The 144,179-nt window shown below is 37.6% G+C and overlaps 3 protein-coding genes across 4 annotated transcripts in view; all 3 read right to left on the reverse strand.

The window, feature by feature from the left end:
- Positions 1-4,171, reverse strand: part of LOC107598076 (calcium/calmodulin-dependent protein kinase kinase 1-like) — a 63,723-nt gene extending 59,552 nt beyond the window's left edge. Inside the window, exon 1 of the mRNA XM_016289339.1 lies at positions 3,544-4,171. The gene's annotated coding sequence lies outside the window, so the exon portion shown is untranslated. The remainder of the gene's footprint in view (positions 1-3,543) is intronic.
- Positions 4,172-34,918: 30,747 nt separating this feature from the next.
- LOC107597397 (sarcoplasmic/endoplasmic reticulum calcium ATPase 1-like) lies at positions 34,919-95,895 on the reverse strand. Of its 2 annotated transcripts, XM_016288454.1 has the most exons (22): positions 95,551-95,895; positions 74,113-74,130; positions 73,780-73,862; positions 68,034-68,138; positions 67,029-67,167; positions 61,587-61,667; positions 61,412-61,497; positions 60,204-60,668; positions 51,280-51,368; positions 51,031-51,133; positions 49,364-49,495; positions 45,876-45,992; positions 45,546-45,764; positions 44,509-44,844; positions 42,801-43,021; positions 42,513-42,715; positions 42,276-42,361; positions 40,198-40,331; positions 39,876-39,993; positions 38,166-38,283; positions 37,978-38,006; positions 34,919-37,861 (listed from the first exon to the last, which is right to left on the reverse strand). In XM_016288454.1, the coding sequence occupies exons 1-21, from the start codon at positions 95,666-95,668 to the stop codon at positions 38,002-38,004; spliced, it is 2,976 nt and encodes a 991-aa protein (XP_016143940.1). In that variant the 5' UTR covers positions 95,669-95,895; the 3' UTR covers positions 34,919-37,861; positions 37,978-38,001. The 2 variants fall into 2 exon arrangements, with proteins under 2 accessions (XP_016143940.1, XP_016143929.1); XM_016288443.1 differs by lacking the exon at positions 37,978-38,006.
- A 40,286-nt stretch (positions 95,896-136,181) lies between these two features.
- Positions 136,182-144,179, reverse strand: part of LOC107598082 (zinc finger ZZ-type and EF-hand domain-containing protein 1-like) — a 51,088-nt gene continuing 43,090 nt past the window's right edge. Inside the window, exons 50-51 of the mRNA XM_016289350.1 lie at positions 140,166-140,237; positions 136,182-138,332 (exon numbers count right to left, since the gene is read on the reverse strand). Coding sequence (XP_016144836.1) covers positions 138,252-138,332; positions 140,166-140,237 — 153 coding nt within the window. The 3' untranslated portion in view covers positions 136,182-138,251. The remainder of the gene's footprint in view (positions 138,333-140,165; positions 140,238-144,179) is intronic.

A 144,179-nucleotide genomic window follows, 5' to 3' on the forward strand; every position in this document is an offset into this window, starting at 1 on the left:
CCTCAAAGACTCATTTTAAATGCTTAAGGATTCCAAATAGTTTTAAAGGCATTAGACATCAAGAGAATCTGTCCAAAGTTCACTAGAGTTCATTATGGAATTTGAAAACAGCAACTTCTCCATATGCGCAGTATAGCTGACACACAGCAAAACATTACTGCTTTCTTACTCAGTCAACTCTTTCTTTTCTTTCTCAAAAAAAAATACACATATATTCATTAAGCACCAAATGCATGTAATTTTTTTGTTTTATCAGTTAAATTTAGTCATTAGCACAAAAGCAACAGTAAAGACTTGTATATTGTTACAAAAGATTTATATTTCAAATTAATGCTGTTTTTGTAATCTTTTATTGAATACAAATATTCAATGATAATGACAAAAAAATATTGTGCCATCTCAAAGAGGCACAAAATCACTTTCACTGACTTTTTCATTAACTGTTCCCTCCTGGTGGAATGACCTGCCCAACTCAATCTGAGCAGCTGAGTCCTTAACCATCTTCAAGAAACGACTAAAAACACATCTGTTCCACCTTTATTTGACCCTCTAACTCTAGCACTTTCTATTCTATTTTAATTCTACTTTATCTATATTTATCTTTTTTATTCTTTTTTAAAAAAACAACAAAAAACAAACACTGGCTTTCAATTTTTTCTATATACACTTTGCTACGTGTACTGCGTTAGGCTAACTGAGACTTGTCATTTGCACTTATATATTGTTGCTCTTTTGTTAGTTTTGACTGCTTTTATTGTCCTCATTTGTAAGTCGCTTTGGATAAAAGCGTCTGCTAAATGACTAAATGTAAATGTAAATGTAAATATTAATAGCTGTTGCACTGTAAACCCTAACAAGTTAGCAGAACTCAGTAATCAGCGACATCAATTTTTTTCAAGTTACTTCTACTAAAGATTAAGAACTTTACATTTTAATTTTACACTACACATGCATGTTATTTGTAATTAAATTTAATTACAAATAACATGCATGTTATTTGTAATTAAATTTATTTACGAGTTGGTTTAGCCCATAATTAAAGTTAATTACAAATAACATGCATGTTATTTGTAATTAAATTTAATTATGGGCTAAACCAACTCATAAATGTGATCACATAAACATCATGTTAACTCATTATATAACTATATTAACTTGTACAGCCCATCGAAACTGCAACATAACAGAAAATCCTATAAATCCCATCATAACAATAAACATTAAACATGTTTAACATATGTGAAGTGAAGTGAAGTGAAGTGACATGTGGCCAAGTATGGTTACCCATACTCGGAATTAGTGCTCTGCATTTAACCCATCCTAAGTGCACATACACAGCAATGAACACACACACACCGTGAACACACACCCGGAGCAGATATCTCCCTATACACAAAATAACACTTAATTTCAACATTTATTCTCTTTAAATAATCTAATGAAAAGAATGCTGGGGACTAGAAATCTGCTGCAGCTCATTCAGTTTAAGTTCAGCTTATATGCATAACTTTTTTTCTAAAAAGTACAAGGAACTTTCAGTAATATTTGAGTGAAATTAAGTCATTTCATGTAATTAGAAATTAAAAGAAAAACCCAAATAAATAAGGACAATTTGAAGATATTATTGTACATCACTGTGGCAGATGAGTAGATAATATAGAATGTGGCTGTCGAAATATAAAGTATAAGCCTAACACTGACCAACAATCACACCAATCATTTTTGCAGTTGATTTTTCTGAGGTTGAATAGTGCCTTCCTCCCTATTTTTGTGTTGTCTTGCCTCATCCGCACAGCATTTTTTAAGATGCCGTCAAGTTGATTGCCACTGCCAGAGAAGAAAACAAATTACATTTTAAAGGTCAATTTTTAAAACCTGACAAGAAAATGAAGAGATGTGATGGGAAAATCATACAAAGCGGTCTCAGCATCTACTTTGCAATCAACAACAGCTTTATATTGCAGCCATTAAGCCCTTAAGAAGGATCCATTTCAAACTGTACACACACACACTTGTGCTAATGTGAGTGCAGTTCACGTGGGGGCAGGAAGCAGGGGACATTCAATCTCCACCCTGCAGTCATTCTACAAGCATGCAATCCTCCTCTTTATCTCTGCATAGCATCTCATCTTACCTCCTCAAAGACTCATTTTAAATGCTTAAGGATTCCAAATAGTTTTAAAGGCATTAGACATCAAGAGAATCTGTCCAAAGTTCACTAGAGTTCATTATGGAATTTGAAAACAGCAACTTCTCCATATGCGCAGTATAGCTGACACACAGCAAAACATTACTGCTTTCTTACTCAGTCAACTCTTTCTTTTCTTTCTCAAAAAAAAATACACATATATTCATTAAGCACCAAATGCATGTAATTTTTTTGTTTTATCAGTTAAATTTAGTCATTAGCACAAAAGCAACAGTAAAGACTTGTATATTGTTACAAAAGATTTATATTTCAAATTAATGCTGTTTTTGTAATCTTTTATTGAATACAAATATTCAATGATAATGACAAAAAAAATGTCTTCATAACAAAATCATCATATCAGAATGATTTATGAAGGATCATGTGATTGAAGACTGCCATTCAGCTTTGCCATCACAGGAATAAACTACATTTTAAAAATATATTAAAATAGTAAACAGTTATTACATTTTTTTTATAATATTTCAAAATATATTCTTTATAAAAACATTTGCAATACTTAAAAATATTTCTAAAATCAGTTTTAGCTTTTTTGTTTTCTGTTGAAGAATTCTACTTGATAGAAGTGAAATCACTTTATTAAACTCTACAGTACAATCTCAATATTTCTAAAATGTTTCTTACATGTTCGTTGCTGGGTACATTAGTGTAATTAAAGTTTTAATTAACCGTGATAAATGAAATGAAAGCATATCAGTTGAGGTCAGGGGTAAAATTGGATTACACGCTTGGGAATCAAGCTCGAGATCTGGATTCACTTAAAACTAAAAGCCAAATAAGCATATGGACACCCTAAGACCACATCATTTTGTTCTATATAATAACCAATTATTTCATCTAGAAAGTATCCAAAGCCCTGTGACAGACTTTCACCCAGTTGAATAGGGTGTAGGGCATTTCTAGTTAGTGTTCACACTATCAAATCTCCAACTGTATACTTCTAATCCCTCAACACCTAAATACATATGTCTGGAGTATCCAAAACACACATTTCCAAAAGAGAGAGAGTGTGTTCGGTGCAGTTTCAGTGTGTCAGACTGTAATCCGGGTCACTTTAATTGAATAACGCAGATTATCTTGTCTCAGGGAAGCTATTGTAACCACAGCCACTCACTTTGTATCACTGTTATCATTGAGAGTGGACATACAAAATATCCTCATTCTACAGACTGTAAAAAGATGAGTCAGAGATATGTTTGAGAACAAAAATAGCAGCAGGCACGTTCCCTGCCAAATCCTGAGCTAACCTCTATGTGCCCTACTAACCCCTAGCTAGTGAATTTGGGATTAGTGGATGGAGAGAGAGGTAGGAACGCCTCATTTCATTTACTCACACGGAACGAGGGCTCGCTGAGGGGTCGGCTGGTGGATGGAGACATGATCCAGTCCTACGGGGGTGAGGGAGGGGACCCAGATGGTGAGGAACCCATTGTTCATGCCATGGGACTTCCAGGGAGTTCTCCTCCCTGCACTGCGTAAGACGTCGGTAAGACCTCCACAACGTCCCCTTTCACGGGTCACTGCCTGTCCAGGAACAGAGCAAGCAGTGTGGGCGGGGCATAAGGGGAGGAGCTTCTGGTGTTTTCCCATAACCAAATAAAAATTATGGACCTGCAGAACCAGCTGACAGGACCAGTGCTTGACAACTACACATGTGAGATTAACCGCGCTGCGGGGGATTGGATCCATCTGGGGACATCCCAACTGAAATAGCTCTAGGATGCATTAGAGAGAAAACACACACACATACAGAGCACTAAATTTAGCCGATGGTAATCATCATTCATAAATGATGAATGCTGCAAAATCATGCTTGTCCTGAGAGACTCTGGACCTCACCCAACACACATTGTGTGCCTCTAAAAACAGCCCAGCGAGGAGGAGGAGGACAGTTCTTACACACACACACACACACACACACATACACAGCTCTTCCTACACCATTAAAAGTCCTTCGAACAGCTGAATGTAACTTCTTTACATAACTTACAGAGACACAAGAAAATTGTGTGCCTCTAAAAACAGCCCAGCGAGGAGGAGGAGGACAGTTCTTACACACACACACACACACACACACACACACATACACAGCTCTTCCTACACCATTAAAAGTCCTTCGAACAGCTGAATGTAACTTCTTTACATAACTTACAGAGACACAAGAAATGACTATGTTCTTCTCTGTGGTCTGGCATTTAAGGAAACAATGAAAAAGTTAAACGTAACAGATGAACAATAGCGGGGTCTTCTGTGCATTGACCTCCCTGTAGGTTGGGCCGCCTGGCTGCTGTATCGGATACAAAATTACATTTTAATGAGGAGATTGACTCTCAGAGCACCACAAAGGATTTAGATGTCTCAAAGCCTGACAGTGTGGACGAAGACAGACCTGTGTTTGGACAAGTATCACTCATGAACAGCTGAATCACATTTCCATCATCATGTGGGTGGGTGAGGTTTAGTCATGGGTGGAAGCAGGTTTTGCATACAATGTTTTCAGTAACACTTCAATATAGTGTAAAGTTAAATTTGCTAATAGTGGTTAAATGCTTAGATAACACAAACTAATAATGAACAACATTTTTTGCAGTATTTATTAATTGAGGATAATGTTCATTTTGCTATTGCTCATAATTCATGTACGATACCATTCAAAAATAATTAGTTTGAAAGATGTTCCTTAAGCTGCCAAGGATTTGAAAAACAGTTAGAAATATTAGTAAGAAATATTATTTCAATATATATTTGAATATATTTTATATTCAGTGTCACATGATCCTTCAGAAATCCTTCTAATATACTGATTTGCTGCTCAAGAAACATTTCTTCTTCTTCTTCTTTTTTATTATGTTAAAATGTTAAAAACAGCATTTATTTGCAATAGAAAGAGTTGTAACAATGTAAACGTCTTTCTTGTCAATTTTGATCTGTCTTTGCTGAATAAAAGTATTCCTTTCTTTCTTACTGTCTTCAAACTTTCAAAGTAACAGTATTATTGAACATATGAACTTGAAACGTAAAAGATATATTAGTATATTTAGAAATTACTACTGACCGGGATTAATAAATGCTGTAAAAGTTTTATTAATTGTTAGTTTGTGATACCTAATGCATTAACTAATGTTAACAATCTTGAGGTGAATTGGGCATTTGGATACATAAATGTGAACAGGATATTGTCTTTCTTCATAGAAAATAACTAATATGGATGCAAAAACTAGGCTTTAACTGCCGATCGTGTTTGATGGCAAGAAATTGATGTGCCTCTCTGAGCACAAGTTGTGAAATTTACCATTGCCTGTGTAATTGTGTCACCCTTCATCTGGGCAAATCCAATTAAGAGCACTGGAGCCTTGAAAAGAGAAGAGCTGGAAAAACAACTCGACATAGACTGACTGCATGTGTGTGAAAGTGAGAGAGTTTACAAGCTCTGTGCACAGAGTAATGGCTTTGACGGTGATAAAAATGCCATTTTTAATGGTTTTCCTAGAAGCAAAATCAGGGAGGAGATATAACAATGTTAGCGACAATCAAATAAAACCCACTAAAAAGGGGAAAATCTATCTCAGATGTCATGCAACACTACTATGCAAAAGCACAACCTATTTTAAGGAGGAAAGAATCGACACTGTTCTAACATCTTTACTTTGACAATCAACCCAATTCACACCTTCAATAGTGCAATACACACAACTATTCTGAGTCTTGAAATGTTTCGGTGTGTGAATATTGAAATGTTGCATGGTTCGCTACTATAGACACATGTTGAACTCTCACTCTCACTGTATGTCAAATCTGCATGAAAAAGAAAGTCGTACAGCTTTGGAACAACATTTCCATTAAAAAAACACACATTACAGTACATGACTAAAAGGAAGGTAATTAATTTTGAGGACTGAACGTCACTCACATTCGTGGCTTTTTGGAAGGATCATTGCATTGTTAATCTACAGTCAGGCCTCTTCACATTTCATCTTGCAGATTTAGGAGTCCTGTGAGGATTATAAAGGTTTTTATGTGCTACGCAGATAATGTCGACGAGGAAAAAAAGCTTTAAAGGTAATGCAACCCTAACATCCTACTGTGTTTACATTTTCCTTAGGGATTTGGGAAATCCAACCAAAGTCCTTTTAAAGATGCTGTATATTACTGTATCTCACAGTAGTAATATGTGGACAGTGCTGAGCTGTTTTATTGACTAGTTTCACAGTGCATAGCATGAGCTCTGGTTGTAAGACGATCTTATCTTAAAGTGGTCATAGGATGCTACATGCACTTTTACAAGTTGTTTGAACTGAAATGTGTGTTGGTAGTTTGTGTACACAACCACCCTATAGTGATAAAAATCCACCCAGTGTTTTTTTTTTAAATCTGGTTAAATGTTTTCCCCTTTCTCAAATCGAGCCGATCTCAGATGCCTGTCTGTGTGACATCACAAAGACAGGCCCCTCCCACGATCATAAAATGGCATTGCTTTGTCAATAATTAAGCATATAGTCATATATAATGTACTGTAATATAGTCTGTCTGAACACATACACTGTCTACAGTTCATCTAATGTCCTTTGTCTCCTCTAGAGGCCTCACTGAACAGCAGTATAACGGAAAGACTGCGTTTTTATGGTGATATGACAGCTCCCTGTGTAACACTATGTGTGGCGAAAGGTCATTATGCCAAAAGACAAACATGATGCTAGCCATATCAGGAGATACAAACACTAGAGACTAAAAACAGCTCCACGGCAATAAGGCCAAGCAGAAACATCTAGCAATGAATTTCACAGCTAGGAAATCTGTACTGTATGAATACATACTGTGTGCAGGGAAGATGTAACATGTTCACTCACTGTGGTCTAATATAACAAAATACTAGATTAAATTAACTAAATATCAGTGTTGTTATTGCTAAATAAAACTAAATAATAAAATATATTAATAAAATATAAATATTAGATGAATAACTTGAACATAAAAAAACTTGAAAATGAGAAATTATGCCTTGGCAACTATGTAAATTGAAGTTCTAAAATAAACAAACAAAAACAAAAATAGCAAAAGCACATATCAATATTAATGAACACAAATTAAAGTTAAAATGAAAATGGAAAATAATGCTAATTCAAAATATTATAATAGTACATAAATTACAGCGGTGTCAGTCTGGATCTGGATTTCTATATATCCGGTTATGGACTAGGAAAATGTATACAGTCTCAATGCAAATTAATTAAGTAAATTTCCCTTTCACAAATTAAATTGGCTGCAATGTAATTAAGTTCAAGAACTGTGTTGCACTCGCTCACTTTCTTGAACAAAATTCAATAGGCAGAACAAAATGTAATATATGAAAACAAAATTAAGCTTCTGGCAAAACATCATCTTCACGATAAGAAAACGACCTCTGCAAAGAGAGTGCTGCTTCATGATAAAAGTGTATCCAGTCGTGTGTTCTCGCTCAGGATCCAGCTGTCTGCCAAAGCAGGCCAATCCATGCAGATGGGAAGGCAATCTGTTTTAATGGCTCATTTCTAATCACCATATTAGAATAGATTTTGCCAGGACCTGCTTTACATATCGCCAACATTTATCATGTTTTCAATTGAGGTCTAGAACCTGAGCGAGCAGGATGTCAATATATGCCATTCACTATCCCAGAACATTAAAGGGATAGTTCACCCAAAAATGTAAATTCTGCCATTAATTACTCACCCTCATGTTCTTTCAAATCCATAAGACCTTTGTTCATTTTTGAAACACAAATTAAGATATTTTTAAAGAAATCCGAGAGCTTTCTGAACCTATAAAGACAGCAAAGGAACTACCACATTCAAGGCTCAGAATGGTAGGAAGGACATCATTAAAATAGTCCATGTGACATCAGTGGTTCAACCTTAATTTTATGAAGCTATGAGAATATATTTTGTGTGCAAAGAAAACAAAAATAACAACTTTATTCAACAATTTCTTCTCTTCCGCATTAGTCTTCAAAGCATGTTCACGACAGTACCATGACACTCTTGAAAATGCTATAAAATCACTCAATAGTTTACTCTCAAAAGCTTTGAGAAAATTTCTGCCTGATGCTACTGCAAAACTCTTTATATTAAGCATAAAGGAGTTTATGCTCACTTCAAGAGAAATTGGACTTACCACTATTATGGTCAAATCGTGTAATCCTGATACACAACCAATCAATGATGATCTATCATCAGCAGCATTTTCTAACCACCCACATTCAACTCACTCACACTGATTCCTCAGAATATAAAAAGAGTGGGAATAGTTTTCTCTGCTCTTCTAACTGTATTCTTCCTCACTGCAGATGCATCTGAAGGCGTCACTGATGGCTTTCAAGTCATTGCCGATTTGAGTGAGATAAAGGGTATTTGATCTCTCCAATTTTCTTCTAACACTCAAGTGGGTTGGAGTCACAAAGTATTCCCACAGTAACCACCTCAACACTTCATAGACAATCAGGTCAGTGCTACACAGATACGAGGTTTATGACATTTATAATGCATGGACAAAAAAAACTAAAAGGAGAGTTTATAATTGACAAGTCATTCTTCTTCATTCCTTCTTAATAAGACGTAAAGTTTCATTTGGTTTTTCTCTGCACTGATAACAAATCCTGCCAATTCATATGCAACATTCTTATGAATTGTTTGTGTTGCTCAATGATTGGTTTAAAATGCTAATAATTAATTGAATCGCCATTCATTAAAAATATACATTAAAGAAATACTAGTTGTTGTTCGAAGTATGTACTGAACCGAATTTGCAACAATTGCTTTTGAATTGATTCACTGTCAACCCAAAGATTCACAATTATAATTTCTGTCAAAAAAAAATCTCCTTCCCCTTCTAAATCAATATTCTTCCTTTCGGTCAATAAACTAAAAAAGCTTTTCCAAAAGGGAAAAAAGACCACCTGCGATCACAGGTTTGCAGCTTTCCTCAATGCAAAGGTTTGCTCAAAGTGTCCCTCAAAATGTGTTTACGAGCTCCTGCCATCTGTTGAGGGAAGAATTAGTCTCCAGATTGAGAGCTTTGGGGGTTGTTTATTTCCAAACCCTGTCCTCTAGAGATGTGATTAATTGGTCGGTGAAAACATATCCCTTTCCATAGCTCCTGTGGTGAAGCCTGGCCTGTGTACACACAGTGAGACGACCAAGGCTATTTTAGTAGATTTAATCTGGAGTCTAATATAAAAGTCACACTGTAAAAAAAATTCTGTAGTTTTTACAAAAAAATTTTGGCAGCTGTGGTTGCCAGAATAATTTTGTAAAAAATACAGAAAAACAGTAAACACATTTACGGACAAAAACCGTAAAATGTGTAAATTTTACAGAATAAAACTAATTTACAAACAAGAACATTTTAATGTAAACCAGTAAATTCAACAATGCACACTGCTATTAAAATTTGTTTTGTACCTTTAACATACTGACAACCACCATAATAATGCAGGTGGTAAAAGAGAAAGCCACATGAAGAATCAAAGCTCATCAAGAATCAAGCTTCGCCACAAGCAGAAATATATACTAATATATGGAAGGTGCACAGAGTCATTCATGCAAACACAAAACACCATCATGGTAACACACATGCTACATAAATAATGCATTAAACTTTCATTAAACAACAGAAGATGTAACATAAAGCCCAAATATACATAACTAATAACAAAAACTTTAAAAATAACATGATTATTTAAACAAAATACTTTCAAATGTGGAGCGGCATGCAGGGAATTCTGGGAATATCAGTTTGCAGTTTTTGACTGTAAATTATACATTGATCTGTTATTTTTACTTCTAAAAACTGTCAAATTAACAGCATTTTACTGTAAAATTACATGAAATGTCTGGTTAGATATTTTACAGTTTTTCCCTGTATATAGTACGGGAACTTACTGTTAACCTATTAACAGTTTTTTCTGTAGCGTTTTTCCAAAATTTTACAGTTAAAATTACACTTATTTTTAATAACGCTGACCGCTCTAATAGTTTTGAGCACAGAGCACTAAAGTAATGAAGTTTTGCCGTTTTATCTGGCCATCTCATTTAGCAGCGAGAAGCATCTCCCACAGAGAGGATTGAGTTTCTTCTCTACCTGTGCTTTCCGACACAAAATACTCAAGAAGCGAAATGAAGCCTTTTAGAAACCTTTTAGACAAAGAGAAAAGGTCAAACATGTTTTCCTCTTAGTCTAAAGCTAAACAAATGCAAGAAGGACTAAACAGAAAAATAGATCTGCTGTTCAAATTTCATTTATGGGGTTCAAAATTCTGAGACCACAAGTAAAAACTGCTTTACTGTAAAAAAACTAAAAAAAAAAAAAAAAAAAAACTTTTACAAGTTATATTATGCACAACAATTGAAGTGAATGTTGAATTGAAAAAAATAATAATTTTGTTTTATATTTCAATATAAATTAAAATTAATGAATAAAAATAACTTTTTTATTATTATTTTAGACAATGTTATTTAATATTAATACATGTTAATAATATGTTTTATTATTTCCAAGGTTCAATTTTGGAAATTGTATACAAAATTGTCAATGTGGTCTCAGACTTTTGGACTCCGTCATATGAAAACACGGCAACAACGAAATAAGATACGGGGCTAATCAAAAGACTTTACAGGCCGGAGATTTTTTAATGACAGATTTTCACAATGTTCCACAATCTGTAGATCACTGTCTCAATCAGCAAATCAGTCGTGTCTGAGCAGAGAAACCTGAAACCTATGATTCAATCAGTGTAGAGGCGGCTCCTGCTGTTACAAGTACACCTGCAAAGGCTCAAATGCCTCTAAATTTAGTAAAAACAAAGAGTGAAGATTATGTCATGAAGTCTTAAGAATTAAGCTTTCAACATTAACATTCAAAATCTGGGGTCGGTAAGATTAAAAAAAAAATCTTTTTAAAAGAAGTCTCTTATGCTCAATATTTTGATAAAAACAAATACAGTAAAACAACAATATTGTGAAATATTTAAAATAACTGCTTCTAATATATTTCAATTGTAATTTATTCCTGTGATGTCAAAGCTGAATTTTCAGCAGCCATTACTAGCAATATTGTGTCTAAAATGTAATTTACCCAATAATATTATCTTATTTATTGAACTGTTCTACAAAAGTAACAAGTGGCATTGCTTAAAGGGGTCATATGATGTGATTTCAAGTTTTCCTTTCTCTTTGGAGTGTTACAAGCTGATTGTGCATAGATAAGATCCCTAAAGTTGCAAAGACTAAAGTCTCAAACCCAAAGAGATATTCTTTATAAAAGTTAAGAGTCCTTAAGAACTCAGTTTGTATCATTCCACTGAATAAAAAAAATTTAATTTACAGTTACATTTGATATTAAAGGGATAGTTCAGCTGAATGTCTCATCATTTACTGACCCGCAAAAGACTTTTGTTCATTTTTGAAACACAAATTAAGATATTTTTAAAGAAATCCGAGAGCTTTCTGAACCTATAAAGACAGCAAAGGAACTACCACATTCAAGGCTCAGAATGGTAGGAAGGACATCATTAAAATAGTCCATGTGACATCAGTGGTTCAACCTTAATTTTATGAAGCTATGAGAATATATTTTGTGTGCAAAGAAAACAAAAATAACAACTTTATTCAACAATTTCTTCTCTTCCGCATTAGTCTTCAAAGCATGTTCACGACAGTACCATGACACTCTTGAAAATGCTATAAAATCACTCAATAGTTTACTCTCAAAAGCTTTGAGAAAATTTCTGCCTGATGCTACTGCAAAACTCTTTATATTAAGCATAAAGGAGTTTATGCTCACTTCAAGAGAAATTGGACTTAAACTATTTCTATTATGGTCAAATCGTGTAATCCTGATACACAACCAATCAATGATGATCTATCATCAGCTGCATTTTCTAACCACCCACATTCAACTCACTCACACCGATTCCTCAGAATATAAAAAGAGTGGGAATAGTTTTCTCTGCTCTTCTAACTGTATTCTTCCTCACTGCAGACGCATCTGAAGGCGTCACTGATGGCTTTCAAGTCATTGCCGATTTGAGTGAGATAAAGGGTATTTGATCTCTCCAATTTTCTTCTAACACTGCTGATGATTCAAATGCGAGTCTTGAGCAGTGTAGAGTAGCGATTGTTGTTTCTCCGATCACAAATGCAGAGATGGTTTTATGTTTACGCGGCGCGATACGCAACGCAATGCGTAAAAAGACAGTATAAGTCATTATAATCAGTAATTATGTCCCCACTGAATGCAACAAATGCCTTGTTTGCAATGGGTTTTTATTGATTTTGTCTCATCGCGCCGGGACACGGCATCACAGTATGGTAGGGGCGTAACATTTCTGTCACACGCTTGAGGTATTCGGCCAATCACAATGCACTGGATAGCTGGCCAATCAGAGCACACCTCGCTTTTCAGAACGATGAGCTTTGTAAAAATCGACGCGTTTCAGAAAGGCAACGCATAGAGGAGCAACAACAATGTGCAGTATGTGGAAAATAATGTGTTTTTTGAACCTTAAACTGCATAAACACATTGCATTACACCAAATACACAAAATAATGTTCTTTTTAGCAACGTCATATGACCCCTTTAAATAATCTTGGTTGACATTAGTAAAACATGAACGGATAAATAATAATGGTAACACTTTACTTAAAGCATTTATGTACTGTATAATACACTATAAAGGGTTATTAAAGGGTATAATGCATTATAATTATTCATAATGTGCATTGTAATACATTATCTTGTCGTAAATAATTATAACTGAATTTACAATGCATAGTGTAACAATGAATTGATAAGTGTTATAATATATTAACTGTGGTTACAATTATGAGATTGTACAATGCATTATAACGTGCATTACAAGGCATAATTAATGCATTAAAACTACTTTTATATTCAGGGGTGCACATAATTTTATCAGCCTGGTTTTCATAAGAGCACCTGGAGATTTGGTTTGGTCCTCACACATCACATAGTGTGATTCATTAAAAATATAACTATAAAAAAAATTATTAATAATAGTGATATTAGTAATTTTATTATTGCACTTTATTTATTAGTTTTTAATAAAATAATAAATAAAATAATAAAGTGTGATAATACTATTATATTTTAAAATAAAAGGGAGTATTAAATAAAAATACAATTATTTTATATTCAACTTAAAAATAAAATTATAATTTTTACATGTTTTAGGAATTTCCATCATTTTCAGCAAGATTTTATTTTGGCGGGTTGCTGGCAAATAACTAAATGCACTGCTGATTGAATAAATAAAATACCACAAAACCAGTCATAAGAGTCAATTTTTTGAAATTGAGATTTATACATCATCTGAAAGCTGGATAAGATTTCCATTTATGTATGATTTGTTAGGATAGGACAATATTTGGCTGAGATACAACTATTTGAATATCTCGAATCTGAGGGTGCAAAAAATCTAAATATTGAGAAAATCGCCTTTAAAGTTATCCAAATGAAGTCCTTAGCAACGCACATTACAAATCAAAAAAGTTTTGAAAAAAAGTTGATATATTTACTGTAGGAAATTTACTAAATATCTTCATGGAACATGATCTTTACTTAATATCCTAATGATTTTTGGCATACAAGAATAATCGATAATTTTGACCCATGCAATGTATTGTTGGCTATTGTTACAAATATACTCGTGCTACTTATGACTGGTTTTGTGGTCCAGGGTCACATATGATGATGGAGAACCATGAACCAAAATGCTTCTCTAACATTCCCTGAAGGCCTAAAATACTGTTAATTTGAATTTTTAACATTGCTTTCACATATTAAAAACATGGCTTACTACTTACATGACTTGACCTCATACTAGTTTTAAGAGATTACTTAGAGCAGATATATGAGGCAAGCAAATGACCTAAACCTTATTAACATACTGAATGTCTCACTTCCCCTATCCCTCCATTCTTTCCCCTCTCTCCCTCTCATGCATGCATATTGATGATGAATATTTTGGGGGAATCCTCAGGCTGAGGTATTAGCTTTTGCAATGTGTTCAAATCTGAGTGTTTCCACAGACCCTATGATGCTTTTTTTCTCTTTCTTCCTTTAAAAGAAGCTCAGAAGAGTCTGGAGGCAGTGACTAGTGGGGCACAGGACTGATAGGAGGCTTCTTAACTCCACATGATCTTTACTTAATATCCTAATGATTTTTGGCATACAAGAATAATCGATAATTTTGACCCATGCAATGTATTGTTGGCTATTGTTACAAATATACTCGTGCTACTTATGACTGGTTTTGTGGTCCAGGGTCACATATGATGATGGAGAACCATGAACCAAAATGCTTCTCTAACATTCCCTGAAGGCCTAAAATACTGTTAATTTGAATTTTTAACATTGCTTTCACATATTAAAAACATGGCTTACTACTTACATGACTTGACCTCATACTAGTTTTAAGAGATTACTTAGAGCAGATATATGAGGCAAGCAAATGACCTAAACCTTATTAACATACTGAATGTCTCACTTCCCCTATCCCTCCATTCTTTCCCCTCTCTCCCTCTCATGCATGCATATTGATGATGAATATTTTGGGGGAATCCTCAGGCTGAGGTATTAGCTTTTGCAATGTGTTCAAATCTGAGTGTTTCCACAGACCCTATGATGCTTTTTTTCTCTTTCTTCCTTTAAAAGAAGCTCAGAAGAGTCTGGAGGCAGTGACTAGTGGGGCACAGGACTGATAGGAGGCTTCTTAACTCCACACACAGACAAAAATACACAGCCACTGAGCTCACAGGAAACCAACCTTTGACTTATATCAAAGTACAGGTACAGTACTGAATCTGGTACAGACTGGTGCTTTTTGTTTCGATACACTGTTCTCACACTACACACCTCCACCCAGAACTGGTCCACTTTACCTAACAAAAACAGACAGGCCACCTTTACACCTGGTATTAAAGGGATAGTTCACCCAAAACTAAAAATTGTGTCATTAATCACTCACCCTCTTGTTGTTCCAAACCCGTAAGTTCATCTTCTGAACACAAATTAAGATATTTTTGATGGAATCCGAGAGCTTTCTGACCCTGCATAGACAGCAATGTAACTACCACGTTCAAGGCCCAGAAACGTAAGGACAGCTTTAAAATACTGTAATTTTATGAAGCATACAAGAATAATATTTTTTTTGCATTGAAGACTGCCAGGGAAGAGAAAATTGTTGAATAAAGTTGTTATTTTTATTTTCTTTAAAAAATAAAAACAACAACATGCATTTTCAGTGATCGGCACAATCGAACAGCACTTGAACATTCAAATAATGAAATAAAATGTATCAGTATCATTTAATATAATGGATATATATCAGCTGATGATAATTGCATTTACTGTAAATTACTTATAAAGTAAAATTAAAAAAATGAATACCTTAAGAACATTGTTAAATGTAAACTTTATCAAATCTCAGAATTAATATCTATTTTCGTATTGTACTTCATTTAAAATACGTGATAAGGGCCAGATTTGCTAACAGCTTGCACCAGCGCAAACCGTCTTTGGGTGTTCAAATAGTACTGTCAGGATTAACTAAAGACGAGCAGTGACGAATTAGCACTGAAAATGTGTGGACAGTTATTTTTGCGCCCGACCTTATTGAATATGCATTTGTAGGAGTTTCCCTTTCAGACGCAAAATTTATGGGAGGAGAGTATTAAAATGAATCACACAATGTGATTTACTAACGTTTGCACTCGTCAAATTACCGGTATTATTTAACGCCCCCAAATTTTTTTTAACAATTTTGTGCTAGAAATGGCTGGATTTGTTGTTGCTAGGAGGAGGCACCGCAGAGAACAGAGAATGCGTGGTAGAAGGGAGAGGATTTTGTCCACACATTTTAATTTATTTGGAATGCCAGAAGAACACATTATCCGAATGCGCTTGGCAAATTGCTCTGGTCATTATGGAAATGTGATGTTGCATCTGTGTTCTTTAATTTGCACGTAGTCAGTAAATCACCTGCAGAATTTTACATGCCCACTGCCGCTGTTTTGGAATTGCGCTCTCGCGCTAATTTGCCCTGTTTAGTACATCTGGCCCTTAAGTTTTTAGTGTTTTAGTGGGGGCGCTTCAAAAATGTCTCTCTTTTCTTCACACTAGCCGTACACTAGAATTCGAACAAGGGTAATATTATGACGTCATGCTCTGCAGTAACATATAACAAATAATAATGCATCCACTTAACTTTACTTGTAATACTGCAAAGTTTGTGTTCTTTTAAAGGGGTCATATGATGCGATTTCAAGTTTTCCTTTCTCTTTGGAGTGTTACAAGCTGTTCGTGAATCGATAAGATCCCTAAAGTTGCAAAGACTAAAGTCTCAAACCCAAAGAGGTATTCTTTATAAAAGTTGAGACTCGTCCACACCCTCCTAAACCTCCTCGTTTAAACACGCCCCCACGTCTAAGTCACGATGTGGGAAGATTTGCATAACACCACCCAAATGTATATGCAAAGAAAGAAGGCGTAACTTTGATTCTCGCTGTAGTATTGTTGCCGCCGCCGCCATGTTGTGGAGACACTGTGTGTTTCGTTGTGGAAGTCAAACTTTGTTTGGCCTTCCAAAAGAGGACACACCTAGAAATCAGTGGTTAAGTTGTATTTACAACACTGTTCCAGAACAGTTCAAACCAAATATTCAGATGTGAGCAACGCATTTTACAGAGGACGAGGACTGTTTCCTGGGAGAGTATAGCCTACAATGCCGGTGTTCCGGTGAATTCAGTTCCCCTGTTTCCCCTTTGGCGCGCATGCTGACCACAGTCTATGATGCTGACAAATAATGCTGACTCACAGCTTGAAGGGACGTTTTCATATTTAAAGGATTTGCCACTGATGATTCAAACGTGAGTTTTGAGCAGTGTAGAGTAACGCTTGTTGTTTGTCGTTTCTCCGATCACAAATGCAGACATGGTTTTATGTTTACGTGGCGTGATACAACACAACATGTAAAAAGACAGTACAAGTCATTATAATCTGTAATTATGTCCCCACTGAATGGAACAAATGTCTCGTTTATAATGGGTTTTATTGGTTTTGTCTCGTCGCGCTGGGACACGGCATCACAGTATGGTAAGGGGCGTAACATTTCCGTCACACGCTTGAGGAATTCGGCCAATCACAATGCACTGGATAGCTGGCCAATCAGAGCACACCTCGCTTTTCAGACCAATGAGCTTTGTAAAAATCGACGCGTTTCAGAAAGGCGGGGCATAGAGGAGAAACAATAATGTACAGTATGTGGAAAATAATGTGTTTTTTTAACCTTAAACCGCATAAACATTTCATTACACCAAATACACAAAATAATGTTATTTTTAGCAACGTCATATGACCCCTTTAATTCAGAGGTCACAGTGCGATGTATCATATTTCTGTTGGTCACATGACTTCATGTGATATTAAATTACAGGCCAGAGTTCACCAACTGCAACTTCAGAATGCAGCAAAATTTATTTGAGCTTGCATTTCTGGTCTCCCGCTTTCACATGTGTATGAATGGGAAGTCAATGGATCAAAAAATGTAATGTAACTATCCCTTTACTGTCTTTTTCATCTGTCAAAATGATAAAAAGCCTTTTGAATCATCCCCAATGCTTTTAGAATTTGGTAAATGAGGGAACATTTTGTTAACGCAGCCTATGATGCATTATACAACTAACATTTTCTGTTTCCACAGGTAAGTAGAGATAAATACAATCCAGCAAAAGAACATCCAGATATTATCCGGATATGGATCACATGTTAATGCCAGGTGTAAAGGGCCATAGAGAGAAGGAGACAGACAATGTGATTGTGCCCTTTGACACACAGAGGGAATTATTTATGGGAACAGAGTGTCTCAGAGCTGAGGATGGCAGTAAGCAAGAGCACCCAGCGGGGGGCAGGAACACAAACTATATCTGTGGCCTTTTCAAGGGCCTGAAATACAATCTCACTGCTAACTGACAAGCACCAGGTTATAGAAGCTCTGGCTCTGCGGTGCAGGTACAATTACAGACTAAATTCACATGACCGCTTGGGGAGGTGTACATATCCTGTTAGCTTTGCATTACACATTCAAGATAAAAACATAACTTGGAATAGGTGAGAAAACAAATTTAAGATAAGCAACCAGAAGGTTTAGCATATCCTTTAAACTTTCCAAGGAATGGGCGGACACGCCTTTTATGAAAGCGAAATACAGGAAAAAGTCATGGCAAATTAGACACAGGCACGCACACGCTGCAATCGATGGCACCTAGATGACTGGATTATGCTCATGTGTATACTGGGGAAGCACACTCAAGCATCACTGAAACAAATACACTGGAAGCTGCGTCAACAACCTCGGGTTTCCTGGAATCCCTTATTCCGTAGAGGAACCTGCAAGAATCGCACTGTTATGACAGCATTAAGACTGACTAAGAACACAAGGCTGTTTTACAATATGAAAAATATCTTTTAGTCTATGTTGTTTTCTGTAGATGCGTGAACTTCACTAAACGTTATTTGTAGCTCACCTGCCATCCAATATATGCATTAAGCTTTGTTACTCTTAATATGAAACAAAGTCTCAGCTTTCAAATTCTGTCAGCTTTATACAAACAATAAACAGCTTGTTTATGATGTCAATAAAACAGCCTGCAAACAATGTTTCATGTAACTTTACAATTACCTCAGGAAAGTCATTCAATGTCCATCAACTCGAGTTAACTAGCAAAAAAATTACTCTAGAGAGAAGCATTCTGCTACATGTGCTATATATTCATGTTTTTACTTAAACTTTTGGTATATTTTTATTTTTTAACTTCACCTCTTCATTATTTAATGTATGCTTGAAAACATCTGTCATGAAAACAAGTTTTATTACAGCCACCTAAATGTGTTTTTTTTTTTGTATGTTTATGAATACACACTGGAGTAGAAACATAGTTCGGTTATCAAAACGTTGCAAAAATGTACAACTAACATGTTTGTACATCTCCGTTTTTATTTGAGTGTTGATTATTAATTACATTTTATTAATTAATTTAATAAATGTAAAATTAAAAAAAATAATAATTAAATAAAAACATTTTGGTTTCAGTTTCCTTAAAATCTTAAAATGGGTCAAAATATTGGTCAATTAATTGAATCAAATACTAGGCACTAGAGAAGGTATAGAACCTGATGCAATATTATGTAACGATGCAATAAAAATAATGGTTTGTTATGGGTGCCATGCAGAGTAGCTGTTTTTTTCTGCAATGTATCGTATTTAACACCACTGGAACTGACCAATTAGAGGAACATTTTATATAATATGCATTTTTATCATTCTAAATATGGCCTTCCATTATATAATTTCTACACTGTCAGGATGTTTAGTTGTATAAAAATATGTTGTGTATTTTTCAAATGGAATGACAATGACAGAAACCCACGCATAAATCCTGGTCGATGTACAAGTCTTACTGCGCACTCATAGTGGAATCACTGGCGATGAGAGGGACGTGTATGACTGCAGCATGTCATGGTCAATAGGCTGCATCACTGGAGTTCTGATGCAGTGACGACAAAAGGCCCCTGTCTGTATCTCAATACACAGAGAGATCACAAAGCCTGAGCTAAAGTCAAGGATTACAAAGGATGCATGATGTGGAGTCTGTAAGCAGCAGACTAATTCACCTCACAAATGCACAATAATCTCAGCTTTCATCGAAAGATGACAACGGCAGGAATAAAAGACGAGCGCTTCAGTATGTGCACACTCTCACACACACCTCCTGTTTATACAAAAATACCACAGTGCTGATTGCAAGCTTTGTTCTAGTTCACTGATGTTCAGAATAAATTCTCGCTAGAAATTAATGTGCAGTGCTCAAGTCTAAACAGCTAAATCAAACAAAACAAATGGCCTATCAAGGGCATCCTGAACATTAAAATTTGATTAAGCCAAACAGGCGCCCTGTTGCATTATGCAGGGTCTGAATTAATTTTCATATGGCTCTACATATTGAACATTGAGACTAACTAATAAGATCATTGTAACACTTTAAAGTTCAGTTTGATAACATTAGTTAATTTTTATTTTTTTAATGGTAAGAATTTGCAATAAGGTCCTATTGTTTAGCATTAGTTTATTATTACATTTGTCACAATTATACTAATCTTTGTTATTGTTAGTTATTACAAATACAACTCTGTGATTGTCAGTCCGTGTTAGCTCAGGTTCACCGAAAAATATTACCATGTACTTTACAAATAACTAGAAAATGGTCAATTTAACATTAACTAAATTATTTTTCATTGTTAGTTCATAATGTAGTTAAATAATGCTAACAAATGAATCCTTATTGTAAATTATTACAATAATTATTCATTTAGATTATTGTTAATTTAGAAATATACTGTTGTTAATGTGTTCTTGCACTGTGCAATTTTAAATGTTAATTTATACAAACTGAAACATTAAAAATGTATTAGTAAAGCAAAATAACATACTAAACGCTAACCTTACCAAGTTTTACTAAGATCATTTCAATGTTTATTTAGGTTTGTGATAATGTCTCGAAATGTCCTAACTACACTTACTTTCAAGGATTCTTTCTCGGTCTCTTCAAATTTCTTGCCTCCTGAGATCGACGTGACAAGTCGCTACACTCCAGTTCTCTGTGCTCCTCTCCCGCTCTCAGAAATATGTGACAGGAGCACAACAGAGGTCCTCATCAACTCTCTTTTTGTGTCCCCGCCCCACCCTCTCTCTCTCTCTCATCTCTCTGATTGTCTCTCAAGCCTCTGACAGTAGTAAACACTGTGGCTTCCCTCACTCACGCTACACAAGCAGAGCAGAGGAACTGGAGGTGAGATGTGTGTGTGTATGTGTTTGTGTATGCACAGAGGAGGAGGAGTGCTACACTACAGCACAGTATTCTCCAGTGCCTTTTATTGCTGAATCAGAGTTAACCCAAAGCAGAGATGGCATTGCTGCAATTTCCCCCTTTGGCAATGAGACAAGTCTGCACACAACAAAGAGGAAGAAACACTGCTGTAAATACGGTTTAAACGTTGTGTTCCTCTAAAGTCCACATGAAATACTGTAGAAATGGGCGTTCTTTGCGTGATTTGCCAGTTCACATTTTAAAGTTGCGATGTAGCAGAAGTAGCAATGGATCTTTTTTTTAGTATCTGAGTCATAACGATTATTGATAAAGAAAAAATCTATGGCAGGGACATGGTTCAACAATCCACTGAATGTTGATTGGAAGGAGGCAGTCGAAATGAAGAAATCAGCTGGGTTTAAGCAGACTAAATGATTGGAGAATTCTGGCATACATCACCAGAAGTTCAAATTATGCCATTTTGATTAAAAAATTGAGCTCAGATAAATGAATGAATAAATGAGCACGTCTGTATAAATCACTCACAGTAAGATCAGTTTTATTAATTTACACCAATTTCCATTTCATTGTTATCAAAATCTTGCAAATCCTTTTACATTGACATCACTGGATAACGTTAATCAATAACGGCGATTTAGGCATTGTTTTTTAAAAATAAAAAATCCCATTCAGGTCCGGCTACATTCTAGGACGTAATGCCCCCTTTTTGCAATCCACTTCATTACTAAATAATGGATCAAATCAAGTCACGCCGTAAATTTTTTTTCTTGTCAAACATCCTCACTGTAAAAAAATCCAACTTTCGAAAAGTTCTACTAACCGATGTAAAAAAAAAAAGTAGCCTGAATAAAGAATTTTTAGTAGGAGAAGTAAGTTTAATTTTGTGTGAACTGAACAAAAATACTCTAAACATGTCGCTAGCAAAAGTTGTTTTGTTTACCTTACTTAAATACTCAAGTATTTGTTCACAACATATCCAAATGTTCACCCAACTTTTCAAATTGAGTTATCTGAACAAACAATTTTACATTGAACAATATTGCACAAGTTCTAGCTTGAAAACATTTGATGTTAATTATTATTAAAATATTGTCATTGATTTAAATTTAACTGGCTAAATTTATGCTGCTGCTGCTGTTGTCACTGTCAGTTAGCCGTCATGTGGATCAGAGTTCATATTTTTACTGATTTGTAAATTTGTTGATCCTCACCAAGGTTGAGAATCGTGTGCTGAGGTACTGTATATGTGCATCTCATTGCAGCTTGTTTAATACATTTGTCTATCAGCATAAATGTTTGCCTTTAGTTTTAAGAGGCAAATACTATCCATATTATGTAGAAAAGAAACATAAATCTAAAAGAAAGAGAGAGAGAAAAAAGATTAGCATTGCTAAATGCTAAAAAATCTTGTGTTGCTCTGACAAATCTTTTAACACTCAGTAGACGGACTTTTATTAATTAGATCAACTAAAGTTTTTTAGTTGTCGGTTGCTAGTTGAGTTAACTTAACAAGTTGAGTGCGATATGCCTTATTTTTTTGAGTTCGGTCAACTTTCTTTTTTTTTTTTACAGTGCTGTTTCAGATGGAAATGCGTTGTCATGCAAGATTTATCCCCCATACAGAATACTGGAAAACTGCATTACAGTGAATATGCACGTAGCAATGCAAGCATATCGATTAATGTATTTTTTAAATTACATATATAAAATAATACAAGAGAATCTAAAATGCTGAAATTAAACATTTCCTTTTTTTCTCATTGAGTTAACTGGTTAAGAAAAGCTCTTATTTTGGACGAAATATGACAATAAAGGGACAATTTCACATTATGGAAGTAAAATGGCTTGCAAATGCAGTTTTACACCATTATGACAATGTAACAGTGAGATGGGAATCAAATGAACACTTACAAAAACCAATTATAAAAAAATTAAAACTTTTAATGCTTTTCCTATCTGATAAGCTTATAAACAGAACTGTCAGACAAGTAAAAGACGATGTGTAGTTCTGACAAAATGAAGTACAAATCAAATCTGCCATCTCATTTTTAATAAGAAAGATGGTGTCAAATTAATATTTATAGTCATCTGCAAGACACTGTTCTGAAACAGAAGACTCCTCTCTAGTAAAATATTGATAAAGAGCTCAGCCCCTCTGTCTGTGGTCAGCATGTATTCAGCAACATAACTGACAGAACAGTCTGATTCTCACTTGCATTTTAATAAAGGCTAATTGCACATTATCAGTTTAACGCACTCACACAGAGACACAGGAAGCTCGCTGCATCTTCTCTCACTCTCACCAGGAGCGACTGAGCACTGCTGAAGTGCCGCCAATACATGTACAGTATCTCACAGAAGTGAGTACACCCCTCACATTTTCACCGGCACACCGGATGCGCACATTGTAAGCGCTTCGTGTTAAAAACTGGAAAGCACAAAGGGAAGAGAAATTGATGCGTAGTGTATTATATCTGTGCAACAGTTATTGAGCCTTTCTTTTAACCGTTTTAAATTTCAATTACTGTGCATGTTAATAACAATTTATAGTCTTTTCTACGCCCGTGTTTTATTCTCACAGACACCCGGTAGCAAGCAACAAAACAACATTAAACTCCGGCAAGAAGATAAAGTCCTTTTTGCTAAATCATAAACATGTATTTACAAATCAAGTATAATGGGAACACAGAATGATCTTGGAGAGAGCTTTACCGAACTGACTGTCGTAACCGAATGCGACCAGGGTTTAAAGGCTGAACAAATGACTGACAGCCACAGCGGAGAAAAGAGTTTGTGTGAACTTTAATGTAAGTTTAATGGACTTAAATATTCATATGTAGCTCACATTAAGCTATCGTATGGCTTCAGAAGTAACACAGAATAATTTATTAGATACCTTAAAAATTTTTAATAAATAGTAAATAAACATTTTCTAACAAAAAGTGCAAAATAACAAGTACAAAAAATTAAAAATGCACAAAGAACTTGTATGGAGATTTTTCCATCTACAGATTTATCCCTGACCTTCGTTTCTCTGTAAAATAAGGGTGCACACTTTTGCTGAAAAACACAATCACTACTTAGCAGTCAGATGTCCGTATGAGGCACAGATCCCTAAACAAGACCATATCTTCAGATGAAACGTTTTTTGTAGAAGCATTTTTTTTTTTAAGTTTGAACTAGCACCTCATGACTACACCATGTTATGTACGAGACGCTGCAAAAGACACAGGCGCAAGTGGAATGTAAAAAACACGGTGACATTAATTTTTAAGTAAATATAATGGGTGATATATTGCATCACCAAAAATGATTGAGGTCATGTGCATATATTGCGCGATAAGTCGATATATTGATTATTGCGACAGGCCTAAATACTGCATCTAGTAGCTTACATTTGGAGAACAGCCATTTAATTGGCAATTAAAGCAAACCACGCTCAGTATAGGCACAGATATATTCAGTAAAACACAGCTGTATTTAACCACATTGTTCTATTCCTCTGCATGACTGTTTCATGGCATTCCTGTCCAGTTGGTGATACTGAGAATTCCTTCAAGCACAGTAGAATCAATACAGATTAGATTTACAGAGGCAGAAGGGATAGCAATCTGGTGTGTGTTACAGAACCAATCCAACAGGTCAATATTGTATTCTATTCTATTTTATGTTATTTACAACCCCAAATAACATGCTGCTGAGAGATTCGGACAAAGCTCTATTATATTTCATTCCCTAAAGTCTGTATTGAAATCAGTAACATTTTAAACCCCTTATATGCAGTGACACAAAGCCAGTGATACAAAAGTAGACCTACTTGTGGTTTTTACATTACATATGATAACATGTAATGATTTTTCTGTGATTTTTTTAATCAGACAAATTATGAATTAGGCCTATAAAAGGTGGGAATTGACAAAAACTGTAAAAACGAACAAATAGCAGTTTGTGAAACTAGCAATCATCTGCTATTCCTGCTGGAAAACCAGCTAAAACCAGCCTAAACTGGCTGACTGGTCTTAGCTTATCTTCAAGCCTGGTCAGAGCTGGTTTAGCAGGCTGGTTTTAGATGGGTTTTGAACACTTCTTTAGCTGGTCAGTCTAAGAGACCAGCTGGCCAACCAGCTGAACACCAGCCTGGCCAGAAAGACCAGCTTAAACCAGGTAAGACCACAACAGGCTGGTTTTGGCTTTTTTCTCGGCAGGGATGTGAAAGATTTAAACTAAAATAAAAAGAAGGTTGGTCTACTAGTTAACCAAATAACCAGCTAAAACCCATTTTAGACCACCAAAAAAAATTTCCAGAGGATTGGCAGCAGTTTAGTGTGCGAGAGAACTTATCTTTTTTTCGTTTTCTTGGTAAATTTAGTCATTATTTATAAACAGGTTAATTTAGGGTAAACAATTATCAACTCAGTTGACTTGTCGTCACAAAATATGTATTTCAATTATATTCAAATAATCCCACTGTTTCATGCAAATCGCAATTTGTTTATTGACGTCATCACAGTAACACAACGTTAAAAGAAATGACAGCGCTATAAAGACATAACTGCAGTGGTTAACGGTAGGCTACATGACAACTTAAATAGCCGCGTTTCCACTGTCGGGCCAAAAGCAGGCGTGCTAGTGCGTGCCAGGGACAGTCGCTTTTCCTCTGTCACTTGCGGGGCTTGATCGTGCCTCGTCGGTGCTTCCTCGGGGGCCAACGGCCCGTGTATTTTGGCCCAACGAAAACCTTGGGCCAAAGCGGGCCAGCAGGGGCTAGAGGAGTGGTCATGAGAGTCTGGAGAGTGTCAGTGCCGCGGATCATTTCATAAAGTTAACAGCTATAACACCAGCATTAAATTAATTTTAGTTCAAAACTCACTTTCAGACAGCAGCGAGTGTTTGAAATAACTTGATCCGATGTGGATTATGATCACCATACAAGGCAGAAATATTTATAAGCGATGCAAAAGACTATGCACGCTAGCCATTAACGTTACCATAGTAAACATGGTAAATACGACCGCTTGAAGAAATCAGAAGTCAGCTTCTTATTCTCTATCACAATTGTGCATTTATTTAGTAACATATTTTATCCGTCATAAGTCTCGTCTCGAGAGTTTAGCTCCGTGTATGTCATAAAAATATAATAATGGTTTTTGTAAAAATTGAGCTTTTATAAAAATAGAGAAATTATCATTCTTTCTAAATGTGATGTATATACAGTGACTACAAATAAACAGAAACAGACTAGACTGAATAAGTAGGTAGGCTATGTTCAAACCGCTTTATTTCTGTGTGACTAATTTTCAATCCTGATAAATTAATTCGTTATGATCAAAGCATCACTTATTATTGTAAAACATCGATGCTTTTGGATTTAAATATTTAACAAAGCATGCAAACAAACGGCCGCTTTTATCATGTTCGTTTTGTGATCGCGCTAGTTCCAGTGACTTATTTCTTATTAGTTTTTTTGATAAATCTTCTCTTTGTTGGTGAAATGATGGGGTTGCATGACGTTGTAAAGGGCGGGTTTTAGTGAAGCGCAGCAGAGCTTCTGGCCCGGCAGTGGAAACGCAGCATGATTTTGGCCTCGGTGCTGCAGGTCCGAGGCTATTAGCCCCGCCCGGCCCGTTTAAAGCAGTGACTCGCACTGGCCCGACAGTGGAAAAGCGGCTAATGAGTGATGGCGTTGGTGGAGGGTTGGATGCAACACTGTCAGATTACCTCAGGTTTCATTCACCCATGAGAAAACATTATGGTACAAAGCGCATAAGATTAAAATAATGACGCCCTCCATTCTTGTTTGGTCTGCAATAGCGGAATGGAACACACTGAAGATGTGTTAGGTCTGCGTGAACAGGGTGCATGGAGGTATGCCAATACATACGCTGACAGCCAGGTAGGACAGCCTATCGTAATCCTCAGACCTAGGTATATGATTGGACGAACATTTTATGGTCCTAAACCTTCCATGGATGATATGAATATATAAATACATTTAGACCGTTTAACTTCGTGATTGTTATCGGGATGTGAAGAGACTTTCAACCAGCATAACAAAAAAACATTTTTGAACCAAATCACCTACCCTGCCTTTAAGGATGAATTTATCCCTTGGATTTCAGTTCAGTCTTTATTTCATTTCCCGAAGGTAGTTTGGTTGCTGTTGATAAACTGCTTGAAGTTGTCTAAAAAGTGGTCTACAAACAATAATGCAGTTATACTGCTAAACTACTAAAGATACTGCTAAAGGCACTGTTTAGTCAAAGACGAGATGACACAGATTACATAAATACGCAGCTTAATTATAGGTTTATTTTTAATGGAAGAAAACAGATTATGCCGCTGAATCGCTCACACCTCCACTGAGTGAACAAGCAATGTCAAAATTATTGTTTTGATGGAATTAGTCCAATATATAATACAGTGGATCCAGATACACAGTATATTACATCTCAAGAAGAAATTGGGTCAGAGATGGAATATGATTTTGGCAAAACAAGGGGGAAATTATGTGCAGTTATTAATATTGAATAAGGTGTTTAGATGCATGCTTATTAAGGGATCACAGCTAGTGTGGAAAAAAAAAGAATAAAGCCAGTATGGGGGGAAACAAAATAAAATGGCATACTATAAAAGAAAAATGAGAACAAGAGAGATGAATTTGAATACATATATTAGAGAAGGTGGCACAGAGAGAGCGCGAGAGAGAGGATAAATTAGGCCTCAATAACAAATCTAAATGTTACCTAATTCTAATATTAAGCACTAAATTACCATGTTGCCCATCTATATAAGATCACATTTGTTCTTTAAATTTTCCAAAATATACATGAAGAGATTACAGATATATTAAAAGGATAGTTCACTCAAAAAGACAACAACATTTCCATTTTTGGGTGAACTATTCCCTTAACAGCATAATTTGTTAGCCAAACAAAACCATATATAATTGGATTTGCTTGTTTTGCATCATCTTCATTATGCATGATTGTAAATAAAAATTAATATGATATCGTCACAATTCACTTGGGGAGCAAGAAACGAGGAAACAAGGAGTACTTGAATAACAGTGTTTAATAATCCACAGGAAAACATTCAACAAGTAGACCCGACAAACAAGAACTGAAAGGACTAGGGCTTTTAAAGGCAGTATAATTGGGGAGGAACGAGACACACCTGGAATCAAATGAACACAATCAACATGAGGAAGAAACTGGGTCACAGGGCAAAAATACACACAGAATAGTCCATAATCCTGACATAACGCCCCCTCCCGGAAGGTGCGTCCTCGCACCGTAGCAACAACAGAGGAAGGCATGGGTAGGGACTTGGGAGGAAGTTCCGGAGGAGGACGGATATCGGGTAGGAGGCCGGCAGACAGAGACCAGGGGGGCGACGAAGGAGGGAGGAGCCAGGGAGGAGACAGGAGGGACCCGGAGGAAGAGGAGCACAGCAGGACCCAGGCCACGACCATTATGTCGATCCACTGTGGAGCCGACGGAGGAAGGAGCCATGGAGGAGGAATGGCCGCCGACTCCAGGGGGGCGACCAATGGCGGCGGAGCAGGTGGTGGAGGAGCCCAAGGCGGAGAGCCGATGAGCCAGGGCGACGGGGAGGATCCGAAGGTCCTAGGCGGAGGAGATGGTGCCGGCGACCGATGCTGAGATGTGGATCCGGGAGGCCACGGTGGAGCCGGAGCGACAGAGGACTGAGGTAGAGGCGAGGGGATGAAGGAGCCTGACGGAGCCGGAGGGACGAGGCGAAGCCAGAGGAGTGGAGTCCCGAGGTGCAAGATGGTCAACGCCAGACCAAGGAGGAGCTGGAGGAACAAGGGAGCACGGCGGAGCTAGTGGACTGCCAGGCCACAGCGGAGAGGAGGGAGCTAGGAGCCATGGTGGAGCCGACGGGTCCATGGGCCGAGGCGGAGTCCGGGGCTTAGAGGCTGGTGGCGCAGTCAAGGGATACTCCAACCACGGCGACGGTGGAGGATGGCAGTCCCGTGGAACTCGCACCGCATAGATGGTGGGCTGAGGGCGAGCAGAGGGGCTGCCAGACGACAGCGGTGGAGGAGGCTGGAGCGGGTGGGAGGGTGGACATTTTCGAGGAGCGGCTACAGGAGGGCGCTTTCCAGGAGCGGGCACTGGAGGGCGCTCTGAACTGAATTCAGGGGCTGGAACACTTTCCTCATCCTTTTGGCCCTTTTGCCGCGCCATACACAGCTCACCCTCAGCCGCGGTGCAGGGGGCGGAGCTCCTCTCCGCGCTCACACCGTCCGTGGCTTTCTCCCTCGTGGCAGGCGTTGTTGCCGGCTCACACACCTTGACTGACGTCACGGCCTCTGGTTCCGCGGCGACGCGGCGATCTGTCGATCTCTCTAGCGATGGCTTGTCTGTCGCGGCGGGCTCTGGCTCTCCGTCAGCGGTGTGCTCGGGCGCTCGGGCAGCACATCGGGGAGATGGGCTCTGGGCTGGGATCTGGGTCGGGAGTGGCACTCCACAAAGGCGGCGAATTCAGCTCGAGGGCCATCTTCGGACGACGGTGCTCTGCACGCGGTGTTGAGGCTGGCGTCATAGAACATGCACAGCGCGTCGTCCGGATAGGTGGTGGGATGGGCCATAGCCAGAAACAGTCTGGTATGACCCTCGAGCGAATTCTCCCCCTGCTCCAGCAGGGGGATGAATTCGGGGCGAAGGAGGGGATCCATAGGGCACACAATGGAAACAAAAAAATGGAGTAAAAAGAGAAACAAAACAGAGGGTACAAACGGAGGTAACTGTTTGGGTCGGGTCTTCTGTCACAATTCACTCGGGGAGCAAGGAACGAGGAAACGAGGAGTACTTGAATAACACAGTGTTTAATGATCCACAGGAAAACCGAGAACAATCAACAAGCAGACCCGACAAACAAGAACTGAAAAGACTAGGGCTTTTAAAGGCAGTATAATTGGGGAGGAACGAGACACACCTGGAATCAAATTAACACAATCAACATGAGGAAGAAACTGGGTCACAGGGCAAAAACACACACAGAATAGTCCATAATCCTGACAGATATACACTACTGTTCAAAACTTGGTAAGTGTGATACGTTTTTTTTTTATGAAATCTCGTATGCTCACCATTGCTGCATTTATTTAATCAAAAAACACAGTAAAACAGTAGCCCTTTTGCCGCGCCATACACAGCTCACCCTCAGCCGCGGTGCAGGGGGCGGAGCTCCTCTCCGCGCTCACACCGTCCGTGGCTTTCTCCCTCGTGGCAGGCGTTGTTGCCGGCTCACACACCTTGACTGACGTCACGGCCTCTGGTTCCGCGGCGATCCTCAGCTCTGTCGATCTCTCTAGCGATGGCTTGTCTGTCGCGGCGGGCTCTGGCTCTCCGTCAGCGGTGTGCTCGGGCATGTGCTCCGCACATCGGGGAGATGGGCTCTGGGCTGGGGTCTGGGTCGGGAGGGAATTCAGCTCGAGGGCCATCTTCGGACGACGGTGCTCTGCACGCGGTGTTGAGGCTGGCGTCATAGAACATGCACAGCGCGTCGTCCGGATAGGTGGTGGGATGGGCCATAGCCAGAAACAGTCTGGTATGACCCTCGAGCGAATTCTCCCCCTGCTCCAGCAGGGGGATGAATTCGGGGCGAAGGAGGGGATCCATAGGGCACACAATGGAAACAAAAAAATGGAGTAAAAAGAGAAACAAAACAGAGGGTACAAACGGAGGTAACTGTTTGGGTCGGGTCTTCTGTCACAATTCACTCGGGGAGCAAGGAACGAGGAAACGAGGAGTACTTGAATAACACAGTGTTTAATGATCCACAGGAAAACCGAGAACAATCAACAAGCAGACCCGACAAACAAGAACTGAAAAGACTAGGGCTTTTAAAGGCAGTATAATTGGGGAGGAACGAGACACACCTGGAATCAAATTAACACAATCAACATGAGGAAGAAACAATTCAGGGGCTGGAACACTTTCCTCATCCTTTTGGCCCTTTTGCCGCGCCATACACAGCTCACCCTCAGCCGCGGTGCAGGGGGCGGAGCTCCTCTCCGCGCTCACACCGTCCGTGGCTTTCTCCCTCGTGGCAGGCGTTGTTGCCGGCTCACACACCTTGACTGACGTCACGGCCTCTGGTTCCGCGGCGATCCTCAGCTCTGTCGATCTCTCTAGCGATGGCTTGTCTGTCGCGGCGGGCTCTGGCTCTCCGTCAGCGGTGTGCTCGGGCATGTGCTCCGCACATCGGGGAGATGGGCTCTGGGCTGGGATCTGGGTCGGGAGTGGCACTCCACAAAGGCGGCGAATTCAGCTCGAGGGCCATCTTCGGACGACGGTGCTCTGCACGCGGTGTTGAGGCTGGCGTCATAGAACATGCACAGCGCGTCGTCCGGATAGGTGGTGGGATGGGCCATAGCCAGAAACAGTCTGGTATGACCCTCGAGCGAATTCTCCCCCTGCTCCAGCAGGGGGATGAATTCGGGGCGAAGGAGGGGATCCATAGGGCACACAATGGAAACAAAAAAATGGAGTAAAAAGAGAAACAAAACAGAGGGTACAAACGGAGGTAACTGTTTGGGTCGGGTCTTCTGTCACAATTCACTCGGGGAGCAAGGAACGAGGAAACGAGGAGTACTTGAATAACACAGTGTTTAATGATCCACAGGAAAACCGAGAACAATCAACAAGCAGACCCGACAAACAAGAACTGAAAAGACTAGGGCTTTTAAAGGCAGTATAATTGGGGAGGAACGAGACACACCTGGAATCAAATTAACACAATCAACATGAGGAAGAAACTGGGTCACAGGGCAAAAACACACACAGAATAGTCCATAATCCTGACAGATATACACTACTGTTCAAAACTTGGTAAGTGTGATACGTTTTTTTTTTATGAAATCTCGTATGCTCACCATTGCTGCATTTATTTAATCAAAAAACACAGTAAAACAGTAATATTGGGAAGTATTGTTGCAGTTTAAAATAACTTTAATATATATATTTTGTTTTTTTAATTTTGAAAAAAAAAAAAATTTAAGTTTCAGTGTCACACGATCCTTTAGAAATCATTGTAATATGCTGATTTGGTGCTCAAGAAACATTTCTTCTTATTATTATTATTAATGTTAAAAAAGTTTCTTCAGGATTCTTTGATGAATAGAAACTTCAAAAGCACAGCATTTATTTGAAATAGAATTCATTTGTAAGGATGTAAAAGTCTTTACTGTCACTTTTGACCAATTCAATACATCCTTGCTGAATAAAAGTCAACTCAAACTTTTGAACAGTAGTTTATTTTGTATTCATAGTCTATTATTTGTTTTGCATGTTTACATGATCTAATAAACTCCAATATCGCTCAAGAGAGCTTGGTCATTTGTAAATCACACATTATGTCAGTGATTGGGTCTGGTGAGAATAACTAGCCAGGTTTAAAGTCTCTGTGGTCTCAGAGTGTGAAGACTAGCTTGGCTCAGCTCAATTAGTGCAACTATGGGCCCCTTATTGGCCCCAAGGATGACCTGTCATTTTGCTGTTGTCACCTGTGGTCTGATCCCGACACCTGCCTCAGTGCTCAACAGGCCCTATTCAAATACAAAACACATACATATCTAATGTATGATATAATGACCTAAAATGCACTGGATTTTACAAAACACTTAAAGGATTAGTTCACCCAAAAATAAAAATTAGCCTGTGTTTTACTCACCCTCGAGACAACCTAGGTGTATATGACTTTCTTCTTTCAGACAAATCCAATTTACATTAAAAATTGTCCTGACTATTCCAAGTGTTATCATTGCAGTCAGTGGGGGTTTCTGTTGAACAGTCCACAAAGACATCAAATAAAGCGCGCGCATCCATAACGTGCCTCACACGGCTCAGGGGGGTGAATAAAGGGCTCCTGTAGAATCCATGCATTTTAGTAAGAAAAATGTCCATATTTTAAACGTAATAAACACTTTTCTCTCATTTACGGTATCTGTCATATGCAGAAGCCGTTCCGGTGGATGACGTGGGACGTATGCATCATGCGCGCCTCTGATATACAGTATGCTAGTCTCACGAGTTTGTTTACAGGAGCAAAGGAAAACCAGTCTCCTCTTGGCTTATATCAAAATCCTTCAACATTTTTTTTTACAAATCCTCGGTTTGTACTACTAATTCGTGACCGGCGTTTTGTTTTGTTCTCTCTCCGCGTTCGTCACTAATCAGGCTACGCCAACGTCCTACGTCATCCGCTGGAATGACTTCCGCATACCACACTTAAATGAAGTGAGAGAGAAGTGTTTATTACATTTGAAATATGGATATTTTTCTTACAAAAATGCATGGATTCGCTACCTTTATTCACCCCCCGGAGCCATTTTATTATGGATGCGCACACTTTATTTGATGTCTTGTGGACTTTTCAACAGAAACACCCGCTGACTGCAATGATAGAGCCTGGAGTAGCCAGGATAATTTTTTATATGTGACCCTAGAGCACAAAAGCAGTCATAAGTAGCACAAGTATATTTGTAGCAATAGCCAAAAATACATTGTATGGGTCAAAATTATCGATTTTTCTTTTATGCCAAAAATCATTAGGATATTAAGTAAAGATTATGTTCCATGAAGATATTTTGTAAATTTCCTACCATAAATATATCAAAACGTAATTTTTGATTAGTAATATGCATTGCTAAGAACTTCATTTGGACAACTTTAAAGGCAATTTTCTCAATATTTAGATTTTTTTGCACCCTCAGATTCCAGATTTTCAAATCGTTGTATCTCAGCCAAATATTGTCCTATCCTAATAAACCACACATCAGTGGAAATCTTATTTATTCAGCAGATGATTATATAAATCTCAATTTTGAAAAATTTACCCTTATGACTGGTTTTGTGGTCCAAGGTCACATATAACTCAGATTGGATTCGTCTGAAAGAAGAAAGTCATATACACCTAGGATGCCTCGAGGGTGAGTAAAACACAGGCTAATTTTCATTTTTGGGTGAACTAACCCTTTAAGCAATAAAAGCTTAATTAAAGAAGCTACTTTAAAATTTAAAGTTAGCTTTAAAGTTATTTTAATTCTATGAATGCCGAGTTAATTGATAACAATTTTATCATTTAAGTCTCATCAACAGCATTTGAAAGGTATTTGCTTTCTATGTCAGGAATAAAGCATGCATTTTTGCTTATTCTTGATTATTGTGACCTAATATACAGGAATGCATTATATTATCGTCAACATATGTTGTCTATCAAGTTCATTATAAACTGCACATACAATGTATATTGAATTCTAAAGTCTGTTGCAGTCTATTTTAATACCGGACGATGATCTGGTTTCTGCCCTTCCTCAGGTCTCTCTTGTAGGCCTAATACAGATTCAGTGGGAACAAGCTGATTAAATAATGGTTTATTAAAACCACGTACCATTTAAACAAAAGCAGACAGACATCCTGAGTTAAATCCTCATAAATAAATACAAGACAGAGATGGTATTAACACTATATCGTTCAAAAGTTTAGGGTACGTAAGTGTTTTTAAAGAAATTAAAACATAGACGAGTTATTTATATAGCTTTATAACATCGAGAATCCCACTGCGCGTCTTTGCAAATTAAGTAAAGACAGGTGCGAATGTGAAGCGTTAAACAAACCAGTTACTGAGCCCAATATATTATATGATATTACAGTGTCACCTGGTGGCAACTAGTGTGCATTGCACTCACAAGTCCAAACTGTTTAAGGTACGCAAAAATAAAGCAGCAACAACACCATGGAAATAAATTAGAAGATAAATAATCTTTATTTGACATGTCTTTTTCATATATATAAAATTATGTATCCACAATTAATATTACCAAGGCGTTTACAGAGAATTCTTTCTCAGTAGTGGGTGCAAAGCTCCAGCCGGTTTGTGCGCAGGCAGAAAGACAGCTGTCCAGTACGAACGGATCGTCTCAGGACCACACTGTGCTCGATAACAAATGGAGGGAAACGTCACTACAATCTTTTGTTTGCTTTCCTGATTGTCCACCTTTCGAGAGTGTTCCTAACGAACAATCATTAACTTTTCAGAATGAAAACATTCAGTATTGTTTGATGAAAACGGTATGTGGAAGAAGCACGGAGACGTTCAAGAATGTGAAAACAAAGGATTGAAATAGATTTACAAAGTGGACGTCCAACTTTCTGCATAACACACAGCCATTTCATATCTCTGGAGGCACATTACCCACACCAAGCCCTTCAAGAGAACGACTTCATACGCCAGTATTGACTACTGGACGTCACTCTGTGTAAACCACAAGATGTTCCTTTTCCAGAACAATCATCAAACAAAACAGACAAACAAAGAAAAACTACAAATCCTCAGACATTCAAACCCAATTATAGATGCAAAAATGATCATTAGCACAATTCTTATCTTTATTTTACAACTTCTAAACTAAATTTAAAAGACACAAAAACCCTGCAACCTTTAAAAACAAACTGTAACAATGAATAAACAACCTCCACTATTCTACAAAATATTCTCCATCCTTAGTTACTTGAACGCCGAAAGAAAAGAAAAAAGGTTTTGCACTGTTCTCTTCTGGGTGGTGATGTTTCATTTAAGTCATTATTAAAAACAATTAAATATACTGTATAGGTTATTAATTACAGTAACAAGATTCCATGCAATCAGGTATTTTGTTTTTTTTTCTTTCTGTACAGAGTTCAAGAGATCAGTAGTTATTAGCAAGGTTGTACAAAGCCTACACTTTCTATTGGTGCAGATGCTAGTGTGATGAATATGAGCGGCCTTGCTGCCTCGTGTCAGTATGCTGACTCTAAAGTTACATGGTAATACATTGCCATTGGAATAGCTAAAAGTGTGAGAGCACATGGGACACAGAGCTTGCCTTTTAAATAGCATTTACACCACTCACATTTGTTACTGGCAAAACAGATGATTCTAGGCTGTGACCAAATGATGGCTTTACCACGGCAAGCATAATGACACCAGGAGCAGGCATAGTTGGTTTGCCAATTTGTCTGATAACAGCACACCAGCATTTCCCAACAGATGAAGGCATATGATACCCTTAACAGCAAAACTGACAAACTAAACCACCTGGGTTCTTTCAGTGGAATACATTATTATTACTTTATTAAAAAAAAAAAAATGCAGAGTTCATCAAAATTGCAAGAAAAGCACTAGCGGTAGAGAGTCCTCCCTCTGCGGACATGATGTACGGCAAGCATGTAAGCCCCCCTGCGTTAAGGATGATTGTGTGTTTATGATGACGATATCAACTCAACTGAAATGAATATGAGGAAGAAAACAAGAGCAAATGGAAAAAGCCATCTGGCAGCATATGGTATTAAAGAAGGATGAAAAGTGCAGTTTAGGACTGCAGGGTCTCTCACTCTGGTTAAATTTCAAAGGATAAGCGAGGAAGTGAGTGAAAGTACATTCAAGTCAGACCCCTCTACTCCATAATGAGGATGCATGTGTTTGTGTGAAGGAGTGAGTCAGAATGTTAAACATCAAAGCTGTCCCAACAAGCAATGTTGCAGATCTGGACTGCCCTTCACGTCAATGATCAAATCTGTTTCTTTCCTCCTCCTTCCCTCTCATCATATTCAAAACCTGCCATAGATATTAATACTTACAAAATGTGGCAGGCTGCACTACATTAGGATCGATTTATTTGCAGCACTTAGTTACTAGTGTTCAACTGGAGTTCACTCTAGAGAATAAAAGAGGTAGAGAAGAGAAGAATCTGGGATAGATCAGTTTGTGTTTGCGATCCTGTAAATATTTTGGATAGTTTTGAAATGTTTTGTAGGTAAAATATATACCTGGGCTTATTATTTCACATATACTTGAATCTAGAATGGAGTATGTTTCAACATTCTCAGGTTTAAATGGCGCCTATTTTAGACTTAAAAATCGCATTTTTTAAAATTCAGGTGAAATTTAAATATATCTGCTGCCAAGTTTAGCCTTGTGTAAACAGTTATCTAAATGGCAAAGAGAACGAGTTCTCAGCGCTGAAGGTGGCCACCCTATCTGTAAAGAGAGGAACGAGAGAGAAACTGGAGTTGACCACTTAAGAAATTGGCCATTCTGTCCAAACACGAACATTCACACATTAAAAGACGCCCTTGGTGCAATCTCTATCCTCTCTTTTTCAATTGTGTAAAGTGAAGTATTTTGTTTGTGAAGTATTATGATTCATCGCCCCCCTCTCGTGAATTTTACCCATAATACCTAAATGTTTAACATCAAACGCTCATCTGCTTCCTCAAGTGCACCAGAAACTGCCCTACTATGTACAGCAAGGATATGAAAGCTAAAAAGCAAGATAAAAGAAAACAAATGGTCACACAACTTGCTTGACATGATGAAATTATGCTCATGCACATGCCAACACACACGCACACACCTAATCTCTCACTCTCACACAAACACACACACACATACACACACACACACACATACACACACAGTAACATAAACCACAAGCCCTGCTCGTTTTAGTGGTGGCTGGACATGCAGCAAAGACACAGGAGGAGTGATGACGACGTGTGTGTGAATGTGTGTGCATGGGGTGCAGTCTTAACTGCTCAGAGAAAAAAAGGCAGGGGTGGGCGTGTGTGTGTGTTCATGTGTGTCTGGAGGAAGTTGTCCTAGAATTTCAGCTGCCGACTCTTCCTGTACCTTTCCTCCTCTTCACCTGCAGATCAGGAAAAGAGAGAGAGGGAGAGAGCGGTTATATGGTGCCTGCAGGAAATTAAGATCAAAACAATGAAAGTGATTTCGAACTGGACAGGCTGTAGTTAAAGAAAATACCTTTTAAAAGATGAGAGGAGAAAGTTAAACTGCCGGAGGAGAAACAGATCAGAAGAAACAAACAGAAAACGTCAATATAAAAGAGGCAGAAGCATTGACTGGAATATTAAGAACAGTCACATCAGAGACAGAGATGACACGTTAGCCGCACATAAAGAGGGAAACGTGTTCTGGTAAGCAGGTTGTACCTTCTAAGTGGTGGCGGGAGATATACTTGAGTGCCTCATCCAATAGGATGACAGGAATTGAGATCTTGAGGACTATGATCCATTGGGAATAATGCAGTGGAGTTACCTGGAAGATCAGCTGGGGAACACAAAATGAGAAATGAGAGGTCTGAAAAAGAGAGAGAACAATGTACCTCTCGCTCCATATTTTCTGTAAACACCATGCATTGGTGCAAAAACATCATTATTAATCATTGATTCTGAAACACACACACACAAAAAATCACAACAGTAAACTGATGCCCTGTTCAATTTCTGATGTACTTCAAGCACCTGTGTGACTTCTGTTTTCAATGGTCACTGTATTGTTTTTATGAAACCCATTCGATGTAACTATGAGGATGATGATGATGATGATGATAGTATTCAAATATTTCATTAAGCCACTAAAGAAATATATAAGTATAATAATACTATTTTACTGTACAATAAAAAAGTACATACTAACAATAATAGTCATTTTAGGTACTTTATTTTAAGGTGTCCTTGTTACAACTTACATGTACTTACTATTATTATAACAATTAATTATGCATAATTACATGCAAGTAACTCCAAGCCAACCCCTAATCCTAACCCTAATCATATAGTACATAAGTACATGTAGTTAATTAATATTACTCAGTACTTACATGTATAATTACACTGTAACAAGGACCTTAAAATAAAGTGTAAAGTATTTTTATTTTACAGAACAACCGTAAAATTGCAATACTAACATCTATGGCTGTCTTAATTGGTAAGCATTCAAGCGTTAAACCAGAGAAATTTTATTTTTGGAAAATCACAGGGAAACCTTAAAGCTTTTCTTTTGTTGACTATATATTTATAAACGACTCATTACAAATTTGTGAAAATGGTTGGTGCATGTTGCATTTTTAAATGCACGTTATAAGTTATCCAAGCTCAAAACTCTTGAAGAGATGGGGTTTGTGTGGAGCAGCATGTATTTGAAACGGAGACATTTAGAGTCGCTGAAAATGCTGGATCACAAGCTGCGTGTGTGTAAGAACACAGTGCTGCACTTCAAGCACTGAAGCCAGGAGCTTTTTTGTTGTTGTTGTTGTTTTTACAACTCAAAAGCTGGTTCTGCATATACATGATCCACATAAAAAAATGAAATCGCATTTTGAATGACATGGGGCTACAGTAAGTAAGAGCCCATATATGGAGACGTGTTTAGCTGTATATGTAAAAAAAAAATTGTATCGTATTGGCATTTCGATCACATAAGGAAAGCTCTGGCTTCGTGTGGATGAGCCCTAAATGTAGTAAATGGTTAATGGTTGTTTAAATAAGTAAATGATTTTCATTTTTGCGTGAACCATCTCTTTAAAAACTTTATTTTCCAATGCGGAAGTGAACTACTTTCTGTGAATGTGCGAAACTTCCAATTCAGATCAATAACTAGAAAAATAAAGTACAGCCAATGGTAAAACTATCCATGCTACAAATTAGTACATTTAAGATTATGGTTGTAAATTAAAATAATATGTTAACAAATACCGGATAGCATTAACAAGCAGCATAACAGACTGATTTTTTACAGCTAAAAGAACTGGAAGCTGATGATATTGGAAGCCTCACACATTCAAGTTTGCCGCACTTGCTCTTACAAATAAGGTGAATAATGACACAGAAAAGAGAGATGTTCCTGTATATATCACTCACTGGTAGAGGCTCCACATACAGGATGAGGAAGTGTAGAGACAAGGAAAGAATTATGGCCCCCAGCAGCCATATATTCACCCAGGGTGGCATTCTTAGCAGAGACTGATTCTCTGACAGGCTGTAAGAGATTAAAAATGACAAAGAAAAGAATGGAAGTAGCAAAAAAAGACATTTAGGCCTACTATTTTTTAAGAAAAAACAGACCCAGAAAAGCTCCACCGAGCTCATGAGACATCTGAAAGTTGTTTTACAGTAACTACTTAGACGTATTGAAAGAACTATCAGTATGATGCAGTGCTATAACCATGGCAGCAGGTCTTACCTGTTAAGAGCGTTGAACATCTCTATGGTAACAAGCACAGAAAGAGCCATGGTGGTGGGGTAACGTGACTCAAAGACCTCACAGTCAATACCCTGAAACATGGGGTTTTCTTCTGTACACTGCATAAAGTGCCGCTACAGACAAGAAAAAGACAGTTTAGAGTCAATGTGGGGCAGTACCAAGAGCATCACAAGCCATCTTGAGTATCTTCAAGTGTTTGTTTTCTAAGTGGCATCATTCCTAATAAAACAGAAAGGCTGTGCTTTAGTGCATCTAATATATTCACCATATCAGATGCAAGAGCAATAAGACAGGAAATCATTTGACCCACTGATGGCAGTCTTTGTGACCTTTGAGGGACTGATGTGATATCAGAAAGAGCAGCTGTGTAGATCATCCTGTGAGATCTGAACTCCCTGACACTGAACAGCTGTCTTTATTTTAAAATATTCCGACAAAAAACTTGACAATATTTTAAACTTGTTATTGTGGCATGAATCCTTGGTGGAGCAGTTTATTCCAAAACAATCACAATCCTCTTTAAGAAAACAAGATCATTGGGATTTCTTTAACTTTAGAATGCAGCTATAATACTGTATGACTCTATAATACTTTCTTGTTAACATTTTGTATAGTTAAAATTTTGTATATACATTTACTCGCATTTCCACTATGTAGTGCATTGTATGACCCCATTATGTACACTGCCTCTCAAAAGTTTGGGGTCAGAAAGATTTTTTTCTTTTTTTGAAATAAATTAATTTTATTCAGCAAAGGTGCATTACATTGATCAAAAGTGGCAGTAAATTACACGTCACAAAAAAAATTATGAATTAAAGGGATAGTTCACCCAAAAATTAACATTTTGTCATTAATGACTCAACCTCACGTCGTTCAAACCCATAAGACCTTTTTTCATCTTCGGAACACAAATTAAAAAGATATTTTTGATGAAATCCGAGATTCAAGGCCAAGAAAGGTAGGAAGGACATCATTAAAATAGTCCATGTGACATCAGTGATTCAACCATAATTTTATGAAGCTACAAGAATACTTTTTTTGGCAGCGAACTGACCCAGAAGAGAAGGAATCATTGAATAAAGTCGTTATTTTTGTTTTCTTTGTGCATAAAAGGTATTCTCATAGCTTCATAAAGTTACGGTTGAACCACTGATGTCACATGGACTATTTTACCAATGTCCTTACTCTTTCTGAGCCTTGACCGTGGTAGTTCCCTTGCTATCTATGCAGGGTCAGAAAGCTCTCGGATTTCATCAAAAAGATCTTATAGTCCATGTGACATCAGTGATTCAACCATAATTTTATGAAGCTACAAGAATACTTTTTTTGGCAGCGAACTGACCCAGAAGAGAAGGAATCATTGAATAAAGTCGTTATTTTTGTTTTCTTTGTGCATAAAAGGTATTCTCATAGCTTCATAAAGTTACGGTTGAACCACTGATGTCACATGGACTATTTTACCAATGTCCTTACTCTTTCTGAGCCTTGACCGTGGTAGTTCCCTTGCTATCTATGCAGGGTCAGAAAGCTCTCGGATTTCATCAAAAATATCTTAATTTGTGTTCCGAAGCTGAGTGAAGGTCTAACAAGTTTGGAACGACATGAGGGTGAGTAATTAATGATGGAATTTTCATTTTTGGGTGAACTAACCCTTTAAATACTGTTCTTTTGAACCCTCTATTTATTAGAGAGTCCAGAAACATCAAGCACCACAATCAATTTCAACATTGATAATAATAAGAAATGTTTCTTGAGCACCAAATCAGCAAATCAGAATGACTGCTGAAGGATCATGTGACTCTGAAGACTTGAGTAATGGCTGCTTAACGACTTCAAACCTTAGGCATCCTGTTAATTTTCCTGCCATTGTGGTATTAATAAAGTTATTATTTTAGTTTGTTGTGCCTGAGCTCATTTAGAACATATTTCTAAAAGTCTGGTATATCATTTTACAGAAATACTTCTTAAATTAACTCAAGCAAAACTGTACATCATAAGAGAAATTATCCTATTAATTAAAACAAATCACTGTTTATTTTAAATCACTGTTGACTCACAAGCTGATAAAAAGACACCTGTGGCCCGTCCTCATCAAACAAATACCACCAGGTGGCAGCGCCGACAGTGCCTAGACCCACATATCCTAGAAAAACAAGAGTAAAATAATTCCAGTGTGGTTTGTTGCTTCATAGAGCTGACATGCAGTTTTCAGGGAAGAACTGTAAGTGCACTTAAAGTGGCAAAAAGGGTCAATAATATTAGATTCTATGGAATAACCAAGATATTGTACTAACCTCCAATGGCCAGGTATCTGAAGAAGAGCCAGCCAGAGATGAGAGGCTCCTTAGGGTTTCTAGGGGGCTTGTCCATGATGTCCAGATCAGGGGGGTTGAAGCCTAGGGCAGTGGCTGGCAGACCATCCGTCACCAGGTTCACCCACAACAACTGGACGGGGATCAAAGCCTCAGGCAGGCCTAGGATGGCTGTCAGGAAAATACTGCGATGGGGGAAAATAAGGAGCTCGCGTAAGTGTAAATGTGGATAGGAAACTGAGGCACTACACCAATCAGGCCCTCACTCACCACACCACCTCTCCCACGTTGGACGAGATGAGGTAACGGATAAACTGCTTCATGTTGTTGTAGATGGCTCGTCCCTCTTCCACTGCAGCCACAATGGTGGAGAAGTTATCATCTGAGAGCACCATCTCGGAGGCTGATTTGGCTACAGCTGTGCCTGAGCCCATAGCGATGCCAATTTCAGCCTTTTTTAAGGCAGGGGCATCATTAACGCCATCTCCAGTCTGAAAGTGAGATGGGTAGGAACAGAGTGAAGGATAAGGGTTGATAGACACTAACTGGCTTTCCACACAGCACTTAACATTTGGCCCTTCTAAGCCCCACCTCTGAACCATAATTGACTTGCTCGATGAACTGAATTGTGCCATTTTATCAGACAAGCATTTGCTCTTTTCTAAAGAAAAAAAAACATTTATGGAAAAAGTTCTGCATGTTTGATAATTTCTGTAAAATTCACCTTTGTTATCACAGGAATAAACTGCATTTTAAAATATATTAAATTAGGAAACGTTCATTTAAATTGAACTAAAATTTCACAGTATTAAGGTTTGTACTGTATTTCTAATCAAAAAAATTCAACCTTTGTGAGCATAAAAGACTTTTCAAAAATAAATTTTTACCAACCCCAATCTTGAGCGATAGTGTTCATTTGCTCTAAGATAAACGGAAGTTGTTTCATTTCTGTATTAATCATGTTAATGTGCAATTTAACGGTTTATTTAAAGACATACCACAGAAAAAATGTTTGAAATGTCAATTCATTCAAGAAAACAATACTCGCATATAACTCGGTACCTCCAAATCAATTCTATGGTATGTTCTAGAAAGCTTATTTGAGTTATCAACAGTAAACAAAAAGGGTGGAGCTTATCTAAGGGTCAATTCAAAGGCCATTTGTTAAAAAAAGTGGATTCAAGTAAAGATTCAAAACAAATTAAGCTTATGAAAAGACAATAATCCAAAAGTAAATAATATTTGCTCTTTGGTAAATGCTTATTACAGGCTGGGGATTAAACAGGGGTTAAGTAGAGGATGAGGAAATCTTTGTTTTCATGTTCTAAAAGAAGCAAAGCAGCCTCTGTTGTGCACACTGATGTCTGGGAAATACCTCAAGTCCCCAAATGACAAACAGACACATGCATACAACAGAGCTGGAGGCGACAGTGTGTGAACAGGAAGAGCACTGACATGCTCTCATAACTCCAGCAGGGAAAATCAGCATAAAAGACAAGGCTGTCTATCTCTGAGAGATGTAGGTGCTACAGAATATTACATTATTGCTAAGAGACTGGAGAATAGAATCAGAGACTTCATCCTTCATATGATCCTCTCAGCTCTCTGATTGTGTAATTGCCACCTTCACTCATATTAACAGCCCAACTGTGACAATTACGATGACATGCTGTATTTAAAGTTATTCATTCTTGGTAATGAAGCATATTTTCTTTTACTCAAACCAAAAGTATAGCAATTAGATTATACAATAATATTAATGTTAAATGTAAGGATAATACTCATGTTACAATACAATACAATTAAAAAAAAGAACTTTCAGCCCAAAAGTTTTGCACATCTACTAATAGTGGGTGCCTTTCACTTTTGTCAAGTCAATTTTTATTAGATGGTTGTTGTTGGCGTTCATTTCAGACCCTCTTTTGACGTTTTTAGTTTTTAACTTCTGTGATACCAACCACTAACCACTATATCTCACCATCGCTGTGATCTCATCAAAGGACTGCAGATAAGCAACGATCTTTGACTTGTGTGCAGGCTCGACACGGGCAAAGCACCGTGCCCTTTTCACAGCTTCTCGCTGGGCCTCTGGAGTCAGGTCATCGAACTCCCTGCCTGTGTAGGCTCTTCCTTCCACATCTTCATCCTCATTGAAAATGCCAATGCGTCTGCAGATGGCCACGGCGGTGCCCTTGTTGTCCCCAGTGATCATGATGACACGTATACCGGCCTTACTGCACAGCTTTATTGAGCCAATCACCTCCTTTCTGGGCGGATCTAGCATCCCCACACAGCCAACGAAGGTGAGATTTGCCTAAACAGATAATCAGATTATGCATGTTATCCCAGATATATGAATTTACATGTACAGTGGCTTTAGAAAATACTTGTAAAAAATCCACATGTAAAAATGTATGAATTTAATTACATTAAACAACAAAACCAAACCAGAAGATGAAGTGGTACAAACAAATATCACTCATTACCATTAGAAAAAATTGCTTATTTCATTAATTTGTGTTTATTGCATTTATGATGCAATCTACACACAATTGTACCTGGCACAATGTTTGGGTGGGTTAGGGTTAGGGGGTGTTACAAAACATTAATTATCTGTAAATGGAATGCATTGTTTGCCCATTGAAGAAAAAAAAAGTATGAATTATAAAAAAGAAAATATATATAAATATTGCTTTTAATAACTGTAATAATTGATAATTGTTCATAAATATAGTCAACTAATTTGTAATTGTTTTAATGAATATTATTAAAAATAAACAATAGTAAACATTAAATATCAACAAATGATAATAATTTATAATAACAAATTATAATAATTTATATATATATAAATAAAATAAATTTTAAAAAATTGTATCTGTTGCTTAAGTGTTCAAATACTTTTTGGCGTCAGTGCACATGATAATATACACAGTGAATTGCATAAAAAAGATAACTGGTAAAACTGTTGTCTGGAACATGGACAGATGTTTATAAAGTTTCTAACTCTCTCACCTCGTACTCTGAGAACTTGGCAGCGTTTTCCAGGTCCATTTTATCTTCAAGAGGTGGAGAGTCTCGTGTGGCCAAAGCCAAGCAGCGCAGAGTGTCCCTGCCTGCCCCCCAGTCTCTAATAGTGCTCATCAGCTCCTCCTTTACCGCCATGGTCAACGGGACACGGTCTTTACCGACACGCACAAACTGACAACGGTCAATCACACTCTCTGGAGCGCCCTACATACAAAATGAATAAAAGGAGAAGCAAGGGTGATGCATACAGCAAAGTTTACTGAAGGTACTGATAGATTTGAGATGTTCTCAGATGTGTGTTTAAGTTAAAAGTACCTTGACAAACATCTTGCTCTGAGAGTTCGAGCCATTGGGAGTGCAGTACACAGACATGGACTTCCTGTCTCTGGAAAACTCCAGTGTGAATTTTTTCTGCATCAGCTTTCTGATAATCTAAGGGGAAAAAAGGATAGAGAGAGAAAGAATGTGGGATGTTAGATCAAACAAAGGTGAAACACTGCTGTCATTGTGTGTGTGTGTGTGTTGGGAAAGATGTAATTTTCAGCAGTTTTTTAAGGTTTCCTTCAGTTTTCCTAATTAAAAAAATTAGAGTAGCAAAAGTTCAAAATTAAGTTTAATGAGTGGAGCTCATGCAGGTTCTAGGGGTCAGTTGTTCAGACAAGCTATCGCAGGGCTCAACAATAAGGCATCACTGCATTACATGCAAAGTTATGTTATAGGTGTATAATTTATAAATTTTTAGTTTATACATTTTAGACTTAACATTTAATGAAAAACAAACACTACCGTTGAAAGGTTTTGGGGTTGGGTGGTGTTTGAAAGAAGTCTCTTATGCTCACTATGCGTAATCTTATACATTTATTTGATCAAACGAAAAACAACAAACACTGTGAAATATTATTACAACTCAAAATAACCTTTTTTTATTTGAATACATTGTAAAATGTAATTTATTCCTTTGACTGGAAAGCTGAATTTTCAGTAGCCATTACTCCAGATGAACAGAAATGTCTTGTTACATTATAAATGTTTTTATTGTCACTTTTTTACCACTTTAATGTCTTTGCTGAATACAAGTATTAATTTATTTTCAAAAATAAATAAATACATAAAAATCTTACTGACCCTTAACAGTAGTGTACATGCTTCTAGCATAAATATATAATGTATTAAAAAATAAAAATGAATTATCCCCTACACATTTCTGTTGTGTATTCACTTTAAAAACTGTATATAAAAAATACAATCCAGATATGCAGGACAAAAATTCAGTGAGGCAAGGGAATTAATTTGCCACTAGGTGGAAACCACCTCCAGCACATGAGAACAGAGCATTTACAATGGGTAAAATAAGTATTGAACACATCACCATTTTTCTCAGTAAATATATTTCTAAAGGTGCTGCTGACATGATATTTTTACCAGATGCCGGTAACAACCCAAGTAATCCATACATACAAAAAAACAAAACAAATAAGTTCAGAAATTAAGTTCTGTGTAATAAAATGGAATGACCCAAGGAAAAAGTATTGAACACGCTTACTGAAATTTTTTTAATACTTCGTACAAAAGCCTTTGTAGGTAATAACCGCTTCAAGAAGCCTCCTGTATGGAGAAACTAGTCATATGTATTGCTTAGGTGTGATTTTGGCCCATTCTTCCACACAGTCTTCAAATCTTGAAGGTTCCATGGGCCTCTTCTATGAACTCTAATCTTTAGTTCTTTCCATAGATTTTCTATTGGATTCAAGTCAGGTGATTGGCTGGCCATTCTAGCAGCTTTACTTTCTTTCTCTGAAACCAAATGAGAGTTTCCTTGGCTGTGTGGGATCATCGTCTCGCTGAAATGTCCACCCTCATTTAATCTTCATCATCCTGGTAGATGGCAGTCTCGGTACATTTTTCCATTCATCCTTCCTTCAATTATATGAATTTTGCCAGTGCCATACTATGATGTTTTGGGGTGATGTGCAGTGCCATTTGACCTCCAAACATGGTGTGTATTATGGCATCCAAAGAGTTACATTTTTGTCTCATCTGACCAGACTATATTCTCCCAGTATTTCATAGGCTTGTCTAAATGTTGTGCAGCAAACTTTAAAAGAGCTTCAACATGCTTTTTCTTCACTAATAGAGCCTTGCGTGGTGAGCGTGCATACAGGCCACAGCGGTTGAATGCATTACTTATTATTACAGGTCTTTCTGAAGCTCTCCACAAGTGATCCTTGGCTCTTGGACAACTCTTCTGATAATTCTTTTCACTCCTCTATCAGAAATCTTGCGAGGAGCACCTGGCCATGGCTGATGTGTGATGAAATTATGTTCTTTCCACTTTTTCTGTAATATGGCCCCAACAGTGCTCACTGGAACATTCAGAAGTATAGAAATCCTTCTGTAACCAATGCCATCAGTATGCTTTGCAACAATAAGGTTGAGAAGGTCTTGAGAAAGCTCTTTGCTTTTACCCATCATGAAATGTTTCTTTTTGTGACACGTTGGTCATGAGACACCTTTTTATAGGCCATCAGTTGGGACTAAACCAGCTAATATTAATTTCCACTGACAAGGGGCAGGATTGCTTTCTAATTACTGATAGATTTCTGCTGGTGTCTTGGCTTTCCATGCCATTTTGCACCTCCCATTCTTCATGTGTTCAATACTTTTCCCCTGTGTCATTCTACTTTATTACACAGAACTTAATTTCTGAACTTATTTGATTTGCTTTCTTTCTATGTATGGATTACATGGATTGTTACCGACATCTGGTGAAAATTTCATGTCAACAGCACCTTTAGAAAAATATTTACTGAGAAAAATGGTGATGTGTTCAATACTTATTTTACCCGCTGTATGCTTCCCAACCTAAAGTACTGTACATCATGCTCTGTCTCTAGTTGCTGCCTCTGTCCATGGCTCTCTTTAATATCAGGATCAGTACTCAGTTCTACAGATGTTTAAACAAGGCTTGCATGTGTGAGAGAAAACCAGTGTCTCTTCTTCCCAGCTCCCCTGAGAACAACACGACGGCACTCCTCAGTAGGGTTCCCGTGTTTTAACATTTAAAACATTTAACCCCCCTCTTTAAATCCATCCATGTGCCCATCCAACTATCTGTCATCTGTTACTATCTGTCTGAAAGTCTGCCACCAATACGTATTGACAGAAGTACAGTATAATCTCTTTCGGTTTCATAAGCCAGTAAAACTTTGGATCAGAGTGGAAAGTTTAGCTAACCTCTTCATATACTCGCCTGGTTATCTAAATATTATGCTTTGCCTCTGGGAGTTTGTGTCACTAAAGTTTGGAGAAGGATTGCGGGGTCAATAGAATCAAGACAGCGGTGCTTCAGAGAAAAATGTTTCCCATGAGGAAAAGGGAGAGACGGAACAGGACTAGCCCACTGTTCCCAGTCTCCCTAATGCAGCAGTGTGGGACGTGTGACTGGTTTCTATAAACATCTACAAGTGTGCACAAACCTCAAGTCTTTCTCTCAGTGACTCTATAACTACTGACTTGAATTAACAAGCCATTAAACATGGCTTGCACAAGGTGCATGCAGTAGGTTTCTTGATGTTGTTGTTTTTTCCCAGTGGTCTTCCTATATATACTGAAGACACTGTGTTCATCTCTTTTCGTTTAAATATCCTGTCTAGCACCACTGGCCAAACTTTGGCAGCTCTTATATTTCTTCTGAAGACTCATCCATCTATCCCTCTATTTATCGTTTTTCATCACTTCCCGTTATGCTCTCATTTATTGCTGTCAGTCTCATATCATGGTGCACCCCACGGCTCCCTTCTTACCAAGTTGCATGCTGAAGCTCGTTCCACTCTGCTGAGTCCGGAGAGGTCGGTTTTAAACACGTTCATCTTCTCCACCAGAGTCGTGAGCGCAGTTTCTGTGGCCTCGCCCACTTTCTCGTACACTCCTTTGGCCTGTGGGACAACATAAGCACAAAAGTGCCTAAATATTCAGTTCCCTATTAGCCCAAATAACATGAAGCATACATACAGCACTTGCAAAATCACTTAAAACAGAAGCTTGGAGTAATGATTGTTAGAAATGATTTCTACTTCAGAAATTATTGTTACAGTGCACTTTAAATGTCACATGGAAGCAATGGAGCAAGAGAATGTGTAACAAACAAAATCTAACCTAATCTAATTCTAGTAAGTGCAGCAACAAAGCATGTCCTATTATAATATTTTAAATAATTTCTATATAGGGTCTCAAAATTTTAAATCAGTTGATTTTCATGACTTTTCCAGTCCTTGTTGATTACTGAATGAGGATTCAATAGGATTCATGTCATAATGAGAAAAAATGCCAAGGTTTTGATTCTAAAAAACTGATAAACTCTATCCCTTCAATGCAAATTAATTTGTTAATTATAACAATTTGGCGAACAACATTGATCGTTATATAACTCAGTTTTAACAGTTTAACCTGTGATGACAAAGCTCCATTTTCAGCAGCCATTACTCGATTTATTGGACATTAAAGCCATTACTTCAATGTCACAAAAACCTTCAGAAATCATTTAGTATGATCAAAAATATCCTGAGATTTGAATGTGGCAGTCATGGAAGGTGAATTTCTTAAAGACTAATTTCTAACCAGTGAAATATTTTAGAATGGATAAGTATATATGTATATTTGCTATAGAAATTTGTATTCTATTTTTTGCAATATTAATGTCTTTATTTTCATGACTTTCCAAAACTGTAAATCACAATTTTAAAACCTCATATTTCCTGGTTTTCCATGACTATGGGAACCCTGTATGTAACTACTATATAAAGGCTGCACCTAAAAATCATAAACAGTGGAGGAGTGTGTTCTATAAAATCCCAGCCTCACATTGTTACTTAACATTCAAACACATGGCTCCAGTGTTAACATCCATAATGGTTTATTAGAGCTCTAAAGTTCACAGTTCACTCTAAGGATTCTCTGTGGAAATATTTGCATTATTTCAGGAAGCAGGCTACTATGGTGGTGGAACATGACATTTAATTAGGTAGTGATTATTTATCTACAATAATAAGACTTTTAAAATATTTGCTTAATTTATGGCAGCCTTTAAAGTATTACTATTACTAATGTGGCCTTTTTTAACTCCATAAAATTAGATTGAGTGCTTTCAATAACAAAGCACGCTTTAAAAATCTTCGGCTTGTCCTAACTTGCACTGTCCTTTACCCTACCTGACAACCACAGAATAAGCATGATATTATGCAATGCAGAAACCATGATACCATGGCAATGGAACAGAGGTGAGAAATGCAAGCCAAATGCGCAAAACAAGCAAATTAAAAAGCTGCCCATCCCTGAGGAACAGAAGATGCATGGTTAACACTTCAGCAATGAGAGCAAGACGGACTCAAAACACTGAATGAGACTCGTTGTTAAAGTAAATGTGGCATCTGAGCATTAGATGCAGGAGAAGATCCACGCACACACTGCTGACCTCATTATAGTCCAGCGAGGAGTCGTTGCACAAGGAGCAGATCGTAGCCAGTTCCACCAGACCATCATATTCTCCACACTGCACCGGCTTGTCAGCTTTCAGCCTAAGGGAGAGGCAGTTATTGCAAGATGAAGGGATGTAAATACAAACTAAGTATCCAGAATGAGCATTAGATTATTTGGAAGAAGTAAAAATGAGATGATGTTTTGCGAAGGATCAAAGGCTCTGAGTATGTTTGTGTGTTCTTACACTTGTCCCTCCGGAGCATAGGTTGAGCCGGTGATGGTGAACTCATGCAGGGAGCAGCTGGTGTCATCAACCTTATTAACCACAAACATCTAAGAGAGACAGAAGTGAGATAGGGAGAGAGACAGCATGAGAATCACATGCAGATTAATGAAACAAACCGAACTTCAGGATTCCCACTTTTTTTGGACAATGAATTTCTATGACTTTTTTGTTCATGATTACTGGATAAAGATGTTTTGTTTTTAAGAAGAATGCACTCAGAACATTTCAAGATAAAGAAACATTTCAAATTGGCCAAAAAAAATCTTATTGTTAAGCCTTGAAACTAAAACAAATTATGTTCACTACAGAAACTTCCCAAACTTGGATGTTTTATTCATTTCCATAACATCCACGGGCCAAGAAATGACAATTTTAAAATTCCCTGATATTCCAAAGTTTTCCATGAGGAAATCCTGGCACATAAAGTTCTAAATGCTCATAAGTTTACCAATTAAAAAGTGGTTATTGTAATTAAAGCTGGAAAAACAAAGGACTCCACAACTGTGCCCAAGAAAACATGTTTTCAAAAAGAATAAGCAAATAAGTTCTCTAAGGCATCTGAAAATAGTTACAAATCCCAATTGCGTTAAAAAAAAGAAAAGAAAAGAAAAAACCACCAACAGACAGCTATGACTCCACCCATTCGGCTCTGGGGTTTCCCTTATCCTCCGTCCAATCAGAGGCAGAGCAATGATGTCATAATGCACTGGCAGAGGGTAGGTTCCTGTGTTTAGTGGCTGGCATGAGCTCTTGCCTGTCTGATCCAACACACTCACACAACTGCCAACAGACAACACAAACTACAATAAACTACTGCCTCCTACTGAAATGTCTGCTTTCACTGGACCAAATGAAAACAGATGAGGTGAAAGAGTGACAATCACTTTACCACTATTTCGGCTGACATTTGTCTAGTTTTTATAATTAACTCCAACTGTTGTACCGTCTTGTGTGCACCACCAAGGCCAAATTCTACTGCATGACTGAAGCAAATAAAGCGATTCTGGTTATTAGAATAAACAACACAAAAGTGTCCAAGAGAGCTGGACAACATGAAGTGGTGAAGATGAGTTCATCCTGACAACATCAGACAAATCAGCCAAACCCATAATGCAATGCATGCATTTTCTTTGCTACGACTTCCGTCATGCTGAAATAAGCCAGCAGGAGAAGTGGCAGCTCTGGGCGAGTTTCAGCAGAGAGAAGAGAGATCTTATTTCCGCACTATACCCTTCCTACAGTATGTGGGCGTAGGGGCAGATGAAACAGGTGGATGGTGGAATGGAACTCATAAAGCCAATTTGGCGAGCGCCATTGATCACAGACCCAACCTTTCGGTTCAGATGACAGGTCTGAAATGGAGGTGCCTGCTGGGAAGGAGTAAAAATGAATCCTGATCTTACGAGGTGTCGTAAATGTTGATTATGCAGTAGGTGGACTTGCTGAAATGTGTTTTATCATGATTAAAAGCCACTGCATGGGCACTAAAACACACACACACACAAACAAATTCCAGAAGTAGGTTCTTATCAGCATCAGCCCTCGGCTCCATAATGAAGCATCTAAACTTAGATATTACTAACACAATACTTGCCAAACAGCCATGTATGGGCACATCCTTAAAAGGAGGTTACATGAAAGGTCGTCTCAAACATACACAAACACACACAGGAAAAACATTCTCTCTTGGCGTGACATCACTCAGAGCAAGACTCAATTAAATGTGTCTGATTAAAGAATTAATGAAGCAGTTAAGCTGTAAAAACTTTCAGAGGTCCACAGTACTTCTGCTTCCTGTTTGAAACGGACGCACATACACAAAACTTAATTGTGGAAAACACAAAGCGGTCGGCAGGCAGCAGCAATCAGAGGGCTGGATCATGCCTCTAAGCCCTTAAAATAAATGGATTATTGAGTTAGCTTGCTCTGCAGGAAAGAACAGTCTCTCAGGCAAAAAAAATCTGCCTTTATAAAGTAATGACCAAATTATCATAGCAAGTACTGGTACACAGTACCATTTCTCAGCATTCGTGCAAGTACAGAGTGCTTTTTACTCCATAAAGCTAACATAAAAAATAAAAAATAAAAATTTGATGCATGTATATGAGGTTGTTTCATATTATTTGAAGAGTAGGCTATCTGATTCTAAACATAAGTTACAAAAGTGGCAGGTTCTCTTTTCTGAAGAACAATATTTTGGGGCCTGCTTCTCTAGTCTTTGACCACACAGGAATCTGTGCCGCTCGATTTCCACAGTCAAACACCATGCAAACAGACATTGTCAACAGGGAAAGAGGGGGAACAAAATTAGATCCAGTTACCTGTTCACTATCACAATGTACTCCTTGACCTTGGGATGCTTGGCTCTGACATGTTCATTTAGTGAAGATTTTTTTGTTTGGTTGTATTGTCATGTTTAGGTATGTATTATTTATTGGCCTGCACCAATAACTCTACAAAAACCACAGCGGAATTCACATGGCCATCATTCATCATGTTAGACAAACATGCTCCCAACTCTTTATTATTATTTTACTATTATGCATTACAATATACAATATTATACATTACTATTTTTAATAACATTCCAATTGGTTTAGCTCTCAATTTTTAACGAACTAATTAAAATGCAATGTAATGTAGAATATTGTGTGCAAAAGCATTACTTTATTTCAGCAATGTACTTTTCGTCTCATTTGCCACTGTAATATGTGTAGACTATCGTTTAAATGTTTGGGGTCAGTAATATTTTCTTAGAAGTATTTTATGCTCACCAAAGCTGCATTTATTTGATCATAAATACAATAAAAACAGTAATATGAAATAGTAATACAATTTAAAATAACCATTTTCTAATTTAATATATTTTAAAATGTAATTTATTCCTGTAATGGCAAAGCTCAATTGCAGAAGCCATTCCTCCAGTCTTCAGTATCACATTATCCTTCAGAAATATTTCTAATATGCTGCTATAGTTCTCAAAAACATTTCTTATTATTATCATCATCAATGTTTTATTATTATTATTATTATTATCACCAAGTCTTATTATTAAAGTTATACTGTTGTGCTGCTTCATATTTTTGTAGAAACTGTGATGCATTTTTTCTGGATAATTTAAATAGAAAAAATAAATAAATCAATAACAAACAAACATAAAATAGAAACAGAAATCTCTGTAACACTATAAATGTCTGTCACTTTCGACCAATTTACTGCATTCTCACTTAATAAAATTATTTTCTATCAAAATAATAATACAAAAAAAAATAATGACCCTAAACTTTTGAACATTTATATTGTGTACATCAACATTATATTAACCATTAAAAACCCACTATGCAACATCTTTAAAAACATTTTACAATATTTAAATTCAGTCCCCCCAATTCTGTAAATTTACACCCACAGTGAGCAGAAATTCAAATATGACAACCACAATGTACTGAAATGTACCAACAAGCAGCAGTGACGTGTGCGTGTTTACAGTGAGTGATCAGTAGCATAAAAGAATCTAAAGGAAAACATCATGATAAGGGTTGTTGCTAGCCTGTTTTGTTTGTTTATAGTCATTTATAAATCAGATCTGCACCAAAAACAACAACAACCATCCCGTAACTTGGCAGGCATGGAATTCTGTTGCTATACGTTGTCATAGCAACAGATACCAGGGAACAGGGTAGCAAGCAGTGATATGCAATGATGAGCCTCTGATAAGAATGTGTGTGTGTGCATTTCACAGTAGTGGAAAAGGAATTTAGGCACCTGTATTTCCTCCTGATTTAGCCAAAGTGACTTCCGCATTAGTGACGGTGACACTTAGATGATGTCTGGCTTCAACAAGCCACATGGTTAGTTGATTGGCTTAGGTCATCCTGAACAACACCGCACCGCAGTGACAGCACTAATTCCAAGTCCGGGATAAGCATCTTCTGTCCCTATAATAAGCCTCTCAGCACTACGCTTTTAGTACTTCACATTACGAGGCACAGGAGGTTTAACAGAATGTTGAATCCATTTGGGACGCATTTCCACAAGCTCAATTTTAAAATTCTGTCTCGCTTGTGAAATGTCTTTTCTTTAGGGACTTCTTAGGTGATGAATTTCTGCTTCAGGCTTAGGCTGACATTGTTATCTGTTCCCTACCATGAAGAGTGGGAGTTGATGACAAATTAGCAACAAACACATACATATAACTCTCTTACGGTCTCAGTCTCCTTCCTATGTGACAGTACTATGCATTAAAATGTGTATGAGATTTGGTAATGTCTCATATTAATTTATATTTATTATTAATATTAATGGAAAAAGGCAATCAAAACAAGCACTACTCTTTTCAAAATAAAAAGCAACATGAAAGGCGCCAGATATACCAAAAAGTGTTCAACATACAGTACATTACAGTGAATTGTCCGCATTAGGCTTCCTAAACACGTGCGACTCTGCTTCCTACGGCATTCTTGGATCATGCTGCAGCAGGAGCAGATGCAAGGAAGAGCGTGAGAGGAATAGAAATGACAGAGCACAAAAATATGAGGGAAATTAAATATGGCAGGCGGGAATCCCTTACTGAGTGAGATGCAGAAGGCCAAGCTATGACGGGAAGAGGATGAGAAGGATTATTATTAGCATGCCTATTATTAACATATTTGCTGTTTGTTAGTACTTATAAAGCACATTCTGCATGAACATATTCTACATCCCTAATCCTACCCAATACCTAAACTTCACATCTACCTTACTAATTATTAATAAGCACCAAATTAGAAGTTTATTGAGGCAAAAGTCATAGCAAATGGTTTGTTAACAGTAGGAATTGGACCTTAAAATAAAGTGTGACCCTGAGTTTTTAATTTACATATATTAACAGGATAATCAGAAAGTGTTTATATAGAAATATTTAGCAATATATTTACATATGGCAGTTTATTTCACAATAATGTCTGGCCGACTTTATATTATCATGGCTAATTTACAGCTGCTCGACAAATAAAGCCATTTATTTATACACAAATGAATATAAAATGTTAATGAGATACCATATATGCACATCTCTCTCTCTCTATGTGTATATACTGTATATACAAACACACACTCTGTTTATATATATCTGGTCAATATATCGGTGCATATTTTTTAAAGAATAGCACAGTCTGTTACATAGCTAAGCCTGAAAGGAGTTTTTGTTTCCAAGATACAGGTGAACCTTCTTCATTTTAAAAGTGTTTCAATTACGATTGAATTACGCCTTATTTTAATTATTTCAATTACGCATTAAATAGGATGTATTAGGTTGATACTAGGTTAAATCTGTGTCCAGGAAGAGCTGGTAAAGTGAATGTTGTGGTGTTTGACTACAGTGCTCGCCCTTAATGTTTGAGCTCTGATCGTTGCAGGTCTGGGATCAGGGTGCGGACTGTGTAAATATTTACCACAGCACAGTGGGACTCTTTCCGGAAGGTTCCCGTGCACTTGCAGGGAATTAAGCAGCTTCTGAACAGAGGGAACACCCTGCTGTTAAACACAGGAGAGACCTCAGGCAGAGACACACAGACGGACGTTCAGCACACACACACACACACACACACACACACACACACACACACACACACACACACACACACACACACACACACACGTGCAAGTAAAGCATTGTACCTAAGGATATAAAATCTCCATGCCATGGGACTTCGCAAAAAAGCCCACACAAACATACATAGGGGTTTCATTGTAAACAGAGAAAACAATGGAGTAGCTCACAATGGAAATGCTAGTGACCGCTTTATATGAATATGTGCAGCACCACACTGGAAAACAAAACCCCCAAAAAAAGATTTGATATGACTTCAATATTGCAATCATGATTTTCCAATTGAAATCATAAAGGTCACACAACTAGAAGCTGGAGATGCAAGGAGTCTGATAAATGAATAAAAAGGGAGTGAGAGGTACAGATTGTGGAAAGAAAAAGAATTAATTCTCCAAACCTTTCCTGCTCTCTACTTTTGCAATAGCATGAAATACATAGTGACAAAAAGCTATGTATATAAGGCCTGAACTCTGACTTTAAATGGCCTGAATTGAGAACCAGTTCTTGTAATATTGTACACAGATCTACCTCAGGGGTTGGACAGAAAGCCTGTGGCCTTGATGGATCCACGTCTGCAGCTGTAGAAGAATATAATGTAAAAGGCGTTGCAATCACGTCCTGCCGACTTGCCTATACAAGTTGAGGATTTTCCATTGCATACAAACACAAACATACACCTTGAGTGTCTCAGAGTGACTTCCACATGTCCTGCCTCTCAGAAAGCAACGACATAAAAGAGACCACAGCACTTCATTATTCTTCAAGGATACCTATGAAAGAATCTATGCCTATCACCTCAAAACCCAGAAAGGTGCTGACTAATGCTTATAGCACGTTCAAACTCTCCTTCTTTAGAACAGTAGAAAACCTCAGTAATAACAAGAACAGCCTCTAGGCCAGAGTGATGGCACTGAAATGATGACACAACACCTTAAAACACAAAAGATCAAGTAATTAAACTACACAGCAGTTCTTGGCTGTGCTGTGAGTTAGGTTACTCTGTGTCACACACATCTCTCTGAATACAGGTGGTACAGTCATGCCAATAAAACATGGGAGCTTGATTTTCTCTCTTTAGCGAATGTGAAGATATGACAGTGGGAAAAATTAAAGAAACTAATTCTATAGGAAACAAGTACACAGTTCAGTGGTAGTTCATAAGGGTGTGATTGGTTAACCGGATCAAGAAGTTTCAAGGTGAAGTGTGTACTTTCCGCACCATTAGTGGCACCAAATACAACTGCAAAAATAACTACTGTTTTCACACCAGTTTCCCAAACACTCTGCCTGACTGCCATTGGACAAACATGTAGTCCTGCCCTAAACATACACCACTGAATCATTCTGAATAGTCAGCCTACCAATACAAACTTACACTACTGTTCAAAAGTCTGGATCAGTAAGATATATTCTTTAGCAATTAATACTTTTATTCAGCAAACCAATCAAAACTGACAGTAAAGTCATTTATAATGTTACCAAAAAATTATAATTCAAATAAATGCTGTTATTTTAAACTTTGTTCAACAAAGAAATCTGAAAGAAAAAAATCAATTATCACAGTTTCCACAAAACTATTAAGCACCACAACTGTTTTCTGTGCTGATAGTAATAATAATAAGTGTTCAGGATATTTGAAAGTATCATGTGACACAGAAGACTGGAGTAAAGGCTTTTTCAGCTTAACCAAGTTACATTTTACATTTTTATAAATTATACATTTTATAGTTACAGTGGTTATAGTACATTTTAAAATATATTTAAATAGAAAACAGTTCATTTAAATTGTAATATTATCAAATAAATGCAGCCTTGGTAAGCATGAGACTTTTCAAAAAAAAATAAAAAACTTAGACCCCAAACTTTTGAATGGGAGTGTATATCTCTGCACTATTAAATAATCAAGATAACATTTAACAACTACTGTGATTAAACAATCATTCAGCTCCAATGGTGTCAAAAAAAATAATCTCAAAAAGCAGCTGTAAATCTGAAGTGAATTTGTAATTTGGAGCATGTCTGTAAACTGGAATTATTTTTTAATTTACTAAGACTAAACAGTGTGAACACACAATATACAACTGAAAGCAAACAGAGTGATTTTACAAAACTAAAACACCCCCCCATTATAATCAATAAGGTAGTCTATGGCGCTTGCACTTCAGATGCCACACAGTGTAAATACACAGATTATTTTTCTGCAGTTTTGACATGTTGAATATATTCTATAAACATTATAATAAATGAGCATTTAAACGGTTTTACTTTAGTGCTTTGATGAGGACCATTGTGAAGCTGGCTATTTAGAAGGCAGTTTAGTTTCTGTCTTAATGTATTGATGTAAAATAAATGTGAGTGAACGGTTGCTGGAGGGGCTGGATTAATGTCCAAACCACGCACTGGTGCACACATCATCAAAAAAGAGATGTTGTTGTTTTTAAGTAAAGAATACAAGGGAACATGTAAAAAAAAAAAAAAAAGTACACTGGACAAGAACCTAATAATTACGCCATGTCTCTAAGCACTTAAAAAGTGCAGCTCAGTCTTTAAAATGGCTCTGGACTGCTTTTCAGCATCCCAACAAGTCTAGTACTTCCAACTCTCTCTTTCCCTCTCAACTCTTGTGTTGTGCCTGGTATGTTTCTGTGGTCTTCCATATGGCAGCCAGCGAAAGCTGCTATTGTTGCATCACTCAGCTCTGTATGAGAGGCCCTGGCACAGCATCAAAGACCTGCTCTGATGGTAAACACCACTGTAGTATCCAGGCTTGTGAAACCCACCTGCCAGTGCACCAGAAACCACAGAAACAGGGTACACACACAGGCCTGGAATCAGTAGGAAAGAATTCCGAGATGTTGTCTAAAAATAATTCATATGATGCTCTCTGGCCTCAAGGGTCTATCAACCCACCACACACACACACACACACATAAAAAAAGGGGAAAAATTCCTCAGGGGGATCTATCTTGAGTTTGAAAATAAAATGCAATTTTTAGGCGACCTCCATTGCCTCGCTTCATGACAGTTTGTCAAAATGGTTCTGGCTTGGGTTATAGTGCATAATAAATCACCTCTTGTAAATGTATGAAAAAAGAGGTTCAAATTTGTGTTGTTTCAGTTCTATATAAAAAGAAAAAAGCTCACACAGGACCATATGTCCGCAGACGACTGAGAATGAAAAACGAAGCTGTCATCTACCCAGACATAAAATCAAGATCTGCCCGCAGACATCAGTTCTGATGCTGAATGAGACATCAACTCTGCATCTGGCTTGAACAGCCACATCACTCACCCTGCAGACAGACATCTGGTTGGTTGTCAGGGTCCCCGTCTTGTCTGAGCAGATAACGGAGGTGCATCCCAGCGTCTCCACTGAGGGCAGAGAACGGACAATGGCATTTTTCTTGGCCATTCGACGGGTGCCCAATGCCAGGCAGGTGGTGATGACAGCTGGAAGACCCTCCGGGATGGCTGCCACTGCCAAGGCCACAGCTATTTTGAAATAGTAGATGGCACCTCGGATCCACGAGCCACCGTGGACCGGATCGGCAAAATGGCCGATGTTAATGACCCAGACGGCAATGCAGATGAGGGTGATGACCTTCGAGAGTTGTTGGCCAAACTCATCCAGCTTCTGTTGCAGCGGGGTCTTCTCCTGTTCGGTTGATACCATCTGGTTGCGGATCTTGCCGATTTCGGTGGAAACGCCGGTGGAGACAACGATACCGATAGCCCGACCTGCAGCAATGTTTGTGCCCTTTTGGAAAACATCAGAACATGCATATATAAACATATACACTTAAATGGAACAAAGCCACCAAAAGACCTTTCAAATCTAAATTTACACTTTTGCAGACTTGGAATCAACAACAGCAGCATCAGAAGTTCCTCAGTCGCATATAATTTTATAAAACGTAGCTTGGAAAAATCATTGACTTGTGTGGAGTTGGCTATAATGTCATTAGGGATATTTTCGACTAATAGGAAACTACATCTTTCATTACCACGATGTGTTGGAAAATGCATAAAGCTGGACTATAAAAGCACATAGGCCATATACAGTTTATTTTAAACGACTAAAGAAGAAAACAGGCAGACTGCATTAACTCTGACGTTATACTATCACTCTCTATGCCAATAACGTCACCTGGGGTGTTCCCTATCCCCAGATGATGTTAGCGCAACCTAAGTGGATTGAGAGCGGACAAATGCATGCCCACTTATAGCATTCGAATGACCGCAAACGAACGCAGACAGGAAGAGCATGTTTAGACTCTTAAGTCTTATTATACCCTACAGTATAATGACATTCTGCAAACTAGAGAGAAAGAAAAAAAGCAAGAAAAAAAATCATAAAAACACAAAGAAACCAAAGAATAATTACGTAATCCATAACAAGACTAAAAATGCTATGAGATAGGTAATTCTTATATGCAAATATACACCTTACATGCACATGAGATAAAGTTCTCTTCTCAAAACAGGAAGTGAAATGCTTACAGAAAACAGCATGTTCTTTTTGTCTTGATTGACAGCTCGTGGATCTGGCACAGGATCAGTGTGTTTGATAATAGACACAGACTCGCCTAAAGAACACATTGGTAGTTTTAAATCAAGCCATACCGAGAACTGAGCAGTGAAATGCTAAGCTGATCATCTCAGACGTCCACATTACCTGTGAGAATGGACTGGTCCACTCTCAGGGTGGTGGATTTGATTGAAGTGATCCTGATATCTGCTGGCACCTTGTCTCCAACTAGAAAACAAAATGGGTTGAGAGTTACTTCATCAAAAAACAGGCAAAGACACTCCAAACATTACTGATGAATGTGAGACAAGTCGAAAAAGGTGTGTAGGACATATGCCTGAAGGGTCAAAACTGCAATCATAAACATGAAATAAGACAGGCCACTGCACAGCCATCATTTAAGGCTGTTCTTGACCTCTTGTTTTCCAGGTAAACACTTAATTACAACAGATCGAATCCGAGCTACTAGGACACAAAGCCTGAAGCAAAGCAAAAAAGCAACTGAAACAGGAAAAAAAGTGAAAGAGCGAGAGAGACACCATCTCGAAGACTAACTGCAGACACACTGGAACACCGCTCGATAGCCAGTTGATGGGAGTACACGGAGTGATCAATATTCGGTTCATGCACTATGTTTACAAGAAAAAAAGTTTCTAATACAAAAGAAAAGAAAAAAACAAGGTGGGAAAAGCCCAGCCAGTTAGATGAGACAGTCAGTCAATAGGTGTCATTTTCAACTCGTTTTTTTAGCTCTTGTAGCCATTTAGGCTTTGAGCAGTAGATATTGTGTAGTGGCTTGACTTAATGAAACTTTGCTCCTTCCTACCTGAGAAATCAAGACAAAGCTTCATATACACTCATCACACAAGCTGCAGGGATCTGCTTGTGCATTCACAGCTCAAACAAAGGATGGTACAGAAAAATCACAAATCGATCCACAAAATGAGGAAAAGACAAAAATAATTGTAGTTTTTCCTGAAAACTACAATTAAACAAAAGCCTTGACAATATGTTGTGAGCTATGGCATGGCATATACACAATGGAATCTGAACACAAATTTCCAACAAAAGCTCCAGAGATTTCCTCTGAATTCATGCCATCATTCAACATATACAAACACTCTTCTTTGGATTCTTCAGAATGTTTTACTTAAGAATCATGCTTAAGTGAAACTCTGAAGAAGTTTGAATGTCAACTTTTTCACAGGACAAAAAAAATTGTTATCGTCAGTCTGTGTTTTTGTTGTTTTGCTGCACAATAAATCATTTGTTAGTCATAGTCACATGATGTTGCATAATACTATCATGTACAGTAAAACACTCATCCCATCTTTCTTTTTCCATTCTTTCTGCTCCAACCCTCTGGACATGATTTCTCAGCCGTGCGGTCTCTCTTCCTCCCACGTCGCAGGAATGGCTCACATCAGCCTTGGGGTCTCTGGCGAGGGAGACAACACTCCCATCAGGGGCTGCTCAGCGTGGGAGTTGGGATAGAGAGGGCACGGTGGGCAGGAGCCTGTTTATGTTCCCAGAACGATGGACCTTTCTCTTCTCTTTCTTGGATTTCTTTCTCTCTCTCTCCCCCTTCAGCGGTGTCTCCCACCTACTCGGTCTCACTGCGAATGGGTACTGAACCCATCTAAATGCAAATGAGAACCGCTTTTCGCCATACCGAGCCAGAACAATGCAAAGTGAGCTAAATATACACAGACATTATGACAGTAGATGGCAAGCATCTGATAGCAGGAAACAGGCCTCCATGGACATGGGGCATAAACTTGATTAGAATGGGTGACGCATGCTTACTTGTAAATGTGGAACGGTGTAATAACAGAGGCTGGCGAGTTCAAGATGTTTGCAAATGCTGATCAAAACGGAAAGACCGAATGCTGACACAATGCTGGGCTGACTGGAAATTTAAAAGTGTAAATAATCTATAAATATCTATAGTACTCATACATGCAAAAAAATGGCTGAACACAGTTTTCCGACCTCCAATTCTCTTGGTTGTCCGCGCCAAAAGTTCCGATGGAATTGCCACTCACGAATGGCGGGTCCAGGAAAGACTCTGCAGCGAGGAGAGGGGAATGGGTGTTGTTGGTTATATTTTTGGTTGCCATCTGTTTTTATTTATTTTTTCTGTAGTAACCAATTTATAGTTCTCACAAGCGCCATTTTCCGATGTGTAATTTTCATTCAACCTCCAGAGAAAGTGAAAGGGTTTTTAGGTTGGGATTGTGTGTTTGCTTACACATGTTTGATAGAGCTTAGCAACAAGATTATGTCATCGGCAGAGTCAGTTTAGACAGAAATTGAGAAATATTTCAGCAGATGCAGCTGACAACACCTCTGTCCTGCCAGCGCTTCCCACTTACCGAACAGGACTTGTTAACTTCTATGACTATAACCAATGAACTCAAAACAAGCAGCTCAGCATGTGTGTGAATGTGTCTACACCTCGTTAGTGGATTCTCGTGGCTATAAACTAGCGGACGGATCTTAAACCTAAGTGGCATCTCGCTTTCCCCCACTACCAATGATAACGAAGTACAGAAGATACATAGAGTGCCAGCCGTTTCCACTCTTGCAGACCTCTGGAGTGGAAACACCTCTCCTCTTCTCCCCCCGGACTAATTCACCTTGTCTAGTTTTTGTTCAGCTTGCAGGCTGGGAAGTGCTCAAGGCCTCAGGAAGAGGAAAATGCCAAAAATCTCCCTCACAATCCAAAAACATGTATCAAACTGGCCACTGTGTTTAACTACACAGCAACAAAAATCAAAAGAGTTTGTTCAAAATGCTCTAGGATAAGGGTTTGTCAACATTTTTGATGTTATGACTCCTAGATACAAATAACTCCTTTGCAAAGGACCACCTTTCTAAAACACAAGGCAGTTAAATATATATTTTTTTATGTTCAAATATACATTTACTGTGAAAATTAAAATGTTGTAAAATGTGGTAAATATTTAATTTGTATTCATTTGGCATTACGTTTACTCAATTTTCCTTGTGTAAACCCAAAGATGAACAAAAACTAGGGCTATCAACATAATAATAATTCCTATTTATAATAAAAATGAATCCTAATTCTTATATGAAAAGCTGATTTGCTTTCTTTTCCAGGCACAAACCATGATGCACAACTTTTGATGGTTGCATAATTTTTATTTTATTGCATTTTGCTTGTTACCTCCCCCAGTTACATCTCACTCGTCCAGAATCCCATTCAACATAGCTGAATATTAACATAGCTGTACATGACTTAAAATATGGACCGATTGGGTGCAATTTCATCACGCTGTGGCACAATTTTTGCTTTCAGGAAGGACAGAAACTTGATGCTGGAAACATCTGGACTGACAGTGATGTCTGATAGTTACTTTACATGTCTGTCAGTTTGACCTTGACATGGGAGAGACTCTGGGGCCGGTTACCATGGTGACATGGCTCATAGGTGTCAAGGGGTGAAGTCTGCCAGCGGGAGTGTGTGTACATGCGTGGAGAGGAAAATCTGGCCGCTGGAATGCGGGCTTGTCAAGGCATAAGTCCAATCGGTGGACCTGAACAAAGAGGAGCTTGTTACCACCGTGCTAAGACAGGTAATGTAACCCACATCCCATCCACATCTCTTTAATCCCGCCTGCCTCTCTTTCTCTCTGCATCTTGCTGCGTTTATCGCTCCCTCCTGCTCATCTGTCTTTCACACTTTGCGCTCTCGCACTGCTCTCCCTTCTCCACCTCCCTCACATTTTGTATCTCTCCATACACGTTCCCTCTCACCCCCCCCGCACCAGTCTCAATTTCACTTCCATTCACAGCGATGTGGCCGCATCCATGTTTCTGAATGAATGCGGATGCTCTTAAACATGAATCAGGAAATCTTGTGGTGTAACAGGAATTATTAGTCTGACCTTTCTTTTGTTTTTACTGTAATAGTGAAAAGCAGATCCTTGCTGTCATCTCCTTTCCCCTCATCTCTTCTACTCCACACTTGACTGACGCTGACTGTAGATCATTAAAAAGCAGGAGTTTAAAGAAGCAAAAAATTATGACTTTAAAGCTGAGACTAGCTTAATATGTGTGAGTGTGATGCACAGATTCGGTCAAGCCATAACAGAACCACAACAGGGCTATTTTTATCTCAGTGTCTACATATACATTGGCAGGATCCCTAACAGAGAGTGGGCATGTTTGTATGTGTCAGGGAGGCATTGGCAAACCTGTAATCACATGAAGGTGGAGAACGGTGGGACTGACAGTGTGGAAAAAAGCTATGCGTTTCAAAAAGAGGTAAGAGAGAAAGAGAATGAGTACTAGTCACTTTTCAGCTTTGTACAATGAACAGAATACGCACACGCACACACACACTGATTTTTCCTGCATGTCTCTGCTTGGCACCATCATACTCACAGGAAAGCCACTTACGTAAGACAGTCTGGGATATTCCTTCTTTGCTTTCAAGTTTTTGGCAAGGAGCCCACACACACACACACACACAGAGAGAGAAACCCTGAAGGGCTCCCGTTCAGGGCACAGTTGCGGTGAAATGCACACAAACACACACTCTGGGCAGCCACACATAGGCCAATGGGAAGACTAGGGAAAACGACAGCCCGTGTTTGTGTGTTTTGGGTACAGCGAGAGGTGGTGATGACTGGAAGATGGAAAAAAAAAAAGGACTCTGCGTATTGTTACGCCCCGTCTAGGGGTAGAGCGCAACATGAAAAAACCCAAGCGTGAACAATCATCTTATTTCTCCAATATTTATTAGGGAGTTCACTTTCAGGAGCCGACGGTGCCAAAATAATAAACAAAACGTTCTTAATATAAGACCCTCTAAATTACCTATCCGAAGTAAAGAAACTAAAATAAAATACAATTCTCTAACCTAACTACCTAATCCAAAAACACAGATCCGAACATTACAAAAACAAAAGATGGCGTCTGACTCCTTACTTTCCCAATAACTATGTACAATATTCACCACAAATATTTACAAAGAAACATCAAGTTCAGAGGGAGAATCCAGAATCAAAATCGTACAACAGGCAAGGGTCGGGTAAGCCAGATTACCGTAACACAAAACAATGAATCCAAACAATCTCTCTCAGCATACAAATGGGGAGGTAAAACAGCACAAGTACTGCACCAACAAACAGCATGTTCACAAAATGGCCACCACAACCACACTCTCCCCCCCTGAAGGAAATGCTGTCATCTCCTTTAAGGGGGAGAAGACCAATCAGAGGACAACATCAATGAGTCTGCAGGAACCAATCAGCAGCAACCTGGGCAGACACACACAAACCAGCAGAACAAAACACAACAAAACTATAGGGTCGTAACAGTATTATGTCAGACCACATGGGTAAATGTTCAGCAGAAACCTCCAAATGTCCATAGGATTCTGGAGCTGGAGGCTGTGGAGTATCCTTACTGTTCCACAAACAAAATCTCTCTGCAGATTTGAGTACCTCTCTTTACTAAAGGAAAGAGACTGAGAGCAGATGAGGTTTTAACAAATAGACAGAGAGAGAAGGGAAAATTATGAGAGGTAACAGGAAAGAGTAGAAACAGGTCCAAGCTTACCAGAAACCTCCACAATATCTCCAGGCACAATGTCTCGAGCTTTGATCCTCTGGACGGCAGTGCGGTTCATGCGGTAGACTTTGCCCATCTCTGGCTCGTATTCCTTCAGAGCCTCGATGGCATTCTCTGCATTTCGCTCCTGAGACCATACAAAACCACACAAAGGGATCAGCAAGGATACACATGCACTGCATCGGTAACAGCCCATATTTCATTTTGTTTCATTTATGCCATTGGTCTGATTAGGCTAAACAACAGTAGCCTAACTCCTACTGGTTTCAAAAGAAATAAATGGTTATCTAGTTCTCTTGCTGTACATTTGAATGTTCTGATAAAAGTTTTAAAATAATAGATAATAATAATAAATCATTTATAATATTAAAATGAATATTAGAATATAAAAATAATATTAATTTAAAAACATAATATAATTAATTATATTAAAATTAATATTATAAATCAAATATTTAAAAAAATAAAGTACTGGCCATCATATCGGTTGTCAGCCACAGAATTATCAGACAAAAGTTCGACAGATGCATCATTAATATCAATAATTCTAATAGGGTGTAACAGGCATAGCACATTTGTGAACATACACAACTTTTCCTCTTTAATCAATTTCCCAGAATTCAGAAATGTGATTTCTAAATTCAAATAGAAGTCAAATATAGCATTATAGGATTAATAGGATTACAATAATTAGGTAAATCTCTTAGCACTGTCAACGCTGTCCACTGCTGTGTCCATATTGTGTTATAAATGTAAATTACATGTCACATCCTTATGTACGCACTAATAAACAAATCTGAACACCTGATAATCACTTGTCATGTTTAGGAACAGAAGACTGTTGTAGTAGTAGCAGTAGCAGTAGTGTAAAGTATCTAATGCTAAACAGTAGGACATCAAGCAGACTCGCTCTTCGTCATCGAGAAGATAGATTTGATCATTAGTTGAAATTCTTTGTGGTCCTTCAGTTTCTCAGCCCACACACACACCCACCTGCCAGACTCCAATGACTGCGTTGGCCACCAGAATGAGCAGGATGACAATAGGCTCCACGAAGGCTGTGGTCGACTCCTCCCCCTCCTCAAACAGTGCCAACACCTAATGAACACACACAACATAAATTACTCCTACCTCACATTCAAAGCTCAGTTCTGTTAAGGTTACTGAAATGAGAATTAAAGTATTCAAAAATACTCTTAAAAATAAATAAAATGATAGACACTATATTTATACACAGTTTATCATTCGGTCCACTAGCATAAGTTTGGAAACAAAATGAATTAAGAAATTGTAACTTATTTAGAAAGGACACATTGCATTGATCAGTAAAGACATTTATAATGTTACAAATTATTTCTCCTTCTGAATACTGGAGTTATGGCTTCTGAAAATCATGTTTTCCATCACGGGAATAAATTACATTTCAAAATATATTCAAATAGAAAAAAAGTTATTTTAATTTGTGATATTATTTGACAACATTACTGCTTTTACTGCACTTTTTCTGATCAAACAAATGCAGCCTTGGAGAGCGGACTTCTTTCTTAAACATAAAAAAAATCTTCCGTTGGCATAGAAAGCAAAGTATTAAAACAAACAAACAACTGAAAAAGTCCTTTCTGTTGAACCCCAAGGACCCGACAGTACCACTGTTAAATAAATAGCACAATAAACATCAGACTCTGACTGTTCTGAAATTAGATACTGGATCATTCCACACCTATTACAAATATTCCAGTGAAATCATGCCATCAGGTACATGCCCCGGGCAGATACTGTATGTGGGAGTTGGGGGTGGGAGGCATTTTCAGAAAAACCCAAGTTACCTTATAAGCTAAAAAGCAGTTCATGCAATATGCATGATAAGGTAAATTTAGAGTGTAAATCCAGCTGGAATAGAATGCAGAGACAGCCTTGAAGTTCATTATATTTCTAACAGTGTTCATCTGTTCAACTTCACATCAGAGTTCGAAACTCCCAGAAAGTATGGAGTGAGTTTACCTAAAAAGATTTGTTCAATGGCATTAGAAGCCAACAATTTCTTTAAAAGAATAGTTAGAGGCCGCAAAAAAAAATTATATTGACTTTTGGATGTCTTAAAGGGTTGGTTTACCCCAAAATGAAAATTCTGCCATTAATTGCTCACCCTCATGTCATTCCAAACCTGTAAGACCTCCGTTCGTCTTCGGAACACAAATTAAGATATTTTTGATGAAATCGGACAGCTCTCTGACCCTGCATAGACAGTAGCGCAACTGAAATGCTCCCAGACCCAGAATCGTAGTGTGCTTTCTCTTGAATGTAAACAACTGAGCATGAGTTGGGGTACTCTCCAAAATGGCGGAAGATATTAACTTGGGGAGAAGAATTGTTAAATAAATTGTTATTTTTGTTTTCTTTGCACACAAAAAGTATTCTCGTAGCTTCGCAAAACTGAAGTTGAGCCACTGATGTCACATGGACCGTTTTACTGATGTCCTTACTACATTTCTTGGTCTGGAAACATATCAGTTGCGTTGCTGTCTATGCAGGGTCAGAGAGCTCTCAGATTTAATCAAAAATATCTTAATTTGTGTTCCAAAGATGAATGGAGGTCTTACGGGTTTGGAACTAAATGAGGGTGAGTAATTAATGACAGAATTTTAATTTTGGGGTGAACTATCCCTTTAAAGTAAAAAATGAAGGGGAGGGATAGAGAGTGGAAGAGAGCAATGACAAAAAAAAAAAGATAAGGGATGGGCTAAGTTGTATGGCCATGAATACACTAATAATTTTAGGCACTTCATGTACTTTTTTTACAGACATGTTTTCCTGGTGTCCTCCACAGTCTTTAACGTTTCATTACAAACTGATGGGTCCCAAGCTGAGGCTTCTTTAAGTCACTGAGTAACCGTGAAATAATATGGGCAGGCAAATGAGGGGGGAGTGAATGCAAAGACCAAAAATAGTCAAAGAGGCAGAATGAGAAAGTGATGCGCAAAAAGGAGTTCATAAAACAAAATGAGTGGAAAGATGACAATTACTGAAATATTGAGGAAAGTCACACAGATGAGTGGCTTAGAGTTTAGATCACAGAGCTCAGCTAAATCCTGTCAAGTCATGGCTCTGGGCAACTTGTCTGACTGAGGTCTATTCACTCATAAGTATCAGTAGACTGTAGATCCTCTCTGCATTCCCTCGAGTTTTTACACTTCAAACAGAATACAAATGGACTGACTAGATCGGTTCCGCTTACAAACAATGGCAAATAAACCACTATTAGTTTGAAAAAATTTTCAAAGACTTCAAAGGGATCTTCTTTTGTGTTCCACAGAGGAAAGTCAGGTTCTAAAAGATATGTAGGGTAATATAATATATAATATAATATGTATAATGAAAAAAATATATTTTTTGGGTGAACTATTCCTTTAAGATACCATGAAATCATTCCCCTACAATTACAAGACAACTGACAACTGTATTTGGATCAATTTGAGCACACTGTGACCAAGATTTGAGGTTTATTTTGAGGTTTTAGAATCTGATGGTCGACCCAAACTCCCAACTTCACTTTTTTTTTACTGAAAGTACAGTGAATACTATACCAAAAACATAAATTAAAAGCTAAAAGTTATTCACAGTGACCAAAATTTGACCTTAGGAAAGGTTTCTTATAATACATTTTCACATGTTGAAGTGGTACCTAAATTCATAAATCTCACCCCAACCCTGGAAGCATAAAAACTCCACTGAGAAGCTTTTCTCAAATCACCAATTGGAAGAGCCTCTCGGCGGGCATTCTCTTTACCATTTAAATACAGGAAGTCTATCCATTGTTCAAGTGACCTTTTCTATGATGACGTGCAGTGCTGTGCTGAAGTCTCGAGTGTTTAAGATTCTCATTTTATATTAAATGATATACTGTTCCCTCCTGGTGGAATGACCTGCCCAACTCAATCCGAGCAGCTGAGTCCTTAGCCATCTTCAAGAAACGACTAAAAACACATCTGTTCCATCTTTATTTGACCCTCTAACATTGAGGTCTAACAGAAAATAGCTAAATGTCATTATACTGATGTACAATCTGCCAGAGATCTTCTGAAGCCATGACTGATAATGCGGAGAGCGCTGTACACCAGTAATGCACGGACAAGATCTACGTAAGAAGGATGTTAGAAACACAGCTGACCTGAAAAATGAAAGATGACAGAAAAGGAATGAAAAACTTATAAGGACAGAAGCAATACAGCTAGTTATCTGAAATGAAATGAACTAAAATTAAAATAGGCAACCATTTCGGGCTTCTTGGGACCAGCAGTCGCATGGCTGCACTGTTTGTTTCCATCCAATAGCTCTCATTCCCAGCACATGCTGTTCTAGAATGAGTCAGGCTATCATACCCTCATAACACAACACTTCACAAAAAAAACAAAACAAAAAAAAAATTTTTGCTTCTGCGCCTCCCCCGTCGCTTAGATACCGACGGCTTTGTTCTCATAACATGCAAAAAAGTCAGGAAAGCTGAATGCTAAAGATTTTAATATGAAAATAGGCAACCATTTCGGGCTTCTTGGGACCAGCAGTCGCATGGCTGCACTGTTTGTTTCCATCCAATAGCTCTCATTCCCAGCACATGCTGTTCTAGAATGAGTCAGGCTATCATACCCTCATAACACAACACTTCACAAAAAAAACAAAACAAAAAAAAATTTTTTGCTTCTGCGCCTCCCCCGTCGCTTAGATACCGACGGCTTTGTTCTCATAACATGCAAAAAAGTCAGGAAAGCTGAATGCTAAAGATTTTAATATATTCAAAAAGGCACACAAATGAGTTCCAAGACTGGGCTGATCTCCCCGGAGAATTTCCATTGCACCATAGCATTTGTCTAGCACACAAACACACACAAGGCTTTCTGGGAGGTCTAATGCAATATTTCTATCAGTTTCAAGTGTTCCACAGGACTCCAGTGGTCGGATGACTTGTGCTCGCCTCAAAGAATTTAACCACGGTTAAGACAATAAAAGTATGGATGAAAGACACAATGATAGATGACATGAGCAGAGCTCCAAATGCTGATGTACTTGAAGAAGACACTGAACGCAGATGTCTGGAAACAAAAAGCATGTACACAAAAAACACAGCAGTGTGTCTGACTGTCCGTTCCAATGCGGGTGAGCAAGAGCATGTGCGCGCTCATGTTATATTACTCTCACAGAACGGCGGGGGGCTGGAGTGGTTCAACCGTGGCCCCTGTTGCTACAAGTCAGACGGAAAGGTTATAAAAAGGTAAATTCATAAAAGCCAATAAGAAAAACAGACTGTGCTCACCAGTTTAACAAGTCAGAGTTTTGGAAAGTCTGGTGTCCTGCTCAACAGAACCACAGCAACAAAATCATTACATGACAGCATAAGAATAGTTTATCTACTACTCAAATCTAATCTACTCAAATCTGACTCTAGTTTAGAGACAGTAAGAAAAAGTCAGAAAGAACGCAATAAATTGATCAAAAGGGACAGATGTGTTTTAAATAAACAGAATTTTAAAATATATTAAAATAGGAAACAGTTATTTAAAATTGCAATAAGATTTCACAATACTACACTTTTCTCTGTATTTTTGATCAAATGAATGTAGTCTTGATGAGCATAAGAGTTTTTTTCAAAAGCATTAAAAATTTTACTGACCTCAAACTTTTAAAAAGTAGTACATATTATTAATATTATTATTATTATAGCTATAGCTATGGTTATTCTAAATGGTTCTTTAACGGGCATGAATTTACAGACGTAACTTCTCAGAGCAAATTTCAGCCAGCTGAGAGGGTGAGACGGCTGTTAGACTTGACACTACAAACACGAGATGATTTGGGTTTCTAAATTCATCCTATTTGCACCCTGTCTCGCACTGTTTTTTCTGCATCTTGCACCATGATCATTGCATTTTTAGGATGACGCGTCAATTTAAAAATTCTTCAACTTTGATAAACACATCATGATTGTTCTGTTCCATTCTGTTGTGCTGCATCTACATAAGAGCATGCCCTACTATACACTCCATATCAAATGTTTGGTAAATCAGACCCTAAATGAGTCATATTGTACAGTGCTTCCTCAAATGTGTAGTCGATTATGAAAGTATGTAGTTTTACACATATCTAATTCAAAGACTTATACCTGACGTAACACCATTGAGATAAACTGCTACACCAATCTTGCAGGTGATAAACGTGCAGCACTGAAAATGCTTACTTTACAAGGCCTAACTGAAAAAATGCTGAGTGCACATCTAGTTTCTTTGGAGTTTTCTGACATGGTTTATGGACAAATGAGCTTTGACTTTAAGTCACCTCATTCATTTACCTGTGCTCTCTAGTGAAAGCACAAGACACCCAGGTAAAATGACCTTAAACCACACAAATGAGTCCTGGCGAGGGTTTTACATATATCATTTGACTACAAAGAGAGATTTTAAAAATGAAAAGGGGAGATTTAAAAAAAAATCCATCTCTCACTTAATCTCTCTTCCGTGCTCTGATTATTGACAATCATTTAGTGAAATTTGAGGTTTAGCACACCAAACTGGATGTAATAGATGGTGACGGCAATTCATTCTGTCTTGTTTTCTGCATTACCTCACCAACTGCATAAAATATAACTGCTATAAAACTTATGGTGGGGTCTGGCTGTCATACTATTTATTGTGCTGGGAATAAAATACAATTTCTGAATCACATTTAAACCAGAAAGAAAGTCACTTACGAAAGACACGCAGGCTGCCAGCAGCAGAATCCTCACCAGGAGGTCCTCAAACTGCTCCACCACCAACTCCCACAGTGATTTACCTGTGAGAGAGACAAATATGAGAATGACAAACAGACCGATAGACAGACAAAATGTTAACGTATTCAATGACAAGTGGGTGTCAAGTTAAATCCCACAGCTGTAACGCAGTGCATGTGTTTGTGCATGTGTGTCTTAAAGTAAGTTTTAAAGTTTACCTCTCTCTGGTAAAACTGAATGACTGAGCCCGTGCTAACGGTGCAACCCATAAAGAGAGAGCAGTAACAACATGATGGAAATATCTATATTTACCTTCTTCGGCTGGGAGCTCTGTCAGTCAAGACACAGCGAGGCAATCCGTTGTGGAATGAGAGGCAGGGTACGAGGGAGAGAGAGAGAGAAAGAGAGGACAAAACAGAGGGTATTCTGTTAGAAAGGCCATATGGTAAAAACAGTGTTTAAACAGTTTCTTTTACATCACACTGCATTGCCCGTGATAGTGCGAGTTTGGCTTCATTTTTTGCCTGAATGTTAAATACACAGAGACATGCAGCGCAATACTAAACCAGAAGATTACAGATCAGCGTAGACAATTATTGATTTAGGATTAATGGACTACTTCTCTCTGCAGAATAGATATGAGATTTTTGCAGTGTTTGAGCTATTCCCTGCAAAGATTCCTACAATGCAAAACAAGCTGCAATACCTTTGAAGCATCTAACACTCACTTATTGTTAATCTTTAAAAACACAAAAAGGTTGATTGTAGAAAAAAGTATAATTGTATAAATGTAAATTTTCAATACTGTATATTAGAATACTGTATATGTCAGAATTAGAATATCATCCTCACTTATCACAAAAAAAAGAACGTACAAAATCTTTATAAAAAAAAACTTCTACAATGATGTAATAAAACCCATAACAGGTACATTCACAAACGGCTCACTAAATGTAAACCACAACCTTTGCACGCAAAGAATATCATCTGGGGTGGAAAATGTACAGATGGACCACCAACTGTGATGGCGTTTGCTTAGTGAATGTGCTTCCTTTCACAAAGAGGGAGAATTTCATGATGAAACAAACATTTCTGGCATTGTACAAGAGTCATACGACATAGATGTGCTCTGTGGCCTACACACTGCTGTTTAGTCAGTTCTAGAAGATTCTCGAGTCAGAGCGTGTGGGAGCCGAAGAGCATGTGGAGAGTGGGAGGGGGCGGAGCTTTACAGACCTCTCTCTTTCACACACACGCATCGTAATTACAACACAGATGCCCTCTTTGTTGAAGCTCTACTCTGAAATCTTGAGGATTTGCAGCCATTTAGCATGCATGTCCGTCTGCGTGGGGAAAGACTGGCCTCATTAATAATCAGTTCAGACTGATTGCTGCTATAGGTGCAATTACGACACTCTATTAGAGCATCTGACTATTAAGTGATTTCACTAATTAATCACAACTGACAAGTGTACAAGAACAGTTTGTTTCTGGGAGACTGTTCATGAATGGACCTAGAGAAAGCACAATGGAAAATTCTTGGAACTGACCCAAAAGATAGCGAGAGAAAATACAGGGTGTTCCTGAATTCCAACAAGCATGTGTCTGTGTGTACTTGGGTCAGGTTTAGCCTTGCTTTGTGCGGATACTATCAGGAGTTTCCCTGCCATTCTGCTCAGAGTGAAAGCCTGCATCCACATCAGTTCTGATAGCCAAGAACAACTTGATTGCACTTGCCTTTGTCTGACTCTCACTTATGGAAAGGGGGTTTTCCCTGCCTTATTGAGACAAATATCTGATTCCTTTGATCTCTCATTCTTGATTAACACAATTTTTGTCTCACAATCATACATTCATGGAAAGGCTGGGAACAGGTCATGCAAGTCATGACGTCTTCACGGTTCTGCAGTTGGGAACAGGCTCGATGCACGTGCAGTGGAAACCAAGATGAAATTGGCTCATGGCAGAAGACCTGCAGCAGTGAAATTACACAGCGGTAAAGCATCAAGATTCCCATTTCCCTTTCAAAAAAGTCGGCACACATCCAAACAGTCTTAACGCACACATTTGGCCCATCAATGACTGAATTTCCAGCAACACTTGGAAAAAATTGTATGGGGGAAAAATACAAGAAATCGTGACCGCATGTTTACTTCATGTTCGGTCTTATTCAGCTTTTTAACGTTTTTTCGTAATTAAACAAGACGAATGAGACTTCTTCAGATGTAAAAGTGAATGAGAGGGAGGGAGAAAGGCATGAAAGAGTATGTTCTGCTTTGAAGAACAGAGCAGATTCTTCTCTTCATCTTTCCTCAGGCTATGAGATCTGTCTGTACTAGAGAGCCTGAGAATCTGCTGTCGAGAGCTCTGTCTATGTGATATAAGTGCAGTGATGTACTTCAAATTCTCCGATAACTGTGAGTCATTCTTTTCTCTTTAAGGGACCTGTGCATACATTACAGGAAGCAAGAATATCCCATACAGTTTTTCTTGCTCCTCTGAATTCCCAGCTACAGAAGCACTGCCTGACCTTATCAAATCTGTTCAATATTTCGAATTATAGATAAAAAAATTCTACTTTAAAACCACATATTTCATAATATTCTAGAGCAAAATTTCTGCTTCTGATTTAAAAAAAAAGAAAAAAATATTATTTCAGAATTTTGTAGTTTAGAATTATGTATTACATTTTTTACTCTATCAAGAATTTTGTATTGCAGCTCTGAAATAACTACATAAGAATTTTCATTTTCGTTTAAGAATTGTAGTTCAAAATTAGTTAGTATGGGGTTAGTGTGATTTTTTTTTTGAAAGATACAGTAAAAACAGTAATATTGTAAAATGTTATTACTGTTTTGTATTTTAATATACTTTAAAATGTAATTTACTCCTGTGAATTTTCAGAAGCCATTACTCCAGTCTTCAGTGTCACATTCCTTTAGAAATCATTCCCAGTGCTGATTTAGTGATTGTTTGATTTAAAAAAACAAAAAAACAGATTTTATCTGAAAAAGAAATCTTCTGCAACATAATTGTTTTTACTGATTCTGTTTAATGCATCCTTAATGCAACCTTGCTGAATTAAAGTATTAATTTCAGAATTGTATATTTCTGAGAATGAGAGTAGAATGTTCAAGTTCATTCAGAGCATTAACAAACAAAGTAAACAGCAACCTCCTAAAAATATTATCAAACTATCTTATGGTATATCTGCTGTGTATTCAACGTGACACTGACCTCAATAAGATGTCAGTGAACATTCAACGAGCCATTGAAAATCATCCTCTTACTGTATACTTTCAAACAGAATTCAATTTCTGCATCTGCATTGAGACACCTGGTCAGCTTACAACCGTGCAAGCATTTATCTGATTTAGCTTGAGGCACCATTCTCTTCACAGCATCAAAAGACTGCAGATCTCTTTTTTGAATCCTGAATCCTGAACCCAATGGCACAGTCTGCAGCTCATGATAACTTTAGCGGCTTCAGCTCTAATTCAACATGATATTATGTAATAGGAATATGAACTCATCTGAAGTCTGTTGTGGAAAGTAATCACCTCGCAGAGCAGCAGCATATTCCTCCAGTGGTGTGGAAAAAGTGGGTGGCAGGACAGGGGGAGTAATGGCCCTGAGTTTCCCTCTCTTTCCAGCTCTGTGTGTGTGTGTGTTTATCATGCTGTCCTACTGTCGCTTTACCTCGCTAGTTCTAGGTGCAGGTTTCTGCTGATCTAGGTGCATTTTGCCTCGCACATATTGAGGAAATTGCTAAACTGACCTCAAACCAGAGAACAAGAGTGAATCTGAACATGCTGTAGGCATTTCTGGGCCCGACCGTTGGCCTGAACACAAACACAACCTTTGTGGGAGGAAGGAGGGTGGGAAAGACAGAGAAAGAGATGAGGGATGGAAGGGGTTCCCTGTTAGGGTGTGCCAAGGATTCCCTCAAGAGACATCTGGGCCGTGTCTGCTTGTCTGGTCCAGGCACATTCCAACATCGTGACTTCACCCTGCCCTCATGCATAACAAACACACACACAAGCTCGCTTTTGTTGTCCCCCTTTAAATTCATCTTGCTCTACTTTTCCACCCTGTTTTTTCAACTATCTTTCTCTCCCTCTCTTTCAGTCTACAACCACACAGTAAGGGAAAACAAGTGGCAGTCTGTTTACACACCAGTCAGTGGGAGAGGGGAAACACTTCCTGGAAACAGTTGCCAACAACACACAGAGCCTGTAACTTCTGTAACCAGAGAAGTAGGAGAACAAGCATGGCAGCACACGGTAGGATGCAGTGAAAGTGTGACCAAGCTGAGCTCACAGCTAACCTGAACTTGTTTACTTCCTAATTAAATTAGCCCAGTCTTACTACTGCATATGATTCCACGGTGCCATAAAATCTTGTTCAAAAACCTATAAAACAACAATGGGCAAGGGAAAGTAATAGGCCACGTTCACACAGCAGCAGAATATGGTTGTCAGTCCTGTATTTGAGTCCTTAATACGGTTACGTTCACACACAGTTCGTTTATTTACGGGTGTGACAACCGCATTCTGTATCCAAACTCACACCTGTAAATTTTCAGGACTCACAACCGCATTCTCGGAACACACGCGCTGTGTGAACGGAACAGGACTGGACAACTAGTTTTGTGACAACAATGTGTGTTTTCGGTAACTTACAGTGACGACGAAGAAATGAGCTGCGTGTCTGTCACCTGAAATTTTTAGATCCCGTCAGTTTTCCACCAGAGCCGCTACCGTCATTTTTGTGCTCTGCGTGCGACTCAAACTCCGCTCTACACCCAAATTTAAAGGCTGCTGTCGGTTAATGAAGATTTGACGGATGAACACGCGGCTCGATTGGACTCTTGTCGTGTCAGAAAGTGATAAGACTTTCAGTTTTATGGACGTCGCCATCTTTGATTTGACTAATTTACTTTGGTCACTGTCGCTATTGTTACTGGTAAGGAATATGGGCTTGACTCCCATTGCACGTTCATACAGACAGAATTCTAAACACAACTGTAAGCTGCTGTGTGAACGGGACATTTCGAGACTCACACCTGTAAAGAAAATGCGGTTGTCAGTCCCAAAAATTGACAGTGTGAACGTAGCCATAATAACCATTGATATCACAACCTAGTATGTTTCAATTCCACTGATTATAAACACATTCAAACAAAAGTAGCAATATATCCTTTCTTCTGAATTGTAAGAGCTTATCAAAACAGAAAAAAATGTAGGGCAGAGACTTTGAGGTTGAGCTCTGCACCCAAAAACAGAGGCAGATGAATTAATCGACTTATGATACTTTAAACATTAGGAGGTCAAAATTAAATAAATAAACAAACAAACATAAGCATGGATGAATTTGTTCACAATATATTGAGTCGAATATATTCAAATGAAATGTAATGATGCACCAATTTTACAATTCTGGCTGATAATGATACCATCAGTTATTTTTACGTTATGGACAAAATTACAATTCTATACTATGTACATCTAAATAAAAGCAAAATAAAAATATAATAGATTAATGCCACAAGTGAAAGTAGGCATCACATTGCAGTATGAAAAATGTATATAGCCTATTTTAAGACTTTTTAGTAGGGATGTAACGATTCACTCAACTCACGATTCGTTTCGATTCACAATTATTATTTTTTAACAAAATGAGATTTAAGACAAATTATAAATTAAATGTGCCCTTTTATTATTGCTTGGACAAAATGCTGCACATTTCTTTGTGAAATTGAAATATAAAACTATAATAATATACTAATATAGCACTTGTAAATTATTGCTCTTTTGTTAGTTTTGATTGCTTCTATTGTCCTCATTAGTTAGTCGCTTTGGACAAAAGTGTCTGCTAAATGACAAAATTTAAATATAATGTAAATGTAAATAACAAAACTACATTGAAATTTTAAAACAAGCCCCAAATCAAATAAATAAGTAACACCAATAAAAATATATCTCTTCATATAAACAAAATAAGGCTTTGTCTGTGTTCTTTCCATTTAAAATTAGAGGCAACAACTGCATTTTAATCATGATCCAAACAAAGATGCTGCATACATGCAACATGAGCAGTTTTTAATCTAAATTAGATTGTATAATTTCGAAATTTGAAGCAAAAACAGAATAGTTTGACTTCAGTTTTGTAAAACTATACATAAAAATATCTGCATGAAACAGCAGACGCTGATTCACTCTCTGCCAGCAGGTGGCGCTTAAAGCGTTTCCTTGGTTTCCGTTGCACTTATAAACTTTAATATGCATTATACAGAGGCAAGATGAAAAGAAAAATACCATCTAACCTTTTCTAAAGACAGTAAGTTCCCCTCAGACATGCATTCATATAAACTCCTACAGCTAAATGAATCGCCTAAATTTGTTTAGCATCTCAACCGATCTGAATCGTCACATATTTGAATCGATTTTCAACCGGCTCACGGTTAATCGTTATATCCCTACTTTTTAGTGCCTTTGAAGATTACCTATAAGTAAGCATTAGATGACAGCAAGAGTCATCTAAATGTAAAAATAGAAGAAAATTAGCATGTACAATTATGTATTCAATACTAACCATATTGGTTAAAAAAAATCCACCACTTATGGAAATCTCTATCCTATTCACCTATATAGACTGTATTCTGGTCTCTAGATCTGAGACAAGTCCCTCCTTTAAATGTAAGCCTATTTTTGCCTTATTTATCATCCACCAGACAAAGATCAGATTGCTCAGAAAAGCACACAACCCTTCAACATGGCAAATGAATTAAAGTGCCATTCAAGTCCATAGCTCAAACACTGCAATACCAGCCAATGTTTAATATTCGAGGTTAGGGATTTATTACAATATTATAAACATTATTTACATGTTTCAGATCTACTTTTTCTGTTTCTGTCAGTTTCTGTCTCTTTCAACCATGAAAACATTAAGTTTTAAGAGTACTTGCCATGACCACCTGGCTGGAACAGCATCTCTCTGTCAACGTTCACCCAAAATAAATGTTACACAACATAAATCCTACTCTTGATTTATACGCACTTCAATTAACACAACAACACTCTACTACTATAAATCAGGAGTGACTTTCAATACATAAAGGCGCTGTTTGAATTCATGAGAACAAGTCTTATGATCAATGTACTGTGCGTTGAAGGCAGAAAATAATTCCTTGCTTTAAGTGCCATTTACAAAGCAGGCATTAAAACAGAAGTTCTAAGCCTCCTTCAGCTTCTCAAAATAACTTGGAAGGAATTCTAATGCAGTCGTGCTTAGGGTTCGGTACCGAACTCAGTACTTTTAAGGGTACCGACCGAATTGCATTGGTACTACCGAGTACCGATTCACATTAAATCAATCGGTGCCAAATTTCAGTACCTGAGAACGCATCTGGGCGCATACGCTACAGAGAGAGAAAGAGAGACCCTGTGACGTGAGGTCACCCCTGCAACTCGTTCAAACAACACACAGGGCAAGCCGAAATTTTCTGAAGTGTGGTTATATTTCTTTGGCCATATGGTTTCTGCAAAAATGCAGACGGGATCGTGGAGTCCATTCATAAAAACGTAATTTACTCTATAGCGCGGAATGCCACGGAATTCGTCAATTTTGGACAAATAAATCAAAAGTAGCCACTGCCACTTAATTCGAATCGCGATATGAACTAGTGTCTGTGAATATTAAAATGCAAAAAGAGGGTTTAAATATTAATCCTGCATGTTCCGCTTGCCTCTGTATGTATGAATGGCGGAAACGCGGTTTTGTTTACTACACAAATACTGAAGCACGCGTGAGGCTCGCGGTGATTTTCGGCCTCTGCGTCTCACTATATGACGGCATGAACACAAAAACTTAATCTCCAGAGCTGCTGTGAGAGTCACTTCGCAAGAATTTTACCGTTTCATTTGAGAAAACTAGCATCATCATACTGTATACACACAGAAACTTCATGGCAACCTGTCAAAATAAAAGTGCGGTTTAACATGTAACAGAAATATATTACTCTTGTATTACATTTGTACAGTATAATGTACATCTTTAGATATTCCATTTTCTATCAAAATTAAATAAAACAATTAAATGATAAAATAAATATTACAACCAGATTAATCACTCAATTGTAGAAAAAAATAATACAATTATTAGTCTATTAAAAATGTTTTAAAGTAATATTCACACAATTTTTCTTCCATGTATTAATTTCAACAGTAAACCTCAGTTTGTTTGCCAAAAAATAAAATGGTTTAATTTTTATTTGATTTAAAATAAATGTTTAATGCCTTCTTTTGATTTTCCAAAAAATTAAAACAAGAATTTCTGGGGGGGAAAAAAGAAAGAAAGAAAGAAAAAAGAAAGAAAGAGTTTGTAGGGCCCTATTGTTCAAAATGTTGAAATTGAGACTTTTGGACTTATTTTTTCACTGAAATATATGTTTTTGTAATTACACAGAGAGCAAAGTACTGAAAAAAGGTACCGTTGGGTACCGGCACCGAAATTCAGGTACCGATACCGGTACCGTACCGGTTAAAATGTGAACGATACCCAACCCTAGTTGTGCTGGAGTTATTGACTACTGCTCAAGATAGTCATGATGGAAACTACTATGAAAAGACACTGTAACATCAATGAAAGTGTAGCCCAACTGTTGATTATTGTGAATAAATCACTGATAATCCACTCATATGTGATTTGTATGATCGCAGGACAATGCGTACCTACAGTAAACATTTCTTAACACTAGAGGAGTAAACATGCTAATTATTAAGCTAAACTTCAAATTGAGGGCCAAAATGCCCAGAAAACTTTTGCGTAAAGAGGCGTTCACACATACAGTGATTAAGGAGGTTGCCAGGTCACTGTTGGCTTCTTGTGAGCTCCAGTATCTGTACCACCACTGGAAGTGGCTACTTATTTGCATGAAGTTGAACTCTGCTCAACTTGTTGCATCACCAACGGTTGCTTTTACTCACACTGCCAGACAGACATTGCCAACTCTCACTGAAAATGAGAATAAGTTCAAGTCTTTGCCACTGTATTTATAGACGCCCCTATGAGTCAACATCATTAGCATAGTAAGCATTCTAGTAACATTTATGCACAATACTTGGTACTTTATGAGGTTGGGATGCAGAGTATCAAGTTAATGGAAAATAAATTATGAGTGATGAATACAGGGATGTAACTATTTGGCTCATAACACTGCATAACAAAAAAGAGAGGGAAATAAAGAGCGATACACTGCTCACAAGAAATTGTCATATTATAAGGCCATTTGCAAATTTTCCTTCATTTCATGAGATGATCATTAATTTCTGGAATAAGACATAAGCAAAAGGTTTCTGTTTATAGTTCATAGTGAGTTTAGTAATACCCAGTTATATAGACACAGTTACTTTAAACTGATGTTATTAAATATACCTCAAAGTCATTCAAACACACCTGGAATACATGCATAACTTTTCTCACACTCACTAATTTTACATTCATATTTAACGTTATTTAATTGTCTACTTCACGGCCAGCTCAAAGCATTGTTATTGGTCTGAGGTGTTACGTAACAATACTATTTCTTTCTGAAGGGGAAGCTCTGGTCTCACACAAAGTTTCCACTGACACTGTACAGCAACCCTACATGCATCACTCACAGTGATCCTCAATTTTAACAGAATAACATTCTGCAACACGCATACACACATAACATAAATCATTTCTCACTCAGAGAAATGTTTTTCGGATGTTTCCATTTAAAACACAGCACAGTTACCAGCAACAGTGAATACGAAGTTCACACACACACACACACACACACACACTAAAAAATGAGAGAACAGCCAACAAGTCAGTGGACTGCCTGAACAACTAGCTGACTAATGGGTCTTAAAGGGATAGTTCACCCAACATTTTTTAATTCTGTCATCATTTACTCACTCTAATGTTGTTCCAAACCTTTAATAATTTCTTCTGCAGAACACAGAAGAAGATACTTTAAAGAATGTTGGTAACCAAACACTGGTGACCATTGACCATTGTATGGACGAAAAAAAAACCCCACTGAGACATTTCTCAAAATATCTTCCTTTATGTTATGTTCCACAGAAGAAAGAGAGTCATACAGATTTGGAACGACATGAGGGTGAGAAAATTATGACAAAATTTTAATTTTTGCCTAAACTATCTCTTTAAGAAAGCAAGAGTTTGTAGCAAGATTAAAGTCTTGAACAGAGATGGATATTTCCTGGGTTTCCATTGCAGGGTTACCTGACCTACAGATCTTGGAAAACACAACAGCTGAAAAGACAGAACAATGTCCACAAAAACACATGCACTTACACTCATTCATAAACAGCAGACATACAAACAGGAACACACAGCATTTTCTCTTGCAGTGCATGCAACCTAGCTACTTATCAGCATAGCATGAAGGAAAAGAGAAATTATTACGATTAATAAAAACACAACACTCATACAGGCTGAGTCAAATGAGCGGTTTGCCACAAGGAGGTGATGCTGTGAGCAGAAGTGGGAGGTGAGAATGAGAGCTGAATGACAAGATAGAAGCAGATCACAAACACACAGACACGCACACACAAGATGTGCTAATGATAACGTTCCAGCCTCAGTTTACTTCCTTTTCTCAAACAAGCAAGAAAAAAATTACAAATAAAAACCAATAGCTATTAGCTATTGACTCTAACATACTAACATATTCTGCATTGTGATGATTCTATGTGTGCAGTATTGCAGTAAGTGTGCTGGAGTTACGTTTTTTTTATTTATAGTAAAATTATGTACCAATGCAACTTCACATTTCAAAAAACCTCAGCATTTTACTGCTGATGATTTCAATATATGTTGCATGTATAAAAGCAGAATTTATGTGGTCAATGTAATGCTAAGAGAAGTATTGGAAAATGCACCACTTGCAGAGCTGGCAAAGGACGTTTTCTGTGGTTTGCACTAGCTGATGATATTTTCTTGTGGTTATGCTAATACATTTGGCCTACATAAATTGTTTAAGTGTGCTTAGGTTTGTTGAAACAGTTCATTATGAAATTTTAAAACTTAGTGGTCAACATATGAGGCCTTTCTTACTTTGTAAAACAGTATAAAATATTTGGGATCAGTATGATTTTTTAAAGAAATTAATACATTTATTCAACAAGGATGCATGATTAAACTGATAGATCTGAAAAGTAAAGACTTTTACACTGTTACAAAATAATGATTTCAAATCAATTCTGTTCTTGAACATTTTATTTATAAAAAAAAAAAAAACATAATAACATAATTAGAAATGCTTCTTAAGCACCAAATCAGGATATTACAATGCCATTCAGCATTGCCATTTAAAATACATTAAAATTGAAAACAGTTATTTTAAATTACAAAAATATTTCACAATATTACCATTATAACTATTTTTGATTACATTAATGCAGCCTTCAAGACAAAAACAACAATGAATCTTACTGGCCCCAAAATTTTGAATGGTAGTGTACTGTATACTAGAGGTCTGCTACTCGACCCGAGCCCGACGGGCCCCAAAATACTTTCGGGTTTCGGGTCGGGTTCGAGTTGAACGACGACGTGACATGTGGTCAAGTATGGTGGCCCATACTAGGAATTAGTGCTCTGCATTTATCCCATCCAAAGTGCACACACACAGCAGTGAACACACACACACCGTGAACACACAGTTGGGGGTTCGGTGCCTTGCATAAGGGCACCTCAGTCGTGGTATTGAAGGTGGAGAGAGCGCTGTACATTCACTCCCCCCACCTACAATCCCTACCGGTACAAGAACCTTTGGGTTACGAGTCCGACTCTCTAACCATTAGGCCACAACTTCCCCCTCACTATATGCAGTATAGGCTACGCTGCTTTCATAGACGCACGCACACACATTATAGCACACGACAACACAGCACGGAAACTTTTATTAGTAAAATAGCTTCGACAGGCTACTGACTCACATCTTTATATTTCTCTGCAATGAGGGGGTAAAATCGCTGTTTTTGAAGGAACTAAGCCTCATTGCTTGTAGAGCAGACGCAGGTTCACACACGCAACTTTCATCCCTCTCTCTCTCTCTTTCTCTCTCTCTCTTTCACTAATTCAAATAAATTATATAATTAATTAATTCAAATAAATGCGATCTTACCGCACTGCATCTCTGTCTGATTTAAAGCAGGCCGAATGCTAACGAGCCTTAACTGACAAAAATGAGCATAATCTGCACGATGGAAGAATTATTGTCTTGTCGTATACAACCATTCAAAAACTCGGCAGAATTTATGTGACCGCTGCACCAGATGTTCATAAACTTTCATAACTGGTAAGTGTTTTTTCTTTTGCCTTGTGAACTGGCCGAGCCTTAATGATTCTGTTTCTTTACATGTATTTGTTTACTGACCGTTGCATGCAATCGTGAAATACAGCTTTTTTTTTTTTTTGTGGAGAAAAAAAAAAGATTTCGGGTTCGGGCTCTAAATTGAACTGTGCCGCTCGGGTCGGGTCGGGCTGGGTCAGACGATCTCTGGTATGGGTCGGGTTCGGGCTTCAGTTTAAAGCCTGTGCAGACCTCTACTGTATACTACAGAAGGCCTACAGAAGTTACAACTCAGTGCTGTTTTCATGAGGCCAACCACATAGAGAACTGAGAAATCGTGACAATAATACACTTCAAATGTCTTATAGCTTCAATTTATCATGACTGTGTCTGTGGCATTTTAAAAAGCATCCAACAACGAAAAACTTTGAATCAAACCCACAGTATAACTGTTAGTAGGCTTTAAGAGCTGTTGTATGAGTAATAAGTATTTTAGTATTCTGGCCTGGTGTAACTGGGGAGTTCTGACAAGGAGGAAACAAAACCATCCAAACCTAAGCTTCACACAGATGATATGCCATACCAAACAAATGCAACTATTTGAAAGCATTTCCATTACAAGGCATTTTGAGAGAGAGGGAGACAAAAGAGCAGTAAAATGAATAGGGCCCTCTAAAAATGGCCTCAGGTAAGTGCGTGTCTTTCTGGTGTTTACATGCCAGCCAGTTGTGTGTGTGTGTGTGTGTGTGTGTGTGTGTGTATGTATGTATAGCAGCAGTCATCTACCCATACCAACTGCCTGAATGACATACAAAAACACATGCATGTGCACAATCGCACGCAAAAAGCTCTTCAGCAAGGCACGAAAAACTCTGCACCACAAAGAACGAAACACCAAACATCCTCTTATAGAGAGTCCTTAGATCGCAGCTGTAAGTGAGAAAGCTGCATATTCCACACACACACACACACACACACAATATCTGTTTTAGCAGTGTTGGACATTACAGTGATTAGTATCTACTATGAGTTTTAAAGCTTAACAAAAATGGAAGAAAAAAAACTGGACAGTCCTCAAAGGCAAATCATAAAGACATGTCATTTCAAACACAGTATGACCACTAATTTTAACTAAAGCAAATCTTGACCTCTCTACTCCCTACCACAATAACTCTGTGGGAAGCACATACCTAGTTAGCAGACAATGAAATTAACCCTAGAGGGTTCAGTCCACCACAGTTACAACAGCATCTAACCATTGGCCTCCTTTTGCACACAGGTGAAATGCATGCTAGAGATGACCTCAATTCAGCACAACCCAAAACAGAGCAGTATAGTATCTTCTGTGCTGATTGATCGCCCTACTTAGTGTTAAACAGAGCATTTATGATGGTTAATGAAGTCGTGTTCCCTCATTTTGAGACTCTAGCCACGGAAGTGAGAGGCTGAATATGCAGTCACAGTTCCTTGACCTACAGTACAGATCAGGATAATGTCTAAACATCTCCTAGTTGGGTCACAGGTTCTGTCATTATTTACTAATTTCAACCTAGTTATTTTCTTTGTTTTTTTTCAGTGAAAAACAAAAGGAGATACTCAGATGCCCCTTTTCATACAATGAAAGTGGATGGTGACAAGTAAAAGTAGTCTAGGTTGCTTGCAAGTCACTGACAACAAACGCTATGGTTGTCTCCATTTGTTACATAAGCTGATGTAATATCTTGAAGGGGTCATTTAATGCCCATTTTCCACAAGTTGATATGATTCTTTAGGGTCTTAATGAAAAGTCTATAACATACTTTGCTTAACCCTTTCACTGGTGAGTTTAAAATATTCTAGCGGTCCCCCCAGAGTGAGTTTTTTTAGGCGACCGTTATTTTAGAATGTTTCCCCTTATTGTTTCCATTGCGATGCGTCATGCTTGTCACATGACACACCGCGGCCACAATAACACTGTATGACAGACAGATCGCTTTTATTTTGCTTTTCCTTTTTTATTCAAAATATTCATAAACTTGCTTACCATATAATCAACTGATATGACTATCTGATATTCCGATTCACAACTATGTGTAAATGAGTGTGTTTTGTCATTTAAAAACCGTTCTAAATGATCTTGATCCTGATCTGTAATGTGAGATGGGTGCCGCCATGTTTGTTTGCGATGCAGTTCAGAGAGTCCTGTCAGTCGGATTTACAGCACTTAAATTCATCGATTTCTCCCGAAATACATGTAAGTAAGTGGCCGGTGAACTGGGAGAAGAATAGAGTGAACTTTATTTACTTACACTTATGTGTATCTGATATTAATAAAACACGTTGGCAAATTATATTTGAATGGATTGTTATTGCTGCTTCCATAAACATCCGTGTGTATTTTACGAATTCTCAATGTATTGTTTTACTAGTACTTATGTGTATTTAAATGTCTGAAACCTAAAATAAATATTATGTGGTTAAAAACACTGCATAGTTGTGATAATATGACAAACGCAGTGTACTTCTCTCTCTGGCTCAAGGCCAGCCAAAACGCAGTCTGAATTTGGCAGTTATGTGACGTCACCAAACGTTCTAAATCCCATATGTGGGACCGTACTCCCAGGGGCACGGAAATAAAAATCCCATTTGTGGGACTGTACCGCTCAAAGGGTTAAATTTTCTCAATGGTAGTGTAAAACAACACCCTTTTTACATGGCTTTAGTACATGTCTCTTTAAATGCTAATGAGCTCCGCTCACCCCGCCCTTCTCTTCTGTGACCAGTCATTCTCATGAGACTGTTTATTTTAGCCGCATTTAGCCATGGAACTTGCTAACCAGCACATTATTAGGAAAGGCAATTTGCAAAGATTCATGAAAAAACCTCACTTCTTCTGTAGGTGAAGCTGGATCACGAATGATTTGCGTGAACACAGACGCATTTAGGTTGATCGGGGACGCATTCCCTTCAAAAACAAAAATAAATCCTCTGCTTCTTCAGTGGATCAGATGTCGGGAGTAAATGACGACTGCTATGTTCATTATCACATCCAGCAACAAAACACGTCAATCGCTTAGGAGACAGTCTACTCCTGCTCCGGCGTCGAAACAATGGCGGACTGTTCACAGCTCACTCAGGGCGGGTCTGTCCTAAAATGCCAGTGTCAATCAACAATCGTGGGAGGGGCCTGGGTCTGTGTGACGTCACACAGCCAAGAAGCTGAGAACGGCTTGATTTGAGAAAGGGGATATTATTTATAGGGATTAAAAAAAACACTGGGTGCATTTTTATCATTATAGGGTGGATGTGTACAAACACTGCCAACACACATTTATGTTCAAACAACATGTAAAAGTGAATTTTGCATCCGATGACCCCTTTAAATAATAATGTTTTGTGACATATATCACATTGTAAAAGTTCTGTTACATAATAGCATGACTTTCTGTAAACCTATATATATATTCATATGGACAATTTTTATGACACTTTTTTTTTACCAAATTTTATGTAATTTTTTTAAATGTCCTGATTTGAACAATTAGCTACGAACTACAGTGGGGAAAAAAGTATTTAGTCAGCCACCAATTGTGCAAGTTCTCCCACTTAAAAAGATGAGAGAGGCCTGTAATTTTCATCATAGGTATACCTCAACTATGAGAGACAAAATTAGAAAAAAAAATCCAGAAAATCACATTGTAGGATTTTCATTGAAGGGAAAAGCACTGCTCGCTCTCTCCCCGAGATCTCATTTTGTGTTTCACTGAAGAAAGAAGTTAAAGGCAGGGTAGGACATTTGGTTCAAAAACATTTTTTGTTATGCTGGTTGAAAGTTTTTTAACATCCTGATAGCAATCACTAAGTTAAGTTGTCTAAATGTATTATTATATGTATTTATATCATCTGTGGAAGGCACAGGACCATAAAACGTTCATCCAATCATATTCCTCGATCTGAGGGATACTATATGCTGTCCTACCATGTATTTGCATACCTCTGCGCACCCTGTTTGCGTAGACATGATATGTCATCAGTGCATTCCATTCTGCTATTGCAAACCAAACAAGAATGGAAGGCCACATTATTGCAATGTTATGCATTTTCTACCATAATTGTCTAGGCTAACCGGTGAATGAGACCTGAGGTAATCTGACAGCGTTGCATTCAACCCTCCACCAACGCCATCACTCATTGAGTTGCTGGTTAACCTCCGGTCTGCCTATGCTTGTTCATGTGTTTTGGAGGAGGCGTGGCTTTGGACAGTGATTTGCAGGGAGTGTGGGATCTTATGCTTTCAAAGCTAGCTTGCTATTGCTAACATCTTTGAAATTGACTACCCTACCTTTACTGTGTCAAAATTATAAGAGGGTGAGTAAACGTGACGTGAGTAATGACAATGATTCCTTTAAGGTATAAAATGACTCTAAAGGCCTGTTTAAAATAAAAGTAAAATGGACAAAGTCAAGGAATTAATTTTTCAAAAGATTTTGGTCGACAATGTAAAAAACAATAAAGTAGTAGTAGTAGTATACTATAGTATATTTTTATTTAATGCCATGTCAGCATCTTAGGCTATTTTCATGGCAAAAACAATTTAAAAAATACAAGTATAACAAATGCAATAAAAACCAGCAAACAAACAAACACAAGTTATATTACACAAGATTTTTTACATTAACATATGATAAAAATTCTAAAGCTTTTTCTGGCAAAATTATACTACACAACTCTTTAAGTGAGTTCACTTCAAAAAACGGTAAAGAGTAAAGACTAACTAATTTTAAAGGTAAAATGAGTAAAATTACTACGGTAATTTACTCAGGAAGATACTACAGTAAAAAGCTAATTTAAACTCATTTTTAAAGTGATAGTTCACCCAGAAATTTCAATTCTGTCAGCAAATATTCAACCACATGTCACTGATGGCTTGTTTGCAAAATATAAAAGAAGCTTTTTTGAAGAATGCTAGTAACAAAACGGTTACTACTAACTTGTATTGTATAAACAAAACAGTTCTCAAAATATCTTCTTCTATGTTCCACAAAAAAGATATTAGATAAATAAAAACAGATATTATAAAAAAGTCCTGACAATTTTAATTTTTGGGTGAATTATCCCGAACACTTATTTTAAGGAAGTTAAAAGATGTACAGTAGGGATGTTCATTTTAACCGGTTAACCGACCGTAAGAACTTTGACCGATTAATACAATCAGTTAAACGGTTAAAAAAGTAATTTAATTATTTATTTTTTCAGTAATTTATCAAAATATTTAAAAAGGTTTGCTGCATGGTTAAAAAAATATGCTACACGTATACATTTTAGGGGGAAAAAACATAAGTCGCATTTTATTGTTTCATTCAGAAATAGGCCTAATGCCGACGCGAAATGTTTACAAACATTATAATAAACACTGTAAACATAGCTAGGCTATTTTAGTTCCCCACTCCACAACAAATTCTTTCAATTAACAGTATTTAGAAAAGAACAAGAATTAAAAATATAAGAAGCTATAGCAATATAAACGACAAGCCAAAACGAATTAATTTAGGCTAAAACGAAACTGAAACCAACGTTGGGTCTCTCATTCCACACAGAATCAAATGTTTCTGTAGTCGCGATGTATCTGAATAGCAAATTATTATTTATTATGTCGGCCTACTTCACTCGCGTTCCAATATCCACTTAAAACAAAATGTTTTGCATAACATCATGGTGGTGCGGTGATAACGCTTAACGGCACAGATTTTACTAAATATTTTTTTTACTACATACGTTTTTTTCCATATGTTTGACTGACTGTATTTTATTATGATAATGAACAGGCTGCATTGTCAAGGTAACAATGCTTAGCTTTGTGCACGCATGCAGCGCCGGCACAATCACTTGAGTTTTTTCCTTCTAACAGTGGAAGCAACTACTCCCTTTAGTCCTAAAGATAATTGGAATAGTGAAAGGTTTGCCTTTATTTGTGTACATTCACAATAAAAACAAATCTTTGTGCTTTTGTAAAATAAGCCTAAAAAAAATAGGATGCCGCTTTCTGTCATCTGTTTCCATTCGCGCAGCACAAAAATGAACCGAAACTCTGCATACTAGGCTACTTGTTGCACAGTTTCTTTCATTTTCTTAATTTATTATTTAAGTAAAAATATATTTCTCGTATATTAATATTTATTCGTTATATATATATATATATATATATATATATATATATATATAAAACAAATAAATAGGCTTATAAATATATACAGTGGGTACGGAAAGTATTCAGACCCCCTTAAATTTTTCACTCTTTGTTATATTGCAGCCATTTGCTAAAATCATTTAAGTTAATTTTTAATGATTTTAGCAAATGGCTGCAATATAACAAAGAGTGAAAAATTTAAGGGGGTCTGAATACTTTCCGTACCCACTGTATATATATATAGCCTAGCTTTATTATGTTGTTCTCCACTAGCAGAAGTGCTGCAGGTGCGTGATGTGATATGATGACCATGTGAATCCTCATGTTCTGTTGTTTGCTGCTTTTTACGCATGTAAAATTAATCCCCGGAAAACAAATGTTAGTATTTTTTAACGGGTCACAGACACTTATCCTTTCTAATTTAATTTAATTCAATTCGAATTTAAAATAATCTTGACGGTTACCGGTTAACAATCAGTTAACGAGCGTCAGTTGTCGGTTAGGAAAAATAACCGAAATGAACATCCCTAATGTACAGTGCAAAGTTCAACCGCAAAACTGTTTATACTGCTATTAGTATGTGATGCCGAAGTCTGTATGTTCTAGTCATATATCATTACAAGGAATGTTGCTGTAACTTTATAAGGGATTTCCCAAAGAACAGAAAGAGAGGAATGGCAGATGTTTTCTGATGGATTCTGATGTTGGATGCATCATGCAAAAGTCTGTGTCAGAATTACCTCTGGGGGGAAAAAAGACATGTGGGTACTAATATACAATAATGATTAATGGCTTAATGGTAAACAAAACCTCCTGTTCGCCTGCATTAATAACGTGCCAGCGTGTCAGAATAATCTCAAAAGGGTTTGGAGCATTTCCCACCCACACACACACAAAACAAACACAGAGGTTTTGGACAAAAGCACTCTGTTACATACACAAAATGCATATAAACAACAGGGTGAGACAAAATTTGAAAAGAAAAAGTCTACCAGAGAACACAGGCAAACTACTTGGAAGTGAAAAAGTCAAAAGGCATCACTGTTCATAGCAACACCTGTCACTTTAAAGCTCAACATTAAATTGTGATTACACAACTTTGATTAATAAATGCATATATGAATGCATTTAGAAAGCAGCTATATACATAGTACACAAAACTGCAAACCGACTAATTCACAGCAATTGCTAAACACTGGGTGCAATAAGGTCAAAGAGGGAAGGGTATTCCCTGCGGCATTCAGCTGCATATCAAACAGGAAGTTGACAGCTCAAAGCGAGAGAGACATCATCTACAACAAGATGTTACTTTTTCCATTAAGTAAACGTCGGCCTCAGGGCTGCTATGATGTCTCAACCAAATCCTGTTACAAAACATCTCTAGCCAGACACAAACTACCATGCAAATATCCACTCCACTGTTTACTGTATCTTGCACATTTGTGTGGTTGGAGTTGTTGCAAAGGACATTTCCTCGGGATCAATTCATACCTAATCTTTGTCCATCTTAAAGAGGAACCTTCTTCAAACATCTAATGTCGTCGAGCAGTCCTATACAACAAAGAATGCCCAGCTAAAATTGAGTATTGCTGAGTGTGTATGTAATGAGTTAATGTGTCTGTCACTTTATCTGACCCAAGTGGAAAGTCACGGGACGTTGTGTTATGCAGCAGTAGAGTCTGCAGGGAGATCTGATGCGATGGGGATTCTTTATTAATTGCTGATGGGTTGTCACACTGACACTAGCTCATTCTGTAATAAATGACAGTTGATACGATATCTTCTGTATGCTCATTTGGAAGTGTCACTGTTCTTATTTGAATATCAAGCATTAAGTTATTGTATGAACAAATGTGTTAGTGGCAAATGTGTAATGCGTCAAAGTGCAATTCTGTCATGGAGATTGACATGATAAGCAACAACAGCAAGTTAAATTGCTTTTCAAAAACTTTCTGACAAAGTGTTCAGAGTCACTGCTGTCAAGTGTAAGATTACACATCAGAAAAACTATATAGATAGAAAGAAGCTATGCCTGAGTAACCTGGGTATCAAAACCATGACATATGGGACAAACACACTTTCATGCTTGTTCATGTCATTATATGATGCTCTCAATTCTCGACCCTCCAAAATAAATAATGCGATGCACAGCTGTGAACCGAATAAATAAAGCTTCTAGTGCCACTTCAGATGACAGAAAAAAATTTGTAAGGTTTAAAAAAAAAATATATATATATATATAACGACATGGAAATGTAAAGATTGTTATCTTATTAGATACAAAGCTTGTATTCTTAAGAGCAGCTCACATCCCTTAGTGAAACACAACAGAATATTTTAGTACAGTACAGTCTTACATAACAAAAATAGCCCTTTTTAAGCGTCCTCTGAAACAAACAGTAGTAGGGCAACGTAACCTGACGCGCACTGTTTCTACGTGAACATTTTGTCTCACTGGGGAAGTAGAAAACAGGTTTCTCAAGTTCTATAATACTGGTTACTGGTACATTATCTAGCTCTTTATCTCTTGAAACTAAATTTCCTTTTCAAAGGGAAGGCTATTCACTGCACATGCCTTTGAGCCAAAAACTTCTGTGGCTCAATGAGTGCCTGAGCTGGTGGCTCATAATGAGGGGTGTCTAAAATCCTGCAGGACGTGGACACTTGCATCTCAATCCTGCAAGCCACCTCAACAGACGGTTTTCCACTCTGAGGCTCACGGCCAGGTACATTACAGAGCGCAAATCACTTTGGATTTGCCTGAATTCAAACTAAGGGTCATAAAAGAGGGTGAATGGAAAACGCCGGTCTCGTTGGTCATAATGTCCCATGTCATAAAAGAGAGCAAGGCTGATATGACTTCATGATTATACATTAGTCTACCAAACTATCCATGACTTACAGAAATAAGACATTTCTCTTCATAGTCAGACTTGTGCATAGCACAAGCTTCATAATATGTGCTTATGATGTCAAGGTTACTCTCAGCAAAAGTCCAAAACTTAGAGGCAGTATCATAATTCATCATTTCAGAGATCTCATCAGCAATGGCCCTGATCAAGCTGGAAACTCATCTTCTCCTATTTCTTAAGATTTAATAGAGATAAAAGCCTATGAAAATAAAGAACAACGTTCTTCCGCTGTAGGGAACGCGTGTTCTATGTTCAACTCTACCGGCACGAGTAACGTTAAACGTTAGAAACAGCCGGGTACAGTAAATACACGAGAGCTTACTCACCGTTTGGTCCATATCTTTCAAAATTAATTTTCACTTGTTCCAGCGGGAGTCCAGTGTTTTCGTTCACACCGAAGTTTACTAAAACTTCTGATGTAGATTTAGTGTGGGCGTTTTCCATCTCGAGGAACTGTTTACTACGAGCACTTGAACGGCATGTATTTGAGACAAATGACACCGAGATCACTGACGGGCTGCGGGAAGTGGCCAAATTTCCACCGAGGTGCTTTCAGACCGCCAAGCGGAGGTGGTAGTCTGCGCAGACGTCCACCTGCCCCTTCTGCAAGCCGCCGGTTTGAGCCCCGTGAAGCAGCTGCTCTGTTTGCGCTCGAGCGATGTGAGTGCGTGCGCACGCGCTCCGCGTCCTGTGAAGGTGCGCGAGGTTCCCGCCTCTTTTTCCGTGAGCTCAAGTGTTTGAGCACCGTCTGAGAGCGCTTATTGGCTCGCGTTACCTGAGAGAAGAGAAAGGCAGCAGCTCACGTTCTCGGTGTGTGTGTGTGTGTGTGTGTGTGTGTGTGTATGAACAAGAAAAACCGCCGTAATAGAGAACTGCGCCAACCTAATTTCCGCGTCAGGAGGAGAACAAAACGGTGAGCAGTTTGTCGTGGATGAAGGAAGCTGTCGAGGTGACTCTGAGCGCGTCATCTGTGAGCTTGTCAAACCGTCACAGCTCAAACTTGTGTCAAGATTGCCTCTGAATCGGATTCATATATCTGGAAGATATGAACCATTAACTAACCGTGACATATGAAACAAAAGTATCCACATTGGAGAAGCCTTTGGCATTTACAAACTGCTTTTGCGTTTGATTACTGAATGCATAGATCAGGGCGTAGTGTTTGCAGTATGTAAGGGACTATAGGGATTCGATTAAATAACCTTTCCTTTATTGATTTTTATGTGAATCACAACATTTACTAATATTGCAAACTGCAACATTATCATCAAATTATTCATTTGTGAAGCACTGAGAGCTGCCTCACAAGGAAAACAGTGTAGGCTACTGCACAGAGGGGGAGATGGTTTTAGAACAAGGTGCTCCAGTTCTTTCCTGGCTCATAGTTTCTCATCTGTCCCTGTGCAAAGCCTATATATAGAAAATATACACTGCTAAACTCATGTTAAAACAAGAAACGTTATAGGTTACATCATCCTTGCCTGCAGAAGTGATAGGAGATCTTTGGGAAAATGAAGTAATGGTTAGGTCAAAGCTGGCATCACAAATGAAACTGGCAGCCCCATCTGGCTTGGGTTTTTACCTCTCAGACTGTTTTCACACTTGGTTTGATTGCGTTGTCTGAACCTGAGTTCAGTACCACCAACCTCCCCTGTCCTCGCTGGTCTCTTTTCACATTTCACACGTTTGGGTCGAACCCAAGCAGCAACCTTCCAGTCTCTCTCGTGAAACCAACACGGAAGTGACTAAAATTGCAATTCATCGGCTGGCTCCAAAAGGGAGTCAGTCCCATAGACCTGCCATGTTAAAACGCCCAACTTTACAGCAGAAAAAAATGTGTTTACAGCCTGGTACAAAAAAGGGTTTTGGTCTATATAGCTAATTATAGCTATATAGCCATAATTTTTTTAGAACTCATCTGTTTAAATTATATTAAGCCTTAAAGTTCTGTATAATTAAGGGTGTGGCCACTTGAGTGACAGGTGGATTGCCGCTGCTGTCGCTGCCGTCGAGCTAAGTGGGTGTGGTTTCAGCAACCAGCTCCCACCTCTTTGCCCATTTTCGATTATCCGGGAGTGACGCGAAATATGGATCGTGACAGAGACTAATGCTGTTTTTAATAATGTGATACCAATGCAATAAGTTTAAAGTTAGGGTTAGGGCAGAGGCTTTCAAACTTTTCCCAAACTCCCCTCTTTTTATTTTAATTTACGGAAATGAAGGTGAAGGTTTTGTGGGTGAAGAAATATAAATTTTTGTTGTTTTTGTTTATTTTAAAGTTAAAAAAAAAACATTTTAGGTTATTTTGAAGCCACCTAGTGGGCCCCGGCCCCCTGGTTGAGCACCACTGACTTAGGGGTTAGTGTTTTAGCATTGTGTAGGCAATCACCACACGGCCAATAAAATCTTCCAAACTGGCTACCAGGTGGGCTATGTGCTTAACTGGTTTGGGGGGAAAATGGGCCAGTACAGGCATTGTTAACCAGTACAGTCATTGTCCACCACAATTTCTCATGTACAGTAGTGATTGGAGAAGCGACTCTTTTTGAAACTTTAAATTAATTGTTTTGTAAAGTGATTTACTTGTCCAATGTGCTTGGAAATATTGCACATTAAAAACATTTGCTGGTTAAATCCAGTGCAAAAATATGCTGTACGTATGGCATGTTCTATACAAAACATATCAGTAAACACCAAGAAGTAATTACCAATAAAGTTTAAAGATAAATTATTTGGATATGTCTATTATTCATTTGTAGCATGTATTTGTGTTTGTAACAACAGACAGAGTTACTGAAAAATTGTGAACTTAAATTATAAACTGTAAAATGAAGTACAACTTGCATCGACAAAAGCAACAGAAATATTAATCCATATGTAGCTCTGTCCAATAGTTAAGCTTCTGCAGAGTAATGCTGTCTTAACAAAGCCCTCACAAAGAACACTGTGGATACCCTACTTTAAACCCATTGCCTCTAGAACACAATGTGCTTTTGAGGACTATATTTATCTGAAAATGGCCCAGGTCTCTTTCCACCTATCCAGGTCATAATCAGCTTCCACCCAAGTACAGGAGCTCTGTTTAGACATAAGCTTTATGTGCGGATCTAGGACCAGCTTTTACCGCTGAAAAACATAACCTTCCTCGTTATGTTCAGACGCAAAGGGCAACAGCCCTGTTCTCAATAATGAAGTTCTTAGAAGTTACACTTCATAAATTGAACTTGAAAACAGCCTGCTTTACTTCATCAGCGTACCGCACTGATGATCAATATTCAGACTACTTTCTGCATTTGATCAATTCAGATATTGACTCCCTTCTTGACTCCACATAGAGTTGAATAGAGGCCTCCTTGGGTTAAGCCAGTGGCTTAAGGCAGCACGCTAATGCATATTGATGGATCAGATTGCCTTGATGGAAAGAATGTTAATAGGACATCATTCGCATCATTTGCCACTTCCCATTTTCAACAGTAAATATACAGTATAGGCTATATAGATTAAGCATTGGGTGTGATGCATCTTTTTCAGGTGTTCCATTTAAAGTGACTCAGCATGAAGCTGCAGATATCTCATTATGTTGACAGTTGCAATGGGACAGTTCTCTCCCTTGCCATTTTTTTTAAAGGGGTCATGTTATGCGATTTAAATTTTTCCTTTCTCTTTGAAGTGTTACAATCTCTTGGTGCATAAAGAAGATCTGTAAATTTGCAAAGACTAAAGTCTCAAATCCAAAGAGATATTCTTTATAAAAGTTAAGAGTCAACCACGCCTACCTAAAATGGCTCGTTCTAACACGACCCCACATGTCTACGTCACGATGTGGGAAGATTTGCATAACTCTGCCAAAATGTTCACGCAAAGAAAGAAGGCGTAACTTTTATTCTCGCTGTAGTATTGTTGCTGTCGCCATGTTGTGAAGACGCTGTGTGTTTCATTGTGAAAGCGAAACTACTTTGTTTGGTCTTCCAAAAGAGGACGATATCCACTTCGTCGTGCCTAGAGCTGATCCGTGCTGGTAGCTGAGGAAATACATCAACTTTGCGCTGTGGATCGCCGGATCGGCTTTCACCGTGGACGAAGCGGAGTCCAGCCCGGAGTCGTCACATGTGGTTGCCACAAGCTCACCGGCCACACCGTTCTCAAGCCCGCCGGCCGTTCCTCACTCTAGCCCACCGGCCTCCGCTCACTCAACCCCGCCATGTGTGACGCTGTGTGTTTCGCTATGAAAGCGAAACTACTTTGTTTGGCCTTCCAAAAGAGGACACGACTAGAAATCAGTGGTTAAGTTGTATTTACAACACTGTTCCAGAACAGTTCAACCCAAATATTCAGATGTGTGCAGCACATTTTATGGAGGACTGTTTCCTGATCCTGGTAGAGTAGACTACAATGCCGGCTGTTCTGACTCACAGACTGTAAGTACGTTTTTTTATATTTAAAGGATTTGCCACTGATGATTCAAACGTGAGTTTTGAGCAGTGTAGAGTAGCGCTTGTTGTTTGTCATTTCTCCGATCACAAATGCAGACATGGTTTTATGTTTACGCGGCGCGATGAAACGCATAAAAAGACAGTATAAGTCATTATAATCCATAATTATGTCCCCACTGGATGCAACAAATGCCTCGTTTATAATGGGTTTTTGTCTCATCGCTCCGGCCAGACAGGGCATCACAGTATGGTAGGGGCGTAACATTTCCATCACACGCTTGAGGTATTCGGCCAATCACAACGCACTGGATAGCTGGCCAATCAGAGCACACCTCGCTTTTCAGACCGATGAGCTTTGTAAAAATTGACACGTTTCAGAAAGGCGGGGCATAGAGGAGAAACAATAATGTACAGTATGTGGAAAATAATGTGTTTTTTTAACCTTAAACCGCATAAACACATTTCATTACACCAAATACACAAAATAATGTTCTTTTTAACAACATCATATGACCTCTTTAAAATATATATCATCTGTGATGAAGAAAGTTACCCTAGTCTCATCACTACACATTGACTGCAAATTTATTGGCCACACAATCTCACCACATAAAACCAGTGTGACTGTTTTATTTTTTACATCAAACCCAAGCCACCCTCCCACTAAAGAAGAAAAAATAGAAGGGAGACCCTAGAATGCCAAAGTCCTTACGGAAAGGAAATCCTTCCCCCTTTTCCCTGAATCTTTTACCACACTGGCATACAATGGATGTCTGTGCTAGTTACAGTTTCAGACACCAAATTTTCCACTCTGGTTTTTGAGCCTCCCAGCTGCATTTGCCTTCGAGCCTGGCTGGTCTCACCATCACTTTGCATTATGGAAATCAGTTCCTAAATAGGTTTAATTTTCTTTTTTGTATACCATTGTAGACATACGTTTTTTCCCCCCCCAAAATGGTATCCTCTAGTCTTGTCTCTCTCTTTTCTCATTCTCTTTCATGTGTAAAGAAAGGAATCCACCAATTTGCCATCAACACTAAACATATGTAATAATGCCAAAATATAATTATAAAATAAAAGAAACAATAAGTAATAACTGCCATTATTTTAATTCTCAGCTGTGTCGTGATGGGAGAGAGCCGCTGTGATATCGGCTACAGGCAGACTGTATTGCGGTACCTTCATTGACTTTGACTCAAGGAGATCTGGAGTGAGACTAATCCCCAGACTGCAGCAGCTGCACCTGACACAGAGAAAGAAAGAAAGAATGAGAGAGAGAGAGAAAGAGAGAGATTGTGCCCATGCTAGCATCTCCTACACTCCATCCCAATCAAATACAACGTACTTCATCTTCCTTTCTCTCTTTCTGTTACACACACAGACTCGAAGCACATTACATCTGTGACGCAGTAGTCATTTCACAGGATGGTACCAGGGGATGCCGGTGCACCGTCTGCGAGTCTGCCTGACGGGAATAACAGATGAGAGAGGGAAAAGGGGAGGAGGGAGAAAAAGAGGTTTGCAGAGTAACAATTATGTGCAATCCACTCATATCTAATATCCATTTAAGCCAGTCAGATCACAAATCCAAGGAATATTTTTGACTGGGAATTTAATTCAAATAAAATAAATAAAAATATATAATATAAAGGAGTGAGGGGAAACTAGAGAGAATAAATGAATAACGTGTCTTATAATTTGACATTGTCTGACCTTTTCAAATATTTCCAAGTGTGGTTTATGTTCAAATATGAAAATTTAAACAATGTCAGAGAATACATAAACACTTCATTTATTCTGCCTTTTTTCTTGCTCCATATTATACTTGCACAAATTAGTCACATCTCAGTGCTTTGCCAATCTTCATCTATCAGTCACCAGCTAATGGAATCAAATGGTCTATAATGAACCAATTGCTGTGCAGTGAAAGTTGTTGACTGTTAAAATGCCAGTCAGCCAGGTGGCCTATTGAAGTGACATCACTAAACATAACTTTTTTTTTTTTTTTTCAGAATCAGAGTGAGTTTTATTGCCAGGTATGTTTACACATACAAGGAATTACATACGAGTAAATTATGAATATTTATGTACAAAATTAATGAGCATTCAATGCATCAAAAATGTGTATTTTCCAAATGTCATAAGGCTGCAGATTTTTTTTACAGTTGATATATTTTACATTGTGGTTTTCTGTAGTTCCAGTCATTTTTGCAACATATCTCAGCTGCTGCAGAGTTATCCCTCACTCTGTGAAGGGTTTGTCAGACATGAAGCTTTGTAGTAAGGGCTGTCAGTGCTTCAGCACATGCACTAATGTTCCATGCAAATATAAACCACAGAGTGATGTAAAGTATTTGCAACACAGCAAGAGCAAAAGAGGGAAGGGTGATGTATTGTGTGGGCAAACATTACTGAAATATATTATTTCATAATGCACTGAAATATGATAAAGACTAACCACCAAAAAGCACCTCCATTAAACATGAAAAGAACATCATGGTAAACTCAGCACCAAACAAATCTAGAAATGTAAATTAAATCAACGTTAATTACTCGCATCAAGAGGTACATAGCATGGTGCAGAAGGAAGCATGCATGCAACACTTTGAGTGTTACTTTGAATCAAAATAATTATCCTCTCAGAGGAAAAACAATGAGCAACCTACAGTGAGCGATACTGTACTCCAGAACATGATGTTCTGTATTGGTTGATCTCATCTGTACTTATTGTGTGAAATAATGTGATGCTTATCATTTATCTAACTATATCAGGGCAATAATTTCTTCCCTCCAGCAATCTGTAACTTATCAAATAACAACAATCCAATCAATTTCAGAAAGACGAAATCAAGTCCCTCCCTACATTCATTTTTACATGTGCGAGAAGCAGCTACATGTTTGCATTTGGATTTATTACTGTACATCACAATAAGGAAGAAAATACAATTTACGTTTCATGCCGACTTTAAACAGTTCCAGACTCTTGTACTCTCCTTGTCTTAGAAATGTCTTCAGTCATTCTCAGCCTAAGGTCTGTGAACTTTTTTAACAAATTGTTCATTCAATTGGTCATTTATTTCATCACGGCCATGGTGGGTTTACTTTCCAAGGCATTCTGGGTTGTCAGTCAGCAACAACAACTAAATATAGCTTGTACTGCTGTTTTCTACTCTATTATAGTCTTAATTAGTGTGCACAGGTCTAAACTACTAACTTGATCTTATTTACTTTGTCACTGTGAGAAAAAGATGATAGGGATCAATGCTGTTATGCTAAACAGCTGTAGTTCAGCCTGTCCATTCATTGTATTGGAGTCTGTTTTTATAATAAAGGTAAATACACAAACACTGTTTTTAAGCTGGTGTGCATTGGGAAACTAACTAATAGGGAGAGAAGGAATAGACAGTCAGACTCAGTAAAAGAAAAAAGATAGGGAGAGAGAAGGAACAAACTGAATTGAAAGAGACACAGATGAAGTGGAAAAAGGTCAGCTGAGAGAAAATAAAAGTTAGGCCAGGCAAAATCAGAGATGCAAAGAGAATGTGTGAATGAGAAGTGCAGAAAGAGAGATTGAACTGGAGCTGGTGTCATTGATAGCTCAGCTCCTACTGACAGAATGGCCCAGTGGTAAAGGAAAGGCTTAGGTAGATATCGATTTTGAGAGCAGGCTGGTCTTGATTTACAAAGCCAAAGCTGCTTGAGCTGGCCAGTGTTTTTTTATTTTTATATTTTTATTTATTTATTTTTGGGTGTAAATAAAGGCACACTGCGCTGCCAAAGAAGAAGACAGGCAAAGAAGGGCCTTTCAGAAACAGGCAGAAAGGCAGATACAAAGGATGCAAGGAAATGCAGCACACTAACTGACCGACTAAAATGAATTTGACTTAAACAAATACAGCACTAAATAATACTTTAGTATTATTGTACATGTCCATGTAGCAAAAGATATACAATTCATCATCAGTCTCAATTGTTTAATAAAATGGCTGGTACTACATAAATATCTCTATTAAAGATGCCACTCACCTCCAAGACGCCTGTTTATCATCTTGTTTGTTGGCCAAGTTCAATGAGATTAACAAATGCCATATAAAAGTCACACTGTAATTTCTTTTGTCTAATTACACAAAAAAGTGAAACACAACAAATACGCATATTATATTATATTCATTAAAAGTTAAGGAGGCCATAATAATAATAATGTTCATGTTTATAGAACTTTTCATAAAGCCAGGGACACTTTGTGGAACTAAAACAAAAGAATACCAAAAGAAAGAAAGTACAGTACATAACAGACAGAAATAAAACGTGCTCATGGTCAGTCATATTTGTTCTGATTCTTGAAATATAATTTTATTTTAATTTGAAAGCTCTAGAGTTTTGAAAAACAAACTAAAAACAAACATATATAGCTATAGAGACTGGGACTTATAGGAAACAGATCTGACTCTCTAATTACACTCTACCTCCCTTTGATTACCTGCCCTATGAGCCGAGCACGCTCACATGGGCGACTGATCTCGAAGTTACCCCTTGATGAAGTACCCAAAGAAGAGATCATGTCCAAATGATTAGTGTATCACATTCAGGCTTTTGAGCAGAGTACACACACCTGTCAACTTGTTGCCAGCTTGTTCGGTTCAAGGATCACTGCATTTCTTCTTAAAGGGGTCATATGATGCTATTTTAAAGATCATTATTTTGGGTATTTGGTGTAACAGAATATGTTGACATGCTTTAATGTTTAAAAAACACATTATTTTTCAAATACTGTACATTATTGTAGGTCCTTTATGCCCCGCCGCTCTCAAACGCTTCATTTTCAACAAAGCCCCCTCCTTTGACAAGCGCAGTCTGCTCTGATTGGCCAGCTGACCCAGTGCATTGGGATTGGCCGAACACCACAAGCACACGTCGGAAATGTAATGCCCCTTACCATAATCGCAGCTTCAGCTTTCAAAGTAAATATCAAGACAGAATCGCATCATATGACCCCTTTAAATGCCTCTAATCCTTTTCTGTTTTAAATTTGATGTACTCTTGTGTCTCATTTCCTTTATCCTTTCTCTCCTTCTTTCTCTCTGTAGGTTACGAGTGTTTCTTCAGTCATATCATTTGTAATAAGCAACCGACAGCTGCTTCAGTGAATGTCTTTTTTTCCTTCCTTACTGTCAGCATAGTAACCACTAGAGGTATCTGGCATTACAATATTATATCGATTTTATTATATCCAGGTCATGACACTATGATTTTGTTATTCTTTTCCCTCACCCCTTGTAACCACAGAAGAAAGGGGTCTTAAAAGGGGTCATATTGTACTTTTTTCCATTTACTTTTTCTCCCTGAGGTCCACTTACATTGTTAGTAACTTTTTTTTGCACCAATTATTATTGCACCAGTCATTATTTAGATTTCATGACCACTTTCCACTCTATCGCTGTATAATTAAACCGGCCATTTCTTGCTGCTGTGTGTTTAAGATTAATCGTAATCGTAAATGTGAAACATTATGACGGGTTCACAAAATAGTCCAAGCTCAAACGTGCCTCTCAAAATAATAATAAAAAAAAGATCAAGGACATTGCTATATTGCTTTTCTAACATTGTCTAATCCATCAGAAGAAAATGCTTCTATTCTGAACACTCTATAGGCATTTTGATGTGCAAATGTGGGTGGTCATATATTATTAAAATTATATGATCTTTTTTCATTGTGGAGGAAGTTTTGAGTTCTGAAAGTCACAGTACTGTATGTTTTCATAAAACAACACTTTTATCTCAAAAGATCAAGTAAATATTAGTTGTTCAACATATGACCCCTTTAATGATGCAGCTCATCTATTTATAAATCAGCCAGATAGCAGCACATTGTGTACAGCACTTATTCACTGTAAGCTGACTGAGAAAAGAGTTTTTCACCTTTCAAGGGATAGTTCAGCCAAAAAGAAAAACTTGCACATCATTTACTCACACAACATTTCCAAACATGAATCACTTTCTTTCTTCTGTACAACACAAAAGAATATTCAAAAGTCTCAGTGTTGTTGTTAATTGTTGCTTTTGTCCATACAATGAAAAACAATCTATCCCTTTAAGGATTTCCTTTTTAAAGTAAACCATAAAGCTATGATATTACTATCAATCTCTCTCACTTCCTCCCTCTATGTGGAAAATACTTATGACAGCTCTAAAAAAGTATTTTGGAAATGTGTTTTCCACCATTCAGCTGCTCTTTTGTAAAAGCTGAACTATTAAAAACATGAACATGGACTGTGCATCATAACTATTCTGTTATAACAAATCTGCTGTGCAGCTTTGACTAGGAGATAATCATTTGACATAGTCCCTAAAGGCAGGAACAGATAAGATTCATCAATGTGTCAATTTGGACGGGATTATTGGATATTTTTCACTCGATTCCTCCTTTTTCCTCTATTCTGACAAAACTCTAATTTGTCTTTCTCTGTGCTGCTTAATGCTCTGCTTGTACACCACAATGAAAGAACTTTCTCTACTCTCATGGTGCAGCGTGATCATCTGCACAGTCCAAACTAAACATCCAGCTAACAACTAAAGAGGTATGAACTCTGTCTTGTGGCTTTCTTGGTGGCAAGTATTAAGTATTGGGGTCATGTGTAAAGAGCATTTCCATTCCACTGAATAAAACAGACTGTAAAGTCCAAGTATGTTTTTCCCATAGCACATATACACAACCATTATACAGTTTAGGGTTGGTAAGATTTTATGTTTATCACATAATTCTCACCAAAACTGCATTTATTGGATGAAAATAATATGCTGATTTAGTGCTGATATTATACACTATGATATGCTGATTTGGTGCTCAAGAAACATTTCTTATTATTAATGTTGAAAACGGCTGTGCTGCTTAATATTTTTGTAGAAACTGTGATACCCTTTTTTTAAGGATTCTTTGAATCTGAGGTTGAATAAAAATGTTATTGAATTCAAATATGAACATAAATAACAATATTTCTGAATGAAAAATCTCACTGACCTGAAACTTTTGAACATTAAAGAGGTATGAACTCTGTCTTGTGGCTGTCTTGGTGGCAAGTATTAAGTATTGGGGTCATGTGTAAAGAGCATTTCCATTCCACTGAATAAAACAGACTGTAAAGTCCAAGTATGTTTTTCCCATAGCACATATACACAACCATTATACAGTTTAGGGTTGGTAAGATTTTATGTTTCTCACATAATTCTCACCAAAACTGCATTTATTGGATGAAAATAATATGCTGATTTAGTGCTGATATTATACACTATGATATGCTGATTTGGTGCTCAAGAAACATTTCTTATTATTAATGTTGAAAACGGCTGTGCTGCTTAATATTTTTGTAGAAACTGTGATACCCTTTTTTTAAGGATTCTTTGAATCTGAGGTTGAATAAAAATGTTATTGAATTCAAATATGAACATAAATAACAATATTTCTGAATGAAAAATCTCACTGACCTGAAACTTTTGAACATTTGCATAGATATTTGATCATTCCCGAAATTTCTACACATTGTCACTTTTTCTAGTGCACTATAATCCACTTTTTTCTCAGTTCATAGGGTAATGACAACATAACGTCAGGCCTTAAATACTAAGAATAGAGAATGGTTTGAAATTAGAGATTTAGAGAGCTAGATATGGAACATCTTGTGCAGATGCAAGCTCTATCTAGCCGCATATGTGGTCCTCTGGGATGTGTCATTTTCCTGCATGTTTGACCTTTTTAAAAATATGGTATCTGATTGATGCCTGCACTGGGATGAAAGATTGATAAAAAGAAACATGAAGGGATTTCAAAATGTAAGATGTGCTACAGTGTTTTCATAAAATGAGAAACTGACTCCCTTAAGTAAATTTTCAGCTAGTTTTGACCAGTCTCCCAGTATCACTAGCATTTCATATTATGATATTTCATATAAATGCATCAAATATAGCTAACAGCATTTTTGGCTGTCTCCAATATAACACTGTAGTAAACACCATTTCAAATGAAATGACATGATCATAAAAGGATGAGTGGTCCATATGTGGTCCTCTGGGATGTGTCATTTTCCTGCATGTTTGACCTTTTTAAAAATATGGTATCTGATTGATGCCTGCACTGGGATGAAAGATTGATAAAAAGAAACATGAAGGGATTTCAAAATGTAAGATGTGCTACAGTGTTTTCATAAAATGAGAAACTGACTCCCTTAAGTAAATTTTCAGCTAGTTTTGACCAGTCTCCCAGTATCACTAGCATTTCATATTATGATATTTCATATAAATGCATCAAATATAGCTAACAGCATTTTTGGCTGTCTCCAATATAACACTGTAGTAAACACCATTTCAAATGAAATGACATGATCATAAAAGGATGAGATGACCCAACATTGGAACTGACCTTAGATTAATATCATTTAATCTTCATTTGGTTGTTTCCATTATGATCATGAGAATAAAATCATTTGAGATCAGTTTACCAAAGATGGAACTCACAAACTGGAAAGAAATGCCATACAGGGAAGTAATACTAGCTGTACTCAATCTAATTCCCATTATTAAAACAGAATTAGGAATGTGAAGCAGAAGGCCCAGACTGCTCTCTTCATTTATCTGTAGTCTGGCAGCATATGTTATAAATGCTGCAGAGAGGAAATGTCAAATAAACAGCCCTCCGCACCTTATCAACAGGAAGTGAAACTTTTCTGTCACACACCATGCCTTTGAATCGCCTCTTTCAGAGAAACGCACATACACACAAACAGCAGAAACATATTCTCTGTGAAGAAGGTACAGATGAATGATTTTTCCACTCTGCCGATATGAGCTGTGATCTATCCAGACGGATGATACAACCTTTATAACTGTCACACAATTCTCCTGTCATCACCATCAAGTGCCATCTTTATGCAGGCTGTGCAGAAGTCAGAGAATTAATGAATAAGAGATCAATCAATCAATGCCAACATTAAAATATCTTTTAAAATTATGAATGAGTTCATCCAAGTTTCACACACTAGAGTTATGGAAGAGGGCAGATATGCTTGGCATGCTTTCCGTAATGAAACTAGACAGAAGCTCCAAGTTCCCCACTGGAAATAACTATGGATAAAGAAGAGGGACTTATTGCATGGGAAGAATGAATTTCAATAAGTAAAATGGGTATATTCTTGAAGTTATGAGCAGCATGATAATGAATAGAGCCAACTAAATAAATCATCAAAAAAAAACACACACACACACATGAAACTACATATACGGTATGCACACACCGTATATATCACGAAGGCACTAAGGCAGCTATGGAATGTACATTAGAAACAAACACACACACACATGAAACTACATATACGGTATGCACACACCGTATAGATCACGAAGGCACTAAGGCAGCTATGGAATGTACATTAGAAACAAAACACAGTGAAACATGCATGATCCAGACCACTATGTACTACATACATTAGTTTGCGCTACAAGGCAAAGAGCTCCTCCCAGAGAGGATGTGACCCTCTGCAAACAGGATTCAAGATGGAAAATCAAACAAAGATTAGCATGCAAAAGTATGAAGCTGAAGATGACAGCTGGGAATATTCATATCGTCTCATATTTCTTATTGTCATGGTTTTTCTACAGTATGTCTCAATACTTCTAAAGAGTTAAAATTATGATGTACAGTCAGACATTGGAAGACAAGGGCACCATTGAGGGAAATATAGTGTAAGATTGGATGCAATATCCATAATAAGTAAACTAGACTTGTCAGAAGTCTCATAAAATAAGATTTACATTCGTTAATAAGACTTTATGAAGTCAATAAAAGGAAATAGACACAGAGTGATAATGGACGTTACATTAAAAAACTCACGGAAGGGCAATAACACCAATCTGTTTACTGTATATTTAAAATCGAGTTATGTAAGATAGCTTAGTCATCTTTCGCTACTGTCATTTGTGAAATTTGGACAGCAGTCTGCTCTAGTCATGATTACAGCTGCACTCCTTACTGCAAAAGAGAATATGTTCTTATGAGTCAGCTATAGTACAGTATGTTAGGAAACCTGGTGTTGTTGTTTTTTTCAGTCATGAGCCTGCAGTGCTCTTAGTTCAAGAATTTTAACATTCACTAAAATCTGACAAGGCTCGAAGGATTACCCCATGAACTGACAACTGATGCATTTACAAGCCACTAAACCCACAGCTAACACTGTTAACACAATTTACTTCAGCTTTGAATTCAATAAGCTGGTTTTAAAAGATAAAGTTTCTCCTGAGATGCCAATCACAGCTCACAACCATTCACCATCTAGAGTACAAATCTAACCAACTTCAAGTACACAACAAAGGTATTTCAGGATGTGTTATGTCCCCCATTCTGTGCTATGAATCATGTAATTGTTGTCCTTTTTCCTATCTGTTTTACAGTGTACTCTCAGTGTGCTGCTCGCAGCGTTCAGCTTTTGGCATCAGTGGCCAGTGCTCAGTGCGGCATAACATAGAGGTATTTGAGGGAAATAGGCCTAATTATGTGTTTTACAGGCTCAGCCGTATGTAGAGAGATATAGCTGTTAGGTAAGTGAAATTCATAATTGATATGAAAGGACATCCAGGGCATAGCCGTATATTAAAAACAAATATACCTTTGCACTTAAAAGGTCCATATTGGTAACTTAAAGATACCTACAGGTGCATCTCAATAAATTAGAATGTCGTGGAAAAGTTCATTTATTTCAGTAATTCAACTAAAAATTGTGAAACTCGTGTATTAAATAAATTCAATGCACGCAGACTGAAGTAGTTGAAGTCTTTGGTTCTTTTAATTGTGATGATTTTGGCTCACATTTAACAAAACCCACCAATTCACTATCTCAACAAATTAGAATACTTCAAAAGACCAATAAAAAAAAAATGTTTAGTGAATTGTTGGCCTTCTGGAAAGTATGTTCATTTACTGTACATGTACTCAATACTTGGTAGGGGCTCCTTTTGCTTTAATTACTGCCTCAATTCGGCGTGGCATGGAGGTGATCAGTTTGTGGCACTGCTGAGGTGGTATGGAAGCCCAGGTTTCTTTGACAGTGGCCTTCAGCTCATCTGCATTTTTTGGTCTCTTGTTTTTCATTTTCCTCTTGACAATGCTAAAGTCTTCCCCATTATTGTGTAGCCTAGTGAACCAAACTGAGAGACCATTTTGAAGGCTCAGGAAACCTTTGCAGGTGTTTTGAGTTGATTAGGTGATTGGCATGTCACCATATTCTAATTTGTTGAGATAGTGAATTGGTGGGTTTTTGTTAAATGTGAGCCAAAATCATCACAATTAAAAGAACCAAAGACTTAAACTACTTCAGTCTGTGTGCATTGAATTTATTTTATACACAAGTTTTACAATTTGAGTTGAATTACTGAAATAAAAGAACTTTTCCACGACATTATAATTTATTGAGATGCACCTGTATTAGTACCTAAAAGGTACAAAAGTGTACGTTTGGAAAGTTAATCCTCCGTTACTTTTGTAAGTTTTTTCTGAGAGTGTATAACATCTCAAATGTTGCTCTAGTCATTCTACAAAGCAGGAGCCAAAGCCTGTCATCAAAATGATTGGCATGCTGTCACTAAAGATAACCCATCTGCTGCTTGATAGTTAACAAAGTTTGTCAGAGCGTTTTGTCTGTGATTTACATAGTTTAATAAAACTATGTAAATTGTGATTTACTATGTTCAGAGGCGGACAGTAAATAAGTACTTTTACTTGAGTATTGTACTTAAGTACGCTTTTTGAGTATCTGTACTTTACTTGAGTATTATTTTTTCTGGGAACTTATGACTTTAACGTCACTACATTTGAAAGACAAATATTGTACTTTTCACTCCACTACATTTCTATCAAGGTCCTCGAAGTAGAAAGTCGTTACTATGTAGCAGCTTTGAAAGTCAGTGGGTGATTTTTTTCTTCTCTAAAACGTGACTTTCTTTTTTTCAGACAGTTTATCAGTAATCACTCTTGTAGGGCTACATGAAGAGATTTCCCAGCATTTTTTGAACACTGACCAGCTGCAAATGTGATATTTATTTACTGTGGTATATATTAGACACAATATTGTCTGATTTTGCTAAATTGTGTAGGTGAAAATATTACCTATAAAGCCACAGAAAGAGAAACAGTAGCTACAACTCCCGTTTCTATTTTGCGTTAACTTTATCCCCAGGTGAATGATTTTGCGATATTCAGGTTTTTTCCCCCTGCATAAATTACATTGGCAACTTAGATGCATATACTATTACATATTATAATATATAATATTATAACATTATTACACATTATTCAGAGGGGAAAAAAAATAAATCGGACAAAGTTCAGTCAATCAGTTAATCTTATGTTTTGGAAAAAAGATATGATGAAACTATACTAAATGGTTAAACTATTCTTATTGATCATAAAAAAAAGAGTTAAATAGTTGCTGTAACAACATCATTGCGCAAACATGAATGCAAATAGAGCTTTCTTAAAATGAAATTTCATACAGAGAGCTGCCACAGCTCATGAATGGCCTTCGGCACTGAGGGGGAAGTGAAGCGTATCTCACAAAATGTGCTGTGCTACCGACTGTTTTTTATTTCCTAGGAAAAGGAGGAGCGGAGAAAAAGAGAGAAAAACAAGATTTTTAGTTCTTTTACACTTCAGAAGATTTCAGATGCACACACACACACAGCTCAGCGATAAGGGGGCAATCAATCTTCATCATCACAGTTGTTCATTGAAATAGCCATCAAACCGTGCGTCATCTTCATGCCTCATTTGGTCACTCCATCCAAACACCCTCACCCCACAGCATCACGTCACCCTCTCCTCTCTTGCATACCCAGCTGGTTTCTCGTCATGTTTGTTGCTGCTTGTGATACTGAGGCAGTGGGTGGGCTTCCCTCCCTCTTTCTTTAAGCAGCACCCATTACCAATGCAGCACCAGTGACTCAGCCTGCTTTCTTCCATCTTACACCTCACACACACAAACAAACCAACTCATACACAAACAACTCACTCGACACATGCAAAGCACATGCCCACAGTCACCCTTCTCTCCCACACACACAAATACATGCAAACGCAATTAAAACCCACACACAGCCGCTGACCTCTCAATCCCTTCAGATCCCTCAAATGTATAAATAAGGGCAGCAGATATGTCCAAACAATTAGCGCTGTTGACTACTTACATGCCTACAGTCATAATAATGTTTTAGCTCACGCAAACGCAACACTTAGTCAAACCTACTGATGGGATAACAAGTAGTCACGATGTCAGCTTGCGAGTGAGCCACCTCCTGTACAACACATACACACACACACAAACACAACATTCATATGATTGCTACAAGCACATCATCCAAACATCAGATGTCCACACAGAAAGTAAGTGAACCCTTAGTCACAACAACAGCCGAACGATAGCCTGGTTAAACGAATAACACACAAACAGTAATACATTTTCATGTCTTTATTGAGTGTGAACATTCGCAGTGAAAGGTGGAAAAGATGTGAATCTTTAAGCTGAGGACTCTTCCAAAAGAAAATTGGAGACCAATCAATAAAAAACATTTAAAAGCGCAGTTATAATGAAGCTACAGTGGGTTATTGCTTAGTTGAGATACAGTTTTCATTTGTCTGGCCAAGTATACATGACGCACTGCATAATTTGAAAGATGAAATACATTGCACATTACCTCTGTCTATTGTAGAATATTGTTACTGTAAGTCTGATATTCTGGTTCCAAACACTTTTTTAGATCCCAAATGCAAACAACAAATGGTGCTGTGGTAATACTGAAAAATCATGATCTCAATACCAGAATCATAAGTGGCCAGACTTGATTAATCTTTTCTGAATTCTTAAAATATTAGTGTCCAAGACATGCTGAGCCCAGAGACTGTAGTGTACATAGTGAGTTTTTAAAAACTTAGCTTAAAGGTGTGCTATATACTGCTCATAAATGGCTGTTAGTATGAGTTGAGAGCAAGATAGTACGAGCTGACGAAGTTGACAAAGCAGAGATGCAGTTGCATCATCTAGGTCTGTCAATCAAATTATGTAAAAACCAAACTGGTAAAATTTATAGCAGACCAAAACATTTCCTTAAAATAGAGTATGTAAAAAGTGCATGTAAACACGCTTACTAAAAGGAAATTTGAGATCTTGGTCGAAGACATACTGTACTAAATTTTAAGTTTTAATAAAAAATTGCTCTCAGAAAAACTCAAATTAAGCTTATTCCTAAAGGAATAAGTGAATAATCTTAAGAATAAAGCCAAAGAACTGTTGACTTACATAAAGTTACAAAGGTTAAAAATTGGAACAAATATCTTTAAACGGTTAGTTCACCCAAAAATGAAAATTCTGTCATTAATTACTCACCCTTGTGTTGTTCTAAACCCATAAGACCTTTGTTCATCTTTGGAACACAAATTAAGATATTTTTGATTAATTTTGAGAGCTCTCTGACCCTCCCATAGACAGAAATGTAATTACCACGATCAAGGTCTAGAAACGTAGCAAGGAGATCAGTAAAATAATCCATGTGACATCGGAGGTTCAACCGTAAGTTTACGAAGCTACGAGAATACTTTTTGTATGCAAAGAAAACAAAAATAACGACTTTATTCAACAATTCGTCTCCTCCGCGTCACCCTGGTGCCATTTTGGAGAGTATCCACTGAACGCAAACAGCGTATGCTATTCTGTGTCAGCTGCACCATGCGGATACGTTGTTTTTGTTCAAATCAAAGTGTAAACAAAGCGTAAACGCGGAGGAGACGAATTGTTGAATAAAGTCGTTATTTTTGTTTTCTTTGCGTACAAAAAGTATTCTCGTAGCTTCGTAAAATTACGGTTGAACTTGATGTCACATGGATTATTTTACCGATCTCCTTGCTATGTTTCTGAACCTTGATCGTGTTAGGATCCTTGTTGTCTATGGGAGGGTCAGAGAGCTCTCAGAATTCATCAGACAGAATTTTCATTTTTGGGTGAACTAACCCTTTAAAGCTTTAATGTTGATAGATGGAGAATATTCAGCACTGTTGCTACTCATCCGCAGAAAAATGAATTCTCAAATTCTCAACCGTTTGCAGAGGAATGTTAGCCCATCTGCTCGCCAATTGAAGCTCAACAGAAGTTGGATGATGCTGCAACGCTGCAACACAACAATAGAATGGCATCAGCTGAAGAAAATACGCCTTCTGATGTGGCCCATTATCTCAAGAGAGTAGTTCACACCAGATATCCGAAAAATATTGCTGAACTCAAACAGTTTTATAAAGAGCACTTTGTGAAAATGTCCTTCTGACCATTGTGCAGGTCCGATCTGCAATTACAGGAAACATTTGCTGGAGGTTATTGCTGCTAAACAAGGATCAGCCAGTTATTAAATCCAAGAGTTCACATACTTTTTCCACCCTGCACAGTTCATGCTGTGTGTTTAAAGCTGCAGTCTGTAACTTTTTTTGGTTAAAAATGATCCGAAATCAAGATTTGAGCAAGTACATAACCAGCCTGTGTTCAAAACTATTGCCTTACTTTAGCCTGTTTCACAACAGTTAGCTTATAATGATGTTTTCTAATTTGAGTGGTACGGGTAGGTTTTCACGGGAAATTCGAGCATGCTGCTGCATCATTACGTCACGTCTGTAAACATAAAGAAGTTGTCCTGGCTACTAGGCTATCGCATGTGAGGATCCTGCAGGTGGCGGATCGTTTATAGCCTTTTCTCACAGCAGCTGGAATAATTACATTTATAACTTTGATGGCGGATTGTAATCCAGAAAGGATTATGTATGTATGAAACACATGTGAATTAAATTAAATTATATTCCAGTTTTAAATGTGCTTCTGATTACAGATAGCCTGGGATTACACAAGGGTTAGTTCACCCAAAAATGAAAATTCTGTCATTAATTACTCACCCATGTGTTGTTCTAAACCCATAAGACCTTTGTTCATCTTTGGAACACAAATTAAGATATTTTTGATTAATTTTGAGAGCTCTCTGACCCTCCCATAGACAGAAATGTAATTACCACGATCAAGGTCTAGAAACGTAGCAAGGAGATCAGTAAAATAATCCATGTGACATCGGAGGTTCAACCGTAAGTTTACGAAGCTACGAGAATACTTTTTGTATGCAAAGAAAACAAAAATAACAACTTTATTCAACAATTCGTCTCCTCCGCGTCACCCTGGTGCCATTTTGGAGAGTATCCACTGAACGCAAACAGCGTATGCTATTCTGTGTCAGCTGCACCATGCGGATACGTTGTTTTTGTTCAAATCAAAGTGTAAACAAAGCGTAAACGCGGAGGAGACGAATTGTTGAATAAAGTCGTTATTTTTGTTTTCTTTGCGTACAAAAAGTATTCTCGTAGCTTCGTAAAATTACGGTTGAACTTGATGTCACATGGATTATTTTACCGATCTCCTTGCTATGTTTCTGAACCTTGATCGTGTTAGGATCCTTGTTGTCTATGGGAGGGTCAGAGAGCTCTCGGAATGCATCAAAATATCTTAATTTGTGTTCCGAAGACAAACGGAGGTCTTACAGGTTTAGAACGACATGAGGGTGAGTGATTAATGACAGAATTTTCATTTTTGGGTGAACTAACCCTTTAAAGCTTTAATGTTGATAGATGGAGAATATTCAGCACTGTTGCTACTCATCCGCAGAAAAATGAATTCTCAACTTTAAGCACGTTTGCAGAGGAATGTTAGCCCATCTGCTCGCCAATTGAAGCTCAACAGAAGTTGGATGATGCTGCAACAGGAGTAATCAACAATAGAATGGCATCAGCTGAAGAAAATACGCCTTCTGATGTGGCCCATTATCTCAAGAGAGTAGTTCACACCAGATATCCGAAAAATATTGCTGAACTCAAACAGTTTTATAAAGAGCACTTTGTGAAAATGTCCTTCTGACCATTGTGCAGGTCCGATCTGCAATTACAGGAAACATTTGCTGGAGGTTATTGCTGCTAAACAAGGATCAGCCAGTTATTAAATCCAAGAGTTCACATACTTTTTCCACCCTGCACAGTTCATGCTGTGTGTTTAAAGCTGCAGTCTGTAACTTTTTTTGGTTAAAAATGATCCGAAATCAAGATTTGAGCAAGTACATAACCAGCCTGTGTTCAAAACTATTGCCTTACTTTAGCCTGTTTCACAACAGTTAGCTTATAATGATGTTTTCTAATTTGAGTGGTACGGGTAGGTTTTCACGGGAAATTCGAGCATGCTGCTGCATCATTACGTCACGTCTGTAAACATAAAGAAGTTGTCCTGGCTACTAGGCTATCGCATGTGAGGATCCTGCAGGTGGCGGATCGTTTATAGCCTTTTCTCACAGCAGCTGGAATAATTACATTTATAACTTTGATGGCGGATTGTAATCCAGAAAGGATTATGTATGTATGAAACACATGTGAATTAAATTAAATTATATTCCAGTTTTAAATGTGCTTCTGATTACAGATAGCCTGGGATTACACAAGATTTGTAAAAAGACAACCAGTTTTAAAGACAACCAGTTCGAAGGGAGCATAATTTGCTTTTTGGGTTAAAAGAATTTCTTAATATGAAATTCGATTGGTATGACAATTAGAGATTAGACTGTACAGAAATTGAAATCTACTCGCTTATACACACTATATTCACATAGTCATGTAATGCTGATGTTGTTAACATTAACAATTTGAGAATAAAGTATAACAATAATAATAATTTGCACGGTTTGATGTGATATGAGCTAATTTACTGTAGATTAAATCACCATTGGTAGAGCAATTTATTGTACTGCTTTTTTCCTCAGTTGGTCAGAAAAAACGTAGCAGACTTGTTGCTTACTTGTTCAGATGACAATATACAGTGAAAATTCTTATTTGGGTCATATATTCCAAGATGTAGGCTAGAATCTGTGATTCTGAAGTACAGTGAATCCACACCGGTGCAGTGACTGACTGCCACACCATCCTGGTCTCATGTTTATACGTAGGTATTAATACGTAACATTTATAAACACAAAACGTACACTTTTGCATGTTTATTTTAATGCTAATACGTACAATTTAGACGTATTTCAACATTTAAAACGTACAAATCGCTACGTATTTTTAGCTAAAAAACATAAAAATATTTACGTATCTTTTATATCATCAAGATTTTTAGACCCCTTAACCTACCCCCAAACCTAAACCTACCCATTTTATAGCGAATATGCATTTTTATCATTTTATTAATACGCAATTTAGATTTTTAGACCTTTTAACCTACCCCCAAACCTTAACCTACCCATATAGCGAAAAGGCTATAAAACGCAAATGACCGAGATACGCAGGAAAATAACCATTTTAGAAATAATATAGCATTCAAATATTTTTATAGTCGCTAATTCCACTCCTACCTATAAACCTAAACATTTGTGTACAGTATAAGAAAAACATGACAGACAGAAATGCAATTACAATCATTTATTTATTGCAAAAATGTCAAAAGCAGTACCAAAAGTAATCCAAATGACGATGGGTTGCAGCCAGTCCTCTCTGGCGGAATACAGTAGGTTTGTGTGATCCAGAGCAGAATTTATGTTGTTAATCGCTGAAAATATTATCCAGATAATTTTCCCGATCCACTCCATGAACTCGTGAAGGCACGTGCGCATCATTCAAACAGAAACACGGCATGTCGCAATCTGTGACGAATGCAGGCGAGAGCCAATGAGCGTTTGATTATCCTGCCGTAAAACCTGTCGTTTGAAGCAGCAACATTTGAATTTGTAAAGAGCGCGTCAGTCAGAGTGGGCTTTCTTTGCTGCTCACGGTCACTGGACTCGCTGCTCGGGATGGAGAAGAAGATCACCGAATAAAGGCTTGGATTTGGGTCTGTTCCTCGCAGTCCTATGGATTCGGAAGATTTGGATTACAGCGCACTAATAAAATTGTTTCATTTCGTAATTATGTTGCGTTTTTGGTGTATTTTATAGTTCTATTGTCAGTCACAGCATGTCGGAGAAAACGCCTTTTGTGGCCCATGACAATCAAAGTAAACATTACATGACAAGTAAAGGTTAAACGATTGCAGTTAAATAACATTTCTAAATGTTATTTATTTTAAGGTTTAAAGTGAAGCCGTGTTTAACATTATGTAGGCATATTCTTGGAAACAAGCTGGCAGCAGAAATCACACAACAAAATGAAATGTTATCATTTCATAAGTAAATGAGTAAACAATTTAATAATGCAATTGAAAACAAGGTAATTCATATGACAACTAAAAACTAATAAAATGAATGCCGCGATTTCAATATTCATAAGGATTAATTTTTAGGTGTCGTCAATACGTCTGTTTTGAACTTTTAAATGCTGAAAATACGTAAGTATTTGTACGTTTAGAGGCTGAAAATACATCAGTATTGTACGTTTTAGTGCCTGTAAAAATTTACGAAAATGTACGTTTTATAGAACCACATTTGACATAAAATACATACGAATTATCATGAGATCACGTTGGCCACACATACTCAAAACATTAGAGCCATCCACGCTGGAGCCGTGCGGGTTCACAACCCACGCAAGGAAGATAATTCCGCAAACAGCTGCAATTGCAGGTTTTCAAAACACGAAAAAGCATCATTGCTTTTGTGTTATTTATTTTAGCAGACTGTGTTTGTCTGTTGTGAATTTCTTGACCATATCAAATTTTGTAGACAATTTATGCAGAAATTCCTGTTAAATATACAAATAAAAACTTTTTTTTCTAGTTGCATTCAATTATTAGTAGAATATACATTTTATTGTGGAAATAGCATGTTGGTGGCCAAAACATGATGCATTCTATTACTTATACTTTCCTTCCTTCATTGCATAAAATGCTGCGCTGGCTATGTTTGTTCTTTCTCTTTATATCAGATAAGCTGTGCCGAAATGTCCCTGTGGAACACAAAGGCAGTTGGAGGCTTTAAATAAAACGATGGCCTGATTATGAGAGAGAGGGAAAGAGAATGAAAAAGGGAATGAGGGAGGGAATGAGGCACTGGCAGGCTGGACCAAAGATAAAGCACATAGTTTAGGTGATTGATATTACTAATTTTGAGTTGCAAGTGTGAGACAAAATACAGTTTTTTTGTGGACATCCCAAGAAGAAATGTGAGAACACTACCTTTGAAATGATGGATAGATGCATGCAGAACTGAGAAGAAGACAGAGAGATAATGCTAATTTGCAATGCAAAAGATCTCAGACATGCAAATAGGCTTATTTGGTAGTAGGAGAGAGCAGAATGCCACACAGATCATTGGTTAGAGACCAGCTTGAGAGTGAGAATTATCAAGCATGCTGGGAAATGAAGTTTTAAAACAGTCATCTGCTCCTATAGCTCAACTAGTACAGCATGCAAACTCAAGGGTTGAGTTCAATTCTTAAAGAACACACATGATGGCAACACGTATACCTTAAATCCACTTTCAGTTTGGATAGAAGCAAATGCATGAATGCTATTCTTTCCCCAAATTCCTAAATGGTCAGCAAACATGATTTTAGTTTGATGATGGTATTAAAAAAATTAAATCCAGCAGTTACATGGCCCCAAACACATATGCAAAAATCAACTTCACAAAGTGTTCCAGGTTAACTGCGATTGTCAAAAAATAAAACTACTAATAATAAAATAGAATATCCCTACTTGAAGACTCTGTTGCATATTGACCATTTCCATCAACATGATTTCAGGCATGAAACAAATATATATATAATATGTGTAAAATTTACATCACAGTATATTATAAAATGTATAATATTATAAATGTATAAGTGAACGGGGTAGGCTAAGATAGAAGGCCAATCTATTAAAAGTCAATTAAATCATTTTGGGATCCAAGGCAGATTTGATTCAACAGGCAGAGTAACTGTTCATGACACTGGTTCTGTTATGAGATCTCTGTGGGAAAAAAGGGGTGCATGAGGGATAACCTCACTTCTTTTGACGGATTATAAAGACACAAACGTTTACGACCTAACATTACAGACACGTCATAATTATACCTTATCAAAGTATGATGAACTCGCCCGCAAGCAGTTCATGGACAGAGATGTGAAAGTTACAAAATGATTCACCGTCCTGATTCAGTTCAGCTCTTTTCGGCAAGGTCCATTTCACCCTCACACAGCCCACATGTGCACGACTGTTTCAAACAAACAGGTCAATATAGCAGCTAATTGCTTTAATTTCATTACTAGCACTCAGCGGAACTGCTGTACTTAACCAACACTGTAACGCAGGGAAGAGCAGTGAGCTGGAAAAACCTAGCTAATGGCTAATTCACTCATAAGTCATAGGCATTAGATGAGCTCCACTGGCCTTGAGAAACAACTGAGCTTTACAGACTTATCTGTATTGTTACTTCTTATAAAGTTTATACGTAAAGGTAGAATGTTTTTATTTAGCCAACCATTTCGTTTGACTCGTATACAATAAAACAGGAGTCGGTGGCACCTTTTTATCCTTTACAATGTCACAGTCATGTGCATGACACAGAGGCTGCATATTTAACTTGTTAAACATGTCTCTCTTTGTGAGCACGCAGGTGTTCTTGACAGATCCTTTACTGCTTTGAGGCCAGCTGTCCATGACAGATCATACGGACTGTCTTTGCTCTTCTTCCCTCCTAAAATACATGCACATGAACCCACTCAGTACCTGCTCTTTTGTTCCCCACAAAACAGAGGCAACAGCACCACCGGCTTCTTGGCACGTTCAAGGGTGCCGGAGTTAAACTTTCATGAAGCCCTTTCACTATCATGTTCTGTTCATCATTTTTTAAGGTCAGCACTTTATGAGCGAGAGAAAGACCACAGAATAGTACATAGAGACTGAAGTCGACAGAGTGTCATGTTTCAGCATTTTTAGACGTCTCCTCTGGAGTGTGCAGTGTCAGGTTCTAGTCACACAGCGTGAGAGTTTCAAACCCCCTGTTCATCCGTAACACTGCTGCGAAGCATGTGCTAATTAGTCTGTGTCTCTCTTCTGAGCATGAGGTGAAGTCAGTTCGAAGAGAAAGACCAATATAGTAGTAGTGGAATGTGCTTTGGAGCAAGACACAAAGGACATTGTTGTGAAATAAAACCAGTTTCTATAAGAAATCGGATTTTATTCCATCTGAAATGAGCTGACACGAGCTGGTGCTATTAAAAGGTATATTTTACCTTTGTATTTTCACCTTCACACAATTCCATCCAAACCCATATGACTTTCCACTGTGGAACACAAATTAATCTTTCTACAGTGGAACACAAAGGAAGATATTTAGAAGAATGTTCAAGGTGCTCTTTTCTACATAATGCAAAAAGACGACAACCCATAGGTCGCAGGTTCGAAATAACAAAATAATTCATTTTGGGGTGAACTATCCCTTTAAATAACTGACGTTAAGTTGTTTCAAAGACATTTTGCTTAAAATGAGGTCTGCTGCCAAAGGAATTTATCACTTAGGAAGGTGACCCCTCAATACAGCTAAGAAGAGGATATATGCTCCCTGCTTTGAGTGAGATGAAAAAAAAACACATTGTGAGCTAGTGAAGGTCATGGCCAGTGGCCACCACGGAAAACCAGTTACCATAATAGAAATGCACCAAACTCATCCTGAAAATCTTCCATTGCCTGTATTACCTCCTCCCCTCCATCCCTTATATTTTGCACTCTCCTTTCCTTCCTCCTACAAATACAATTGCTTTCTTCTTGATATACAGTCTCGTTGTCATTTGTTTGGACTCATTGCTCCCAGCAGCCCTCCAGTTGTCTTTCTCCTCCCCTGCTTTTTTTGTCCTCCTTGCACTGCTGAAGCTTTCAGTGATGGAACAAGGAAAGGACTGAACCATATTCCAATCAGAGGAAATATAAAATTAGGGGGAAAATCTATTTTTGTATTAAGTGTATTAAAATGTATTATCAGTAACATTACCTGAGTACAAGGGAGACAATGCTTTAATATATATGAAAAAAAGGAAATCAAAATCTACTTTCTAAAAGCATGTAAGATTCATCACTTCACATTATTCCAGCATCAAATAGTTTGTCTTCATAATCTTGGGGAAAAAACATGTGGTCTGGCTATATGTTCTGGTATGTAATGCCCCTTTTTACAATCCAAGCAATTCCCCATGACTTCCCAAAGTCCTGCCTGACATTTATTTTCTTAGAAGTGCACTAGCATTCAACCAGTAGACAAAAACTGCACAAAATAGTTTTGAAAGTTGTGAGCTGTGAAAATAACGTGATTTTGGACCTTTATACAGTGCATGCCATTGTAAAGACTGTCCCTCACAGCCTTGTTTGCATCTACGTTAAAATCAATATGGCGTCTAACCTGATAAGGCCTATTAGAACAATACCGACATTGGTAAATATTGACTGGATTTTCATTTTTGGGTGAACCATTCCTTTAAGTAAAAAAGTGTTGTGCATGGCAACTAGGGATGGAATGGTTCGCGGAAAAAAATCTGAATAGCACACGTTGATATCTGTGTTTAAGCTAAACTCATTTAAGCTTTGCCAGTTTAAACATTTAAGAGCCAGAGGACATGAGCTCGCGTGCGCAGTGAGAAGATTTGTCCGTGCGCTCATCCGAAGCGTGCAAACCCTCGCTTCAGAACACGCGCAAATATTAAGCTTTCTTTTTCGTCTTGGTAAGTATCCTATGGCAGACATAGCCGGCTGAACGTACTGTATCAGTGCATTCTCTTAAAGTGACAGCACTTTCTTAATATTAATCAAACAGCAACAACAAAGAAATCACTCACTTCTCTTGATTGAATAGCTTTTGTAACTTTAATAAAGATTAATCTTTAATTTATACAGTCAAATATGCAATGCTGTTTTACATTTCATTACTTCATAAAATTTCTGTACCTGAAAACTAATGTTAGACCTACCTAAAAAAAAAAAAACAGAAAATCACTGTTTATTGTATTTGTATCTTTACTCTATTGTATTTATTTGTGCTCTTGCTTGTAGTTAATAGATTATTCTTATTTTGCCTAAACATAGAGAATACCGAACCATACCGAAACCGTGACTCAAAAACCCTGATACAAACCAAACCGTGAGTAAGTTGAACCGTTTCACCCCTAATGGCAACTCACATTTACTAAGTAAATTAAATGATAGGTTCATATTGGTAAAGTGGGTGTGTGCCATTTTCTTTACTTACAGATAAGGAATCAGTAGTCAAATTCTAAATAACTACTAGTCATTATTACTAAAAGAACAATACATTATGACTCTGAAGCCAGAAATGTTTGATTATAACCAATGTAAAATGCTCACTGCATACATGTGACTTTCAGTAAATAGATTATTCTTATTTTTGCCTAAACATAGAGCATACCGAACCATACCGAAACCGTGACTCAAAAACCCTGATACAAACCAAACCGTGAGTAAGTTGAACCGTTTCACCCCTAATGGCAACTCACATTTACTAAGTAAATTAAATGATAGGTTCATATTGGTAAAGTGGGTGTGTGCCATTTTCTTTACTTACAGATAAGGAATCAGTAGTCAAATTCTAAATAACTACTAGTCATTATTACTAAAAGAACAATACATTATGACTCTGAAGCCAGAAATGTTTGATTATAACCAATGTAAAATGCTCACTGCATACATGTGACTTTCAGTAAAATTGACACAGAATATACAGAAATTTTCCACAAAAAAAAAAAATAATGGCAATGATAGTGTAATTTAACACTCTCACACAGGAAAAATCTCGAGAACTGAAACAAAATACTCTCCGTTCCACTTTATGTTGCCTGTTTTAGGCTTGGTGTGATATCACTGCAGTCCTGAAGCCCTACATTTCTGTAGTCCTGATGTTTTGAGGTTACCGCCCCACTGCAGAGACTGCAGCGCTGCGAAGCGATCTCATGTGAACGTTACAATTACACATCAACGTCCCGCTCCAGGCATTAACATGAGTGTAATTTTAGTATCACTGAACCATCATCCAGTCTTTCCAAATGACACCTTGTACCACTGTCAGAGCACTATAGTTTTATATCTAGATATCAGCAGAGGCATCATAATGACATTTGTTCACAATACTTACAGAGAAAAACCATAAGGAATGATTTCATAAATGTATAAGAGAATCAGAGTCGTTCCAAACCTAAATGTATATTTTTTTGTGAAAAATACAGCAAAAGGAGTTATTTCTTTCCTTCCTTCTGTTTAAATTCATTTTTATTTTATTATTTAAATAAAATAAAATAAATATATTTTTTATTTTTGCAGAATGTCTGAACTGGTCTCCATCCACTTTTATTGTGTGGGAAAAGAGCAGCCTGGACATTCTACTAAATTTCTCCTTTTGTGTTCTTCATAAAGTCATTAAGGTTGGTAAGTGACATTTTTTGTTTTATTTTTGTGTAAACGATCCCTTTAAGGGCAACTTGGTGAGTTAGAAATTGCACTTTCTACTGAAATCGTGGCACAGTAAACCAGTGAGTGGGTGAAGTCAACAGAAATACACAGCTCACTGAAGAGATAATAGCAAGAATTGCAGAACTTCACCTCAGCCTCCTTAATAGCAACAACGGATATCATTGCTTCTGAAAGCACCGAGATTCTTTAAAAAGATTGATAGTAGATACAAACCTATGAACCATTAAAAAATAATGTCTTTTCCTTCTGTATTATATGAATTTGAATGCAGTTATGAATCACGCTCAAGCAGTATAGCCCTCAAGTGTTTTAAGTTCAGGGAAGTAGGTGGCATTACACAACACACACTAGGGAGTCTGCAAATCAGAGAAAAAGTGAGGGAACGTGTAATGGTGAAAGAACAACCAGAGCTCTCTGAGAAGGTCTCCACCCACAGTTTTACCTTGAGCGGATAGGCATTTGTGGGTGGATGAGAAGAAAAGGTCAAGAAATGTTTCTGGACTTCTTACTGGGTCTTTCTCTTTCATTAACCTCTATTCCAGTTCTCTCATCCCCTAATCAACATATTCTTCCACTATATATTTTCCTCTCCGACTCCTGGTACACTTCATTCTTATGGACAAAGGGATGGAGATAGTGAATGATACCACTTTGCCTCTTACATTTTGACGATTGACCGACCCACTCTAATGAGAAGATGTAATAATTTGTACAAGATGGAGAAAAATCACAATTTGTTTGTTCAAATAGAACCTAACCATGAAATTTGGATGTTTTCAATGTAAGTGGTGTTATGATACATTTTCGCCATCTTGTTTGAACGATTACTGATTACTGTTTATTGCCCAACCCAGTCTCATGAGAAGACTTAATAATCTGTACAAGATGGCAAAATCATAACAACTTGGATGAGTTGACGCTTACAAAAACTTGCAAATCCAAACCTAACAATGATTGTAATAGGAAAAAACCTGTTGTGCGTTTACATACGACGCACGTAATTCGTACGAATTATTACTGGCTGTTATGAGAGTGTTTTGCTATCTGACCCATTTTGCAGTCTTGTAAACAAGCCTTTGTTTGTAGGTGGAGAACTGAAAAATGTCATGCAATACACATCGGATGGTCAGTAAAAGGACTGTGTATGGTTTTAGACTGTTTTTAGTTTCTTCATCAACTGAAAACCTGTGTTGTGGTCATAATACCTTCTGCTATTGACCAGGGCTTGTGAGGGCTCATTTCCTTGACGATAAAGGACAGGAACGAAATTGATTATGACAACAGGGCCCCCATGTTAGACACAAAAACCCTTATTAAGAATCAAACATACACTAAAGGAGAAATCAAATCTAAAATAGTCTCCTGCGTCTCTCAGAGCAATCAAACATGTCCCTCTGTGATGTCATTAAATCTGGGTTAAAAGGCTGAGTGGGGTCTCGCTCTCGTGGGTTATTTAAACAAGCCAATTAGCAGGCAGGTCTCTGAAGAAGTGACACTTGGGAAACAGGAAGTAGGTCTCATTAGTATTGCGATGGGGCATTCCTGTAATGAAGCTCTCAGATGTCTGTGACATCTGATGTGATGTCATTTCTGCTGCAGTGGAACGCTGTGTTTGATTCTCGGAAAGATTTGGGGTGTCACATGTGAAACTGGGTTTGAAGTTGGGATCTGAACAGAGCTTGTTGAGTTGGCTGAATGCATCTCATTCTGTTTGTGAAGACATTACTATAACCTAAAATGTTGCTGTTAACTCCATCCTTACATTTAAAAACCAAATATTTAAAAAAATACTGCACGACACAGGACTGCTGAATGAAGAAGCTCTAGTAACCTCATTGCAATGTTCTGTTGAAGGACAAACTCTGTAAAAAGACAACACTCCAAGGACGGAAGAAAGGTGGTAAAATAGCTATGAAGTCCTCCATCATATTCAGAGGCACTACTAAAAATAGTTCACATAGCATACTGCCATATTACTCATACTATTTTTTTTCAATATGTCTATTGTGCACCGTATGCAAAATCTCTGGATGCATAGAATTCCTGGATTACTTATGCAAATGCGTACTATACGACCACATGCTGTGAGGAACACTATCCCACAATGCAACATGCTTGATATGATGGTGTATTTCTGAATGAACAGGAGAAATATCAACTTTTTATTTTTTGAAAGATGATATTAGAATGCCATTTGCTGAACTCAACATTCATTGTATTGAGGTCAAGTTACAGCAATGATCACCATGACACTGCTGTTCAAATTTCATACGTTCAAAAACTTAAAGGGGTTATATGATGTTGCTAAAAAGAACAATAATTTGTGCATTTGGTGTAATGAAATGCGTTTATGCGGTTTAAGGTTAAAAAAACCCATTATTTTCCACATACTGTACATTATTGTTTCTCCTCTCCGATTTTTACAAAGCTCGTCGTCTGAAAAGCGAGGTGTGCTCTGATTGGCCAGCTATCCAGTGTGTTGTGATTGGCCGAATACCTCAAGCATGTGACGGAAATGTTACGCCCCTACCAAACCGTGATGCCCTGTCCGGCCGGAGCGACGAGACAAAAACATTAAAACCCATTATAAAGGAGGCATTTGTTGCATCCAGTGGGGACATAATTACGGATTATAATGGCGTATACTGTCTTTTTACGCGTTGCGTTGCATCGCGCCGTGTAAACAAAACCATGTCTGCATTTGTGATTGGAGAAACAACAAACAACAAGCGGTACTCTACACTGCTCAAAACTTGCGTTTGAATCAGCAGTGGCAAATCCTTTAAATATGAAAACGTACTTACAGTCTGTGAGTCAGAACAGCCGGCATTGTAGTCTACTCTACCAGGATCACGAAACAGTCCTCTGTAAAATGCACTGCACACATCTGAATATTTTGGTTGAACTGATCTGGAACAGTGTTGAAAATACAACTTAACCACTGATTTCTAGTCGTGTCCTCTTTTGGAAGGCCAAACTAAGTAGTTTCGCTTTCACAACGAAACACAGCGTCTTCACAACATGGCGGCGCCGGTGGCAGCAACAATAAAGTCTTCAGTCTTTGCAACTTTAGGGATCTTATCTATTCACGAACAGCTTGTAACACTCCAAAGAGAAAGAAAAACTTGAAATCTCATCATATGACCCCTTTAACTTTTCAGCAAGGATACATTAAATTGCTCAGAAGTGACAATAAAGACATTTTTAATTAGTGATTTCTGAAGGATCATGTAATGGATGTTGAAAATTCAGCTTTGTCATCACAGGTTTAAATAGAAAACCGTTGTTCTAAACTGTACTAATATGTCACAGTATTACTGTTTTCGCTGTATTTTTGATAAAATAAATGCAGCCTTGAAAAAAAAAAAAAGCAAAAACATTGCAAACTCTTACCAGCCCCAAACTTAGCTCCAAGCCCCATGGTGTATGCAAATGCATTTCATGCAGTATTTCATTCTGAGCAAAGCCATAGGCAGAGAGACAGAGAGAAACAGACAACATTTTGTCTAAATCTCTTATATTACAACAATGCAGACATATAAAGAGAAAGATATTCACAATGAGGTCTTTTATCTTTGCCTAAGGATAAAAACTGAAGTTAGTCACAGTGTATTGACAGGAGGATTTCTTAATTCGTCACGATGAGGGGTGGGTGTGTGTGTGTGTGTGTGTGTGTGTGTAGTTCTTCTTGAGTGTCTCAGGAGAAGAGCCACTGAGGGCAGCTGACTCCAGTGAAGCAGAGCTCACCTTCAGATCCTCTCAAACCGGCCCTGCACTGCCTATAGGCATTGCAATGGCTATAGAGAATTGAAAACAAATGCAAATATTCTCTCCCCAAATACACAAAACAAGCCTTTTCTCTCAGCCTCTTTCTCACATACAAGAAAATCAAACCTGCAGTGTTTGACAGAAGTCAGAGCACTTTTGCTTTTCTCTAGAGCACACTCACAGCGATGAGATTCATTTCACACAGCTCTTCACCTCGGTTTCATTTCGTGACTGGACATTAAAAAGACATACCACCAGGATAGTCTGAGACATGAGAAGAACAAGAAATAAACAGTGTCAGTTAATGAACAAGAGGAGTATTTCAGTTCAACTAGTTTCTAAGTGATCAGGAGTTGTTCAAAGATCATTTTGAACATCTAGTACATTGGCAAACCTTTGCAAATACATGTTAATCTATAGCTAAAAGTCCACACAACATTTAAACATGACTTCCTTGGTCAAACATATAATGTGACTCTACATAAACTGTATAGTGGACACCCAAACATCACACCCATATGTGCTTACGGAGCATTTAATTTAAAAACCATTGGCAATGGACAAGACATAATCATGAGATACAAAGAAATGCAACAGTATGCTCCTAACTTTGAAAAGTTCGAGCATATGGTAGCAAGACATAAAAGTGATCTGCAGCTTAGCAAAATATTGAAATGTTGGTCCATTACCCCTTACCCTCCACCCTTTAATGGCTATAAAAGCCAATCACACACCCATTCTCAGCTAATTCAAACACACATGTTGTCAAAGGCCTTTCTATCCCAAAAGAACTAAATTCTTCCTGCTTGTGTAATAAGAATCTAATCCTCACATCCATTGGGCACAACTTCATCTATGAAACTGACACCTTTTTCCTAAGTGTAATGCATAAAAAGCACAGATAAAACAACCCTGATGGCAATATTGTAAATACAAGTACAATTTTTTGTTCTTGTGCATCTGCCTGCCTGTAGTCTTGAGTCAGACTTCTTTAATTATACTGGAACTAGTACAATGCGAGCAGAGGCGGACATTAACTAAGTACATTTACTTGAGTATTGTACTTAAGTACACTTTTTGAGTATCTGTACTTTACTTGAGTATTATTTCTTCTGGGAACTTATGACATTAACTTCACTACATTTGAAAGACAAATATTGTACTTTTCCCTCCACTACATTTCTATCAGGGTCCTCGAAGTAGAAAGTCGTTACTATGTAACAGCGTTTTGTTTTGTTTTTTCCCCTTAGGTTTTTAACATTCTAAAAGCTTGTTATTCCAAAGACACTACAAGCTAGTCAGTGTATTCAGTATTGTAAGTTATTTCAGAGGTATTTCAAAGTATTACTTACAACAATAATAAAACAGTGCATTGACATAAAAAAGGAAATTTACTTTTGGTACTTAAGTACTTTTAAAAGCAAGTACTTCTGTACTTTTACTTAAGTAAACATCTGTCTATACAACTTTCACTTGTAATGGAGTAATATTTGACCAGCAGTATCTGTACTTTCACTCAAGTATTGGAATTGAGTACTTTGTCCGCCTCTGACTGCGAGTGGCAGACAGCCAATGACATCCACAGCAGAAGAACTGTTCAGCTACAGTACCAAAGTAAAACTAGACGTGGATGACTGAGAGCACAGTTGCTAGCTAAATTGCTAACCAGATGCTACATAAGGACTACAAATACCACATGGATGTGATTTAGTTTCTCATGTCATGTGCCCTTCATGTGGAGTCAGAAATGCCATAATCATGAGTTCTGAGCACATGAATAGATGTATTTAATAGGAGGAAACTCAACGAGTTGCCAAGTTGTGATGGAAGGGGTGTTTTGATGAGCGCCAGAAACACTGATGAAACACTGAACCTGTGATGCTCCTAATTCTGAATTGGCAATTCGTTATTGTGAAATGTCTCACATTCAAGTCAGAAAAAGAATATAGACGTTACAAAACCCAACCAAAGAACAACAAGAGACTGTAAGTTTTCTACACTGAATTGAAAACAATTGTTTCACCTAGTGTAAGATATCTAACAAACCAATTTACTTAGTGAATAACTTTACGTTTGTTGTCTAAGCTCTTTTGTAGGTATTGCCTTAATACTATTATTGAAATTCAGCACAAAAAAATTTAAATAACTTTGTGAAATTACTAATTACCATTTAGAACAGAATTGCATACAGAGTCGGGAATCACCGATAATTCCAAGTTTCCCACTTGTAAATACAGGCCCCTAGCTGGCAAACCCTATGAAAATATTCTTAGTGAACAGTTCTTAGAACATTTTTTCCCTCTGTGTGAAGAACATTTTATTGGAAACATTTTTGGTGCAAAAGGAACCATGGAACCATAGATGCCATTGATTTATTTAAGATTGTAGTGCGTGAGGTATGTGTGTAATTCAAATGCGTAAACCTCATCGATCTCGTTGAAAATTATTATTATAAAAATCCATGGGAAATTCCAAAGGAAACCCTTGGCTAGAAAATGCTAATTCCCTTTAAAGTATTAGTACTATAAACCAAAGAGCTCAATCCTATAACAGGCATTCCGTACTACTGCATTCATGCAGTGGAATATGGAGGACCAAACCTGCAGAAATTAAAAATAAATAAATAAGCAAATAAATAAATAAATGTGTGTATAAATACACGTATTCTTGTTTAAATACGTATATAAATAATTAAACATGTGATGAAAGTAGTCAAATAAATAAAATAAATTGGTGGCCAAATGGAAAATGTTTAAGGAAATGCTAAACTCATCCTAACTGTTTTCTTTTAATCACTCATATATTTCTGAATGTAGTTCCGCATTTACTTTTCCTCTGCACAACATGCTAATGAGAGGGTGTCAACCATGGACTTGGTCGGGTCTTGTGATAGCTGGGGGCGCGGCTTTCCCGCTGACAGGAAATGCATGGTGTAAATCCAGTAAAGCCTAGTAAAATCACTTTTGCCATTCAGCAGAGCAAGATACATAGAAAAACTGAGCCGTATTGTCCGTACAGTATCTGTGACTTTACAAACGACCCAACCGAATGGCCAGAGGTGTCATTTCCCGGCATTCGATAGTCGCAAATCTAGGGACCGTCTCTAAAGTTACATACGACATTGGTATACACTTTTCTAACTTCGATAGCATTTGAGGAAAATTACTTACAGTAACACAACCAACTGTGGTGTTCATGTAGTTCTCAGTTATAATGCACACCTTTTAGATTTTTGATATTAAAATAAACTGTCAAATCATATATAAATATGTTTATTTCACTACCAAATGGGCTCAAACACAAAATATATATCATAATTTAAAGCTCAATAGCATTTGGGAATGACTTAGTCATAAAACCAACTGTAAAGTGTTCATGTAGGTGTCAACTATAATGCACACCTTTTAGATTTTTGATATTTATTCAAATAAACGGTAAATTCATGTCAACACTGTAAAAAAACTTCCTATAGAAATTACAGTAACTAACTGGCATCAGTTCGCTCATAACTTACTGTAATTTTATTTTGTAGCAAAAATACTGTATTTTATTTTACTGTGTCATTTAACTTGCTGTAAATGTTTTTACAGTGCAATATTGTTTAACTGTAAAATATTTTATTATTGTATTAATTTTTTGGTCCTTTCTTGAGTAATGCATTTTAAAACAATAGAAAACATACTGTTATACTGTAAAGTTTACTGTAATTGGTTTGCTTCACTTTTCAGTTACTGTAAAACTATATGCACAAATTGTAAAATTAGCAGTCCCATTAAATAACAATGGGAAAAAAACAATGACAACTGTGTAACTTCATATTTTTAATTTTCCCAATGCCCCCCAACCAAACCTGAAACTTTACATTAAAGAACTATAATACATTAGACTATTTGCAGAATTTAAAACTATTTACATAGGCAGCACTTCCAGTCAACCCTTTGAGCCCTCTTGAACTGGCTGTCTGTCATTGGAAGGCACATGAAACCACCTCCTGCATTGATGGCATTCGATCTGAAAAAAGAAAGAAAGATAATAATCTAATAAAAATGCTCAGTAATCAGTTATTCATTTCAACTCTGTTCAATTCATATTGCTTTATTGGCATGACATCCTGATTATAACCGTAGAATACTGGCAGCTGTGGTTGCTGCCAGTAATGAACTGTTAATTTACAGTTTTCTACAGTTGATTTACATCTCTTATTTTTATTTTTACAGCGAACTGCTGCCAGTTAGTTACTGTAATTTCTACAGGAATTTTTTACAGTGTAGATATGAACTTAGTTTATTTTAATAAATATCAAAAATCTAAAAGGTGTGCATTATAACTGAGAACTACATGAACACTTCACAGTTGGTTGTGTTACTGCAGTTAGAAAAGTGTATACCAATGTCGTATGTAACTTTAGAGACGGTCCCTAGATTTGCGACTATCGAATGCCGGGAAATTACACCTCTGGCCATTCCGTTGGGTCGTTTGTAAAGTCACAGATACTGTATGGACAATACGGCTCAGTTTTTCTATGTATCTTGCTCTGTTGAATGGCAAAAGTTATTTTACTAGGCTTTACACCATGCATTTCCTGTCAGCGGGAAAGCCGCGCCCCCAGCTATCACAAGACCCGACCAAGTCCATGGTTGACACCCTCTCATTAGCATGTTGTGCAGAGGAAAAGTACATGCGGAACTACATTCAGAAATAAATGAGTGATTAAAAGAAAACAGTTAGGATGAGTTTGGCCTTTCCTTAAACATTTTCCATTTGGCCACCAATTTATTTTATTTATCTGCCTATATTTCATCACGCGTTTAATTATTTATATACGTATTTAAACAAGAATACGTGTATGTATAAACACATTTATTTATACACACACATTTATAAATTTTTTTGTGTATTTATTTTTAATTTTTGCAGGTTTGGACCTCCATAGCGGAAGCCCTTATTCCCGCATATATGACAATGAGCCAAAACACAAATCATCTTCTGTGAAAGCACCATTAATCCGAACTCATCTCCAGCGAAGCCTGAATCCAAGCCTCCCAACCCTTCCTCGAAAAACCATCGCATCTGCAGATTATCAGTTAAGGCTACTCCGTTTGTCACTTTCCTCGTTTTTCCCCTCACTCTCTCTTTTCCCCTTTACCCTTTTTCCCATATCCGAGGTGTAGGTGTGAAGAGCGAGTTTCGCGCCATTCCGTTTTCACAGGCTATTTATACTTCTTCAAACCCACTGCCTCACGTCCCCACCGGATGACTTCATCATCATCATCATCTCCCCCCGTGCGGTCGCAGCTGTAGGGACTTACTGCTGGTGTCCAGCTCGTGGGAAGACAGGGAGACGCAGAAGAGGTGGGTGGGGGGTGTGAGGAGAGCTGACTCACAGGGACTGAGGGGGATGTTACAGCTCAGAGCGCCTCTGAATCATCACCGTCTTCTCCCGCACAATCACCATCATCATCTTCATCGATGACACATCCGTCATTCAGTGTTTCTGTGAATGGGGAGAGAAAGAGGGACGCAGCGAGAAACGCTGGTGGTATTATGAGGCAAAGCGGTCCATATTTATTCAGGAAGATGAGTTGAACTAATTCAAAAGCCAGGGTGTGGCTGTCACGGGGCGACCGTGTTTGAAAGCGAGAGACTATATTTAGGCGAACGGTTATAATAAAACTACAGATGGTTTACATTCTAGGAGGGAAGAAAATGCTGACATGGGAGGGACTATTCGTAGTGCTAAAGGGAGGGTCCATGTGTTTGCCAAGTCAAAACACATATAGACGTGACACCTCAGACACCTCTGCGGTTCATACTCAGTTGGATCGGGATGCTGGGGATGGTGTTAAGATTCAAATGGGAATGGAGGAAAGGAGGGTTGCAAAACTATTGTTTTAATGGACTTATAAATGTTACATTTTATTGAAGTTAGAGTCAAGTTTCATAAAAGCTGGATTATGTGTAATTTAGTGTAACTTTAAAGGGGTCATATGATGCGATTTCAATTTTTCCTTTCTCTTTGGAGTGTTACAAGCTCTTGGTGCATAAAGAAGATCTGTAAATTTGCAAAGACTAAAGTCTCAAAACCAAAGAGATATTCTTTATAAAAGTTAAGAGTCAGCCACACCTACCTAAAATGGCTCGTTCTAACACGCCCCCACATATCTAGGTCACTATGTGGGAAGATTTGCATAACGCCTCCCAAATGTTCACGCAAAGAAAGAAGGCGTAACTTTTATTCTCGCTGTAGTATTGTTGACGCTGCAGCCATGTCGTGAAGATGCTGTGTGCTTCGTAGGGGCATAACGTTTCCGTCTCACGCTTGAGGTGTTCGGCCAATCACAACGCACTGGATAGCTGGCCAATCACAGCACACCTCGCTTTTTCAGACCGATGAGCTTTGTAAAAATCGACGCATTTCAGAAAGGCGGGGCATAGAGAAGAAACAATAATGTACAGTATGTGGAAAATAATGTGTTTTTTTAACTTTAAACCGCATAAATGCATTTCATTACACCAAATACACCAAATCATGTTCTTTTTAGCAGCAGCATATGACCCCTTTAAGTAGCACGGCACATTCGAGGCTTCAGGCTCCAAATGTAAGGCAGTTGGAGATGAATGGGTCCTTTCAGCACAGGGTAAATGAAACAAAGTAGATCAAATCAGAAATAACAGGAAAATGTCTTAATACCTATGCACTCACATGCGAAATGTGATGGCGTTTGTTTAACAGCTGCAAAAATGATATGGGTTTTTTAGTATGGAAAAGGTTTTGAGCAAAAAAAATAAAAAAAAAAACCATTGAGGAATATGAATATCCCAGAAGTAATGGCTAAAAAAAATTACCCTTAAATGGAAGTTTCATGGGAAATTTTGTGATTTGAGGTTGAAGTGTTAAAAAAAAATCATTTTTTAAAATAATTCTACTTCAGTTCTTCTGTCAGCTCAATGTAGTTATATTACCATTAACAAAAACTAATAAAAAAAAACTAAGAAAACTGAGAAACAACTTCAACTAAACACGTTATTATGACTTCAAAAGTAAGTAAAATATATCACAAATAGGTACAAATGAATTTTCACTTTAGGTTTTGATACATGGTATAAAACTGGAATCCTTTTCAACCCACCAACAATTTCCAAAAGACTGAATTGTCATCTAGGGGGTTTTGACTTTTAAGTGACTTTCCTTAAAAGAGAGGGAAACCTCCAGGCACATGAATTTGCATATCTTGCTTTTTTAATTAAAAACAAATGAGCAATCAACCCAAAGCAGTTTTGTTGTTTCTTTTTTTTGTGTGTGTGTGTGACATAGCAAATCAATTCAAAAGGATCAAGTGTAAACTTACAACAATATAGTACACCATTCTGACATTTCTTTTAACGTGGGGGGCTGACATGAAAAATCATTTTCATATGAATTATTTATGCAATTATCCATATTCACAACTATATACATTCATGTCAAATTCAAAGCAATTGAAGCCATGAGCTCTGAAACAAAAAAAAAGACATTCATAAAAATAAAATAGATAGATATACTCCAAATTAAACTATATAATTTTCTTTAAAAATAGAGTTGAAGAGAGGACCTTTACAATGACATGAAGATTAAATGAAGATAGCTTCATTTTCAACATAGGCACATCGTTTGTTAATATCTGAGGCTTTAAAGCGACAGGAAGTTTTCCTGGCAGACATTTAGAAACCCACCCCAACTGAGGCTCAGCAGCGGCACCAAATGTAGCCAGTGCTCCATGCTAGTACTCATGTAAACAAACATAGTGAGGACTAAAGGATCACTTCAACCTTCTTTTCTATTATAACACCACCACCGACCACGCCATCATTAGAGCCTCCTTCAGGAAGATAAAGATGAATTTCTTTGCGTTAGATGCTTCTCTTTCAAACAATAATGATTCTTTGGCATAAATAACCATTTGTCTCAATTCCTTTCCCACTAAAATGAAATCAAACTGAACAAAAAATCTGAATACCCGTCAAGAACAAAAAATACTACTAAGATATTTAATTTAAAAAACAGAAATGTTTGGCTACAGGGCAAAAAAAAAAAAAAAGACATTTAGATAAACATTGGTTAGAACTAAGAACAGCCTTTACCTGACCTTCAAAACGGCAACAAATCTTTCTATTAGCCAATCAAACGCTTCACTCGAAATTCACCCAATAATGTCCCTGTAATAATAATAAATAGATATTTTAAAGCAACACAACTTCCATAACCGTATCCATGTCACCACAGTTAAAATACTGGTGAGTCTCAATAGATCAATGAAGATTATGATTATCAATTCCTGCACCTTAAGACCATCCACTAAACCCACAATTCTCTGTCGATCAACCGATCAAACAGAATGTCTCCAACTGCAATAATATTACAGAATACACCAACCGATATGTCACTAACAGTAATGGACATCATGGTTTAGTCCAGTGTTGCATGCAGCACAACATAAAGTGATATTTCTGTACATAATGCTCTATATTTCCTGGTGGTATGCAGCATAAGTGAGTTGAGAATCTGGGACATGATAATGTAAGACAAGCGCTGACATTCCTTTTACTAGGACGTGTTATAACTTTGCTAACTTACCCACAATCAGTTGCCAGATCACTTTGAGCTGCACTTGTAAGGCAAACAGCGACTTCTGGACTCACATGGCACGTCAAACTTGTTTTTTTTTTTTTTTACCTACTCACAAACATCAGCTGACATTTGTCTAGAAGCATGTGGTTTTCGAGTGTAACTGCTAGCTGCTAGTACTGAACAAACATCAGCTCAGGCTCCACTGAGGGTGAACAGAGAGAAGGCCCCACGGTTTCGGATAGATATCGATATATTCGTCGTAAGTCTCAGGCCACTTTGAAGGATGAGACTGCGCCGGCAGCTTCGTATTTTTAGGCAATCCAGGGAGAGTGTGTGAGGCAGGGAAAAAGGTGACCTGCTTTCACTTTGATCGATTGTCTTGCCCACAGTGGCTTCTCCGAAAAAGAAAACGAAGGAATGGAGAAAAAAAACTTATGTGCATATGGGTGAAAAAACTAATTTGGCATAGCCCACTAAACTCGCATGGTTAAAGCGGAGGTAAAGTGAAACGCCCCCCCCCCATCTTTGCCTAAACCAGATGAGAAATAACGATTATTAAGAGACATGAGATTGCCGTGCCCCCCACTTTATGATTAAACAGCACAGGGGTGGGTTTTCTGGAAGACGATATGTGGCCCGCTCCTGCCACAGCCGTCGAGCGCAGAAGGCCATTCCCTTGGGCCTTTGGCAAGTTTCCCTTCTCTCATCTCGATCTCTCTTTCATCCCTCTTTCACGGGGACAGGTTGAGCAGCTTAGTGGATTTATTTGGGTAATTAATGGCCAGGCTGATGGCTGCGATGTTCTTCAGCGCCTGTGCAATAAAACAGGGAGAGAACGATATAAAGAAAAGTGAATGAGTACAGCAGGAGAAAGAAAGAGGAAGGCAACAATGGCAGAAAAAAGTCAGAGAGAGGAAGAGAGAGAGAAAAACCATTAAGCAAAACATTGTGGGTAATTTATAAAACCGTTTCACACACCTGTGGCCCTCAAAGCTCAGCAAAAAACACCCACACACAATTATCACACTTCAAATATGTCACCGTTCGACCCATTTAAAAACTTTCTTGGCACAAAAAGGCTATTTTGTTAACAACATCAAACCACTTGTTTGGATATTACAAGCATGTTTTTATTCGAGCTGAAAAGGTGCTCGGGATAAGATAAATGCAGAGCATTAATCCCGTCCCACACAACACAATGTGTTCCTTGTGCCGGAGATGAGGCTGCGCCACACCAAACACAATAATGGGGTTAATGACTAAATGCAATAGAGTTGCCCACAGCCCACACACAAACACACTCTCTCTCACACACATGTATATGGATGATGGGAACTCGTACGCCTCGTGCGAGAATCGACACAGGTGTTTTTATCAATATGCTTTCTGATGTTCAGCTGTTTTAGCATAATATTTGGTGAGAGCTGTCATGTGATGAGGAGCGCAAATATTTATTTCACCAAGGGCAATTTAGTCACTAATGCTGTTATCTATCTACAGTATGTGAACAAAGGTCAAACACTTTTACTATTAGAGAAGTGTCAAGTGTAGAGAAGTATTTTCCCAAATCGCATGTATTAATTTGTAGTAAAACGAATGTTCCTGCTAAAGAAGCAACATGAAAAAAAACAAAGAAATGGGAATGCTACTGTACAGTAATAATAAAACACACTCATTAATTTTTCATCAAGTAGCCATACTGTACAATGACTGTCAGTCATCAGGGTTTGCTAATAAAACAAGCTCATTAACACACCATGAGACATTAGAGGACCATTATAACTCATCAGCATATAGTGGGACATAGCCGTCCATTTGACAAACATTCACCTCTCCACTGTGCTGTGGTTTCCTGTCCTTCCTGTAAATTAGCAGCTTTATGGCTCTGCCACATCTCATTTTAAGCAGTGAACCATCACCACTGAAAACCTTTTGTGGCTCCTGGTATATAATGTGTACTCATTTGAACATGGCTGCAGCAGTTTATTGTCTTAATATCGTGTGTCATCTTTGACGGAATAACCCTTACTAGCTGTATACCAAAGTCTACCGTCCTTCTCCTCCCTTATGTCAAATTATTCATCGGTATACATTGATTACAAATATAACAGCATGATATGTCAATTAATCAAATTCCATAAAATGGCCTATCTCTGGTACCATTCATTTTTACTGCCTTTTTTTAAACAATGAATTGCACTAAATGAACAAGTTAAACGGACAGGTCATATTTATTTAATGTTTACGTAAACCTGTTACTTTACTGTTACAAATGTGGTGTTTATGGCATAGCTTCTCAGACATGCTCATGACTGTTCATAAAGCCTGGTCTGAACTTGGAAAAAAAAAGGCTGTTTAGTATTTTCATTTACTTGCATTCTTACATTGCCAGCAGCTTCAAATTACTAAATGACTCTCTTATTAAAGATCCATTTATTGAATTTATTGTTAAATAGGAATTTCATTGATCATCTGAATCACTGATGACTGTTTCGTTCCATTATACTTGAGCTTTTCTTTGTATTGTAATCATATTTTAGCTTGTACTTTTTTGTTGTCCGCCCTTGATTTAAACACTGAAGGATACTAAATTGTCAAATAAAACTAAATATATAAGAACACTACAGGGACTGTGGTAGTCTTACCTGTGCAGTGCGCACTACTAGCTGTTCATTGGTAGTGAGAGCAAGAAGGTACTCCTGCAGAATGTCCTGCTCCTGATGGACAAATGAAAAGACACGTGACAGCTTTAGTGTTCAACATGAATATGACACATTTAGACCCTTTAAAGGTCACCGATATAGAAAACAAGCAATCTGATGATAGGTCAGTTGAATTCAAGGCCAGTTAGACTACACTGTTATTCACCAGACTGGCTCTCGCTCCTGTAGCTCAACATGAGCTGTTAATCTGGGGTTTGGAACAGCACCACGCTGTTGATGACATAACTCTGAATCAAACCAGACACCATCTAAATCAGCCCTGCTTTCTAATTTCCTGAGGTAGGAGTATTTGCACTGTTCCAGGTATTTCACATTGATCATGTTTAAGAGTCCAGAGGCTCCAAGTAAGTATTTCTGTGTTATGCAGAGACTGTCTCTGTACAATACAATCTCTGGAGAACTTTTGAGGGAGTATGGTGGAACCTACAAAACGTAAAGCCCATTTAAACATGTTATGTGAAGTAGGCAGAGCAACTTGGTGCACTGTTTAAGAAAAAGTATTGTGGGTATATGGATCTATTTCTCACTATTAACTAGTTGCTTATTAGCATGCCTATTATTAACATATTGGCTGTTTATTAGTACTTATAAAAGCACATATTCTGCCTGATTATATTCTACATCTCTAATCCTGATAAAACCTAAACTTAACAACTATTTGACTAATTATTTATAAGCAGCAAATTAGGAGTTTATTGAGGCAAAACTCGTAGTTAATGGTTTGTTATTTTATAATATAATATTTTATAATGGTTTGTTGTCGTATTGTGTTGTTACACCCTGAGAAATCAGTGAACAATGAACATTCATATCAAGGTAAACTTTCTATTGTGACAATTTGTACAGTATAAGCAGCACACATCAAGGTTGACAAGGCTAATGCATACTGATGCCCAGATTGGCAAGAATCAGCCATTCCCTGTTGCAATATGTTCATGAACTGCAGATGGCACACTAGTCTAGAAAAGTGAATGCTAATGACAAATGGGAAATTGAACAAGTACAGCACCAAAGATGTGCAACTGTTGTTAAACATTTGAAAGGAAGTTTGCACATAGATGTCAATTTTTATTTTGCTGTCCTTCCTTATTTTGCTCATACTGGTTGAAATGCACTACTAAAAGGAAAGAGGCTGCAAATAAACAAATTGTGTGAATAAATTACATGATATACTGCAGACTACTCAAAAGTTTGGGGTCAGTAAGATAAAAAAAAAAAAAAAGAAATAAACACTTTTAATCAGCAAGGACACATTAAATTTATCAAAAGTTTCCAAAAGTGACACATTTATAATGTTACACAAGATTTCCATTTAAAAAATGTTTTTAATACTTTTTATTCATCAACGTTTCCACAAAAATATTAAGCAGCACAACTGTTTGTCAGCATTGAAAACATATTCAACATATTAAAATGATTTCTGAAGGATCATGTGACACAGAACACTTGAGTAATCCTGCTAAAAATCCCGTTTTACCATCACCAGCAGGAATTACATTTTAAAATATAATAGATACAGCTATTTTAAATTATAATAATATTTTACAACACTTATTTCACACACACACAGTATACATATATGCATGTACTGTACATACTGTATATGTGTGTGTGTGTTTGAGTAATAATTAGCCATTTTGCAAGAACTTATAACTTGCTTTGCTACAAATGTCTCTTTTCACTAAGCAGTGATGGGAGAAAGTGACATACTTACATGACATTACATTTAAGTAAAGTGTTGTTTTTTAAACACTTAAAAATGCATCCAGCTCAGTTTTGATTACTTTAGATGAAGGAGTTATGACTGGAGTGTCAACAATGCTTTGGGTTAACAGAAGCTGGTCAGACTAGACTGCACTCCACTTCTACACCAAAACGAACAACATCTAGACGTCTCAAAACACTTCTTAACAACTTTCTGTAGACTGTGGAGAGGCTGCAGCTTTTGTCATGTCAGAACACTTTTGAAACCACTTCCTCTGTGAAGGAGGGGCTTTTATCATCCTGCAGAAATGAGTATACTACACTACAGGAGTGTAGTATACAGACTTCTTATCTGTTTTTTCTTCTTTCCGTCTCATTTCCGACTCAAACGCTGCAACAGCTGAGCAATGGCATGCTGAGACTCTCTTGCAAATGCGTGCCGACAATCTCCCATTAGATCAGCGTTCTGACCCCACTGTCTAGCGCTGCCTTGCTGAAAATAAACAATGGATCGGTCATGATCATCTGGCTGCTGAGAGGTCTGAAATCTTTATGGTCAGTTCTGAGAAGTGCAGTGGCTGTGGGAGAGATTAAATCTCTTCATAATGAGGCCAAACAGTGCTGAGCATCTACTGGTGCAACCACTCAACACTCTCACAAAACCCTCACTTCATCCATTTGCCTGTCAGTCCTTGAGACTAATGCTCACTTAAACATTTCCCATTCAAACACACACACAAACCACTTTATATTCGTGTCCAACTTGGCTGTTAAAGGATTATGGCTCAAGGATGAAAGAGTATTGTCATAAAAACTTTCCTCCCATTTACAGGCTCAAAGAAAGAGCCATTTACTCAGGCCTGATAGTCGAGGTTTTACACGACATAGCTATTTATAAAAATATATGCATCACGTACTGTGTATGTTCCTCTGAACACTGTATGTGACTATATCTGTCCTTGAAGAATATTTTGGCTTTCTTTGAATACAAGGAGATGTGTTAGTGCCCTCTAGTGCCTGGTTTTTGGAAACACGAATTCACAAATTTGTTTGCATTATATAACAAAACATCAAACGAAGTGTACTTTATTTTTTAAATATGGCAAAACACACTTTTTTTACAAAAAAAGTTTGTGTCACTTTGTGGCTGTCAAACGTTAAGATCTGTGGTTACTCTGCTATGACGCTTGAGAGAAACTGACTACACACACATCCACTTTAAAATGACATTGGAACCAGTTGTTTAAAAGTCACTGCAAAAACAGCTAAACAAATTAAATGACTGATTTTTGCAACTGTACATTCACAAGAAAATACAAAAGAGTTGGACAAAGAAAGACTGAAATAGAAAACTCTATGTTGGCTTTCATACATTGTTTAAGTGGGCCCTGCACCAAACTTCATAAAGTGCGTTTGTCAAAAATGGATTTTGGACCGTTTTTAATTTTTGCACAGATCCAAGCATACAGATTATCTAGGAGATCCAGTTAAACTTAGTGTAAGCTGAGGATCCTCCATTGGTAAACAGGACCAGCGTTACGAAATCCTAATAATTTATCATTCTGAAGTCTTGCGGACTCGCATGCTACATCATGTAAACTTAGTCCTTAAAGGGATAGTTCACCCAAAAATTCGATGTTTATCTGCTTACCCCCAGGGCATCCAAGATGCAGGTGACTTTGTTTCTTCAGTAGAACACAAACGGAGATTTTTAACTCAAACCGTTGCAGTCTGTCAGTCCTATAATGTCAGTGGATGGGAATCACGGCTTTGAGAGTCATAAAACATACACAAATAAAACCAAATTAAACCCTGCAGCTCGTGATGATACATTGATGTGTAAAAACACAAAACGATCAGTCTGAGCAAGAAACTGAACAGTATTTATATTGTTTTTTACCTCTGATTTTTACCGCAATGTCTTAACTGCCCTGAGTGCATTCGCGTCTTCTTCTTCAGCTGGCATGAGGCGTCTTCTTCTTGCTTTATGGCGGATCGCAGACATATAAGTGCATTACCGCCACCTATCTCTCAAATGGACCATTGACACTCTTATCTACAATCTCAATTGGGAGTGTCAATGGTCCATTTGAGAGATAGGTGGCGGTAATGCACTTATAAGTCTTACTTAGACTTGTAAGGTTTAACATTAGCATGCTTAAAGGTCCACGTGGCCCATAAAAACTAACCGCACTTTGCATCAGGCATCTGATCTCAGTCAGTGTACCACAG

The sequence above is a fragment of the Sinocyclocheilus grahami genome, unplaced genomic scaffold, assembly GCF_001515645.1.
Source record: "Sinocyclocheilus grahami isolate Dianchi unplaced genomic scaffold, SAMN03320097.WGS_v1.1 scaffold12.1, whole genome shotgun sequence".
Taxonomy (NCBI): domain Eukaryota; kingdom Metazoa; phylum Chordata; class Actinopteri; order Cypriniformes; family Cyprinidae; genus Sinocyclocheilus; species Sinocyclocheilus grahami.

Bases quoted from the DNA above. Each gene is read 5' to 3' on its own strand.
- LOC107597397 (XM_016288443.1), bottom strand. From the start codon at position 95,668: ATGGAAAACGCCCACACTAAATCTACATCAGAAGTTTTAGTAAACTTC. The intron at 45,993-49,363 runs GTAAGAAGGGAG...TTTTCCCCTTAG, and splicing joins GAGCTTCAGCATGCAACTTG to ATTATCAGAAAGCTGATGCA. The intron at 39,994-40,197 runs GTAAGACCTGCT...AATCTCTTACAG, and splicing joins ATGTTCAACGCTCTTAACAG to CCTGTCAGAGAATCAGTCTC.